The 124,077-nt window shown below is 32.5% G+C and overlaps 5 protein-coding genes across 13 annotated transcripts; 3 read left to right on the forward strand and 2 right to left on the reverse strand.

Annotated features, from left to right (window-relative positions):
* Positions 1-9,821: 9,821 nt before the first annotated feature.
* On the reverse strand, positions 9,822-30,397 carry LOC139488145 (NADH dehydrogenase [ubiquinone] 1 alpha subcomplex subunit 7-like). Its single transcript, XM_071273562.1, has 4 exons — positions 30,241-30,397; positions 22,169-22,233; positions 20,950-21,111; positions 9,822-9,957 (listed from the first exon to the last, which is right to left on the reverse strand). Exons 1-4 carry the CDS (start codon positions 30,316-30,318, stop codon positions 9,903-9,905), a joined length of 360 nt encoding a protein of 119 aa, XP_071129663.1. The 5' UTR covers positions 30,319-30,397; the 3' UTR covers positions 9,822-9,902.
* Positions 30,398-33,031: 2,634 nt separating this feature from the next.
* LOC139488153 (putative oxidoreductase YteT) lies at positions 33,032-54,801 on the reverse strand. 7 transcript variants are annotated; one of them, XR_011655933.1, is made up of 13 exons: positions 54,700-54,801; positions 52,802-52,920; positions 51,942-52,026; positions 50,778-50,851; positions 49,844-49,903; positions 48,964-49,128; positions 48,149-48,337; positions 40,948-41,046; positions 40,102-40,332; positions 38,080-38,146; positions 37,265-37,359; positions 35,346-35,898; positions 33,032-34,826 (listed from the first exon to the last, which is right to left on the reverse strand). XR_011655933.1 is itself a non-coding variant. In XM_071273583.1 (12 exons), the coding sequence occupies exons 2-12, from the start codon at positions 52,913-52,915 to the stop codon at positions 35,767-35,769; spliced, it is 1,311 nt and encodes a 436-aa protein (XP_071129684.1). In that variant the 5' UTR covers positions 52,916-52,920; positions 54,623-54,801; the 3' UTR covers positions 33,032-35,766. The 7 variants fall into 7 exon arrangements, 4 of the variants coding, with proteins under 4 accessions (XP_071129684.1, XP_071129710.1, XP_071129701.1 ...); XR_011655934.1 differs by having other exon boundaries at positions 54,623-54,801; XR_011655936.1 differs by lacking the exon at positions 48,149-48,337 and adding an exon at positions 47,925-48,110 and having other exon boundaries at positions 54,700-54,786.
* A 65-nt stretch (positions 54,802-54,866) lies between these two features.
* On the forward strand, positions 54,867-73,791 carry LOC139488175 (GPI mannosyltransferase 3-like). 3 transcript variants are annotated; one of them, XM_071273627.1, is made up of 8 exons: positions 54,867-54,979; positions 62,189-62,567; positions 62,986-63,103; positions 64,631-64,857; positions 67,914-68,063; positions 69,503-69,760; positions 70,146-70,697; positions 71,740-73,791. In XM_071273627.1, exons 2-8 carry the CDS (start codon positions 62,236-62,238, stop codon positions 72,032-72,034), a joined length of 1,932 nt encoding a protein of 643 aa, XP_071129728.1. In that variant the 5' UTR covers positions 54,867-54,979; positions 62,189-62,235; the 3' UTR covers positions 72,035-73,791. The 3 variants fall into 3 exon arrangements, with proteins under 3 accessions (XP_071129728.1, XP_071129744.1, XP_071129736.1); XM_071273643.1 differs by having other exon boundaries at positions 54,889-54,997; positions 62,173-62,567; XM_071273635.1 differs by having other exon boundaries at positions 54,926-55,017.
* Positions 73,792-90,641: 16,850 nt separating this feature from the next.
* On the forward strand, positions 90,642-94,476 carry LOC139488091 (glutamic acid-rich protein-like). Its single transcript, XM_071273474.1, has 6 exons — positions 90,642-90,764; positions 90,884-91,083; positions 91,364-91,696; positions 92,037-92,089; positions 92,869-93,139; positions 93,868-94,476. Exons 2-6 carry the CDS (start codon positions 90,915-90,917, stop codon positions 94,386-94,388), a joined length of 1,347 nt encoding a protein of 448 aa, XP_071129575.1. The 5' UTR covers positions 90,642-90,764; positions 90,884-90,914; the 3' UTR covers positions 94,389-94,476.
* Positions 94,477-112,067: 17,591 nt separating this feature from the next.
* LOC139488089 (choline dehydrogenase, mitochondrial-like) lies at positions 112,068-119,853 on the forward strand. The gene is made up of 4 exons (XM_071273459.1): positions 112,068-112,157; positions 113,948-114,040; positions 116,640-116,814; positions 117,334-119,853. Exons 2-4 carry the CDS (start codon positions 113,974-113,976, stop codon positions 119,777-119,779), a joined length of 2,688 nt encoding a protein of 895 aa, XP_071129560.1. The 5' UTR covers positions 112,068-112,157; positions 113,948-113,973; the 3' UTR covers positions 119,780-119,853.
* Positions 119,854-124,077: the final 4,224 nt, after the last annotated feature.

Genomic DNA, 124,077 nt, shown 5'->3' on the forward strand with positions numbered 1-124,077 from the left:
TGTACTGTTACTCATTTTTACTATATTGTATTTCTATTTTTGATAAAACAGAGATGACAGGTAAAATAAAGTTTTTGTCAATGACTATAACTCATACCGTGAGTCTATTAATAACAGCAATCAATTAACATCCTTTGAAATCTTATATTGCTTATCAATATATGTTCTTGACCGTCTCATTTATTATTACTATACTATATATAAAAAGGAAATTTTGTCATATAGGTCAGTAGCTCCAATCAGAGATCAGTCACAATGACGTCTTTGTGGATCGTTTTTTCCTGTAGCTCAGTCCATATCGTAAACTTGGATATGTATGATAGCTCGTTTCGAAGCTGGGACATTTTCACATATGTGGTTAAATTTTCGGGGTAAGAAGTGAGATTACTTTTTCCGTAAATTAGCATACCCCGAACATCCTTTTGTGATGCGGCTCCTTGTGGTAAAATATCCCCTTTTTAACACAATAATTTCTTTGAAAATGTTATACTTTGAACACATCTAATAGATCCATAGTTTTTACACATTTATAATATTCTATGTTCCTCTACTTTCCTAATCACCACAAATGGTTAAGTTCAGTCATTTGTAAAAAATAGAAACATGTCAAATATCACTACACAGAGATTTTTTTTTATTTACACGTGACTTTTGACCGCGATCGAGACCCGCTAGAGTTCCGCCGTAGTCGTCGATGGGTCGGCGGCCGAGTACCTTCCCGCGGTCGAGACCCTCTAGAGTCCCGCCGTAGTCGTCGATGGGTTTGCGGCCGAGTACCTACCCGCGGTCGAGACGTTCCTCATTTCGAGGCGCATTAGGGATGTTGTCCAAACTAGTTTAAATCAGGTATAAACTGGCCTATTCGTTTACGTAGTGACAGAAGGGAAATTGAATAAAAAACATTTTCACATTACAATTTGTAATTGAAGGGATAAATACCAATTTAAAAAAAAGACTTTCATTCCAACTTAAAGTTTACACCAACACATCATCAGGTTTCTGACACAGAATGAATATGGTCTAATTACTAAGTTTAAAATTTTTAAAATTGGAAATTTACCTATTATGGTCCAATAGCCAATATCAAAATACATGCTTAGATTTAGCATATCAAAGAACCCAAGAATTCAATTTTTGAAGAAATCTAATAAAGTTCAATTTTGAACCCTTTAGGCCTTAATGTAGGCCAATTTGAAAACGGGACCAAATATTTAAAAGATTCCAAATACACGGTTAGATTCGGCATATCAAGGAACACCAATAATTCAAGTTTAATTTTGGACCCTTCTGGCCCCTAATTCCTAAACTGTTGGGTCCAAAACTCCAAAAATCAATCCCAACCTTGAATTCCTTTTGTGGTTATTAACCTTGTGTTTGAATGTCATAGATTTTTATTCACTTATAATAAAGTTATTGTATGAAAACCAAGAAAAATGCTTGTGTGTGCCCTTTTTAGACCCGCATTCATAAACTGTTCGAAATAAAACTCCCAAAATCAATCCGAACCTCCCTTTTGCGGTCATAAAGAAAAATGCTCATTTGGGCCCTTTTTCCCCAAAATCCAACCTTCCTTTAATGCTATTGAACCTTCTTTTAAAAATTTATAGAGATCCGCATTTTACACTTTAACCTAGCAATTGTTGTTTTTGAAACAACGGTAAGGATATGTGAAAATAAAATCAAATTCAATATGTCGAGGGCAATGATCACAAAACATGTGCACAGATATTTTCAGGGTAGGTAGAACTTGTGCATACAGTTTTCTCCTGTCAGTTTTTCTCTTAATGCTATAGTTACAGATATATTGGCAAAAAATATAGTTTGACTTTAAGGTAATGGTTGTAGTTGTTTATCAAACAAAGACGATAATTGTGCTACTCTGTAAATGTTGATAATTATTTTCACTTTGTATGACCTTTAAAGTATTTGTACATGACTTTTTGTATTTAAGATAAACAAATGACCAAAGGATAGTCTATAAATATACCAAATGAAGCAAGGAACATTTGACTTATAAAGCAACTTCTTTTGAAGGCAATGACATTCTGGGCAAATCTCTTCTTCCTGTTGCAAGCAATGTCCACGCAGCTGCTAGCACACCATAGGACTATATGATAAATATGACAATACACTTTATTGCTATTCAGTACCATTAAAAAAATAAAACAAGTTACTTAAATTGTTGCAATGTCATCAGTAATAATGAGATGATGAATTAAAACAACAGATACTGTATATATACTATAGCCGATTGGTACATCAGCACTAAACAATATTTATTCAGAGTAAAATGCTATGATATTGGTATGAATATGGTAACAATTACTGATATATATGAACATGTGAAGAGATTAATAATAATGACGGGGAGGGCCAATAGTCGGTTCTTCACAGGGTCCTGTCCTCACTCACCTATGACGTCAAAAGGTTACACGAATTTACTTACTTTTAGACCCATTTCAGAAGAAAAAGACATACATCTACACATGTCACATGAATGTGTTTAACAAAATAACCAGCCAGCTGTCACTCTAACTTTGTTTATTCAAAAAAGGATCGGTGGCGGAGTTGTCTTAGCAGTAAAAAGGATCGGTGGCGGAGTTGTCTTAGCAGTAAAAAGGATCGGTGGCGGAGTTGTCTTAGCAGTAAAAAGAATCGGTGGCGGAGTTGTCTTAGCAGTAAAAAGGATCTGTGGCGGCCGGAGTTGTCTTAGCAGTCTAACTACTATGTCATTAGCCTGTCAACACTAATGCTGTGTGCTCAAATCCCGCACGTGCCAGTTGTGCTCTTCTCTTATTTTGTTAATTGACTAGGAGAGTCAATTTTCAGTCCAACGGTAGGTTGTTCTCTTCTGTCCTCTTCTGGCTTCCTCCACCAAGAAAAAAATTAAACAACGAAATGGTACAATAATGCTGACAGTGGCGTTAAACACTTTTCAATCATTCAATCAATCTCTTCATACACTTTGTTATGTTAACATTTTTAACAACTTACATCTATATAAGATTGCCATCCTGTTATTACATGTCCCTGTTGCTGTGCATATGAATTATTGAAGTGTGTGTGTCACAATTTGTGTGCAAATGTACTAAGGAATATCATGAAAGTCCCATACAAACGGTTAAAAGAAAATGATTTTTTTTTTTGGCAAATAGTCCTACTATTAAAGTAAGCAAAACTCATCATAGATACTAGGATTGAAATTTTGTATTTGCGCCAGACGCGCGTTTCGTCTTAAAAAAGACTCATAAGAAACGCTCGAATAACAAAAAGTTAAAAAGAACAAATAAATTATGAAGTTGGAGAGCATTGAGGACCAAAAATTCCTACAAGTTTTGCCAAATACAGCTAATGTAGTCCATTACTGAGGTAGAAAAAGCCTTAGTATTAACAAAAATCAAAGTTTTGTAAACAGTTTTTACGACCATATCAATGATAATTTGTCAACACAGACGTGCTGACTACAGTCTGGGCTGGTGATACCAGCGGGGAATAAAACGTCCACCAGCAGTGGCTTTAAATAAACTCATTATAGATACCAGGACGGAAATTTTAATTTGCGCCAGACGCGAGTTTCGTCTACAATAGAGAGCTCTCAAATGGTCACCTTACTATCCTTCAAAGATATGAGACGTTTATTTAAAGAACCTTTAGGATGAGGGTAGATAATTGGAAAAGTGAATAAACACAACAGTTTGTTGTAGAATGGACAGGTAAAACTTTGACAACAGACTAATTTCAACAAAAAACCATTCAAACAGCAGTTACTCATCAAATTGGTGGATTTTTTTATTGAAACATATTTGCTATTTTCAATAGACTATCATATGTTAACTTGTCCCTCTGTCTGCCTTCTGCCTTTATTCTTATGACGCAAATTTCGTATAGGGGTATCTTACGAAACAAGAGCCATGTTTTAGCTCACCTGGCCCGAAGGGCCAAGTGAGCTTTTCCCATCACTTTGCGTCCGGCGTCCGTCGTCGTCGTCATCGTCCGTCGTCGTTAACTTTTACAAAAATCTTCTCCTCTGAAACTGCTGGGCCAAATTAAACCAAACTTGGCCACAATCATCATTGGGGTATCTAGTTTAAAAAATGTGTGGCGTGACCCCGCCAACCAACCAAGATGGCCGCCATGGCTAAAAATAGAACATAGGGGTAAAATGCAGTTTTTGGCTTATAACTCAAAAACCAAAGCATTTAGAGCAAATCTGACAGGGTAAAATTGTTTATCAGGTCAAGATCTATCTGCCCTGAAATTTTCAGATGAACCAGACAACCCGTTGTTGGGTTGCTGCCCCTGAATATGTAATTTTAAGGAAATTTTGCTGTTTTTGGTTATTATCTTGAATATTATTAAAGAGATAAACTGTAAACAGCAATAATGTTCAGCAAAGTAAGATTTACAAATAAGTCAACATGACTGAAATGTTCAGTTGACCCCTTTAGGAGTTATTGCCCTTTATAGTCAATTTTGAACCATTTTTCGTAAATCTTAGTTATCTTTTACAAAAATCTTCTCCTCTGAAACTACTGGGCCAAGTTCATTATAGATAGTAAGAGATAATTGTAAGCAGCAAGAATGTTCAGTAAAGTAAGATTTACAAACACATCACCATCACCAACACACAATTTTGTCATGAATCCATCTGCGTCCTTTGTTTAATATTCACATAGACCAAGGTGAGCGACACAGGCTCTTTAGAGCCTCTAGTTTCAAGATAATGCTGTCAAAAATATCAGTGCAGATAGATCTTGTCATGCTGATTCTTTTCGTAGTTTTTTTTTTTTTTTTCCCTAGCTCATATTATCTTCAAAATAACAGCTATAAATGTGAAAATTTCGAAAAATATACACTTCGGGGACAATTTAAAATAGGTAGACATACCTTTCTAAACTGTTCATGTTATGTTGATCATATAATTCTGAATATTTTGCGATTTACACTTTTAACATTGCTCCTCTAATTTCAGGATTATTGCCCAAAACTGTTAAGCATAAAAATATACCAGTAACAACTCAAAAACTAGTGGTTAGATTTTTTCCAATTTTCAGGGCAGATGCTGATTATTTAAACAATTTACACATTTAATATAATTGACATCTATAGACATGATCGATGAAGCAAATAACTTTTATTTCAATTCATTCAGTAGTTTCAAAGAAGAATTTTTATAAAAGATATGAACGAGGGACAGGCAGACAAGAATGGGAGTGATGAAAAAAAACTTACAAAGCTCTTGGAGCCAGAGGAACTAAAAAATGAAAAAGAAAGGTGCATTATCGTGCACGAATAATTCAGATTTTGTGACACTGTCGACTATATCTATCCCAGTTAACTTGACTCTGTCGACTATATCTATCCCAGTTAGCTTTTAATATAGGATACCAAAGATATAATAGTAAGTTTGCTTCGTCATTGTTCATATCAAGATTTCTATTTAGAAATTAACAATGAGGGATGGCTGAGAACTCAACAACAATACACAAAAAAGACGAGTTTAGATTTACCATAGTTAACTATACTGAATATGTGTAAAAACATTCTTACAATGCCTGCTTATAAGACGTTGATATCCATTCTTACAATGCCTGCTTATAAGACGTTGATACCCATTCTTACAATGCCTACTTATAAGACGTTGATACCCATTCTTACAATACCTACTTATAAGACGTTGATACCCATTCTTACAATGCCTACTTATAAGACGTTGATACCCATTCTTACAATGCCTACTTATAAGACGGTGATACCCATTCTTACAATGCCTACTTATAAGACGGTGATACCCATTCTTACAATGCCTACTTATAAGACGTTGATACCCATTCTTACAATGCCTACTTATAAGACGTTGATACCCATATCCAGGTTTGTGATTCCTATAAAGTTTTTCTTGATTGAAAATAACTGCTTACAAGGATGCAATAACACCATAGCGGTTCCAAATGGTAATGTTGAATTCATGAGATATCATTGTCACTGATGACCATGTATATGCGCCACTTTTCCTAAAAACAATCATATTCTTTTTCATCCACCATATTTCCTTAAAATGTCCTGTACTAAGTCAGGAATATGGCAGTTGTTATTTAATACATTTACTTCATTTCTATGTGTGTGACATTGTCGTTGTTATTGTTGTTTCGTTGTTTTTCTCTCATAGTTGATGTTTCCCTAGGTTTAAATGTGAGACCCGGATTTGTTTTCTCAACCGATTTAGGACTTTTGAACAAAAGTATACTACTGTTGCCTTTATTACTCTATCGTGTATATTGTCTCACCTCTAAATGAAACTTATTATTATATCTGTTCTTGCATGATCAACTGAAGGGGTGTTCCAGGTGAAGTAGGAACATCTACATTCAGAGAACCTGATTTCACCCCAGGATTTGGTTGGTTTTGTTTTGCTCCGTGTGTAATGTTTTGTTATTTTTATTTGTCCTTTTTGGAAATGAACATGAAACTAGATGCTCCGCGGGGCGTAGCTTTATACGACCGCAGAGGTTGAACCCTGAACGGCTGGGGCAAGTATGGACACAACATTCAAGCTAGATTCAGCTCTAAATTTGGATTGTGATTAATTAGTTGACACAGCATAGGTTTCTGACAACACAGAATGAATGTGGTCTAATAAACTTAAAATTTGTTGAGCAATTCACTATGCTGTTGAATATTAAGCCTCTCAAAAAAATGTTTGAAGAAATTTTCTTGTTATTTATGAAATCTGAAATTAGAAAAATTGAACCCCCCCCCCCCCAAAAAAAAATTTCACATCCCCCTTTCCCTTATTGTAAAACTGATCTCAATTCAAATTACTAATGGAGTTTGCAACAATAACTCTCATTTAAATACATCATAAAATATTAAAATGTTAAAAAAAAGTGCTTGTTATCACTGAATGGTAAAGATTGTTTTAATTTATCAGTTGGTAGTAAAAAAACTCCAATTGAAAATTTCTTGCTATTGCGCAATATTGTGCAATTAGATATTTCTTGCTATTGTGCAATACTGTGCAATTGAAAATACTTGCTATTGCACAATACTGTGCAATTGAAGATTTCTTGCTATTGTGCAATACTGTGCAATAGAAAATTTCTTGCTATTGCACAATACTGTGCAATTGAAGATTTCTTGCTATTGCTGGATAATGTGCAATTGAAAATTTCTTGCTATTGCACAATACTTAATATAATAATTTTGGATCCTGATTTGGACCAACTTGAAAACTGGGCCCATAATCAAAAATCTAAATAAATGTTTAGATTCAGCATATCAAAGAAGCCCAAGAATTCAATTTTTGTTAAAATCAAACTTATTTTAATTTTGGACCCTTTGGACTTTAATGTAGACCAATTTGAAAACGGGACCAAAAATTAAGAATCTACAGACACAGTTAGATTTGGCATATCAAAGAACCCCAATTATTCAATTTTTGATGAAATCAAACAAAGTTTAATTTTGGACCCCGATTTGGACCAACTTGAAAACTGGGCCAATAATCAAAAATCTAAGTACATTTTTAGATTCAGCATATCAAAGAACCCCAAGGATTCAATTTTTGTTAAAATCAAACTAAGTTTAATTTTGGACCCTTTGGGCCCTTATTCCTAAACTGTTGGGACCAAAACTCCCAAAATCAATCCCAACCTTCCTTTTATGGTCATAAACCTTGTGTTTAAATTTCATAGATTTCTATTTACTTATACTAAAGTTATGGTGCAAAAACCAAGAAAAATGCTTATTTGGGTCCCTTTTTGGCCCTAATTCCTAAACTGTTTGGATCTCAACTCCCAAAATCAATCCCAACCTTCCTTTTGTGTTCATAAACCTTGTGTTTAAATTTCATTGATTTCTATTTACTTATTCTAAAGTTATTGAGCGAAAACCAAGAATAATGCTTATTTGGACCCTTTTTTGGCCCCTAATTCCTAAACAGTTGGAACCAAAACTCCCAAAATCAATCCCAACCTTCCTTTTGTGGTCATAAACCTTGTGTCAAAATTTCATAGATTTCTATTTACTTAAACTAAAGTTATAGAGCGAAAACCAAGAAAATGCTTATTTGAGCCCTTTTTGGCCCTTAATCCCTAAACTGTTTGAACCAAAACTCCCAAAATCAATCCCAACCTTCCTTTTGTGGTCATAAACCTTGTGTCAAAATTTCATAGATTTCTATTTACTTAAACTAAAGTTATAGTGCGAAAACCCAAAAGTATTCGGATGACGGCGACGAAGACGAAGCTGACGTCAACATGATACCAATATACGACCAAAAAATTATCAATTTTTGCGGTCGTATAAAAAAGACTGACTTTTAATCTCTGCACTCAGCAGCTCACCAAGCCACTACAAAAAAGGGAAATAACTAAGCTAACATCATAACTCTCAAATCAGACTGATGATCCCAGAAACTGCCTTTAGAAGTGATATAAACTTGGTTACAGTCTGTCAATACCTGTATTTTAGTATTTGCACAAGGTCATGTTTTTCTCTGACTGTTTACGACGTCTTTCCACTAAATCCATAGGATGTTGGATATGTACTGATTGATAATTTAGTCTTAAATGCATGATTTTTATTAGTTGTTAGTAGCTTTGAACTAGCTGTCAGTAACTGAGAGTACTCTCAGATCTGTACTAAGTGTCTTTTTGTTGTTGGTATATTCAAGTACCCAGTCACGTCCACTCTGTGTTTTTGTTATATGTACTTCTATTTTAAATCCATCTAATGATTTGAAGCCTTTTTTCAACTGTTTTTTTATAGTTCCTTCTTATGTTGTACTGTTGCACCACTGTCCCAGGTTAGGGGAGGTTTGGGATCCTGCTAACATGTTCAACCCCCCCCCCCCACATATTGTATGTATGTGTCTGTCCCAAGTCAGGAGTCTGTAATTCAGTAGTTGTGGTTTGTTGTTGTGTTATATATTTGGTTTTCGTTAAATTTTTTGTACATAAATTAGGCTGTTAGTTTTCTCGTTTAATTGTTTAACATATGTCATTTCGGGCCTTTTATAGCTGACTATGCAGTATGGGCTTTGTTGAAGGCTGTACAGTGACCTACAGTTGTTAATTTCTGTGTCATTTGTTCTCTTGTTGAGATTTGTCTCATTAACAATCCTACCACATCTTCTTTTTAATATTAGTTAAGAATTATTACTTAATTTATTTCACTTGACTGGGTGGGGTTTAACCTGTTCGCTCATTTAAAACAGTCCATTCATAGACAGGTGTGTCAGGATAAACTCATCAATGAAGTGTCCAGTTATTTGTCCCATATCATGCACTCATTTAATGTGTATATGTCCGTTTGGTGACAATGATAGGTGATTAGAAATCAATTATAATTGTAACGGTCATCATCCTTATCACACACATCCTCAAATAGACTGTCCAATGCAAATTAAATCGTAAGCTCCGCCCAATCAGTTGAAATAACATTGGTAATAATGATCTATTAATTTAGTATCATGTTTGATACTCTATGCTACTAAGCCTTACTCCAGTTCTGTAAATTCAGAAATTGTGTGATGTTTTTATTATTATGAAAAATTCAACAGGGTTATAATCGCAATAATCTAAAATTGCATTTTGAATTTTTTTATATGATTCAATCAGGATTTTTTTGGAATATCACAAATATTAAAATTGCCTTTGAGTCTAAATATGATAAAATGACAAATTGCAATAATAAATGCACACAATGATTTCTAAATTTACAGTATTCAAGATCTCATTCACATCATTAGTTTTGGACAAGGCTGTAATTTAAGTTTAAGTTTTTGAAATAATCTGTTGAGCTCATAAACATTAAGACAATTCTTCTTTAAAGATACATGTATATCATTTTATAAATATCAAACAATCAATTAAAAAAATCTGTTTAACTTATATTGTCTGTTAAGCTCTTGGCATGGATGGTGCAACAATACGTTTAGACATAACAGCCGATTGTCTGTAAATAGAAAAATATAGTATTGATTAAAATGCACTGTACTAAAAATTAGTGATAATCTTACAAGCATGAGTTCAAAGGCAATTTTAAAAAGCTGAAGTCAGTTATATAGCAAACAGTTATTATCACTTTACATAATATTAAAATAGATTGCTTTAACATTCAGTCTATGTCTCATATGTGTCAAAAACCACACCGTATGTGTCAAAAAACACACCCAGTAATCCTTTAAATTGGACAATGCAGAGGGACACCATTTACAATTATTTTCCATTTATTTGACCTTTGGTATTTTTGTACTTTAGATAAACAGATGACCAAAGGATAGTTTTTAAGTAAACTAATAAATGATACTGGGAACATTATTTAACTTATTAATATATCATTTTAAAAGGGAAATGACAATTTGACCAATATCTACTTCCTGATTAAAATTAATTTCTTCCCAGCTGCTAACATTGCATAAGACTTTATAATGAATACCAATGGATAGTTACAATTGATAGTATGTCACGCTACGTGATTTACAGTGCAAACCACATGTTCTATTAAAATCAATAAATATCATGAATATGTCTATCAAATATTTTAAATTTAGGTGATGATTGCTAGTAATATTTCTTCTAATACTATTAGTTTAACATAAATTTATAGCGGATTTGGAAATAAGTTATTGCAAATTATATTAATCCCTTTCCACTTTGTGGGTGCCAGTGCTGCCTTATAGCGGCATTGGTCTGCTCTTTTTCGAAATAAACATGGGTGTATTTTATGTGCACTGGTCAGCCATTTATTGTCCCCTTCGGATGGACTATCATCTTATTTCTTCTATTAACTGAACAGGATCAACAAATTTGGGTTCTCTCATTTAATGTTTCATCCATCAACTGTTTCAAACATGTGCATTCACCAAAATGTTGTGATTTTGTAAAACAATAGATTAATGGGTCACCAAAGTTTTTTTACTTTGATGTACAAATAATAAAATTAACCATAACCCTTTAGATTCTGAAACCCCCAATTTATATAGTAATCAATGTAGTTTGAACATATATATATATATATAAAGAGGTATTTTTGCATGTAAAATTAGCTATATTTGTAAATAATATATCTTTTTTACATACACTATAAGTCATGTATGTCTACATAGATTTTTTTCTGTAAAAGGTTACAGAAATTTTAGGTTCATGTTTTTAACTTTACAATACATGGTTTTCTGAACACGTGTTGTGTGTAGTTGATTTGTCTGTTATTTAAAGGTTGTTTTGTGTCTAGATGTAGTCACACTCCAGTCACGCTTCAGTGATTCCCTATATAATCTACCAAATTTTTCCCACAAAAGGGGGGCCCTGGATCCGCCTAATGTCACATTACCGACATTTCTATTAAAAATTGAGAAATATACCTCAAAAGCAACTCTCCAAATCATCAATACACAGTCATGACAAAACTTCAATATCAAAAGGAATTCTCCAAATCACCAATACTCAGTTGTGTCAAAAAGTCAACAACTAGGACCATTTTAAGCTTCTTAATGATCAAAATGATTGTGTTTGTCAAACTGCTACATGTAATGATGTATATTGTAACGAGCTCGCCTTTCGCTACAATTTTGGGTTCAGTGCATTAAGTGTCTCAGTTGCGAGCATGAACCGATATCGTTAATATGGCTAGATGACTCAAGATTTTCTAAGGTTAAATGATTTTATTAGCGGTCGGATAGTATCGACTGCTTAAATTATAGTAATAGTAACAAGTCTTAACATACAATGACAAACACAACTGGTCAGTTTTAACCACAATCCTTGGTTATAGGTTTTAACCTCAGTTATTGGTATACTTGAACCATAATATGTGGAGTACTTTAACCATAACTAGTGGTATACTTTAACCATAATTATTGGTATACATTAACCATAAACATTGGAATGGTGTAACCACAGTTGTTGGTATACTGTAACCACAAGTATTGGTTATCTTTAACCACAATTAGTGGTATATCTTAACCACAATTATGGGTTTGTAACCAATATGTATCTATTAATTATAAAGTAATTATAATTACCATGGCTTGTCTTCACCAAGGGTTCTTAACTTTCTGTGTATATCGACAGACTGAACACCCAAGTGTAATTTCAGACGCCTTTTATAATAGAACTGACCAGTCACGTGATATTATAACAATACAATCATATAAGGTACATCAGTAACATAAAATCAATCAGGTGAAACAAATATAAACCGGTTTACTGTAGGTAAACAGGTAAACAAGAATAATTATTTATATACACAATAATAGAACAACATTATAAACATGATGAATTAATAGAAACAATGATAACATGAATAAGTTAATTAATAGGACGTAACATTGCCCCCCTCTTAGTCGGCGTTTGTCCTCAAACAGGAAGAATAATAAAAATGAGAGAAATGGATTTCACTGTATGTTTTAGGTATAATTGAACTTACTAATCAACTTATTCAGCCCATTATATAAAACAAACACAAACATGAGTTATGAAACAATCAAATAAAACACATTATAAATCACAAATTGTCTATCTTCTTTCCGATCATAATCTCAAAATCTTCTAGGCGAAGATCAACGGCAATACGGGAAAGCTCTAGAAGTTCTCCTTTCTTTTGTGGTAATGTCTGGATGTCATATCGGCCTTCATGACGGAGAAATGAGAGAATGTGGTGAAAATGTGTCGGGTCGTGGTCAATGAAAACTTCCTTCTCACCATTATAACCATATCTAGCATTACACATTATAGCTAGAACGGAACCAGGGCAATGTCCAAGAGTTACCTTTGAAGTTTCAAAACATTTCCCCCCTACATTTAAAGTTATCCTGTTATCTGCGATTAATTTGAATTTTTCGTAAATCACTTGATGGAGATCTTCACTTGCCTGTGCAATTTTGTTGTTGGATTTGGTAGCGGAGCTGACAAAGGATGTTGTTGAGTCGAGCATATCATTGTTGTTGTTATCGGCTGGTGTCGGTCGGTTCTCTCCAGTTGACAACGTTTCACATGACGATGGACACGAAAGAACATCAGCTTCCTTCCCGTCTACCTCGAAAACAGTTTCGGACGAAACATTCCCAGGAACATAATGTTCCTCATCCGACTCTCCTTCTTCACAAGATACCGTGTAGGTGGTCGTGTTTGCTGCAACATCCAGCGGATAGGACACAATCAACTGTTTTGGTGGCTCCAAAACAACATTTCTTGTTGACTGCTCTATAGAAACGGGCATGCCGTACGGTGACAGTGGTCCCACAATGGCTTCAGACGCACTGCGAACCGAACTTGATTTCTCTGGAGGAGAACATGAACGGTCTCTTGTCTCTGAATAAGAACTGGGTTTTGATCTACGGGACGGAGAATTAGCATGTTTTGTAGATGGTTGTGAAGAGGGACTATGTGTCTTTAATCTACGAGATGGGGAGTTGACACGTTTTCTTGTAGGCTCTGAGAATGAATTGTAAGATTTGGAGTAACGAGATGGTGAGCGGGAACGAGATGTTGGATAACTGCTCTCAGTTTTCTTTAATGGCGACCGTGATCTACAACGGGAAACTTGTTGTGGTCTTTCTTCATATTTTAATTTGGCCTCAGTATTTTTATACTGGATGTAATCCCTTTTTGTGTTTTCTCCTGTTTCTCCGGTTAGACGATTATAGCAATGAGACAGAAATGGTCTTTCTCCTCTAGAGCATCTCCCATGTTTTCCATTCTCCCTTGATGTGATAAACTGACAAAACGAACATTTCCAACCAAAACTAGAATGTTTTTCCATAATATGTCTTTCCGCTGCTGCTTTGTTTACAAAATAGCTGTTCTCATTCTGTGGGCAGATCTTACATATGAATTTCTGACCCTGAAAAATGGAAAAGTGTATGATTAGACAAAATCCCTGAATCTAGCAGGTTTAATTATTTTCCTGCCTCTTCGATTAATTTCATCATTTGGTAATACAGTTTCCATATTAAGGTTTTCATGATCATCATTTAACTCTGGCTGGAGAGACATTTCTATATCTTCCAACACATTGTCATCATCATCATCATTATCATCATCAGATTCCGATTCGCTACCATTTATTTCTCGGGTATGGGTATCATTAAGTAATATAATATCATTTGGTAAATTTTCTGTTTGAATTTCTACGGGTTCATTCACGTTTTCCTGAAACCATGTAGGTTTATTTTCACCTGTATAACATTTCAACCGATTATAATGTACCACCTTTGGTTTTGTTTTAGGATTCAATTGAATCCTATAGGTAACATCACTCAGACATTTCGTCACAATATAAGGACCTTTCCATGGACAATCAAGTTTTGGACTTCTCCCTTTTTTCCTTATAAGGTTATATAACCAAACACCATCCCCGGGACTATGCCTTTTAAAATATGGCTCTTCTCTTGGTGAACCAAATAACAGATCTACTGGCAGATTTATCTCACGACCAAACATCATTCGACAAGGTGACACTTTTGTTGCTTCATGAATGGATGATCTGTATGCCATCATAAGCAGATGTACATGCTCATCCCAATCCCATTGATTTTCACAACAGAAAAGAGCCAACATGGTTTCAAGAGTCTGATTTAACCTTTCAACCATGCCATCACTTTCTGGGTGCAACGGGGTGGTTCTAGTTTTGTCTATTCCAAGAATGCAACACATCTCTCTAAAGACCTGAGATTCAAAATTAGTACCCTGATCAGAGTGTATCATTCTTGGAACACCAAACAAGACCACAAAATTCTTGACCAAAACATCAGCCACTGATATCGCCTCTTGATTTTTTATGGGGAAGGCGTCCATCCACTTGGTAAAGTAGTCACCTATGACCAGTAGGTATTTATTGCCACTCTGAGTAGTTGGTAATGGTCCTAGTACATCAACAGCAATACGTTCGAGAGGAGCACCAACTACATAAGTTTGCAAAGGAGCCCTAGCTTTTCTAGGTGTTCTTTTCTTTGATGCGCATTTGTCACATAGTTGACACCAATGATGCACATCCTGGTACATAGCATACCAAAAGAAACGACTTCTTATTTTACTATAGGTTTTAGATACACCAAGATGACCAGAAGTCGGGGTTTCATGAAGCTGTTCAAACACAAACCGTCTGAACCGTTTTGGGAGAATAAGTTGCCACTGAAAACTACCACCATCAGATGATTCCCATTTACGGTACAGAACACCTGACCTTAAATGGAGTACTTCCCATCTTCCCCAATAATATTTAAAGTCAGAGGATAGATTAGAGATATTTGACCACATTGGTTTATTTCCAGCTTCTTTAAATTGGATCAATCTTTCAAGATCAGGATCTTCATGTTGTTCTCTCCTTAAAGTGTCGAGTGGTATACATCCATTATGTAACAAACTCAGAATGTATTGATGGTCATTACGGACTTCTACATTGTGCGTAAGTGACTCATCAGAACCTTCTGATTCCACGTTTATTACATTGATACCCATCTCTTCACCAAGGATTTCAGTTTTAATGAACTGCTGCTCTTTTTGTTCAACCTTTTCACAATACCCACAATTTGTGTCAGAACATGGTCGTCGAGATAAGGCATCCGCATTCAAATGGCTTCGCCCTCTTCTATGTTCTATATCAAAATCATATTCTGACAAAACTTCCAACCACCTGGCTAGTTGACCTTCAGGATTTTTAAAGTTTTTTAACCAACGTAATGAGCTATGGTCGGTTCTGAGTGTAAATTTCCTACCATACAAATAACAATTGAAATGACGAACTGACATGACCAAAGCGAGCAATTCTCTCCTGGTCACACAATAAGACCGTTCAGCCTTATTCAAACTTTTGCTAAAATATCCAATTACACGCTCAGTGCCTTCTTGGAGTTGAGATAATACGCCTCCAACGCCATAATTGCTGGCATCAGTATCAAGTATAAAGTATCCGTCACTTTGTGGAAACCCCAAAATTGGTGAGGAAATCAATTTATCTTTTAACATTTGAAATGACTGTTGACATAAGTCTGTCCACGAGAAAGGAGAATTCTTTTCTAAAAGAGCATTTAAAGGTCTTGCAATATGGGAAAAGTTCTGTATGAATTTTCGATAATACGAGCATAGGCCTAAAAAGCTTTGAAGTTCCTTTAAATTAGAAGGTTTAGGCCAATTTTCAACCGCGCTGATTTTTTCAGGATCTGTTGACACTCCTTGACTTGACACAACATGACCTAAAAATTTCACCTGTGTCTGAAATAAATAACACTTATCTGGATTTAATTTCAAACTGGAATCTCTTATCCGCAAGAAAACTAATCGCAAATGTTCTAGTTCGTCTTGAAAGGAGGAACCAAAGACAATAATATCGTCAAGATAAACCAAACAGAGTTGATAGGTCAAACCAGATAAAACGGTTTCTGCCAGGCGTTCGAAAGTGGCCGGAGCATTGCAGAGACCAAATGGCATGGTTACCCATTGCCAGAATCCGCCATCTCCGGTCACAAAAGCTGTTTTAGGTCGATCCTTCTTCTTGACCTCTACTTGCCAATACCCCTTCCTCATATCAATGGTCGAAAACCACTTTGCGTTGGAGAGAGTTTCAAGGGTATCATCGATTCTTGGGAGAGGATGCGAATCTTTGATAGTCACATCATTCAACCTTCTATAATCGATACAGAATCGGATTGATTCATCTTTCTTTTTAACCAATACTATTGGGCTTGACCATGAACTCTGACTTGGTTCTATTACACCCATATTTTTCATTTCTTCTATTTCCTTTCTAACGTCTAAACGTTTTGCAATTGGGACTCGCCTAGGAGGCTGACGTATTGGTTTGCTATTGCCGGTGTCTATTTCATGTTTAAATATATTGGTTCTTCCAATATCGGTCGATGATTTGGAAAATATATCTTGAAAGTCAAAAAGTAAATTTTTTAAGTGGTCTTTTTCTGTCTGGTGCAATTCTTTTGAGGAATTTTCGAACAATGAGTCTAAATGAGATGGAATCTTTGAGTTCCCTTTTGCCACAGAACAACTGGAGATTTTATGGTTACTGTTAACTTCAGCAACGATTTCACCGACTGCAACTGATTGGCCCTTCGCCAAGACTACAGGTTGATCAGATGCATTTAATACTCTTAAAGGGATATGTTTACGGTCAGTTTTCAAAAGTGATCTTGCCAAAAGCATATGATTACTTTCAGTAAATTTCTCAGATGGTTCAATCATCATGGACTCTGATCTAGATAAAACATTACTAGGAATACCTGTTAACAGTACTTCTGTATAAGGATTAACTGTAGTTGTTTCTCCGACAACGATCCGACAACAACTTTTATCCATACATGAAGCAAACAAAGGTATCTTAGTTTTATTATCCATTGTCAGATTATAGTCCTTTACCGAAATATCACATCTGTATTTGGCTAAAAAATCAAAACCAAGTATCCCTTCATTTTTAATGTCAGCAAACCAAACTTCATGTTCAAATGGTTCATCGGACAAATGGAATTCGACTTTACATTTACCAAGGAATGGGGTGGATTCCCCAGTTGCCGTGACCAAATTAGTATTAACCTTTTCCAAGTGTTCTGTTACATAATTGGGTAAGTGAGATAGGATATCTGATCTCAAAATAGTTATGGTTGCACCAGTATCAACTAACATATTTACGGGAACATTATTAATTTTACTATGTAGAAAAAGTCCTTCTTCATTGGACCATAAAGTTCTGGCTAAAATTTCATTGGGTCTTTCTAATAAAACCTGTGTCGTGTCCTGACCCTCGGACGCGACCCTTCCTAGTTTCCCTCAGACATGTCACCACCCTCTGGTTTGGGAACATCTTTCTTATCTTGGGTTGTGTCATTTTCATTTTCATGAAAGAATTTATTTGCTGGTCGATTGTTCTGTTTTGATCCCTTATCGTTTTTATTGTGAATCTTTTGGTAGTTATTTTTCTTCCCATATTGTTTTTGACTAAAATCTGAACTCTTAGAGAGGGAGTCGTTAACTACTTTAATGGAAGAAATTTCGTCTTTCACAGTCTTCATAAAATTTTCAAAGAGAGGGACTAGTTCTGCTTGTACATCGGTTTTGTCTGATTTTTCTTCAGTGGTAATGCAAACTGTCCTATGCCTAGCCCTATCTGCGGATTTGCATGTTTCTAAACGAATAGCAAGGGTTTCGGCGTGAGTAATATTCTCCGGTTGCGTTTGTCGGAGACGTATTCTCACATCAGGGTCGTCAAGAGCATCTATAAAGTAATCAACTGACAGCGTATCTAGCAAACCTGTATTTGCTTTTGGGTATGCTTGTCTAATTAGTTTCATTATAGAAGTGGCAAGTTCTGATATTGACTCATCTCTCTTTCGAAAACGACATTGGAGCTGTGCCCTGTACATTTCCGACTTGAATTCACTCCCAAACTTTCTAGCTAAAGCCATCCTTAGTTTATCATAATCTCGTCGCTCAACTTGGTTCAAATCACTCAAAACTGCCCTTGCAGAACCCTTTAAACTACTAGCTAAGTATAGACCTTTACTATGGGTTTCCCATTTATTCAAGTCGGCCAAAATTTCAAATTGGGAAACATATTCTTCCCAATCTTCTGTACCATCAAAAGAAGGTGGCTTCATTTTTATCTGCCCTGAGGAAAAATCTGGCGATGTATTTATACTTGTTTTAAGAGTTTTTACCTCTGTCCGAGATTTATCATCTGCTGGGGTACTCCCTAATAGTGGTGAACCGAAACTGGGTTTTTCAAACAATGGTGTTTCAGTTATTGGAATATCACTCTTTTGATTTTCCAATTTAGGCGTGTCTGGAATCATGCTAATGGACCCCCATCTTAACTTAGATAATTCACCGTCAGGTAAGGTTGTGGACTTGTTATTACCAGTATCATTAAGTGGTGTTTGTTGTATTTTGATTGATTCAGTTTTATCTGTAACCTCTATTGACTTGGACAGACATTCTACTTTTTGTGTTAAATCAACTTGTGATTGACTCAACTCTCTCATTTCTTGTTTTAATATTTTTACAGTTTCCGCCAAAGAACTCATGTGACTTGCCAAGGTATCTATAGTATTTCCCATAGTATTTTGCGTATCAGCTAATACTTCTTGTGTTTCTTTAACATTAGTAACAGTATCACCAATCGTATTGATGGCTGCAACTAAGTCTGAGAACTGACTGGTAATATTGTCACATACAGCATTGAAAGAAATCTTATTTGAGTGAATTTCTTTATAAACCATCTCAAATATGCATTCAACCATTTGCTCATTTTCTGACCTTCGTCCTGTACCAGATCTAGGTTCAGTTTTATCTAAATCCTCTTCAGTATGAGGATCAGACTGACTCAAATATCCTTCCTCAAATTCATTTAACTCAGCCATATTTACAACAAAATAAATTTATGTAAAAATATTTAATTTGAAAACACTTTTTAAAAGTGTCCCGTCGGAGGTACCAATGTAACGAGCTCGCCTTTCGCTACAATTTTGGGTTCAGTGCATTAAGTGTCTCAGTTGCGAGCATGAACTGATATCGTTAATATGGCTAGATGACTCAAGATTTTCTAAGGTTAAATGATTTTATTAGCGGTCGGATAGTATCGACTGCTTAAATTATAGTAATAGTAACAAGTCTTAACATACAATGACAAACACAACTGGTCAGTTTTAACCACAATCCTTGGTTATAGGTTTTAACCTCAGTTATTGGTATACTTGAACCATAATATGTGGAGTACTTTAACCATAACTAGTGGTATACTTTAACCATAATTATTGGTATACATTAACCATAAACATTGGAATGGTGTAACCACAGTTGTTGGTATACTGTAACCACAAGTATTGGTTATCTTTAACCACAATTAGTGGTATATCTTAACCACAATTATGGGTTTGTAACCAATATGTATCTATTAAGTATAAAGTAATTATAATTACCATGGCTTGTCTTCACCAAGGGTTCTTAACTTTCTGTGTATATCGACAGACTGAACACCCAAGTGTAATTTCAGACGCCTTTTATAATAGAACTGACCAGTCACGTGATATTATAACAATACAATCATATAAGGTACATCAGTAACATAAAATCAATCAGGTGAAACAAATATAAACCGGTTTACTGTAGGTAAACAGGTAAACAAGAATAATTATTTATATACACAATAATAGAACAACATTATAAACATGATAATTAATAGGACGTAACAATATCATGTATATACCAAATTAAATTTTTCTTTTTTTTTGAGTGTGTGGTTCAAGTTTTATACTTTTGTCAAAAGGTAAAAGGGTCAAGGTAAATATTTTTTTCAAAATTTTATGAAAATTAAAATAGAACAGGAATGTGTCCAAAGTACACAGATATCCCAATGGCACTATCATTTTCTATGTTCAGTAGACCGTGCAATTGGGGTCAAAAATCTAATTTGGCATTTAAATTAGGAAAATCATATCATATGATCTATATACAAATGATATATATAGGGAACATGTGAAATAAGTTTGAAGTTGATTTGACTTCAACTTCATCAAAAACTACCTTGACCAAAAACTATAACCTGAAGTGGGACGAACGGACGGACGGATAGACGAACGGACGCCCAGATCAGAAACATAATGCCCCTCTACTATCGTAGGTGGGGCATAAAAATTAATATTAGTTACAGTGTTTGGTACTGTACCACCTTACTTACTGAAATTAAATAAACATGTTTGTATTATGATACAAATGCAATACACAAGACCTTTTTTTCTGTAATGATGCCACAATAACATTGTGTTCTGACCCACCCATCACAAAATACTTTCATAAACTCACCCTGAAGTGCCAGATTCTATAGCTTTTCCTGCTGCTAATGCTACGTTCACACAATACTTTCATTAACTCACCCTGAAGCGCCAGATTCTATAGCTTTTCCTGCTGCTAATGCTACGTTCACACAATACTTTCATTAACTCACCCTGGAGTTCCAGATTCTATAGCTTTTCCTGCTGCTAATGCTACTTTTGCATTGTACACATTCTCTGGAGGCATACAAAATCGTCGTCCATCTCGTCCACAATATGCATTATTTGACAATTTGTTAGAGGGACCATCAGGTAAACGTGGTAGTGGCTGTGTTCTGTAAAGAATACAATTCATAGTCTTTTGACTCAGAGATTTGCAAGGCAAGACAAAAATTTGTGTATACTGTTTTCATTTTTCTTTTTCTCTAAAATTAATGACCAGTCAGACTATTATGCAATCTTAAGGTAGTTCTACTTATGTTTTAAATGTCTTTTTTGTGTGTCTTTGGGTAGCTGTCTCAATGGAATATTCAAAACCTCTTTTAAATCTTCTTTTTATACAATGTTGTCATGTCATTGGGCTTGGGGTTTTTTTGGGGGTTTTTTTTAATATTCTTTGGTTGATGTTGCATTTAAATATATGTTATCATGTTTATATAATTGATTTACACAAATGTATGTGTTTCAGTTGTTCAATTCAATTAGTTGTTTCATTTAACACTGTTTAAAATTAACCCTACGTCTCCTATTAATTTTTTTCATGTTTTTGAACTGATGCCTTTTTAAAGGTTTATGTGTGTCCATTTGATACTGTATCATTGACATAATGTATATTCATATGATGAAATCATAATCTTTCAGTCAGTTTAATTGAAGTCTGGAGCTGGCATGTCAGTTAACTGCTACATGTAGTAGTCTGTTGTTATTTATGTATTATTGTCATTTTGTTTATTTTCTTTGGTTACATCTTCTGACATCAGACTTGGACTTCTCTTGAACTGAATTTTAATGTGCGAATTGTTATGCGTTTCCTTTTCTACATTAGCTAGAGGTATAGAGGGAGGGTTGAGATCTCACAAACATGTTTAAACCCGCCGCATTTTTGTGCCTGTCCCAAGTCAGGAGCCTCTGGCCTTTGTTAGTCTTGTATTATTTTAATTTTAGTTTCTTGTGTACAATTTGGAAATTAGTGTGGCGTTCATTATCACTGAACTAGTATATATTTGTTTAGGGGCCAGCTGAAGGACGCCTCCGGTGCGGGAATTTCTCGCTACATTGAAGACATGTTGGTGACCTTCTGCTGTTGTTTTTTCTATGGTCGGGTTGTTGTCTCTTTGGCACATTCCCCATTTCCATTCTCAATTTTATAACTAACATCTGTTTTATTCTTACCTTTTTACAACTTGATCTTCATATCTTAATGGTTCTCTATATATGTTATTGTTAGATTTACTGGTCTACAACATAAAAAAAGGCAAAAAATGAAATCCAATCTAAACGAAAATATTTATCCTTGGCAGTTTTCATAAATTTAAGTCAATAAATAATAGTGTTAAAACAGTTGTATGTGAATCTTTAAACAAGAGTCAAAATCATCTTTCAAAATAAGCTATAATTATAACCTTTCATAGTTTTTATGCCCCACTCAGAGATCAAAGATAATTAACACTAGTTTTTGTTTTGACTTGTATCATGTATATAGATGTCTAAATCAGTATAATAATTGGTTGGCTCCCTTTATTTTATAACAATCTTTGACTTAAACAGGTCAATTTACCTAAATCAGTATAATAATTGGTTGGCTCCCTTTATTTTATAACAATATTTGTCTTAAACAGGTCAATTTACCTAAATCAGTATAATAATTGGTTGGCTCCCTTTATTTTATAACAATCTTTGCCTTAAACAGGTCAATTTACCTAAATCAGTATAATAATTGGTTGGCTCCCTTTATTTTATAACAATCTTTGTCTTAAACAGGTCAATTTACCTAAATCAGTATAATAATTGGTTAGCTCCCTTTATTTTATAACAATCGGTCAATTTACCTAAATCATTAATCAGACAAAACATATTTGACCAGAATCAAAATGCTGCAAAATATTGACTTTTTCAATGAAACTTTTTAACAGCACTAACTAGTATTTACCAACATAATCCAACTACATGTATATTTTGGTTAAATTGAGCTTCAGGCTTGTGGATTTAAGAGTTTATTATGAAGACTGACTGAGTAAACTACTTGTATCATGTGTATCATGTGTTATTAACATGCAACATTTGACATTAGCATGGCATCTTCCTGTTGATCCTTTTTTTGCTTCTTAAATATAAGTGATGTAAGTGTTTACAGGTGCTACTTAAAATTAATTACATATTTGGTTTTCCTTTATATCACCTGCCACAAAAAAATAACCTGACTGTGTATAATAATTGAACAGCTGCAGCAAATACATAATTGAGGTCAGATAATTGTATGAAGTGAAATGTGGCAGTATACATGGTATAATTTAAAAAGAAAAGAATTTAAATTTTGGTAAGGTGCTCCAATTTCCTAAGAAATACAAGAACAACGTAATATCCCAAAAACAAACTGATTAGGGACCAGCTGAAGGACTCCTCCGGGTGCGGGAATTTCTCGCTACATTGAAGACCTGTTGGTGACCCTCTGCTGTTGTTTTTTATTTGGTCGGGTTGTTGTGTCTTTGACACATTCCCCATTTCCATTCTCAATTTTATGATATATATATCCGGATAACAAGATTTTTTATGGTGTTATACTGTGTTAAATTAGTGTAACAGCATACAATTGTAAGGTTTAAGGCATTCATAATTAATAAAAGTACAGACAATTTTCAGAAAATCAATTTTGCATATCTTGCATGCAAACTGGAGCTCCTTGTTGAAAGCAATATGGCGGATGTCATATTTTGTATACAAGACATTAAAATGGAATTCTTGAAGTGAAATTGCACTTTTATTGAGTAAAAAGAGAAATAACACCATAAAAAAGGATATACAAATGTATCAGTTTATTTTTGGGATATGTTAAAGCATACATGTGGACCTCCCGACGGGAGTACAATAATCCCGTTTTCAGGGGTCTCCTCCCTTCCTCCCGTTTAGGAGAAAAATATCCCGTTCATGAAATATTTCATGAATGAAAATTTTCAACCGCCACATATGATAATTTCTTACTGCCGTACGGTGTAATTGACACCTGTGTTAAATTTTACCTGTAAATCAAAGTAGATGTATAATTATATGTCTTCACTTAACAGCTTGGGTGTCAAACATACTGGTAATCAACGATGTTTACCTCTGGCTAACTGCCGTTGTGTAATAAACACTTGGTGTATTAAAATAGTTTTTTGTTACTTCCCTTTGTTTTATCCTGTTTTAAGTTATTTTGCTTTTAAAAATGTAAATTGTAAAAAGAATATAAATGAATAATATTTTAATCAAATTATCATATAAGGATGGTAATTAAATGAATTTAAATGTTTTTGGACAAATGAAAAAATATAAATTAAAAAATAATTTTAGGAATCGAGACTTCTTTTCAAGGATTAAATTGAAATTTATATATTAAATCTGGCCATCTCATTCCGACTGTGCAAGGGCTGTATAGCCAGTCAAGGTTGTTAAAAACTTCCATTTGTTTGTTTGTAATAGAAAATGGAATATTTTAGTTCTATATATGGGTGGAATCAGAAAAAATGAAGCAAAAGTGTGACAAGGGGGGTCCAATTTCAAACTTAATATTTTGTATTTCTTTTTGTCTTGCCCTATTACCAATACTTTAAATTTTATAATTCCAAAGTTTCAGGCCGAACGAAACAGACACATTGAATAATCTTAAATTTTAATAGCATACATCTCAAAAATATTTAACAGAAACCATACTACTTAAAAACAAGTTTGGTAATAAAACAGTCAAGAAAACATTGCTCAGACCTTTTCCAAATGAAAGTCAATATAAAAAGGAAAATTTTAAAACCAAAATTTCCATCTTTTCTGCTAAATCATATAATAACAATCAAATTGAATAGCTTAATTTGAAAAATATAATAGTAACTAGTGATTGAAGTTTTTGCCAATAAAAAGAATCTTAATATATTTCAGTTACAATAGTAAACTTTGAAAGCCCTGAGATTTTGTGATCATTTGCAAAAAACAAAATGTCATTTCATTGTACCGTTTTAATGTAATTGTATGTAGAAAAAGCCTTCTATTTTCAGTATTTTGTCACACTCCTGACATATTTTATAAAGATTGAAAAATGCTTTAAACTTTCACAAAAAATCATTAAACACATTGCTATATCATTGATTTCAATTTCTGATATCTTTACCCATAGAACAGGACTTTCTTTTTAGGACCATTTAAAAAAAACACAAAGAGAGGCACCCCAAAATGTCAGGAGTGTGACAACTGTCTTTAAACATCTACCAAAGAATACAAAGGACTTAAATGTTTTATTTTTTTTATTTTTCAGAAGTGGCTATTCCAAAGAGAAGAAAAAAAATCATTACCACTGTGATATGTTTATATCATAGATGTGGGAGTGCATTATATATGTCAGGAGTGTGACGCTTTTTTAAGGCATTTTCTGTCAATTCATAATTTCACAAGAACAAGTTCCACAAGTTTCTTTGTGTAAGAAATGTTAAAACCAAGTAATATTCATATCATTTACCTCTTAAATGTGTTATTTATCATGATTGTTTTGGCACAATCAGTTTTAATTAGTCATTTTTCTATTTTTTGTGCACTGAGTAATGCAAATTTATCAAAGGAAATAAGTGTGTACAACTATAATATCATATAGGAAAGTGAGGAAATGAATTTTGTACAAAATAGAACAATTATTTTGATTTAAAATGGTATATTTAAAGATGTTTCAAGGATTAACCATTCAGATGTAATTCGTCACACTCCTGACATGAATTTAACAATTTAAGAAAAATATGAAAATTAGCTTTATTTTTAGGACAGATAATTGAAAGACAGCTAGTAAAATGAAGAAACTTTTGGTAAACCTTCCATTCCTTAAAACATCTACCAGATTTGCTGAAATAAGCAGGGCAAAATTTTCTAGAAGAAATGATTCAAAGAAAGAGACTTCGAATGAGAGAACTCGCAAATACTGGCTGAATCTGAAATTGAAAATTGATCAGCGGAAGTTGGACCATCTTAAAATAAAAACCTATAAAACCAAGCTAACAAAAAAAAAGCTTAAAGAAAGAAGAACTTCAAATTCCAAATTTTATAAACAATATAAAGAAAAACAAAGGCAGTAGCAGAGAAACAGTAGAAAAAAAGGAAGAAAGATAAAAAAGAAGTTGGGTTGAATAAGGACTTAGAATCGAACAAAAACAGCTCAAAAATTAAAATGAGAACAGATCTGTGACTGTGTCAGATTCCAGATCTACAGTGAGAAAACCTGCACAACAAACAAGAAAACAATTGCCACAAAACAAAAATGCTTATAAATGATCCCTTCTAGAAGGCCCTTCTGGGTGTAGCATTTTTTATGATGTGTTTCAAAGAACTCGTCCAAGCATTTGGGTTTTGTGGCAGTTGTTTTCTTGTGTGTTGTGCAGGTTTTCTCACTGTAGATCTGGAATCTGACACAGTTACAGATCTGTTCTCATTTGAATTTTTGAGCTGTTTTTGTTCGATTCTAAGTCCTTATTCAACCCAACTTCTTTTTTATCTTTCTTCCTTTTTTTCTACTGTTTTTCTGCTACTGCCTTTGTTTTTCTTTATATTGTTTATCAAATTTGGAATTCAAAGTTCTTCTTTCTTTAAGCCTTTTTTTGTTAGCATGGTTTTGTAGTTTTTTATTTTGTTTAAGATTGTCCAACTTCCTCTGATAATTTTTTAATTTTATATTCAGCCAATATTTGCGGGTTTTCTCTTTCCAAGTCTCTTTCTTTGAATCATTTCTTCTAGATAATTTTGCCTGGCTTATGTCAGCAAGTCTAGTGAATGTTTTAAGGAATGGAAGATTTACCAAAAGTTTCTAAATTACTAGCTGTCTTTCAACTATCTGTCCTAAAAATAAAGCTAATTTTCATATTTTTCTTAAATTGTTAAATTCATGTCAGGAGTGTGACGAATTACATCTGAATGGTTAATCCTTGAAACATCTTTAAATATAGCATTTAAATTCAAAATGATTGTTCTATTTTGTACAAAATTCATTTCCTCACTTTCCTATATGATTTTATAGTTGTACACACTTATTTCCTTTGATAAATTTGCATTACTGTGCACAAAAATTAGAAAAATGACTAATTAAAACTTATTGTGTCAAAACAATCATGATAAATAACACATTTAAGAGGTAAATGATAGGAATATAACTTTGTTTTAACATTTCTAACACAAAGAAACCTGTTGAACTTGTCCTTGTGAAATTATGAATTGACAGAAAATGCCTTAAAAAAAGCGTCACACTCCTGACATATATAATGCACTCCCACATCTATGATATAAACATATCACAGTTGTAATAAAACTTTTTCTTCTCTTTGGAATAGCCACTACTGAAAAATAAAGAAGAAGAACATACTTAAGTCCTATGTATTCTTTGGTACATGTTTAAAGACAGTTGTCACACTCCTGACATTTTTGGGTGCTTGTATAGAAGTTAATCAAATATGTGAATTATGCACCTCAGGATGTCTGTATAGCCTTTTATGGATAGCTTATACATATATACAATAAATACTTACCAGTTTTACACACAAATACTCCTTTAAAATACAACCATAACACTTTAATTTAGAAATTATCAAATTTTGCCAATATTAATTTTTGGTACATACCTTTTCACAATGTATATTTATTTACATAATATTTGTGCAATGATAACACCAATCTATAATCTACAAAACCTAGTATTGAAGAATGATTATAAACCATCTTCATATACATGCATTCATCATAATAATTTTTACTCAACATGTAAATTATTAAAAAAAAATCCTGTCACACAAAAAGCGTCACACTCCTGACAAATTTGACATGTTTTTTTAATAAAACTTTTGGCTGGTACAAGATATCTAAATGAAATTTGGCTGCAAGTTAGCTGGTATTGAACTTGTTGGTTTGACATTTAATTTACTTTCCTAAATATAATGGGGGAAACAATATGCCCCAATATGTTAAAATCTTCATTTTTTCTGATTCCACCCTTATGCTAAACTGAATAAAAATCCTTGTCAGTTTTCTCTAACATGTAGATATTAACAGTATAATAGCCAAACATTCTACACTGTTGGAGTCTTTAAAAGTTATCTAGAAATATGACTTTCATAATGCTTAGACTGTTATTGTTTATTTTTTTCAATTAATTTATCATGTTATAAACATACATGTATAGCATATTTCTTTCTTTAAGATTTGTCTATACAGTTACTAATGATAAGCAGATGGAGACATGAATACAAATCTATACCCAAAGAAAAGGTCATAATCATTAATTTGCAAGCAGTGAACAATCAATTATCAAAAACAAAAAACAAAACAAGATTCTTCTCGATATTTTTTTTTTAATAATGTGACATCATTTAAATAGAAAGGCAACAAGGGTACTATAAACATATTACATTTTGATGGATATTTGAAGAAAAAATCACATTAAAAGGCAATTTCTACATAATACGGTCAAATTTACGACAAAATTTATGTCGATAAAAAACTCCTGATCTGAGTCCTAATCTCCTGACCGAAATTTCCAAATCTCCTGATCTGAGTTTCACTGTCCATCACATGTATATTAAAGGTTCTTGTATTTCTTGAGAAATCGTGGTACCGAGAAAATAAAGGGTAGCAGGAACATTTGTAGGTGAAACCTACATTTAAATGAAATTATAGATACATTTGTAAATGAAATATGGATCTAAGGCTGTCAGTCGTCTCTAGGAGCAAATATCCACTTTTTGATATGGGATGAGCTCTGATATCCCACAGAACCAGCTTCCTTGTCTGGCATAACAGCTGAGGAGGGTAGGAGGGGTTGTGACCCTGAAGTTTCGGGCTTAAAAGCACGAAATCCTGAGGTCCCGAATTTAAATAAATTTTAATCCTGACATCTCGAAATTAAAAAAAAATCCTGAATCCTGAAAGGGTCAATCCTGAAATCCTGAGCTTAAAAACACCTGATCCCGGAGTCCCAATAAAGGTCCTATCCCCCTCACAGCTGTCAATGGCTGTTGGACAGTATTTCGGACTAATATCATGAATATCCAAGTGTGTTGATAAGTCGTTATCCTAAGGCTATTTTTTTCTTATTTTTTCTGTAGACTTAGCTTTCATTTTTTATGACATGCATTGTCAAGCTTGGTAACTCATAATTGTTCCTTAGTAACATGAGTAATTCAATGTACGATGCTGTCCCATACTGAACCTACTGACCTTGTTTGTTTACAATCAAATTTCAATGGCGTCAAAATCACGTGATGTCAAATCGTTCTAGTTTCTAATTTTTCAGTCTACGGCAATTACATTATTTCTTTGTGGGATATTGCTTTAAAATAGTTTGCAATAATTTTGGGTTTTATTCAACAGGAAACCTCATTTTTTGCCATCCCTTTCGAAATCAATGGAAATTTGTATGAATATTTACCTACAGTCATGATGGTCAGAATATCAATCTTTTTATAATGAATAAAAAAAAAAATGAAAATTGTTTTTTATTAACCTACTCTATATTCCTGTACAAAACTATGGCATGGACATCGTTTTTTCATATAGTTTTCCTTTCATTTTGGTTGGGCTTTTTTTGCGGGAAAATTGCGATAGACGTAAGGAGCATGTCATTTTAAAATTCCTAAAAATACGATTTGCTTGACCTGTATTGCCTGCCACAAGATTGATGACGCTGAATGGAATGTACACTAAGCAATGGAGGCCGGAAGTGGGATTTTGTGAAGTTCTAGAATGTTTTTAGACATTCGGAAGTCGGAATTGAAACGGGCATTAGAAAATTGGCATTTTTTAGCAATAATTGAGAACAACAATGAAAACTTTCCTTAAGTTTATGTTTTTTATTCAAAAGTGCAGAAAAAACGTATTCTGCACTGTTTTTCTACGCTGGAAGTAGCGTAGTGACGTCAATGCGTAGTTTCCCCGTGTGTCAAGTTCAAACACAAATACCTAACGAACTGACAAGATGACCGATTTTAGACTACGGTAGGATATTAATAATATCAGTAGTCTCATCTCCATTTATACAACAATTACATGAGGTTGAATGATGTACCTTAATAATTTTCAATGTTAAGTTATATTCGAAACGAGTTTTTATAAATAACATAAAATAAAATAAAATAAATACGGTTATAAATGCAGTTATCATGATATAAAACCAGTTGCCGTTGATGTGTTTCTGAAAAAAATATAAAAAGAACCCATATGAGTGTTAGTGTGGCAACATCTTATCTATTTTATACCTGTCGTAAAAAATCTCTTATGAAAGCAAGAAGCGGGGTGACTTTTCTGCCAACTTGCGATACCTTGAAATTTGACATTTTCTCATTGAAACAAACGATCTGGTACCGAATAGATTTGCAACGTATTTTATCATCAGAAGATTAACAAGGAACCAGACTTGGAAAAAATAAATGACACAAGTTCGGTTATAGACTCTATTAACTTTCCGTATTGAAATGATAAAATGTGGACACAAATTGATGTCTGATATATACAAACATGAGTGGTTGGTAGATTTTTGGGTGAAGTTTTGCATAAAGATCAAGAATTCTAGACAAATATACTAAAAAAAATACAGTTTAGGAAATAGTTCATTAGACTAGTATATAAATGAAGATTTATTTAAAAATTTAAAACATGCGTTTGGGGGATGTGTTTTTCAACAGACTGTCGGAATTCCAATGGGCATGTTTCATTGGTCTCTTCTGGACATCTCCAGAATGATTTCTGGTGAAATCTCCAGAATGTCTTCTGGTGAAGAGTTCAAAAAAATGAATCTGGATCTCTTCTGGGGATATTCTACGGAAGATCAATATAACAAAAATTCAATCCAATATATCAGATTTTTGTTATGTTGGATGATGTAAATGAAGTTTACAGTGATTTATTAGAAAATTAAGATGCGTCCATTCCAATTCAGAAGACATGACTGTGAAAGTGTGCTAGCTATGTTCATGAGATTTTTCTTTATGCTTTTCTCTAATTCAATTTTGTGTAACAAATCAGACTTAAACCCCCTTAATTTTAATAATATTAATCTTAAACTGTACAAGAATTCACCAATCTTTGTCTGGAATATGATCCTAAGGACATCTTGGCCTATCATATTTTTTTTAAGTGACCTTGTCCTCGGTTAATATAATCTGAACAGGTCCATATATACATATTGACCTTGTCAAAAGTCCATTATTGATAAATATTGCTTGTTAAGAGCTGAAAAATAGTTTTGATTAGCAACAGAATAATGCTCTCTTCCCTTTTGGTGGTTGTTATCCTTGTCTTTTTGTCGCCGGTGGAAAGTAGTCTCATTGGCAATTTTACCACATCTACAAAAATGACAGGTGTTCAAACAATATGTGACTAGTCCAGATCTTAATAGTCCTGAGTCTATGAAAGTGTATATGAATTTAACAGAAACAATCAAAGATCTACCTTCAACACCAAACTCTCCATACTACAAAAAACATTATTTTTTTTACCCTGCTGTTCACAGCAGTAGAAATAAATTGGTAACATGTTCATGGGACACAGGTGATTCTCCTGCTTGCATATGACATTATAAAGGGACATAACTCTAGAGGACAATAACTAGAGGCTCTCAAGAGCCTGTGTCGCTCACCTGTTACTGTATTTACTGATGTCAATCATCTTGGTTGGTAGGTGGGGTCATTTGACACTTTTTTTAAATAGATACCCTAGTAATGATTGTGGCCAAGTTTGGTTAAATTTGGCCCATAGTTTTAGATAAGAAGATTTTTGTACAAGTTACAAAAATGACGAAAAGTTGTTCAATATTGACTATAAAGGGCAATAACTCCTTAAGGGGTCCTCTTACAATTTTGATCATGTTGACTTATTTGTAGATCTTACTTTGCTGAATATAAGATATAAATCAAAAACTGCATTTTACCACTATGTTCTAATTTTAGCCATGTCAGCCATTTTGTTTGGAAGGCGAGGTCATCGGACACATTTTTTAAACTATATACCACAATGATAATTGTGGCCAAGTTTGGTTAAATTTGGCCATGTAGTTTCAGAGAAGAAGATTTTTGTACAAGTTACAAAAAATGACGAAAAGTTGTTAAAAATTGACTATAAAGGGCAATAACTCCTTAAGGGAATGACTGACAATTTTGATCTTGCTGACTTATTTGTAGGTCTTAATTTGCTGAACATTATTGCTGTTTACAGTTTATCTCTATCTATAATAGTATTCAAGAAAATAACCAAAAACTGCAAAATTTCCTTAAAATAACCAATTCAGGGGCAGCAACCCAACAACAGGTTATCCGATTCGTCTGAAAATTTCGGGGAAGATAGATCTTGACCTGATCAACAATTTTACCCCCATGTCAGATTTGCTCTGAATGCTTTGGTTTTTGAGTTATAAGCCAAAAACTGCATTTTACCCCTATGTTCTATTTTTAGCCGTGGCGGCCATCTTGGTTATTTGGCTTTGGCGGGGTCACGCCACACATTTTTTAAACTAGATACCCCAATGATGATTGTGGCCAAGTTTGGTTAAATTTGGCCCAGTAGTTTCAGAGGAGATGATTTTTGTAAAAGTTTACGGACGACGGACGACGGACGCCAAGTGATGAGAAAAGCTCACTTGACCTTTCAGGTCAGGTGAGCTAAAAATGACACCACCCAATTTCATACTTGATCTGATTTTTGTGTATAAGTTCCATAACATTTGGTTAAGGCAAACTTAAGTTGAATAACAGAAACAAAAAAATCAGCATTTTTTTCATTTGTAAAGGGGCATAACTCTATAAAGGTTAAAGAGATGCCGCCAAAGTTTAAACTTGATCTGTGTTTTGTGGTAATAAGCATCATCTATAAGATTCATACCATTTGGTTGAGGCAAACCAAAGTTAGAGGATGTACTGATGTACAGACAGACAGATAAACAAACAATCAAGGGTAATCTTAATGCCCCCTCCACTCGGGTGAGGGCATCTAAACAATGTCATTGAGTCTCTAAGTTGTCATTTACTGCATGATCTCAAAGAATGATAGTCATAATATAAAGAAAAGATTTTATTTAAAAAATTCAAAGGTATTTGCACTATAACAAGATAGCAAATAAATTAATATCGAAATAAATGATTATTTTTTGTAAAATATCAATAAGTTAACAATTAATGACTTGCACTATTATTTATAACATAACAAAACAAAACAATACAGAGATATTCATATATAACATATAATGTAGCATATCTCTGACTATAAATTTCATTATTCTTTCATAGAAAATTTTCAAGTGCTATAAATTATTCAGTGTAATAATTTTCCATATATAATAAATGAGGTCAATGTAAATGGCAATATAAAAAGTAGTATTTCACCATCTTGGATCACAATTTTTGCAAATGATTTTAATGAAATAAAAGGAGTAGGTCCAGTAAGACCCCTTTTTGGCCCCAAAATATAGCAGTTTTACAAAATTGTTAAAATGTAAACTTTTAGTCATTTATTGGATAGTAGAAAGGTTCTGCTACATAAATATGGGCTTTTTTTGACAATACAATGCACATATATTGAGAACTAGCACCATTAATTCGTGCTAAATTACTGAAATCTTCACAATTCCAGCATTTTAGTTAAATTTTAGACGGTTTCCGTGTAAAACAAAAGTGGCCGCATTCGTGTTTATCCAAAATATTGAAATGGAAGTTGTATTTGATGATAACACATAACATATATAAAGATTGAGGATGAACACTTTCGTTTTTGACAAAAACCATCTGAAAAGTGACATTTTTTCGCATATTTGGTAGATTTCTCATATTTGAGCCTGAATCGGATCGTTTTTAATGACTAAATAAGTTAAAATCTTTCACATAAATTAATTGCGTCATATGAAATAGACACTTAAGTGTTTAAAAAGTGGTCAAAATCTTTCGTCAGATGAAACTGAAATTTGAGGCCAAAATCGGTCCTTACCGGACCTACTCCTTTGGCTATTGTAATGTAATTCATTTGAAAGACTTTTCACTCAAATGAAGTAAATTGTGGAATTTCATCTTAATATGACAGCTTATTTGCTTCATAGGGGAGATAATTCATAAGATTCAATTTTATGTTGGAATGTATTCAGAACAAAGTACAGTGACACTCATTTTTTTTATCTCTCAAAGCATTTTTGTAAAAAGCTATAATCTTATATCTAATTTCAAAAATCTTTTATTTAGTTTTCTTTACATTCACATATTAAATCTGATTTCTATAATCCTAATAAATGTGTCATTTTTTCACAAACTGCAGAAAAAATGCTCAATACACTTTTAACAAACAAAAATACAGATTTTTTTCATACTTTTCAAAATATCATAGTTTTATATATCTTGCTTTATTCACAAATATTAAAATATAGTTATATCCCAAACATTAAAAGTAAAAATATCACTACCATAACTACAGAAATTTAAAAAAAAAAAGTAATAAAAAATATTATTCGACTGCATGTTGATTTCGATAGCGAAATCAACATTTGATTGGTTGAAACCTTCACACATGACGTTGAACAAAACTTCATATTCACCTCTGGCATGTCGGGACTAAACCATGCAAAGTTAGGTGCGGTTTATGTATATATCGTCTCGAACTTCTTAATTTTTAAATAGATTTAGCAAATATCATTATCATGCTCCAATTTATTTCAGACTTTAAAACAAAAAGACTAATCGAATAATTAATGTTTATCTGTACTGTTTATCAATGTGTATGTCATGTTTAGTAATCAAAACAAGCGGATATTAGTCGGGAAAAATGCCGGTTTGCAAACTAATATTTGAACTTCAGATAGTATACAAAGCTTAAGCAGTGGAATAAAACATTCATTTCCCTTGGCCTCGGGAGATATGAAGATTTGTTCACCCTCTAAAAATCATATTTCCCTCGGCCAAAGCCCTCATGAAATATGAATATTCTTGGGTAAACAAATCTTCATATCTCCCTAAGGCACGGGAAATAAATGTATAATATTTTGCAGTAAATACGAAACTTTCTAAGGCTAATTACTGACCTGAAATAGACCTGATGTAGCAAGTCTGTACCAAAAAGCTGCCAATCAGTGTTGGTATATTTATTAATCGTTTCCTCAACAATTATAGACATACATTTTTTTCAGACATATTTAAACACGGAATGATTAAAATTGAAAATGATATAATGGTTGACATTGAATTGTAGAACAATGAATTTTAAATTCCTGTGACAAAACTATTCTGGTGGTATTAATTATACATGTCTTCTATTGATTAATCTAAATGAACACAAATTTCGAAAACTATCTAAAAAAAAATTGCATAAAATAACATTTATATCTCTACACTAGGGTCTAACAATGAAAGAATTGTTTTTCTGAACAACCTTGAGCTTTTCCATTCTCAGTTGGTCAAATTTATAAATATACATGTAATATATATTTTTACCGACTTGCTAGAAAACCAACATAATTTGACAACATTATATCAATGCCTTGACTTAATCATTCATGATAACATTCATTAAATTCATAGTTTGTATTTGTTTCAGTGATTCTGTCTATTAATTTTGTTATATCATACATATATAAAAACTAATATTGATTTACATAATTACCCATCAAAAATCAAAAATGAATAGTTAACATGTACATACACTTCTTTTTAAAAAAAAAATCATACCACATTGATAATGTCATTTGCTGTAAATGATTTAATATGGTGTATCTAATGTGTATTTCAAAATGAAAAGTTAAATTCATAGTAAAATCAAGTAAATGTCCCATCTTGTGCCATAGATACTACTTTGGTTTCTTTTCTAGCTTTTTCAGCAGCAAACACTAACATATGGCTGTAAAATGTCTCATCTGGTCCCGTTCTGATTTTTTCTGGATCATTTTGCTGTAAATAAAGAAACAAGAAGGTTGAATATCGCAGTTTAATACATATATCTAAAAAAAATTGTTAAACATGCTACATCTTCATGTGTCTGTAGAGAACAGTGAGATTGAAATAAATGGGTAATGTGTCCATGGGACACAGAGGATGTTCATACTTGCATATCATATAAAGTTATAAAGGGACATAACTTAAGGGCATACGATACAGTTTTGAACCTGTATTTACAAGTTGATGAAAATTTGCATATAGGCTATTTTTTACCTCATTAAATCAAATATGTAATAAAAAATATACCTTCATGTGCTACTTTTTGAGTAAAATGAGTTCGAAATTTTGTATATTTGCTCAAAATTCAGATTTGTGTCCGTATTTTCTTTTTCGAAAGAAAGACATAACTTTTTTGTTTTAAAAGATAAACACAAAATGGTTTTTGTTAAATTATCTGTAATTTCTGTATTTTATAAGTATCATTAAAAATTATGCAATTTTTACTCCGAAATAACTCTATATTTATCAAACGTTCATGAATAGAGGAAAAAACGTCATTTTTTGCTGCATGTTTATCAAAATTAAAAAAAATGCGCTATTTACAGTTTTATAAAATTTGGGTCACATAATTTCCTTGCAAAATGAAACAAATTGCTGTTTTAAAAAATAGGGGTTCATGCACTCGTTTTCAAATTAAATCAGTTTGAATGATAAAAATCAGTCGAAAAATGCATCTTTTCCTGATTTGTCAGAGTTTGACGTCGCAAAGATAACATTTTACGCTAGCAGCGTCATTACCTTCCCTGTAACTGTATCGTATGCCCTTAAGATCGGTAAAAGAGATACTACCCAAATTAGTACTTGATCTGAGTTTTGTGGTAATAAGTATTGGGTATAAGTTTCATAACATTTGGTTGAGTCAAACTTAAGAGAGAGAACAGAAATGAAAAATTCTGCAATTTTTCCTATTTGTAAAGGGGCATAAATCTAGAAAAGTAAAAGTGACACCACCAAATATTCAAATTTGATATGTATTTTGTGTAAATAAGAGTTGTGTATAAGTTTCATACCATCGGTTTGTGGTACACTTCAGTTAGAGAATGGAAACAAAAAAATTCAGCAATTTGTCCATTTAGAATGGGCCATAAATCTCAACAATCTAAAAAGTTACACCACCCATATTCAAACTTGATCTGTGATTAGTGGTGATTAATATTGTGTATAAGTTTCATAACTCTTGGTTGAGTCAAACTCAAGTTATAGAAAAGAAACTAATTTTGGGATATACAGACATACAAATGGACAAGGAAGGTAATAAAACAAATCTAATGGAGGTGCTAATTAAAAGAAAAACTAATTATACTGTATATATACATACAACAATAGCTTCAACAAAACTGTCCATGCAGTAGAAATCAGCACCACCATGTCCTGATAAACCCTTCATCATTTTAGCTGTTGTATCAATTCTATCTGAAATACAAAGAAGTCAATTAACTATTCAATAAGTATCATAATTGACATTGTCTTATCAGGGCCTGTTTAGCTGACTATGCGGTATGGGCTCATTGTTGAAGGCCGTACGGTGACCTATAGTTGTTAATGTCTGTGTCATTTTGGTCTTTTGTGGATAGTTGTCTCATTGGCAATCATACCACATCTTCTTTTTTATATATTTATGTCCCACCTGGGATGAATAGGGTAGGTATGTTTAGAAAGTATCATGAATTATCGAAACAAATAAAAGACCTGATCAGTGTTATTTGATTAAGATTATCTGTCTACCCAAGAATTGTGAAGGTTAAGAATGCTACAATTTAAATGACCAAACAGCACTTAATAAAAAAATAGAGTGTGCATGCTGTTTGCTCTTTATATCAAATACAATTTTTGAAACTTTATCAATTAACAAAAGTTGAAAGTTTAGGTCTGTTTGAGAAATATTTAAGGGGAAGCACTTTTTATAATCTTTTTAAAAAAGCTGATAGTGCCTGTAAAGAAATGCTTACACTAAGTCCCTGATTTAGAAATGTATTTGCCACCTTCTATGAAACCATTCATCTTACTAATGTCAAGTTTAAAAACAATGGAAACTTTATTTATTTTGAGGCTGGAGTCTAAGCTATAAGAAAATAATAGGCCTTCCTCTGAAGTTGAAAATGCTTGCGTAATTTTACTGTAGAAGTTACCTACCATGATCTCCTCTGGTAAAATCATATAAAACAAGTGAGTGCCCTGCTCCATGGCATTGTAATTCTCCCTGTAAATAGAAATAAATTTCAGTTTAAGCTTTTCATCTGTTTGTCTTTTAGTTTTTTCATGTTGGTGAATTTATTTTTTTTAAATCTAAAAGTCAATAGGATTTATAAGAAAACAATCTAAATACCAATATGAAAATTTAATGTTAAACAATTCTTACATGATTTGCCTATCTACAAATTTTTGAATCCTATTATTTTGTAAAATTATTTTTTTTGGTAAGCACTTCGATAGACAGTGTTGCCTGAACTATTATTGTAACCTATGAGAAGGCTGTGTCAATTTCAATGTGATCTATTTGTACATGAAACACATGAATGGAATCCTGTTAATTCACGACAAGGTGAAGTTTTATTAGCTGAGATGCAGGCATTTGATCCTACAACCTTTCTGCACTCTAGATTAGGATACTTCTATGAGACCATCAAGGTTATGAAAGAATAATGTACTGAAGAAAGTACTGCAAATGGATTTTACAAGGCATGCACACAATATCCAATGAGAACTATCAATATAATGAATACACCCCACACTATATTGCTGTATATTTCTAACCATTTGACAAACAAAGTAAAATTGTAATCTCAAAAATTAATTGAATGTACAATACAAATTTAAATTCTTCTTTATATTTATATATTACATTTTAATGAATATTGAAACACAACTGTGAGTATCTTTCTGTTAAAAAAATGTGTAATCAGTCAAAAACTTTTATCAACATATATAGTGAAGGTCACATATATTAGGCCGTGTTCACACCAAACGCCGTGTAGAGTAAACATGTTTACAATTAGTTTAGTGTAGTGTACACTGGTTTCACATTACATTTGTTCACATCTATACACCTTGTTTAGCTACCTGTACATAAGATTTGTTCCCACTTGTAAATAATATGTCATTTAAATGTTCATTACATAGAACTGAATTCAAAAATTTTGGACAATTTTTCTAGCGGTAAGGGAACAACCATTTGACTTCAAAAGGGGGGTGGGGGTGGGAATGGAAATATTCCAATCCCCAATTTGATAAAAAAAAAAATGGTCATACAGATGATAAAAAAAATATTCTGAATCAAGAGTTTCCCTATACATTATAGTGTTAAATATTGAAGAAAAAAAAATATTTGATCACCAGCATCGAAAAAAAAGAAATAAAAACGTACGCGCGAAAAAACAATCTGACTCGGATAAAAAAAAATAACCCTCCCCCTTTTTTAAGTTAAGGGGTTGCTACTTTATATAAGCGATTTTTATAATTTGCTGTAGTTTGAATATACTAGAGATGTCTCGATTACGCATTAGAAAACGTTAGCTGCAGAAGCGTGCTTACAGCCGAAAAAAAGGATTGAGTTTTGAGATATTACATTTTTATCTTTTCTGTTTGTTTCAAATGGTATTTCTTCTCCAATGAGTATTTGGTAAAAGAATAGGGTAACGTTTTTTAATTTATTTTAAGTGTTATTAAACGGATCTGATCGAGATACTAGACAAACATATCATTTACCCCACACTTTTTTTAGTCATGGGTTCGGCAATGATGCTGCTTTGAGTCTTGATCAGGGGTTAATAAAGTACGTGAATTTTTTTTTACCAAAAAAAATCTGTAAAATTTAGACAACAATTTCTGTACAGAACAGCTATACTTATTATTATCAAAAATATCGATTTTACTCAAAAATAGTGTCCTCCTTAAATATATACACGGTAAAACTAATGTCCTAAATGCCTAGTTTTGTGTACACTTAACCTACACAAGCCCCACATTGACTATCGACTGTGTGTAGATAAAACATGATTTAAACTACATGTAAACATTGAGTTTTATCAATGGGAACGCAATTTTGTTTAGTTTACGTGTGAGTTACACTTACACAACACCGAATTTAGGTCAATGTGAACACGGCCTTAGTCTTTTAAATTCTACACAAGGAGTATATCATGTATATATATTCACCTTCGTTCCAAAAACTGTAACTTTCCTATCACAAATAGCTTTTGTAAAGGCAATCATTGTCATACTTGCTGTAGCACCATTTTCAAATTGCATGTTGACAACTTGATTGGACATGACATCATTATCACAGTCATAAACACATTTCCCATAAGGCCCTGTCTTCAATAGTTCAGTTATATTTTCTATGTCTGGAGAGGAATGCAAAATGGACAAAGGCCAACCTTTGTGTCCCTGAAAACAAATTTTCAGAATTACATCACTATTAAACTAGTGGTTTTCTCTGCTTTTATTTTTGTATTCAAGTATATATATACATAAACATTTTTTTTAATCTTTTATCCACAATAAATATGTTAATTTGACAGGTATAAATTCGGATATGAAAAATAATCAGAAAATGTTCAAAATCAAAAGGTACCTTTAATAGTTTCAACAATTTTGTAAAGTTTCAATAAATCTTTAGATGCATAAATTAATGCACACTGGCACAAGATGTGAAAAAAATAACTTTTTTATATGTGTTATTTGTGAAAAATTGCCAGCAATATGACAATTCAAGTTCAGACTCCTGTGATCGTTAAAATATTCCAGCTGTTTAATTGAATTTTTTATTTTGAAATGTAATCAGTGACCTGAGGTAATTTCTAAAAGGGAACTTGTGACTTAAGGAAAGCATTTTATTTGACCCCCAACCTACTCATCCTTAATTTTTTTTAAGTTCATGAAGTTGTCACTTAATAAAATAAGAAAAAAAAACTTTTACGAAACAATTTTTAATCTGTTTTACCACACTGAGTATTCAATACAACGACGCACCTGTATGATAGCACCAAACATAATACTCACATTAGCTATTTTTTCAAGGTAAACTTTTTTAGCAGAATATGGACAAACACGCTCTATGGATGATGGACAATCTAAACACCTAGATGCAGCTCCCTTTGGCTAAATCATAAAAAAAGATGACCTTATATGAAAACGAAATTGATACATTTATATACAGAAATTACCCGTTGACTGTTTGACACTCTATAAATATAAGAATTGTAATGCATACGGTAAAAAATCCATCAATAAATATTGTACTTACATTCATTGCTTCAATATTGTAATGTTATTGAAGTCTTATTTCATTGGTGACTGTCATGGCAACCCAAAAGTTTACAGATGTTTTAACTAAACCTGTTTTCATCATGTCATGAGAATGCATACTTACAAAATCAAAGCATTTTTGTAAGTCTTGATGAAGTTTTGATCTATACATATTTTTTTTTGCATTTTACATGTATATGAATAATATTAAGTAGTAAAATGTGTTATTACAAGCTTTAAGGTTTATTTATATGTAACAGTTGCCTTTCATGCACTCACCAAAACTCTGACTTAACTCCACAGGCACAGTTCAAGCTTCAACATTACTACACAAACATTTCAATGACCAAGACTGAGAAGGGAGCCAAATAATAGCCATATGGCAATGAGATGTGCCAATGCTTATACGTTTGTACAACAGCATACCCAATATTATTGACCTAGCACTAATTGTGGTTCCCCTTAAACTGACCTAATCACAAAGTAAATCTGTTGAACCTGCTGACACCTCTGCAAACAGTATGCCTTAATTTAAGACACATTTTTTCCCTTTGATGAATTGAGATAATAAACAGCTGCGCCATGAGCGCATGATAAGCCCGACGTCTTGTGTCGAAGTTTTATGCAATAATCATAAATAGTTTCTGAGGAAGTTTTAAGCAATAACCATTTATTGTTTTTGAGACACGGCGGGACATGTGAAACCCCCCCCCCCCCCCCCACCCTGTTTTTTTTTTTACAAATATCACAAAAATAAAATTTTGAATCAAACCAAAAAGTATACAGATCTTTAAATTAGTATAACAAAGAAGTGTGTACAGTTTCAAGCAATAATGATAAATTGTTTTTGAGATACAGCGCTACATGTAAAAAAAAACCTCCCCTTTTTTACAAAATACTCAATAACTCAAAAATAAAATTTTGAGTCATCACCAAAAAGTATACAGATCTTTAGAATAATATAACAAAGAAGTGTGTAAAGTTTTAAGCAATAATCATAAATCGTTTTTGAGATACGGCACGACATGTAAAAAAACCCTCCCCCTTTTTTACAAAATACTCAATAACTCAAAAATGAAATTTTGAATCATCACCAAAAAGTATACAGATCTTTAGATTAATATAACAAAGAAGTGTGTAAAGTTTTAAGCAATAATCATAAATCGTTTTTGAGATACGGCGCGACATGTAAAAAAAACCTCCCCCTTTTTTACAAATTACTCAAAAACTCAAAAATGAAATTTTGAATCATCACCAAAAAGTATACAGATATTAAGATTAATATAACTAAGAAGTGTGTAAAGTTTTAAGCAATAATCAAGAAACGTTTTTGAGATACGGTGCGACATGTGAAAAAAAAAACACCCCTGTTTTAGTTACAAAGTGCCGTAACTCAAAAAGTTTAAATCTTATTTTAACCAAAAAGTATACAGATCATTTGACCATCATAAGAAACAACTATATTAAGTTTCATGAAATTTGGATGAGAGATTCTCAAGTTACAGTGCAACATGTTTACACCGGACAGACGGACGGACACCTAACATTTGTATACTATAATACGTCCCGTCAAAATTTTGATGGGCGTATAAAAATTGAAGTTAACAAGAATGTGTCCATAGTACACGGATGCCCCACTCGCACTATCATTTTCTATGTTCAGTGGACCGTGAAAATGGGGTCAAAACTTTAATTTGGAATTAAAATTAGAAAGATCATATCATAGGGAACATGTGTACTAAGTTTCAAGTTGATGTAACTTTAACTTTATTAAAAACTACCTTGACCGAAAGCTTTAACCTGAACTTCGCACTATCATTTTCTATGTTCAGTGGACCATGAAATTGGGGTAAAAACTATAATTTGGCATTAAAATTAGAAAGAACATATCATGGGGAACATGTGTACTAAGTTTCAAGTTGATTGGACTTAAACTACTTCAAAAACTACCATGACCAAAAACTTTAACCTGTAGCGAATTACGCACGGACGAACGGACAGACGAACGAACGAACGCACAAACGGAGGCACAGACCAGAAAACATAATGCCCCTCTACTATCTTAGGTGGAGCATAAAAATGACCAAAATTTATAACAATGAATATACTGGTAAGTGAATAGTCATAATAGTTTAGCAGGTAACATTTTTTACATATGGACAATAAGAAATTCAAGATACTAAATTTGGCATATTTCCAATAAATGAATTCAGCAATGTCACTACAGTTAATAAATAATTAAAGAAAGAAAATTAATGGTGAATGTGTCCATGGGACACAGATGGATGCCCCCTTTGCATATCTTATAAAGTTATAAAGGCACATAACTGAAGAACGGTAAAAGTGATACTACCCAAACTTGTAATTCATCTGAGTTTTGTGGTTATAAGTATTGTGTATACATACATAAGTCTCATAAAAGAGGGACGAAAGATACCAGAGGGAGAGTCATAACATTTGGTTGAGGCGATCTTTAGTTAAAGAACAGAAACAAAAAATTCAGCAAAAAACAGGCATAACTCTAGAACTGTAAAAGTGACAACCAAAATTCAAACCTGATCTGTATTTTGTGGTATTAAGCATTGTGTACAAGTTTCATAATATTTGGTTGAAGCAAACTAAAGATTACGAATGGAAACAAAAAATTCAACAATTTTTATGTTTATAAAGGGGCATAATTAAAGATCTGTTATTGTGGTAATAACATTGTATGTAAGTTTCATAACATTTAGTTGAAACAAACTAAAGAAGGAGAATGGAAATGACTCAAGAATTGTAAAAGTGACACAACCCAATTTCAAATTTGATCTGTATTATGTGGCAATAAGCATTGTGTAAAAGTTTAATAACATTTTGTTGCGGCAAACTAAAGTTAGAAAATGGAAACGAGCAATTTTTCCAAATATAATAGGCACAACTCTAGAAAGATTATAGTAAAACCACCAAAATTTAAAGTTGATCTGTGTTTGTGGTTATAAGCATTGTGTATAAGTTTCGTAACATTTGGTTGAGGCAAAAAAAAGTTAGAGAATGGAAACCAACTTTAGGACGTACAGACAGACGTACTTACATATGTTACAGACAGACAAAGGTAATACTTTATGACCCCTATGGCAAGGGCATAAAAACTATTTATTAACCATACTTAAATAGAAAATATACTGGTAAACCTGCCCTATACTGTCAGTTTTTAAGATATACATGTTCTGTAATATTGAAGTCATACGTCAAATTTCAACAAAAAAATATTTACCGGTACCAGAATGGGTATATGGTATACCTGTACGTAAATATAATTCTAAAATCCATATTAGTACATAGACTTTCTTTTAAAAGAAATTCATTTATCATGTCAAAATTTTCAAAAATTTACTGCTTTGAATTATCGTCTTTCCAAATTTGCCAAAAGCTTGATTGTATGCATTAGAATTGACCACAAGACCTCTTGATAGTACTTTAGCAATCACATAGCACATTTTCAAGAGAAAAACCGTGATGAAAGAAAGGGTAAACAAATGTGGAAGTTAGATAGTGTTAATTGATTTTAAAACATAATATTTAATATATCAAATCAATTAACAACTGTTAACTATGACAAAGTTTGTTTTTTTAAAACAGTAGAAACACACAGAATTTATATTAAAACAAGAGGCTGTCACAACGACAGCAAACCGGATTTATTAACATTTATTTGTGTCCTGGCAATATCACAAGAACCATTACTGATGAATGGTGAAAGTGAAAATCGTCAATATCAAATTTGACCTCCATTTTGTCATCAGTATCAACATATTAAAATTTGAAAAGCTTAGATTGAATGGTTCATGAGTAAATGCAACAACCTGAATGGAAACGCCATTTTACGATCTTTCAAGAACCATAACTCCTGAACGGTAAAAGTCAAAATCGTCATTATTGAACTTGACCTCTATTTTGTCATCAGTAACAACATATTAAAATTTCAAAAGCTTTGGTTGAATGGTTCATGAGAAAATGCACGGACACGACGGGAAAAACCATTTTTCAATCTTTCAAGAACCATAACTCCTGAACGGTAAAAGTCAAAATCGTCATTATTGAACTTGACCTCCATTTTGTCATCAGTAACAGCATATTAAAATTTCGGAAGCTTTGGTAGAACAGTTTATGCATAAATGCACGGACACGACTGGAAACTCCATTTTTCAATCTTTCAAGAACCATAACTCCTGAACGGTAAAAGTCAAATTCGTCATTATTGAACTTGACCTCCATTCTTTCATTAGTAACAACATATTAAAATTTGGGAAGCTTTGGTAGAACAGTTCATGCGTAAATGCACGGACAACTCCATTTTTCAATCTTTCAAGAACCATAACTCCTGAACGGTAAAAGTCAAAATCGCCATTATTGAACTTGACCTTCATTTAGTTGTCAGTAACAACATATTAAAATTTTAAAAGCTTTGGTTGAACGGTTCATGAGTTAATGCACGGACAACATTTGATTGCCGCCCGCCCGCCCGACTGCCCGGCCGCCCGCCGTACATCCCCAAATCAATAACCGACATTTTTGTCACAAAAATCCGGTTAAAAATTAACTTGTCTCTATTGCATGTCTATCATCTCACTTATTTTCACCTGCTCCATGATTATGTTTTGATTGTTTTTCAAATAACTTTAGCAATAAAACACCAAAGTTAATATAAATAAGCAAGCAAAGATTTTACTGAATGAAATATTTTTGTGAATTGAATGTTATGGATTGGTATTAAATTTTAACAAGCATTCTGAAAATATTTCATGGCAATATCATACATAGTCATACAGATTAAAAATTAATTGTACTGGAAAATAACTTAAATCTATAACTTGTTATTGTGTAAACTATAAAACAAATATCAAGTCAATATGGGACTTCAAGCACGACAAAAAAAAAGTGTGGAAAACTGATTACTTCAGCGAATTCTCTATGTCCAAGGACCAGCACAAATAATCAGCCTGAAACAAAATTAAAACATGATCTACAAGACTACAACATGTCTTCATAAAACAAGATGATAACTTTGACCTTGACATATCAGCTACGTCATAATGTTTGACTCTCACTTATCAAGTCATCTTTAGGTTGCTGTGAATACTAAGAAAACACTTCCAAAAGACCCAAATACAGCCTGATAAATCAATTATCAGGTTATCTGCATATTGATATTGTAGAATATCAGCTGCTCGACACAATATGAAGGCTTTTTGATCTCTTTCAATGTGCTAACTCGACAAACAGCTACATATTGTGACTCGCAGCTGATATTTTACAATATCAACATGCAGACAACCTCATTACTGTCCAGACATAAGTACTGTCCATTTCATGGTACCGATAAGTTCAGAAAAAAATTTGTGGATTGTGCTTATCTTCAGAAAAACATGGAACATATTCAAACAAAAATCCATTACTGGAAGAAATGTGTCATTATCAGCAAATTTTTTAACTATGATGTAGAAATGAGACATTTATCCACCAGAAAATAAAGGATGATGGTATAATAAACTATAGGTTACATCAAACTTTCCGTAATGAGCAAAATGCAACACGCTTGTGGAGGGACAAACACATCGTCAAGTAATCTTTGAATGTTTTGTATTATCATTAAGCATGTTAAGTGATATGTCCTTCATTAAAGCAGACTTCAACCTAGCTTATTATGCCTTGGCCATATTTTATGGAAAATTTGTAAAATGGATAGCTGAACTAGGTTATCATCCTTCTTTCAAGCATAGAATAGACTCTCCTGACCAGTGCTTTTTAATTTAACCCTAGTTTTTACTGTTTACCGACATAATCGTGCAAACTAATTCATGACCTTTTGTTTTATCAAAGTTGACCTTATTTCAAATAAAAGGACCTGATTGGTTGTTTAATTCCTATTATGACATCACCTTGAGCATGCTTGATTCACATGCTAAAAATATGCCAAATTCGAATACAACTTGACCAGGCAGTTCTCAATAATGTTATAAAAACCTCTGAATAAAAATAAAATATGAACTATGATGCCTATTTGATAAAATGAACATATTAATGATAATTGACATTTAAATTTTTCTATGTGACATACCCTTTAATTACACAAACCAGTTTCTATATAACTTTTAAAAATTAACAGTTTCCTGTAGAATCATCACTTAATCTTTATAAAATATTTTAAATATGGAAAAACGCATTCAATACCAAAAGGCAATACTTGTATTTAAATCATTAAATGGTATGGTTCCTAACTATTTACAAGAAAATTTTCATTTTACTGATAATCAAAATTATAACTTACGTTCAGCTGATGAAAAACTATTAAATCTTCCAAAACCAAAAACAAATTTTTTAAAGAAAACATTTACATATTCAGGTTCTCAAATATGGAACAGTTTACCAAATGAAATAAAAATGAGTAATACACTTGTATCTTTTAAAACAAAATGTTACAAATTTTTCATCAATTGTGCAAATTAATATGCTTTTTCATTATTATTTAAATACAATTGTATATTGTGTATAATATAACTTTATAATACTCTATGTACTTATAAATATGTTATTATTATTTTGAGGACTCTCAGGAAGATTAGTTTTAACTAATGGGATCATCCTCTTGAAATAAAGATTATTTATTTATTTTATTTATTTATTTATTAAACATGTACCATTCCCTGTGGTTTGCAAATTATTGTCAGGAGAAAGCATGCAGGACAACTGACCTTATGTTCATGTGAGAAATGACTCAGATTACCAAATGATGAAATTTTCTCACAACGATTCTTTCCCATCCAAAAGTTAATCAGGTCAAGGTCATGACAACATTTCTGCAGCAAGGAATTTGAACTTTCCATTTCGTTGCTCCAATTTCCTCTGACAAATGAATGGGCAAAATGCCAGTGACCAACCTGAAAATTTTACATAATTGATAAATTTCTTTACAAACCTTGTCCTCTTTTGTAAAATGGCTTAACTTGCCAAAAGATGAAATCTTTTCACATCTGTTTTTAGGTCCCATCCAATAATTAATAAGGTCAAGGTCATGACAACATTTAGCCAGTAAAGAACTAGAACTGTCTGATTCTTTATGCCAATTTCCTCTGACATAAGAATGTGCAAAATGCCAATGTCCTACCTGAAATTTTCAATAGTATACAATGAAGCAGAGAAATACTCATTTAATATATAATGCACTTCTTTGTTTACTTTCTCTTTTTCACTTTCTTCTTCATTTATATGATGATCTATCTTGTTACAAAATTCAACAATACATTTTAAAATGAATTCACTATAATTTAATTTTAAAAAAGGGAGATAACTCAGATTTAAAAAAATCAAAAATTTGGTTAAAAAACTTGATAAATTTAAAAAAAAAAAAAATATGCTAACAAAGTAGGTCAACATAAACGCTTTGCAATGGAAAAAATAGGCAAAGTACAAATTGTTGACACAGAAAACTTTGTAAGGACAAAGAACATATAGTAATGATATTTGAACGATTCTCAATTGGAGATTTGTGATTTACCATTTTGTATATATTCTGTGGATTCAGTAATTTTGGTTGGATACCAATTTTCGTGGATTTGGTGGTAACATGTGAAACACGAAATTAAATGTTCAACGAATGACAAAATTTCCTATAGACTTGTATGTAGACTTCATCAACACCACGAAATTAAATATCTACGAATATGCAAGTTTTCCCTTATCCACGACAATTGGAACCCATGAAAATAAATGAATCCACAGTATACGACTTACAGGTTCTAAATGTTGTATATTAACAACATCCCCTATCCTACCACTGTCTATTATTTCTTTAATCTTCATGGCCCATGGACTGTATCTAAGTACATGACAAACTTGTAAAAGTACACCTTCACTTTTACATGTTTTGACTATTTCCCTGCATTCTCCTTCTGTTGGCTATAATAAAAATTAGAATACGAATGATAATGAGTATAGTTAATATACTATAGCATATTCATCATAATTCATTCTTAACTAATAAAAAAACAAAGTTGTAGAATGAAAGATCTTGTATTGCTCATCAGATAACTATGATTAACAGGGAGTACCAATAGTGACCACTTGTATAAAAATATGAAGATGTGATATGATTGCCATAAATAGACCTTCAATAATTTAGTTTTGGAAACATGTGTGTGTCTTCAAAGCAAGATGTGTGTCACATGTGGTATTCAATCTATGCATTAAGCATAAGTTCATGTTTAGAAACCAAAAAAAATCTCTTTGATCAAATATGTATAACATGTCCTGAAGTTTTGTTGAATTCTGTTAGAGGAATTTCAAGGAGTTGAATATTAACAAAGTGTGATGTGATTGACAATGATAATGAAAGACAATAAAGTTGTGTCAATGCATGTAGCTTACATTATTTCAATTTGAAAACTTAGCAAAACATAAGCAAAAACATTTCATTAGCCTGTTCAACATCAGCTTAAAAACCTGTTACATTTAAAAAAATCTACAAAAATCTGATTTGCAAAATAGCAATCAATCTGTATTTAAAGTATTCATTATAATGTTTAATCTGGCAGATAAGTTAGAAGTATAATTCATTAGACATCTCAAAACAACATTGTATACAAAACTAGAAATCCTGTAGATATATACATACTGCCATTGGTTTTTCCAACAAAATATGGTACTTCAGTTTGGCAAATGCTACTGCTGGGTCCTGTAAAATAAACATGTGCAGGGTTTATTGTTTTGAAGCTTATGATGTAGAAAAGGGGGGTTTGAATTAAGGGATACTGATGTCCCCCATCACAGAGGGACCCGAATGGAGTTAACCAGTAACCATGGATTATTTTATTTAATTATTAGCTTATACCCATTTAAGGCACCACAAATTTAACCCAAAACAGCTGTAGATTTTTAAGCTGAAACAATTACCATCCCCCTATCTTTATGTATGATTTTCTTCCTAGCACCTAACACACCTTTAATTAAGTAGCGATGAATATTCATGCCAAGTTTTATAACTCAGCTCCTAGGACTAATTTTTCGGGTACATTTTAACAGCTGTTCAAGTTCAATTAAGTTTTTTTAATAGATAAAAAAAAGATCATGCCAAGTTATATTACAGAAATCCAAAGGGTTTTAAAGTAAGAGATTGGAAAATAGTTTTCTGCATATGCACCGGGGTGACCATGTTTTTTTTTTACCTTGGTGGGGGCCTAGCAATGTGCAGTAAATTCTATGGCAAATGTTTCTAAGGAACATTTTCCCCGGAGGGAGATATCTTAATTGAAGGTTTGAAATGAAATGTTTTCTATAATTTTGGCAAAAGGGATAGATGCTAGTGGTCATCTTAAACTTGCAGTGAGTTGAGGGCTTTTCTTTGTTTTGTGTTGAAGGCCTCGCTGTGACTTTGAGATGAAGAACAGCAATACTGTTCCTTTGCTTTTTGTTTGTCTTTTACTTGTGCATGAACTGATTGTGTGTCATGGATGGATACCCCACATTCTTTGTTTTCTATTTAATATAGCAGCTACTTCAATAATTCACATACCAAATTAGTAAGAATTGAAATTATTAATTATAAATACCTTATGAAGTTTATCTTGAGTACATATTATTACACAATCTGCAATCTTCTCTTTCTGGGCTGCATCTTTCCAGTCTTAATGAGAAACAAAAGTAAAATAGATAAAAATTAAAATTAATTGAATTCTTTTAAGTGCAATGGAAGGTCACAGCAAATGGACTCTTAGTTGACCAGTCTTGGCTTTACTACTTAATTTCACTTGTTTAACAGAAAAGCAGCAAGGACGTTTTAAATTGATTCAAAGTCTTTGTTTTGAAATATTTCTGGATCTATACATGTATTCTATATATGAATGTAAGAGAAGGGTTTGATTTTATCCAAGTACATGTAACACATCAAAGCAGAGAAGACATTTTACTGATACAAAAATTAATCGTCTTTTTTTGCCAATCCATTTCTTTGGATAAATAACAATATTTGGAAAATATTAAGTAGGAGTTTAAAAAATAAATCATGATCAGTTAAAAATGTAGCATGTTGGTGATGTCACTATGCATAATAAGCAAATTAAATTAAATGAATTTCCAAAGACTGGAAAACACAGCTGAAAGTTTTACACTAATGATCACTAATATATATGCTAATTTACTTTGGTGGTCACATTATCCAAATAGCTCAAGATAAGTTCATTTTGAAAATAGTATAGTGTATATCTTTTTTGCTTTATAATTATGAAATATATTTGAGCAAACTTGTGAAGTCTACAGAAACCTCAGATGACGGAGATCACTGCACTATAAAATAAATTGTGTAAAGCTTTGCTAAGTATACTTTGCACCTGTCCTAAGTCAGGAATCTGATGTTCAGTGGTTGTTGGTTTTTTATGTGGTTCTTAAGCGTTTCTCGTTTTTTATGTAGATTAGACCGTTGGTTTTCCCGTTTAAATGGTTTAACACTAGTAATTTTGGAGCCCTTAATAGCTTGATGTTCGGTGTGAGCCAAGGCTCTGTGTTGAAGGCCGTACCTTGACCTATAATGGTTTACTTTTATAGATTGTTACTTGGATGGATAGTTGTCTCATTGGCACTCATACCACATCTTCATATATGTATATATAAGAAGGATAGCATTATTTTTTCAAACGTACTGCAATCTTTATCTAATTTATTATCACTTAATAATATTCTCAAATGTTTCAACTTTTTCTACCCTTTTAAAAGTATACCTTTGAATATATTTTCTTTTGGAATCTTGTATTTGTCAACAAATTTATTTCTAAAGTCATCCCTAGGTTCTGCCACACCTATCACCTAGAAATATAAGTATGAAAAGTAACATATGATAAGTATGCTATTCTACATTAAAGGCAATAAGTAATTCAGATATCAAATACACAGGTTTTTGTAAATGTAATTAATCATTATTGTTAATAAGATAATTTTTTTCAAATTGTTTCTAAATGGATGTGTGATTAAAATTCATTTGTTTTCCCACCATATAAAAACAAAACCTGTTTTTTTTAACCTATCCTTTGCATAGATAACATGGATAAGAATAAAAGATATAAGTGATGATTTTAGAAAAAAAAACACTACTGCTGAGAATGGTATGTTAGCCTCTATACGAGCTGTAGTTTTCTTTTTATTTCAACTATTTTGTTTATTTCGTCTGTATGCTACATTACAACTCCTAGTTACATCACTTAGATATGTACATTGTGCATACCCATACACATGATGGATATATTTATTTGTTTTAAGTATCTTTGTTTATAATTTTGTCCAGGCCTTAGTTGCCGGGTGGTCCAAGAAGTTACTACTGAATGTAATCACTAGCCAGTCAACACTGAGGTTGTGAGTTAGAATCCCTCTTGTATGGGTGTACTGGACTCCAATCTTAATTGACTAGGGTTGTCAGTTTTCCTATAAAAGTTGGTGTTTTTTTTGGGTCAAACCTGCTTCCACAACCAATTAAAACCTGATGAAATAGCCAAAAAGTGGCACTTAAAAGTGGTGTATAAACACCAACAATCAATCAATATAATTGTGCCACAGTGGCAAGTAAATTACTCATTTTGAATCATACCTTGAATGGGTGCCTATCACATAAAGCATAACTGGCATAACCACTTCCCCTGCATCCGGCCCCAATAACAATAGCTGTCACTATCTTGTTTTTTTCTGGTGCTGAATGAGACATGATTCCTAAAATGATACAACATGCCAACATCAAAAGAGGGAACAGATTTCTTTGTTTATCTATCGGCACTTTATAATCACTCACAACTAAGCTCACCGATTTTTCTGTCTAATATTATTTGTATGAGAATAGAGGGGCGATAGGACCTTTATCAAGATTGCGAGGTTGGGTGTTTTTAAGCTTGAGATTTCGGAATTGACCATTTCAGGATCTGAGAATTCTTTTTTTGAATTTGGGATGTCAGGATTTAAATTTATTTAAATTCGGGATCTCGGTCCTACTAAAAAGCGCCCAGGAAAAGAAAAAGCGCCTGGGGAAAAGAAAAAGCGACCGAGAAGGAAAATTAGCGCCTGGAGAAAAAAATTAGCGCCCGGAAAAAAAATAAAATTTTTTTATAACAATATTTTTTTTCCTTAAAAAATAACTAATAATTGCTTGTTTTGTCCTTAACATAAATGGGGATATGTACGATGCTTAAATTTAAACCAAACACCTGTTTTTTGCCCCCTTGTTTTAACTACGGTACATGTATAGTACTGCTTTTTTTCATGTGCTGATTTATTATGTGTACCTCTTTTAATTTAGATAAAATTAATATTTATCTGTGAAATTTGGGTTGTCTTATACATTTTTCATTTTGATATCGTTTTTGAAAAACATGTCTTTTGATGTCTTACATTTTATAAATCTTCGGCATAAACTGTGATCCATTATTATCAATCTTTCGAAAAGTATTCATATATTATTGTTAAAATTGAAATATTCGTGCTTTATTACAAATGTCTATTATCTGAATTTGCAAATTACTTGTCTAAAATTAAAAAAATCAATGTTCATGACTAAACAAATTTGTCTCATGCCAATAAAAGATCTATATATTTCCCCCGGGCGCTATATTTTTTCTCCTGTTGCTTTTTCTATTCCCCAGGCGCTTTTTCTTTTCCCCGGGCGCTTTTTCTTTACCTGGGCGCTCCCAGGGGCATTTTAGTAAGACCCCGGGATCTCAGGATCTTGAGTTTTAAAGCCTGAGATTTCAGGATCATGACCCCTCCTACCCCCTCAGAATATATATATTTTGTAATCATTTATTTGTATATGGACTGTTTCTGCTTTGTCTCAATTGATATTTCAACATGGCAGTGTCCAGCGCAGATGTTATTTGTGAAAGACTTTTTTCTTAATTGAACAATGATTGATCAAAAAAACTTTCAAATCTATTACCACTCATTTTTTAAATTAGATTCGGTGAAAATCTAAATTTTGACCTGTTTCAATCCTGATATTGGGATTCCAGTTGAGGCATGAATATCGGGATGGTACCCTCTGCCAAAATTGAAAACTGTTGGAAGGCTGTTTAACTTTTTAAATTCTTAAGTTTTGGGAGTAATATTTTTAATTAAGGGATCAACTTTTTATCTCATGAACTAAACAAAGAGATCTGCTACACACAGATGTAATGTATAAACTGCAACGGCAATGGCAAGGCCTTAAAGTTAAACAATTTATTAAAAATTTAGCAGTATTTTGAAGAAATAGGACTAATAAGATTTATGCTTTTTCTAAAAATATACTTTTATGAATAGCGAAAGACAAACATTTATGACATACAATCAAATCCTCTGTTTTTAAATAAAACAAAGAAGTGAAGCGAAATTCAAGTAAAGTGAAAGTCCATTAAATTTTTTTTTTTAGTGTTTTTAGGCTTACCTAAGTAAGTAACGTCTTGATAATTACACTTTCAAAGATTAACTTATTTGAAACCAGAATGAATAAATGATTTTAACCTGATGCAATATCTGATAAGTAATATTATTTCAAAATACTCATAAGAAAAGATGAAGTGTTGTCAGGGACTTGTCATTCCTATTTTTACAGACAAAAATATTAGAGTTATCTCCCTATTTCGCGGACAATCGTAATCAATAAAGCTCTTTCAATCCAGGGTTTGATAGATTGTTGCAAGAAAAACTTTGACGTCGATCTTTAAAAAATATCAATGAATGCAATCGATTTTGGTTATCTCTCAGACTCCTGTCAGATCTTGTTGATCATTACACAGTCAAGGTATATGAACATTTCAATGTCTCCTATCAAAGAATAACGTAAGAGTTTTGTTTTAAAGTTATAATAGCAGATCGCTCAGTTGACAGGTCATCAGCCTCCTGATAAATAATATCTTGTCAAGCAATTCACCCTAATTCCCCTATCGCTAATCCCGGCTGACCCGGTCGCTTGAACTTTTGACGCCAGTGTTCTCCCCAGGCCGTTTTAGCGTCGCGGTACCGCGACGCTATATGTTTTTACCGTGATGCTATAATAATTCCCGCGACGCTATAATTATGTCCGCGACGCTATAATTATTTTGAAGATGCTATTTTACTTGTCCTCAATTTTGAAATTTCATCTATTATCGATTATGATCATAAACATTATATCACATTTAATTGTAATCCCTTTAAGTCGGACACTACAGGCAATTAAGAGATTAAATAGCTAGGTGTTAATTGCCCTCAGGGTGATAACTGTTTGGATGCGAATATCCCAAGCTGACACTTATGACATGACTAAGGGAGCTACCATTTGATTTTTATGGGGGGGCTAGGATGAAATTTGAAAAAAATAGGCAGGACAGGAGTTTTGAGTAAAAAAAAAAGACAGGATGAGACACTTTGCCAAAAAAAAAAGGCAGGATGACAATTTAGGTAAAAAAAGTCAGGATAAACTAATAAAAAAAAAGGCAGGACCGAATAGAGTGAAAAATAAAAAGGCAGGACAGAGATTACAACTAAAAAAAAATGCAGGACAAAATTTTTCATCCTAGCCCCCCCATAAAAATCAAATGGTAGCTCCCTAATGCCACGGCACGTGTCTGCAATCACCAATTTCGACATGGAAAAATGCAATCACAAAACAATTCGAAATCTACGTTTTGTATTACGAAGTTTGCAAAGATTGGAACGATTTTTATTTTTTTAATAAAAGGTCGTTTATTTGTGCAACTCTCCAAAAATTACTTTCTTTCTCTTCCGAGAGCGAGAATTTTGGTTTAGAGCTAAAATAAGTTTAATACTTCTTTCAAAAGTTATCATAATTGGCTTAAGTTTATGTTTAATTTATTAAAGCATTAAAAGCGTCTTATTCATTCACAATCTCTTGTCAAACAATGTTTATTCTCGGACTCATTTCGTAAATTGCACATTTTTGGGAAAACTACGGATCGGAACCGGACCAGATATGACAAAAATCCGCATTTTCACGATAATGACAACAGATCGAAAAAATATACCAAGAGAGAAAACTACGCATTAACAGACTTAGTATTTGTTAGATAACTTTGTTAAAAATACATATCATTTTGATGTAAAGATAAGAATCAACTGGGACCAATTGATTGAGTGCCATGAAACAAAGAATTTCATAAACAAAACAAAAAAAGTTTTTAAATTGATTTTTTGTTGTTGCTACTTTTGCTACTTTATCTTTACTTAATATAGTATAAAAAATAGTTAATTTTGTGTACTAGATATTTAGTTTTGTATACAGCTTGCACTATAATGAACCATACATTTATTTAACTTATTGTTGGGTAACTGAAACCACATATTTATTTTTATTTGGCACAAGAGGAAAAAAATAATTCTGTAACTATAAATGAATAAAGAAAACATAAACTGAAACAACTGTTTTTGTGGTTATAGTTTAATTGTATTCTCAGTTATGAATATATAACAATATAAACTAAAACATATAAAGGAAAAAGAGCATCGACGCCACGCGACAAATGACATTATAAAAAATACAGTTAATTTTTATACGCAAAATGTGATGCTATCCAAAATTTCTAGGGAGAACACTGGACGCATACAACAATCACTTTTCCATTGTGGCATCAGATATTTTGTTTTATGACGTCAAAATTGTACGGAAACCTGTGGGATATCCAGTAATGGCGGACAAATGGTATCGGGATCGTTCGCCCTGATTACATGTTCGCCCTAGGTTCGTTGGCACTAAGTTTGTTCGCCCTGATAGTCCGTTCGCCCTGGGTTCGTTCGCCCTATATTCATTTATGATATGTATATGTTACATTAATGAACGAAATATATACATGTATATATATATTGAAATTTATGTATATCTATTAAAAGTAAATAACAGAATATTTGCCAAATTTATATTAATTAAATAAAATTCTTGGCTGCATTGTTACACTTTATTTTATAATTACTTTTAATTACTGTTGATTGCATTTTGATTGCTGATAAGGTATCATTTGAAATCTTTGATATCACTGATTGTTATTTGAATTGTCTTTGACATGTTTGATGGATTAATGATGAAAATAACATTTTCTCAATTAAAATAGTCAGCTTGGATTCATACCTGTCAACTGACCCGTATTCTGCGAGTGTGACCCGAGATTTTCACAATTCTGAGGGATCACCCGGGACATCCGCCGGGTCATTGAAATAACCCGGGAATTCTGAAAATGACCCGATTTCACCCGTATTTCTTAGCCTTGAGATTGATTTTCATACGTAATATTCCTTTGAAATACCGGCAAATTCGGGGCAAATTCATAATTCTTCCATGAACAAGACAGTTCATCTAGCTATGTAAACTGTCAAATTAAGTGACCCATTAAGTGCATGGCTTCACTTGACAGCTTTGGTGTCAAACACACTGTTAATTAACACCAATTACCTTAGCTTTAGGTTGTAAATAAATTGCACTACTGGTTTACAAACATATTTGAACTAGTTACTTCCCTTTATTTGTCACCATTCAAAATTATTCCTTACATTTACGTTTTATGGGTGAAAAAGATTAAATCATAAAAATATAAAATTCAAATACATATTGAAAAATAACTTTTCATTATTTTTATACCTTTATACAATTTGTTTTTTAAAGTTGAAAATTATTTTTTACATTTATACTTCCTTTAACTGTATTACTATATTTTATCATAGTCTAATTTCCTTTCAAATTGAGAGATGAATGATGTAATACCTCTACATGGTATGTTTAAAGGCTACATAGCCAGTACCCTCATTTTAAAATTACATTTAAAAAATAAATTTTAAATAATAACAAAAAGTAAAGAATATAAGACTACGTGTTACACAAATTTATAAAAATCTTTAAAAGTGCAATGAAATAATAATAAATAAGATTTAAAATGACTTTTAACCAAGTGAACATGCATTGATGTTTTGGTATCTTTGATATAGATTATAAAAAAAATGTACCATAAATACTGAAATTCAGCTCAAAAAAGTTCGTACGCGTTATGACCTGAGATTTGATTCTTCAATGCGAAGTACAGTTCGGAATTGATCTTGTTATAACTGTTACTGAATATTTTTATATTGTTAAAATGTATCAATAAAGTTAAATATAGACTTAGTCTTTAGTTGTTTTATGACAAATACTTTGTAGTCTTTGAATTCACAGAAACTTATCCTCGTAGCAGCAAGACAACAACTTAGTCTTCAGTTGTTTTACATTTTAAAATACAATGTAGTGCTGAAATTCCGAGAAAATTATTTCCTAATAGCAGTACCACAGAATATACATCATAAATAAATATTCGATGAATGTAAACTTCAACATATTCATGATATTCAATTACATACAAATAATTTAGTCTTCAGTTGTTTTACATTTAAAAATACATTGTAGTGCTGAATTTCACAGAAACTTAAATTTCCTAGTAACGTAATAACATACAGATACAAACTTAGTCCTCAAGGCAATACCTTGAAGTCACAATATCTTGTAGTCCTGAAATATACAGAAACTTATAACCTAGTCCTAGTAGCAGCTAGCTATAAACAACATGATCATCGTAAATATTCGGCCAAATTGTAGACTGACCTCAACACATTCAATTATATACATGATATACACACAACGCAACACTATACTAAAAAAAAAATCAGGGCAAACGGACTCGGGCGAATAGGAATTAGGGCGAACAGAAACTAGGGCGAACCAGAATCAGGGCGGACGGACCCGGATTCCAGACAAATAGCGGTAAGGTGTATGTCACTGATGAGAGTGCTAGGATCCTATGCTTATTTGGCTGTTGCCAGTGTTGAGGGGGGGCAGGACATTGGGATGGAGTGTTTTTAAGCTCAGGATTTTTGTATTGATTCTTTCATCATGTTCATGATCCAGGAATTCCGAATTCTTTTTCGAATTTCGGGATGTCATGATTTTAATTTCTTTAAATTCTGCACCTCAGGATTTCGGGAGCTATCGAGATGGTTATCCTCCCTCAGTCATACGCTCATCAAAATTACGTACTTATGGAACATTAGATATTTCTATGCTTCGATCCCTACATTCCCTATAGAATGACGATTATGAAAGTGATGAAAACTTTTAATAGAGCAGAGTAGTGCATGCGCCTGACTTCTATCTGGTAAATGACGTCATAAGGTGTGCGAAATTGACAATCTTTTTTTATGAAAGACATGTTTCCAGAAATGGCGTATTTTGTCACCTAAATTTGGAAAGTGTAAAAATATTTTCATATAAAAGTACATGTACTATATTTCTACCTGTCTTCATATTTCTGACAAGTTTATGACTCTGGACCTTGTCAAAAGCTACTTTAACAGGTGTAATAAGTTGTGAATACAGGTAATCTGCTTATCGCCATGGAATTGGTCAATAGTCCGCTTATTATAAACCTCATAATTAACAATCATAATTATTTTCTCCAGTAAACTTTGCTGTTTGACCATTTATGAGAACAATTGTTTTTTTCCCCACGGATAGCCTGTATGCATTTAAATTTCAATATTTCTCAAGCAATCACAATTTACAGTTCATTTGATGTAGTTTCTTCATTTGATAAAACTTTTCATCATAAACTTCCAACAATTTCAAACTTGATTTAAAATGTTCAGAAACATTTTCACATGTTAAACAGGTTCTTCCTTTACTGAAATGTATGAGGGTTAAATTTGGATGGGTTTAAATGATTAAAGAATAATGCCCTTAAAAAATTAAGATTAGATTATTCGTAAGTAATAAAATTGAGAATGGAAATGGGGAATGTGCCAAAGAGACAACAACCCGACCATAGAAAAAAACAACAGCAGAAGGTCACCAACAGGTCTTCAATGTAGCGAGAAATTCCTGCACCCAGAGGCGTCCTTCAGCTGGCCTCTAAACAAATATATATTAGTTCAGGGATAATGAACGCCATACTAATTTCCAAATTGTACACAAGAAACTAAAAATTAAAATAATACAAGACTAACAAAGGCCAGAGGCTCCTGACTTGGGACAGGCTCAAAAATGTGGCGGAAACATGTTTGTGAGATCTCAACCCTCCCCCTATACCTCTAGCCAATGTAGAAAAGTAAACGCATAACAATACGCACATTAAAATTCAGTTCAAGAGAAGTCCGAGTCTGATGTCAGAAGATGTAACCAAAGAAAATAAACAAAATGACAATAATACATAAATAACAACAGACTACTAGCAGTTAACTGACATGCCAGCTCCAGACTTCAATTAAACTGACTGAAAGATTATGATTTCATCATATGAACATCAGGCACAATCCTTCCTGTTAGGGGTTTAGTATCATACCATCATTACATATATTAGAAGAACATAACTGGTTTTTGAATAAATGTGTTTAGTTCCGATGCAAAGACCCTATAAGTGAATCAATATTAACGCCAAAATATGCAATCTTTAATGACCTGACAACAGTATCGTAACTATATCCCTTCTTAATAAGTCTATTCAAAGGTTTTGTTAGTTTTTGAGGTGAATACTGACACCTTTGTGCTTTATAAAGAATATTTCCATAAAAAATTGGATGTGAAATACCTGAATGTATAAGAAGTCTGCATGTTGAGCTATATTTACGAATGATGTCCTTATACCGATGATAAAATTTAGTAAATGTTTTGACTAGTTTGTGATATCGAAAACCCTGGTGTAATAATTTTTCAGTAATACATAAATTTCTCTCGTTAAAATCTAAAACATTGTTACATACACGAGCGAATCGTACAAGTTGAGATATATAAACACTGTAAGATGGTGACAAGGGAACGTCACCATCTAAAAATGGATAATTAACGATAGGAAATGAAAAAATCATCTCTTTTATCATACTTTATAGACCTGATAGAAATGAATTTCAAATATTGATTAAATTTTTTTTAAGGATAATGATCATGCAGTGAAATAGGCGTAAAAGTTCATTTATGCTGTGTCCCTAGCCTGTGATTCCTGGTTATAAAAAAAATGAAATTCAACTTTTGTTGATTAGGAATATTCACTGAAACAAACTGAAGTGAAAATTGTAAACTAGATTTTCAAATTTTATCCTACACATGTATATCATTATATCATTATCTTCATCTTTAACATGATTAAGTGCCACATCAGTCAAATCATACAATACAATGCCATGCTATTACTAAAATAAGGTTGATTTTCATCTCGCACAAGCTCTTAAGCTCTCAAAATACTAGCTTAAACCCTGCAAATAGAGATAAAATTACAAGTCACTTACAGTACCCAAATAATAAGTCCAAATTCTTTTATTTCTTGTTTAAATTTAAGAATAGAAACATTTTGGATTACCATGGTTACAGAATCATTGGTCATTTGGAGGCCAGTTCAAACCCATTTTACTATGATACAAATGCAGTATGGATCATCATGGATAAAACATGCATTAAGTGGATGAAACTAAATATATTGTTAATTAGGATTATCAACAAAATAAATACAGACAGTTGACAGAATAAAAACTTTTGTCCTCTAGATCATAGATAAACTTAGGCATGATGGGTGACAAAACTGTCAAAATAAATGCAATTTGGGTAATCGCATGTTATATGTTTTTAACAATATTGGAATAACAATAGTCCAATATATTTTGATACAGAAGCTGCCAAATATTTGAAGCTAACCGTGACTTTTTACCCCGACTTGAAAGGTTGCAAGGAACTTAAACAAACACAGGGCTTCCATCTGTCAATCAAGTGTGCCTGTCTTTCTGTTCTTGTTAGTGCTCTCACATCTGCAATTCTTATCAGATAATTATGAAACTTATTTCAAAGGTTTATATCAGCATTGTCTCTGACAAGTACAAAAATCAGTGCCAATTAACAATTTTGAAAAGTTTACACATAAGAGTGAAATTTTAAAGAGTTTTTCCCCTTGGAAATATAAATTTCATGTATACGGAAAATTTAGTTCTAAATAACCTTAGCTATTTACTTTTGTAGGCGTTAGTATATATGTGATGGAGCTTTAAACAGGATTCTCAGAAGAGATGACTAAAGATGGAAAAGGGTCTGCGACTATCCGCAGACGTAAAATAAAACACAGTCAGGATGATTTAAACAAAGCTCGTACAAGTTGCCCAAGCTCTCCGATCACATCTGACGATGAACAACAGCATGAGGTGGATGAAGAAGAAGAGGGCTATTTGTTTGAGGATGAAATTCTCGGTCCATCTGTAGTGAAGAAGATTATGTCATCAGAAAAGACAATACTTTTGGGATTGCTGGCCTTCAGAATATCTAATGCTCTACTCATCCAAACGTCTTTTGTACCTGATGAATATTGGCAGTCTCTTGAAGTTGCACATAATATGTCTTTTGGGTATGTAATTTATATTCACTGCAATTTAAACATGTTAAAAAAGTAATTAATCAGATTGATTTGGTTTCAACATTTTGTAAATTTTGTAATATATATATGTAAACGATTTAAAATTAATGTACATCAGGATTAATATGATTAACTAGAATAATAGGAAAACCAATGGTATAATACAATGATATAAACTATACAAAAAAAATGATATTTTGTATCTACAACACATGACCAAATGACTTTTATGTATAATTGATTTTTTTATTTTTTGTGTAAAGTGACATAAGTATAAAGGTATGTGGCTTATAAACATTAAAAACGAATAATGTTACATTGTATTTTGTATTTTATCTGAAGGAAATCTTTTTGAGAAAATATGCTCATGAAAACAATTATTAATTCAATATTATTTTTGTTCTTTAAGGTATGGTTATTTAACTTGGGAATGGAAAAATGGATTAAGAGGATACCTGTATCCCTTTGTATTTTCTTCTCTATACAAATTCCTATACATATTTGGACTAGATTCCAGAATATTGTTGGTAAGTTCATATGAAGTTAAACTTATTTCAGACAAATTCCGTCAAATATTTATCATGTTTATAGTTAAAAATTTACTCATATGAAATTCTGAAGATCGTAGCACTAAAAATGCTTCTAATGTAACTATGGTAACTTTAAATTGTTGCAATTTGTTTTAAAAGATATTCCTAACATTGGAATAATAATTTGTAAAGAATATTTATATTTTCTAACTGATTGAAAGCTACAGGATAAGACTCAAGTCAAGATATATCAAATGTCTTAATAATATTGTGATAAAACAGGACATATTAAAAATCCTTGTTTTGTCATAGAAGCAGGCCATATAAACATGATACATAATAAATCTTGATATTGTCATAGAAGCTGGACAGAATTTTGATCAGGGGTACATGTACTTTCTAGTTAATGTATTTTGATAAAATATATTTAAAAATTCTGAAGTTGTATCATACATGTCATAGGTAAATAGGTGTTAAAGGGGCACTAGCTACGAGATATATAAAAAATCTAAAGTTTGATTTTTTTTCTGTTCAATCAATAACGAAAGTGAAATAGTGAAATAACAATTCGCTTTTTGCAGCCAAAAAGGTTCAATTTTGTCAAATTACGCTAAGAAACATTGATAATTAGTTATTCACTTGCAAGTGAATGAGTCGACCTCTTTAAATCTGTATTCATGTGAACTTCAATTTAACCCCTAGCTAGAAATTGACAATGCATGCATTGTACGTGTACTGGTTATTTAAAGAAAAAGAATGTCAACAATGAAAGTAAAACTATGGTAAATCATTTGATTACTAATTCGATGCACATAAAATCATTCTTATACCGTTAAAAACAATGAGAAACATCTATTTTTAATCTATAAAATAAAATCAAACAGACCTATAAAAATCCAATTGCACATATATATTGGTTTAATCTACTCATATCTTTATCTATGTTTACATCGCTTATATGGTCATCTGAGGTCAAATCGATAGTTGATAAGATGGCGTCTGGACTAAAATATACACAAAAAGAACATATATATTATCTACCCCATGCTCTGTAAACTGTTTATTTTAGACTTTTGATAGTTTGGATAAATATTTTACATTGTTATAAATCAAATATGAGAATTTGAGTCAAATCGGTGACCATGAATTTGACAGCTAGTGCCCCTTTAACTTGTTAGAACTTATATTTAGAGTTGTTCTAACACTTGTTGGATATAGACACCACTGTTGTTCATCAGGGGAAATAGCTTTTTTGTGACAAATTTTTAGGTGGACCATTTTCATTGTTTTCAAATATTTTTTCTTTTTTTTTCTCTCCTTAAAGTTTCTAAAAACGAATGATCTTTTTGGAACTATGATCCATTTACACATCTCATCCCATTTAAGTAATGAACATGTAATTTTTAGAATAGGGAATGGAGACGGGGAAACATGTCAAAGGGATTCATGTCACTAGAACATTATATTGGAAGATGTATTAAATGTTACTAATATATATATATGTATGTTACCATTTTGTTTTAGATTAAACTTCCCAGAATTCTTCAAGGTGTGTTTGCAGCTTTTGGTGACCTATACCTTTTTAAGTTGTCATGGAAACTAACAGATCGAGCCACAGCACAGTGGTCACTATTCTGTCAGGTGACTTCTTGGTTCATGTTTTACTGTATTACCAGGACTCTAACCAACTCCATGGAAACAGTCCTAGTAACCGTAGCACTGTATTATTATCCATGGCCAAAGTGTAAAAGGTACGTTTACACAACTTAATAAAAACACATACCGGTATATATCTACATGTATAATATTTGAAGCATCGTAGGCCAAGTGGTCTAAATAGTTCTACTGTAATCACTAGCCAGTCAACACTGAGGTTGTTAGTTCTAACCCTGCTCTTGCAGATGCACTCAACTTCAATCTTAATTGACGAGGATTGTAAGTTCTCCTATTAAAGGTCCATGGTTTTCTCAGCGCACTCCGACTTCCTCCACCCATAAAAAACGACCACAACAAAATAACCCAAAAGTGGTGCTTGAAAGTGGAGTTAAAACACCAACAATCAATCAATACATATAATATTGGGGGTTTCATAACTTTCACAGCTTGAATTCTTTTTAAAGGATCCTGATTAGAAGAGATGAAAAGTGGATGTAAATAAGAAAAACATTTCATAAAATACTGATAAATAATTACAGATCAAAGAATTAATCTTAAACAATATTCTTCACCTTCAATATAACTGAAAGTATTTTTGATGAAAATCTTCAAAGCTTGACAGAATCCAGTATTTTGATTGGTTGACTGAGAGGGATAATTGTACTTGAAAGTTGTAGGAAAGGCATTTCCAAATATAATTGCTTTCCTGCTTTGACATGTTGAACTCTTTGAAATATGACTGACGTGGAAGAACAATATGTTAACAATCCTTGAAGAACACCTGACTTCTTTGTACATTTTTACAAAAGGCACGTATCTTTATCTCAAAGTTAGTGTTCACATCTTATTAAAACACAGACGATAACATGAACAAAGCAGCTTACTTGCTCAACCACAGGCCTGCAAGCCCAGGCTTGAAAAATTATCTCTTAGGCCAATAGAATTTATCTCAAATTTTTCGTAAAATTCAGCCTGTAGATTTAAAAGTTTTTCATGCAGACTGTAAAAGCTAGTAAATTATCCATATTGAATCAAATATTGTATGAAGTGAAATGCAAGTTGATAAATAATTGATTAATACAGGTAAAACAATAATTTAAATGTATGATCATGTTAATTAGACTATTGATTAGCTTCAGATGGATGCAGTTATCAATTTGTTCTTTGATTTATAAATAAGATATATTAAATTGAAGTTTTTGAAACCAAATAATGTGTACTGTAATCTGAAAATCAATTTATATGATTAAAAATAGTTAAGTTGAAATATAAATTGTATTACCAAAACTTAAATAACTACAGGTATCTAACAATATTTATGTATATCTGTGTACGTGTCATACTATACAAAAGTCATCTATGCTATACATGCTATATTGAAATAATCACATCTTATATACATGTATGTGTAAATTGTTATTGTACATGATCAGAAACATATAATCAATAACATGAATAAGTCTTAATAAGAATGAGGACAAAGTATTCATTAGCTATATATTTTGATTACTAAAGAAGCGTACATCTGTGTGTCATGTACATCCATGTGTTTGTCATGTTTGTACTGGTTTAACTGTTTAACCAATTATACACAATTAAGTGTTAACTTATTTGAAATCTTTTACTAAGAGTATCATAAACACTTGCATGACTTGTTAGGTATATCAAAATTAAGATTGCTAACCAAAAAAGCTTAATTTATGTTTATTAGATCATGTGTTAATAACTACAACAGTTAATATATATCCAAATATACACAGATGTTTACTGATTTTAACTCTTCTACCGAGAGAATTATGATCACTTGCTGGACTTCTTAGGTACTTCAATTAATATTGCTATGGTGAAACTGCTTGCTTCAGGTTATTTCATCCTTGGAACCACTACACTACTTAATTGATAGGGAGGGCACTAGGGTTCTGTTACCCCTCTCTTTTCATAAAATTTAGATTAAAATGTATACTTTTTCATGTATTGAGAAGGTAGAAATGTAACCTTTTCCCATATATAATGAGAAAATATCCCCTTTGCTGAGAGTTAATAGCTGAGGCTCAGATTCCATATGTAATGTTTACTTACCACAAGACTTTTGGCTGTGGGATAAGATTACAGGGGTTTTCATATATGATAAGTAATGGAAACTTCTTTTACCATATATCATATTTTTCTGATAGTTTTCTACACCTATTCACATATAATCAAGCTGCAAAATGTGACCTTTGTCAGAAGCACAGCACGTTCTATCACCTTTTAGATAGGAAGTGGCACCCCCAGAGATTTTATATTTAACATGTGATACTGGTATTCATTAAAACAGTTATTTATACCCCAAATATTCACTGATGTAAACTTATTTGAAATCTTTACCTAAAACATGATAAACACTTTCATGACTTGTTAGGTACATTAATAATCAATGCTTAGGTTGAACAGCATGCTTCAATTTATTTTATCTCTAACATGTGATATTCATTAAAATTGTTATTTATACCCAAATATACACTGATGTTAACTTATTTGCACTCTTTAGCAAAAACATCATAAACACTTATTATTTTTATTTTAGAAAAGTACATTTTCAATACAGTACCTTGTAAAGAAAAATATTAAATTTCAAATTCAATAAAAGTACTCTATGCCTTTCTTTTGAAAATATTCTTTCATCCATATTAAATCATTACCAGGGCAATAACAAATGTTAAAAGAAGATAAGCATAATATCAGTTTAGCTATTGAAGTGGAAATATTAAAAGAATTTATACTTAGAAAAATGAAAAATTTTAGTCTTTAGACAAGAGAAGAAACGTTTAGCCCATTTCATCCACATACAATGTACCAAATGCTTATTCTTTTAAAGAACAGCAGAAAATACAACTGTGTCGGGTAACATGAACCTATCAAGGGTTGTTATGTCCATACTTTACCTAAAATATGATTTGAAATTATTCACAAATGCTTGTCCACTCTTTCCAACAGACACAATGGGTCACTTTGATTTTCTTAGCAGTTAATATAATTCAATTTGTATTGTCCAATTAAAAAAAAAACTCGTTTCCAGATGAATGCTTTAATTTATGCATGAAAAGTTAATAAACTGTCATGTATATAAGATGATAGATGTTACTTATCATGTATTTGTTTTTAATTTCAGCACATCGTTGACAAAGTTTTTAGTATTTGCATCATTATCTGTTCTAGTCCGACCAACAGCAGCCATCATTTGGTTGTTAATGTGTTCTTGGCATCTACAACAATCGTCTCACAACATATTCAAAATTCTTAAACAGTATTTTTTCATTGGGTAAGTTTACGTTATTTTTGCTTACTATGCAATATTTTTATTTATCATATACTTAGAATAAATAACATATGATTTTTACCGTATGATAATAGCATTAAATTAAAATATTTTCCATATTTTTCGAATTGGTGCTTAGCGGGCTGATATGAAAAGTTTATCACATGCTTCGATTGTTATCACATGCCTTTCCGTAACGTTATCACATGGCATTCCGGTGATACTCGGCAAATTCCGGAAAATACACCTCAATGCTACGTTTTCAGTGAAAAACATTACAAAGTAGTGTACAAAACAATTATTTGAATACTGGAAAGTATATTGTGTAAAATAATTTAATTTAATTTAAAAAAAAATTATTAAATAAATGCATTTTTTAAGTTTTTCTGAAACATAATTTAGAAAGTTACTTTAAAAAAGTTGACTTTTCCAAACAATGTTCATTATGTATATTGTTGAATTATTTTTTTGTCGATTCGTTTATATTAAAATCTGGTTTTTTTTCTCGGTTGAGGCATATGATGGAAAGATTTCATATTGAATGTATCAAATTTTGGGTCCGACGTCCGTGAACTTTTTACTCTTTCAACTTCTTTTCGGAAACCACGTAGAAGGATCAATATATGAATTTGTTATTTTTCTCTACTGTTGAAGCATATGATAAAAAGATCATAACATGTCATTTTTCATATCGCATGTATTATCAGCCCTCGGTCAATATCAGCCCTCGAGCCATGCGGCTCTTGGGCTGATATTGAACCTAGGGCTGATAATACATGCGATATGAAAAATGCCATGTAATAATCTGATATTATAAAAAAAGAATATTGGGTATTGGTACATGACACAAAATAAGTTTATGCACTGCACAGCAGAAAAACAAAAAGCAAAGGAACAGTAAATATCCTTAAAAAAATATCTTTTTTTTTTCTCTAAAATAATGAAAATTTGATTGAATTTAACTATTTCCAAAGTAAGAGCAGACATATTAAATGTTTTAACAAAAAAATATGTGTGTTTATTATCTTAACAAAATAGTTGAAAGGATAGAAATGTCCAAGAAAATCAAAACTGAAATGTATGCCCTTATTAGCTGGTCTTATTGGCATTTGTTAATTTTATTCAAGACTTGTCTATAGACTTTGGACAATTTATAGCTGTTGTATTGACCTTATTCTACTGTTGTTCTCAAAATATCATTTCTGGAGTTTTTCTTGTATTTGTTCATAATAAGATTAGTTGCTTTGTTATTTATAGTTACCCCTCATTGCATTTTGATATAAATTATCAACTGCTTGCTTCAATCTTTGATGAAAAACTTTTAAAATTTGAATTGAAATGCTTTCTGTTCACTGAAATAGCGAAACAATGTACCTGATTTGGACATTGAAATGTATGTCTGATTACCTATTTCAATTTTAATAATTTATGATTTCTTGCAGTTCTGTCATGTTGGTATTTAGCTGTATCATTGACCGTTGGTATTATGGAGACTGGATTTTAGTGCAATACAACTTCATAGAATTCAATGTCCTAAAAGGAGGAGGTTCATTTTATGGGACACATCCCTGGCATTGGTACATCACTCAAGGTTATCCTGTTATCATGACGAGTCATCTATTCCCTTTTGTAATGGGGGCGTGGAAGGCCAGAAATAAAGTTCTCTTATTTCTCATTGTATGGACAATATTTTTCTACAGGTAAGTAAGTTTTAAAGAAAAACAATGCAATTCCTATATTTTTATTTAGTTTTAAAAAAATGATAAAAGTTTTAGGCTAATTAAACTTCAATTTTTTTATTGCTGAATTGCGAGTTTTTAACTCAATAAAGCAATTCTAGGGGCTTTTTTTCACAGAATTTAGTGTGACAAAGATATTAATTCATTACTAAATAATACAATTTTGTGTTCAGCATTCTGTAGTTAAACTTATTTGGACAAATTTATCATTGTATGTCTTGTCTGTAAAAAGCAGCTGTTTCTACATTGTCTATGTTGAATTAAAGAAGACAAAGGGTAGTAAAACACATGTTAGGTACCAGTTTGTTGAATTGCAATAATGCTATTTTTCCTTTTTACCTCACAGCTTTTTATCACACAAGGAGTTCAGATTCCTACTGCCTGCATTACCAATGTCAATGCATTATTGTGGAGTATACTTCAACAGTTTATGCAGAAAACCAAGAATTAAAAAAAAAAGGCTAAAGAAAAGGTCTGAAAGTAAACAAACAAAAACTACAAGCAGCTCAGACAGTCTAGTCAGTAGTGATGGCTCCACTACACCCATCATACACCAGTCAACAGGAACTGTACATGTCATTGATGGTGCCATTGATGAATCACAGGAAGTAGATGGAGCTGCTGAAGTCACTGACAACACACAATCTTCTAGTCCACCCTCCAAATCACCAAGTGAAGATCCATTTGAAAAACAACAACGAAAGCACAAACATAATTTGACAGTAGCTAAATATTTAGTGTTCATACTGATTGGACTAAATTTGATACCTGCCATGTATTTTGGAGTTCTGCACCAAAGGGGTACTACTGTTGTTATGAAGTACTTGTATGATGAAAGCCTAGAGAAGGATATGGATGTTTTATTTTTGATGCCATGCCATTCCACACCATATTACAGGTAAGGAACTACAAATATGATTATCAATTTGTAACTGAAATTTTGATAAAAAAATCAGGATCAATTGTAAAAAAAATATCTCTCACCTCAGCCTTGAGTTTTAGATAGTGTTAATGAAAACAGCATGGAAGATTTCATGTTTCTATGGATTATTTGTTATCTTGGGCACCAATTTTCATTGTCAAAGAACAATTGGGTTTTCATTTATACTTTGATTATGAGGATTTTACAAATTCTGTATATATATGTTGTGTACAAGATGTAAGTTTGTACAAATTATAATTTGTACAGGGTTTTTGTACAAGTTATAAGTTTTTTGACACCTTCCTTCTTGCAACAGGTGATACAGGTGTATCTTATAAAATGAACCAGTGGAATGTTTTAAATTCAAAATATTATACTTCAACCTAACATTTAGTGCTATTCTCCTAGTCTTCAAACTGGAAATGAGGATACCTGAATGGTTTAAATTCTAATTTTATTTTTTTCCTTATACCATATTCATCTCCATACAAAATCTTTGTGTGGTCTTATAATGTTTTTGTATCAATGCTCAGTATTAGACTGTATCATGAAGTTGTGAAAATATGACAGAAATATACGAAGCAAAAGACTGTGTGCTTGCATCATCCATTTGTGATCAGCAGGTCATAAAATACTGATAACTTGTAACATTACAACTTGTACACAACATATATACCAGCTTACATGTGTTTAAAATTTACATTTATATTTGTAGAACACTTTAGTACCCATGAATAATAATGAATCCACAGTACTACATATACCGTCTTTTGGTGTGTATAGTGCGCATTTGTGTATAGTGCGCACCCCTTTGTGGTTCAAGAAACAAGAGAGAAAAAGTTTATTGGTCATATAATACTCCTAGACATTTTCGTATACATAACAAGAAATTAACTCATGATATCAAATACATAAAAGGGTTTGACATTTTAAACTCAAAGAACAAGGTCTCAACATGTTTATAAGATTTTAGGACAGTAGCTATTTGATAGTGATTTTATATAATTTGTTATTTTAGTTACCTGCATCAGAACATTACCATGAGATTTCTCACATGTGAACCAAACCTGAAACAAGAAGAAGATTACATCGACGAAGCAGACATATTTTACGAAGATCCAGAAGTTTGGCTAAAAATAGAATATAAGCAGCAGAAGAAACAATTACCAAGTCATCTTGTTTATTTTAATACTCTACAGTTTGATATTTCTTTATTTTTATCTCAGAGTGGGTACAGACAGTGTGGGAAGTTTTTCCACACACATTTACCTGAGGGTAGAACAGGCAGCCATGTTATTGTTAGTTGTAGATGATAATTGTTTTGACATGTTATTCTTTTATCAATCGGGACCATTTTTTACTTGCATATCACTGAATAGCTTATTGGTTTTGTATAGCACACAAATTCTTAATATTTGAGACCCGACTTTAAGAAGGATATAGACATGATAGATGTTGAATATGACACTTTTTCAGTAGAAAAAAAAACCTGAAAATTGTTATAAGTGTAGACAACTGCAATTAAAGTTATCACTTTCAAATTTTATTAGTAAAAGACTATAAAATAGTTAAGAAACTTTTCATTTTCAATTTTTTTCTAAGACATTTTCTTGTATTAAATATCTTTTTAAAGGATTATGGTATTGTCTCAAAAAGCGTGTATAACATTTGAAATGATCATCTTTTGTTTTTACACAACTTGTTATATTTGTAATTATGGCGTGGAGACTTATGATATTCTATGCAGAAAAAATCATCTTGCTGCTGATGTTTCTATTTTTGATAAAAATATTTTTGATCATCTTCATGGTATGAGCTGTGTCAGGTCGAAATCGACCATATGCAAATGATTATCAACACTTCTGTTAATTCATTTCCAGTTGGAAAATATCTCGATGGAAAGATTGTAACTGTTTGAAAATTGAATTGGTATTAGAACCCTAGAACACAGACCACCATTTTTCTATTTGAAATTGCAGATTTTTCTCTTTATTTTTTGAGACGGGGCCATTTGTGTCGCTTTGACACATCTAGTTGAATTTGTATATTCCAAAATCAGTCAAAGTAGTGAACAAGTACATGTATATATGCACATGCATAAGATAGATTTCTATTTGACATGGCTCATATAAAAATGTAATATCCGTCCTAGAAATAACTATGTGATATATCTGTTTGAAATACAGTTTAGGAGTGGTAGTTAATATTTGATGCATTCTGGGTGAATTTTGATGTATGTGAGAATTTAGAGATAGCAATTCAAAGAATTCTGATATATTATTTTCCATTTAGAGTTTATTCCCTTGCAATTTTTTTTTTTTTTATTGTCAAAATGTTGTTTTTTACACTGTTGTGTCCATTGATCATGTAAGATTTTAAAATAAGATTTAAGAAGAACATTTGAATTGGTTCTCCTTTATGTGTATTGCATGTACCACCATATTATAGTATGTCACATCAGGTTGCATATGAAAAAGGGTTGAAACAAATATTCCCTTAAATTGATTGGTAAATTCCAGTGAGGGCTATTTTCTTATATGCATTGAAAGGTTACGTAAAGTTTTGTCTATAGTACTAAATAGGATAACAATTTACTCATGCCAAGTATTTCTTTATTTGAAATAAAGATAAATTCTGCACAATTTTTTTAAAAGTGAAAATTTAACAAAATCTATTAATAGGGGGAAAAAAGTTACAATGGCGGTAAAACACATTTATAAAGTATGGGAAATAACTCTTTCAATGAAAGAATTTGAATATTAAAGCATTCCTTTGTATGTCTTTCTACTGTGTTTAACTTTTTTAATTGTCAGTTGTTGTTGTTTCTATTATAGTTTTTATTTATTAAAATCATAACTTAAAATTTTCTGATCAGACACTATCTGCTGTTTTGACAATTACATATTTTGTATATAATACAATCAAAAGAATATCATTTAATCTAATTTCTGGATACCACCATTATAAAAATAGGATCATGGCCTTGTTTGTACACTATCAGATTACAAGAATTGCAGGTCATTCTGTTGAGATATAGAAAAATTCTTTTTGAGTAAAGAGAGAAGAAAAAGAAGTATTTGGACAAATTTCAGAAAAATGTTCTGCATTTATAAATTTATCCTTTACTTTAGGACATCAAAACACACTTAAATCCCACTTTAAAGAAAGCATGGGAATTTATTAATTTTTTTCAATTTTCTTATTTATAAAATGACAATTCCATAATATATTGGATGCTACAATTACTAACAATCAGTCATAAATTACTAATGAATGCTGAAGAGCATTTAAAGATCAGATTGGCATCATTTTTGTTATTTTAACTACTGCAGCTTATATAAGACATTAGATCACTGTTTACATCCTTCTGTTAATACTTCTGTGAACAACTGTTAATACTTCATTCACTACTGTAGAACCAAAATGATAGACAGTCCCATATAAAAATGAATCAGTATTTTTAGATGGCTAGCACATGGCTGGTTCAAATTAATATTTTTTTTAAATTATTGTATATTAGATTATGTATATGTGTTCACAGAGAATTTTTCACAAGCATTTTATTTTTAATTAATTTATGTCTCACAAAATTGGAGGTAATAGTAATTGGAGCTGATCTTTAATTGATTTGAAAAGCAAAATAAAGTTATCATGAAAGAAATCATCTTTAATTTCAAAGCTTCTTTTTCTGCCACTGATTTAAATCAAATCATTTGTATTGAACAAGTTATTTCCCCTGATCATTTAATCTTTAAAAACTTTCTGAGACAGGTGTTGGAAAAACTAAATCAACTGCTGAAGTGAATGTCACTAGACTTTTCAAAAATCAATTAAACCACAAATTTAACGAAACAAATGACAGTAAATGTTTTATTCCATGATATGAAAGAGAAAATATGTTTTTAATAACAGTTGTTTAGGCCAGGATTTTTTAATTTGTTGGTTTACGGATCCGCCGACCCGATTTTGCCGATTCCTAGAATAAAAATAAAATTGACTTTTCATGCTTTTTTATTCCCGCCGACCCAAACAAATACATTATCCCAGAAAAAAAAAAAATTATGAAATGAAATGCATGAATCACTATCAAAATTGATAACACTCTGTTGTGAAAAAATAAAACTTCCTGTTTACGTTTCTGAAAATAGACAAATCAATTATAACTGACCTTGAAATGTCGTTTACGCAAATAATTTTGCGGAACGAAATCTGTGTTTAAAACCCATTACACAATAAGTTTGTTTCCCTTATTTGTCATCAGTCTGTAAGATGCATAATCTCATAGAAATAGACTTGTCCAAATGTGGACAGGTGGAAAGCACCTTGGAAGTAAAAGTTCTGAATATCAACAAGTCATTTAGAATTTTCTTGTTTCATGGATAATAAAAAAAAATATCGTCCATTTCGATTAAAAACGGGAATGCATGACACTCGATTTATAACCCGATATTCCCGTTTTTTCTGTGGACAAGTCTATTACATTTTTGACACGTGTGTTGCAACTTATTTTCGTACGACGTTTTTTACATTTTTTTATTAAATCCGTTTTCGTTTTTGAAGATCATTACTCACCAAGTTTTCTGGAATTGATTAAGAGGTACGCGAATATGTTTTTTCTTGTTTGTGAAAAGACGATTTAATTTCGTCCTTGTCTGTGAACCCCCCCCCCTTTTTTTTACGGCAAATCATTAGACAATGTCATGCGATATTTGTGACAGCTGAGCAAGAATATTTCATCGAACTAAAATTTGAAATGATGACAAAATAGCATTAAACATTTTGTTAGAAAGGTGAAATGTATATTTATTTTGCATTTTTTTTTTCTGTCTTGAAAGATATTTTTTTTTCTTTTTTTTCCCGACCGACCGACCTGACTTTTTCATGGGGAAAATCCGTTAACCAATAAATTAAAAAACCGTGACCTTACCAAAACTAATTCTACGTTAATCATTTTACTGTTATTATACACTTAAAAGTATGCAACGTTTTGCACAGTAAATACATTTTTCAGCAGGTGAATATGCTTTTTTTGTCCAAATCAAATTCATATAGAAAACCCTACTAAAATTCTATCACTATGGAATAAAATTACATATTGACAGACAATAAAAACTATCCATGATTATCTGAATAAATATTCTGTCTAATGAAGCATTCCTTAATGAAATCATAGGAGAAATTATATTTTCAAAATATCAAATATTTATATAGGGGACGCAACTCACACAAAGGAAAAATTGTTTCAGTTATATGTGTAAAAACATAAAAATAGTATTGTAAGCTGATCAAACCTTTTATATATAAGTTTTAACATACTTGTTATTATGATCAGGTGTTTAATTTTATATGTATATGGCTTTAACACACTATTTTCTTACTTTGTGATAATTATTTGTTATATTATTATTTGTTGTTGTAGCAGTTTTATTTTTCAAATTATTTTAATAAAGATATAAATATATTTTGTTTTTTTACTTGTATACTGATCAGGCCCTCTGAATTTTTAGGTATTAAAAATTGTAAAGTTTGTGATGTAAACAAACCTTTAGACTCGGTTAACCTTGTAAATCACTTCTTTAGGAATAATAATTGTCTTTTATAGAGGATAAATGTACATATAATTTCCTGATTCCAAGTGTAACATTTATTTTTAAAAATCAAGATAAAAGCAATCTTTCATGTTCTTCAGCTGTGTATTTGGGGAAAAAATATTTTTGAGACAATATTCCAGTATTTCTTTTTAGCTCTCCTGGCCAAAAAAATATTGGTGAGACCATGTTCTAATATTTCTTTTGAGCTCACCTGGCCCAATGGCTCGTCACTTGGCGTCTAGTGTCTGATATCGTCTGTCAACTTTTACAAAAATCTTCTCCTCTTAAATTTTTGGGCCAAATTTAACAAACCTTTGCCACAACCATCATTTGAGTATCTAGTTTAAAAAACATGTCCAATGACCTCGCCTACCAACCAAGATGGCCAAAGAAGGCTAAACAGAGAACACAGGTAAAACACAATTTTTATATAACAGCAATCAAATTTTGGGTTTGTCTAATGCTATGATGTCTGTGTCCATGTTGGCAGCATCCGAAGATGCATACAAGTTTAGTTTCTAGACAATAACTATAGAACCAACAGTAATTGAAGAAGGGGCCAACAGCAAGGATTTTTATACGACCGCAAAAATTTTAATTTTCCGTCGTATATTGCTATCACGTTGGCGTCGTCGTCGTCCGAATACTTTTAGTTTTCGCACTCTAACTTTAGTAAAAGTAAATAGAAATCTATGAAATTTTAACACAAGGTTTATGATCACAAAAGGAAGGTTGGGATTGATTTTGGGAATTTTGGTTCCAACATTTTAGGAATTAGGGGCCAAAAAGGGCCCAAATAAGCATTTTCTTGGTTTTCGCACTATAACTTTAGTTTAAGTAAATTGAAATCTATGAAATTTTGACACAAGGTTTATGACCACAAAAGGAAGGTTGGGATTGATTTTGGGAGTTTTGGTTCCAACAGTTTAGGAATTAGGGGCCAAAAAAGGGCCCAAATAAGCATTATTCTTGGTTTTCGCACCATAACTTTAGTATAAGTAAATAGAAAGCTATGAAATTTAAACACAAGGTTTATGACCATACAAGGAAAGTTGGGTTTTGATTTTGGGAGTTTTGGTCCCAACAGTTTAGGAATAAGGGGCCAAAGGGTCCAAAATTGAACTTTGTTTGATTTCATCAAAAATTGAATAATTGGGGTTCTTTGATATGCCAAATCTAACTAATCTTCAGATCAGGGGAAAAGGGACTTGGAAATTTAACAATAGTTTATTGAAGGATATTGATTTTATTAAAAAAGTCAAGCATGATATTACAGAGGTTATATCTGAATATGAATGTGATCCAAATGAAGATCTTGAAAACCTTGATAAAGCATACAAAATTGATAACCAATTACTTTGGGAAACTATTAAAATGAAAATAAGAGGCACAGCCATTTCTTGCTCTTCATTCAAGAAAAAAGAAAAAGACAAGATGGAGAATATGCTTTTTGGAAAATTAGAAAAATTAAACGACCTATTTGCTTTAAATAATTCAGATGAAATTAGACTTGATATTGAAAAGGTTGAAACAGAACTTAAAATTTTAAGAAAAGACAAAATTAATGGAATTATAATAAGAGCAAAGGCAAAATGGCAAGTTGAAGGGGAGAAGAATACACGTTTCTTTTGTAATCTTGAAAAAAAACATTATACAGAAAAAATTATATCAAAATTACTTTTGGAAGGAAATCAAGTTATTCAAGATCCAAATGCTATTCTTAGGGAACAAAAATTATTTTATGAAACTTTGTACAGAAGTTCTAACCCAGGGATTGAGGAGAATGCCACATTCATGAATGAAAATAACCCCTTCTTAAATAAACCTAGCAGAGAAGAGATTAATTCCTGTGAGGGTCAAATTACCTTAAAGGAATGCAGTATTGACCTTAAAAATATGAAAAATTTAAAGTCACCAGGCATAGATGGTTTTACTGTAGAATTCTATAAATTTTTCTGGAATGACATAAAATTTCCACTTGTCAATTGCCTGAATGAGAGCATTGAAAAAGGAAAATTCTCAGTAAGTCAGCGACAAGGGTTAATAGTATGTTTACCAAAGGAGGGAAAAGAAAAACACTTCATCAAAAATTGGCGTCCAATTACTTTATTATGTGTTGACTATAAATAAGCATCTGCTTGCATAGCAAAGAGATTAAAACCTATACTGCAAAATATTATAAGTCAGACACAAAAAGGATTTTTAAAAGGAAGATACATTGGTGAATGTGTAAGAATTATTGCAGATCTGATAGATAAACTAGAAGAAGAAGATATTCCAGGATTATTATTACTGGTTGACTTTGAAAAAGCCTTCGACATGGTCGAATGGTCCTTTATTGAAAAAACTTTAGATTTTTATGGGTTTGGTCCCACACTTTGTAGATGGATAAAATGTTTTTATACAGACATTACCAGTACAGTTACAAATAATGGACATTTATCAGAATTTTTTAATTTGGCTAGGGGGGTTAGGCAAGGGGATCCTTTATCCCCTTATCTCTTCATCCTTGTGTTGGAACTACTTAGTGCAGCTTTAAAATATGATCCAATTGTTTCTGGTGTCACAGTAAACGACTCTGAGTTTTTACTAAGTCAATATGCAGATGACTCCTCTCTGATTCTGGATGAAAATGAGGAATCTCTTAAACAAGCATTGCACATTTTTGATAGTTTTGCTGCCTGTGCTGGTTTGAGGGTAAATGTAGATAAAACTGAAGCCATATGGGTTGGCTCAAGATTAGGCAGTAACGAAAAACTGTTACCAAATAGGAAATTATCTTGGAATACTTCAGGAAAGTTTAAACTGTTGGGAATTCGTTTCAATCTCTTAAATGAGGATAAAACTTTAGAAAACTATACAGAAAAAATTAAAAGCATGAAAAGCCTTCTCAATTTATGGTCATACAGAAACTTGACATATATTGGCAAAACCATTGTTATAAAAACTTTGGCTCTCCCACTTTTGGTACAGGTTCTGACAGTCCTTCCAAATCCACCAGTTCAGGTTATACAAGAAATACAAGGAATTTTCATTAAATTTTTATGGGATGGAAAACCAGACAAAATAAAAAGGAAAGTTATTATTAATAATTATGATGAGGGAGGTTTAAAGTTCCCACATATAGAAAGTTTTTGTATGTCCCTTAAAATGTCATGGCTTTATAAATTGCTAGATCCTTTGAATATTTCTCCCTGGAAAATTCTATTATTGAGTTATATAGAAAAATATGGAGGGGATAAAATATTGTACCTGACAAAAGAGGGTCTGGAAAAAATTGCAAAAAAGTTAAATCCTTTTTGGAGGGACATTTTTCTAAATCTGGCTAAATTGAAGCCAGAAAAGGTGAAAGATGAAAACAATCCCATTAATATCCTGAGTCAACCCATTTGGCTGAATATTAATATTAAAAGATGTGGAAAGCCATTTATTTTTGAAAATTATTGTAATGATGGTATATTTTTTATAAATGATTTAATCTCAGATGGGAAAAACATATTGACATTTGAGCAGCTTAAAACTCAGTATGCAGTTAAAACCAATTTTGTTGAATATTATGGTCTTGTTAGTGCAATCCCAGATATCTGGAAGAAAACAATTTCAGATCATGGTAGATTAGATATTATTGAAAATGATATTGTAGAAAAACTCAAAAATGATAAAAAAAACCATGTAAATATTTTTATCAATTATTTCTAGAAAAAATTAAAGAAAATCCTTTAAGATCACAAAATAAATGGTCTGATGCTTTATGTGTTAAGATTGATGATTGGGGCAAAATCTATTCGATGGCATTTCAAGCAACAAAAAACACTAAACTTCAAAATTTTCAATTCAAGTTATTACATAGAATTGTATACACAAACTCTTTTCTTTATAAATGTGGTTTAATAGAAACAGAACTGTGCACTTTTTGCACTGAAACCAAAGAAAGCTTATTGCATATTTTTTGGGAATGTATATATAGCAAAAATATTTGGATAGCACTTCAAGATTTATTATTAAAATGTGGATTTAGCCTTAAACATATAGAGGCAAAAGATGTTATTTTTGGTATTGCGGAAATTTTTGACCCATATAATGTAGTACAACATATAATGTTGATTTTAAAACTTTATATTTATAGCTGTAAAAACTCAGGAGAAAAACCTTCTGTGAAAGGTAGTATTGCATATTTAAAATACTGTATAAGAATAGAACAACATACAGTAAATTTCTTATCTCCTACACAAAAAGAAAATATAGATAAAAAATGGTTGCCATTACAATCTGTCCTAGGTGATTTAAATATTTTATAACTGGTACGAAAATTATAGTTATATTTTGTTGTATGTCTTGCTATTTAGAGTTGTCATATAATAATAATATCTTTAAGACCATACTTGAAACTGTACATGTGTGTAATCCTGCTTGATTGTTTTCTGTCTTTATGTCAAAAATAAACAAATTACAAAAAAAAAAATCTAACTGTGTATGTAGATTCTTAATTTTTGGTTCCGTTTTCAAATTGGTCTACATTAAAGTCCAACGGGTCCAAAATTAAACTAAGTTTGATTTTAACAAAAATTGAATTCTTGGGCTTTTTTGATATGCTGAATCTAAACATATACTTAGATTTTTGATTATGGGCCCAGTTTTCAAGTTGGTTCAAATCAGGATCCAAAATCATTATATTAAGTATTGTGCAATAGCAAGAAATTTTCAATTGCACAGTATTTAGCAATAGCAAGAAATCTTCAATTGCACAGTATTGTGCAATAGCAAGCAATTTTCAATTGCACAGTATTGCACAATAGCAAGAAATCTTCAATTGCACAGTATTGTGCAATAGAAAATATTTTCAATTACACAGTATTGCGCAATAGCAAGAAATATCTAATTGCACAATATTATGCAATAGCAAGAAATTTTCAATTGGAGTTATCTTTCTTTGTCCAGAATAGTAGTTGAATCAACTTAAATCATTGTTTTATACAATATACAATGTATATTCACTTTTACTACCAACTGATAAATTAAAACAATCTTTACCATTCAGTGATAACAAGCACTTTATTTTACATTTTAATATTTTATGATGTATTTAAATGAGTAGTTAATGTTGCAAACTCCATTAGGAATTTGAATTGAGATCAGTTTTGGAAAAAGGGAAAGGGGGATGTGAAAAAAAAATGGGGGGGGGTGTTAAATTTTTCTCATTTCAGATTTCATAAATAAAAAGAAAATTTCTTCTAACATTTTTTTGAGAGGATTGATATTCAACAGCATAGTGAATTGCTCAAAGGCAAAAAAAAAATTTTAAGTTCATTAGTTCACATTCATTCTGTGTCAGAAAACTATGCTGTGTCAACTATTTAATCACAATCCAAATTTAGAGCTGAATCCAGCTTAAATGTTGTGTCCATACTTGCCCCAACTGTTCAGGGTTCAACCTCTGCGGTCGTATATAGCTGCACCCTGCGGAGCATCTCTCTGAACTTGTACCACAAAATTCGATATCAGAAAAGGAAGGCTGGGATTGATGTTGGAGGTTATTGACCAATAGGTTAAGGAATTAGGAACAAAAAGGACCATAAACCGCAAAAGGAAGGCTGAAATGGAGTTTAGGGGTAAAACTCCAAGGGGGTATTCAAAAAGTGGGGGAAAGTTTCAAGAAGAAATCTCCAATTGCACAGTATTACACAAGAGCAAAAAAACTTCAATTGCACAGTATTGTGCAATAGCACAGTATTGGGGACAAAAGCAAGAAATCTTCTATTGCACAGAATTGCCCAACCACAAGAAATCTTCAATTGCACAGTATTGCGCAATAGCATAGGATTGTACAATAGCACAGTTTGGGGCAAAATCTTTTATTGCACAACATTGCGCTATAGCACAGTATTGCCCAATCACAAGGATCTTCAATCGCACAGTATTGGGCAAAAGTAAGTATACATAGTATTGCGCTATATCACAGTATAGCCTAATCACAAGAAATCTTCAATTGCACAGTATTGGATAATAGCCAAGAGATCTCCAATTGTACAGTAATGCACAAAAGCAAGAAATCTTCAATTGCACAGTATTGGGCAAAAGCAAGAAATCGTCTGTTGCACAATATTGTGCTATAGCACAGTATTGCTCAATCAACAGAAATCTACAATTGCACAGTATTCGGCAAGAGCAAGAAATCTTCTATTGCACTGTTACGGAGTCATGATTGCAATAAGACGTGATTGCTCAATTACATAGGATTGTACAATAGCACAGGATTTAACAATTTCACAGGATTAAACAATAGCACAGGCTTATACAGCAGCACAGGCTTGTACAATTCTTTTATTTTTTTAACATAAATCAGGTAATTAGTCTCGTTGAAATGGGATTCATTTTTGTCATTCCTGGAACACTTTAGCTTGCTTTATGGTACGAGAATTGAAGACTTTATGTCGACCTTCGGTTGCTTCAATCCACGCACTTTGGTATCTAGCAGATCATTGGTATTCCTTTCACGTCACCTTATTTTATATGTATGCTATCATTTAAAAAGTAATTGGCAACTAAGCGTTTTCAAAAGGCAGTGGCTATTTGGCCGACACAAGTCTTTGTAAAATCTATGGTTTAATATCCTGCCATGTGATTAAAAAAAAAGTGGTATGTAAAACTACATCATAAAACAGACATGACAGACAATATTAAACGTATTTTGATATGAATTTCAAATGGACAAATGTTTTACATTTGCCATTGTTAAAAAACAAATTCTTTGCCCCGGCCCTTTGGAAGAACTACACATTACACTGGATTCCTTTGAATCTGCGTCATGTGTGCATATGTTACATATGTAGATAGGTATATATAAAAATGAAGATGTGGGATGATTGCCAATGAAACAACTCTCCACAAGAGACCAAAATGGCACAGAAATTAACAATTATAGGTAAACGTACGGCCTTCAACAATGAGCAAAGCCCATACCGCATAGTCAGCTATAAAATGCCCCGAAATGACAATGTAAAACAATACCTTTAATGTCATTTGTTCGATTGACTTCTCCAGTTCCTCTATCATATCGGTTTTCCTTGAAGGTCTTCTGTAGTAGGAACCTATGTAAATTTGGTAGCTGCCTTGAACAGTAAGTGTTGCCCAGACTATCTCACAATCTCGCAATCTTCTTCTTTCTTCTTTTGTTACAGAAAACCATCAACGTACTGATGTTTACTTTCCGGCGCATGTCTGGTTAATGTTTTCAAAATAAATTTATGTAAATAATTTTTGTCAAAACATAAATTAACAAATATTTCTTGTTCAAAGTTATTGTTTTTGGTCACATATTTTCGTATTTTTCAATTTTTACAATTTTTCTTTGTTTTTAATTTATACAATTTTTTTTATTTAGTTTTAAATATTACATTTTTTATTTTTATTTTTTTTTGGTATAAGATAAAAACAAGAGTATCTGTTTATTTCAGATGAGGGTAAGTATCAAGTAGCACATCGTGCGTGAGTGCATCCTTGAAGTTTTCTGTAGTAGTGTTTTGAGTAATTTCAGCAGATAGTTTGTTCCAGTCTCTGATGGTTTGACAGAAAAAAGAAAATTTATAGCTGTCTTTATTGCATTGAATTTGTCTGTAGGATTCTTTATTGGTGGATCTTGTATTTGACTGACTCTGTTGTAATACATTATGCGATGGAATGGCTATATTTTCATTTACAATTTTGTGGAACATTATTAGCCTTGTTCGTAGTCGGCGTTCTTGTAAGGTTTGCCATTTCATGGTGTCTAGCATCTCAGACACACTGCTGGTGTTGTGATGTCTGTTGCACACGTACCTTGCTGCCCGTCTCTGAACTTTTTCTAGTGATCTTATATTTTCATTAGTAAATGGGTCCCATACAGTACAACAGTATTCTAACTTTGGTCTTATAAGTGTTTGGTACGCTCTTTCTTTAATTGTTTGTGATTGGACTTTAAGGTTTCTTCTGATGAAACCTAAGGATTTATTTGCTTTTGCAACAGTTTGTTGGATGTGGGTGTTCCATTTTAGGTCTGCTGAGATGGTGATACCTAAGTATTTTGCATGTTTTACAGTTTCTAGGATGTGTCCATACATGTTATAATAAAAGTGTATATGATTTCTTTTTGTTGTTATGTTCATGATGTTACACTTGTCTGGATGAAAAGACATAAGCCAATCTTTTTCCCATTGTATGGCAGCTTCTAGGTCTTCTTGAAGCTTGAGGCAGTCATTTTGAGTTTTAATTTGTCTGTAGATTATACTGTCATCTGCAAAGAGTCTGATTTTGCTATGTTGGATGTAATCTGGGAGGTCATTTATGTAAATTAGAAATAGTATTGGTCCTAGCACTGTACCCTGTGGGACTCCTGATGAGACTGGTATTTTTGAAGATGACATATTTTCTAAAAGTACTGTTTGAGTTCTGTTTGAAAGAAAGGAATCTACCCAGTTAATGATTTGATCTGATATGCCAAAGTATTTCATTTTGTATAGTAATCTTTTGTGTGGTACCTTGTCGAAAGCTTTAGCAAAATCCATGATTATAAGATCTGTTTGTATGTTCTTGTCGTTGTTCTGGAATAGTTCATGTATCAGTGAGATGACTTGTGATTCACATGATCGTTTTGCCCTAAATCCATGTTGTAATTCACACAGAGTGTTGTTTGTTTCTAAGTGATTCATCATACTGCTTGCAAAGATATGTTCGAGTAGTTTGCAAGCTATGCATGTTAAGGATATAGGCCTATAGTTGCCTGGGTTGTGTTTATCCCCCTTTTTGAATACAGGTGTGACATTTGCGTGGTTCCAGTCAGATGGTACTTTGCCTGTTTGTAGTGATCTTGTAAATATTAAAGTGAGGATATCTGTACATATTTCGATGTTTTGTTTTAGTACTTTGCCTGCGATGGTGTCAGGACCAGTTGCTTTATTTGGGTTTATGTTTTTGTTTAGCTTGTAAACACCATCTCTAATTATTCTAATGGGTTCCATTTTAGGGTGTTTACTAGGACCTTTGTCTGGAATGTTAGTGTTTGCTTCAGATGTAAAAGCCGACTGAAATTGTTTATTGAGTATATTTGCTTTCTCAGATGGACTTGAGTGCAGTGTACCTTCACTTCGCAGAGGAGCTATGCCGGTGTTTTCGTTTTTCTGGCTTTTAATATAGGTGTACAGTTTTTTAGGTGCATTTTTGAAGCATGATTGATCTGGCTCCTTTATTTCAATATCGAAAATCATATTTTCTATGTATTGCCAGTACGAGTTTCTCATTTCTTTCTGGAGCTTGGTTTTGATTTCTTGGTATTGTTTTTTATACTTGGGATTTTTCTTTTTCTTTTTGTATAGTTTGTTTTTCTTGTTGATTAGCTTTTTAAGTAGGTAATTTACCCAAGGTAGTTTCGATTTGTTACCAATACTTTTTGTTGGAATATTCTTGGTAATAGATTTTTGGATGTTGGTTTTGAACGTGTTCCAAAGTTCATCGAGATTTAATTTATCTTGGTCTTGTTTAAGTTCTTTGTATGTTTCAGTGAGATCTTTTTCTATTTGCTCCCAATTTGCCTTTTTGTAGTGAAGTACCTTATGAGCCTGTTGTTTATTTTGTGGCAGAGTTTATTTCACTGTAGACAATGTCATGATCACTTGCTCCGATTGGTAGTAATGTTTCGACTCTATTAACAAATGATGGGTTGGTCATACACAAAAGGTCTAGGGTTGTGTCGTTTCTGGTGTTCTTGTTTATGACCTGTGTTAAATTGTTGTCATTTAATATATCGAGGAGTTGTTGGTGTAGCGATGCATCAGGTTTACTAGGTATGACTGCTGGTGTGTTCCAGTCTATGTGGCCTAGGTTGAAATCACCACTTACCCAGATATTTGAGTTTGTTTTCTTGCATAGAACTCTGTTGAGTGAGATACCAAGTTGTTCTAAGGATTCTCCTTTATCTGATGGTGGTCGATAGTAAGTGCATAGGTAAAGTGATTTGTTACCTTCATAGGATATTTTTGCCCACACATTTTCACAATTTGTATCGAGGTCTTGATCGGTACCTGTATTTGTGATTTGTGTGGATGTAAACTGGTTTGATATAGCCAGTAACACTCCCCCATAGCCATCCTTTCTGTTTTTTGTATAGATGTTGTATTGGGAGGCTGGGATGTATTCGTATGGGGAGGTGTCATTTGAGAGCCATGTTTCAGTACCAAATATTATGCTGGGCTTACAAGAGTCAATGATGAGTTCAACTTCAGGTTTTTTGTTCTTTATTGACTGAAAGTTTATTGTAAGCACTCTTAGTGGTTCTGAGTTTTTAGCTGTGTGATTTGTATTTTTGTTTTTATCTTGCTTTTTTGTTTTTGATTTTGTTTGATTTTTCTGGATTGGTGATGATGTATGTATTGGTTCAGTTTGTATATTAATCTCTATTGTTATGAGTTCACTTTTAGCAGCTATGAACACTCCACTCTCCCTCTGAATAATATCCACCTCTTCAACGGGCCATAACTTGTATAATATCTGTTGATGTTCGCCACCAGTAGCTTCGGATGCAAGACTTGCAATTTGCTGTAACAGTTTTTTTGTCTCCCTGTATTTTGTGCTTTGATTTTTATAGTTCGTTCTTATGTTGTACTGTTATACCACTGTCCCAGGTTAGGGGAGGGTTGGGATCCCGCTAATATGTATAACCCCGCCACATTATTTATGTATGTGCCTGTCCCAAGTCAGGAGCCTGTAATTCAGTGGTTGTCGTGTGTTACATATTTGTTTTCGTTCATTTTTTTTTTATATATAAATAACGGGCCGTTAGTTTTCTCGTTTGAATTGTTTTACTCTGTCATATCGTGGCCTTTTAAAGCTGACTATGCGGTATGGGCTTTGCTCATTGTTTAAGGCCGTACGGTGGTCTCTTGTGGAGAGTTGTCTCATTGGCAGTTAAACCACGTCTTCTTTTTTTTTTTTTAAATTTGAGACATTTTCCTCACTCTTTTTGGTGTACATATGAAAGAACACTTGAATATATTTAATTTGATAGTTAAAAGTTTAAGTGTTGATATGAGTATCAGTAACACAAGTTTTTTTACATATAAATTTCGATATTTAATTATTATTCTTCCATTTTAATTCACCCAGTAAGATATAATTTAATCAGAGCCGGTTAGATAGCAAATTTGCTATTTTGCCGGTGCCGGTCAAATAGCCACTGCCTTTTTAAAACTATTTGAGAAATGAAAATGCCAAAGAGTTACGTTCCTTTATACCCTTACTTTCCCTATGAATCTGTCACTGCTGAACAACAGTTTGATTCTATGGGTACATGTTTGAGAAGTAGAAAAGGCAACAAGATTGCATACGGCACAATTGAGTTGAAGTAAAACAGACTAACACAAAGACGAAAAGATTATCAGCGTACAACACTACACAGAATATTAAAGATACAATGTACAACAGGGAAAAGAAATTAATAATTTTGATAAAAACTAGAAGTACTGCGCGATCAGAACTAACAAAATTATACCCCAACGCCTTGCAAAAGTTACAATTTGCAGGGAAACCCCAAAACCATTATGATGAAACAAAAGAGGTCGCATGTATATGATTAAGATTGTGATAGAGTTTGATAAATTCAGGAACATATATAATATACTGTTCCCAAATAAATTGTTATAAGGGGGTTTAAGAGGAGTAACGAATGAAAAAATATCGGTAGACCAAACATTATGCAATGACAAGGTTCTTTACTAAGAATAATCCGCGCCCCTCCACAATCCCCCAAAAAAATAAACGTAGAAAGAATACAAAATCATTATATGGTTAAGATTTCTTTTGGAGTTTAAATAGAGGTTTAGGAGGAAAGGTGGACACACCGTCATTTTATTATTATGTGCAGATATGATGTCATTTAAAATTAAACCAAAAATGTATTCAAATGACAAAATAATATGATAGGTGCAAAAGCAAATAATGTCAATAGTATTTAGTAAAAAAATTATATGTAAATTTTATATCCGCATCTGCTGGGGAAAATGTAATTTTTGTCCAGCAGATGCAGATACAAAATTTATACAATAATTAACGAACGGGAAGGCTGAAATACTAATTCAACAATTTAGATCCGTATTCACAATTGACAAATCAACATCAATACCTAAAACAACAAAATACATCAAAGAATCCATACCACAACTTATTATAACAACTAAAGGTTTCGAAAAACTACTTAAAGATGTAAACCCATCAAAAGCATCTGGACCAGATGGTATACCAAACAGAATACTAAAAGAATGTGCATCAGAAATAGCACCAGGACTAACTGCCATCTTTCAAACATCAATAGACACTGGACTACTACCCGAAGACTGGCTAAATGCAAACATCTCGTGCGTCTTCAAAAAGGGAGACAAACACGCCGCAGAAAATTATAGACCAGTCTCATTAACATCGGTACCTTGCAAACTACTAGAACACATCATATATATGCAAGCACATTCTAAAACACCTTGATAAACACAGAGTCTTAACATCACTTTATCATGGATTTAGATCTGGTTATTCATGCGAAACACAACTGCTGGTCACCTTGCAAGACTTCATGAAAGCATTTGACGCCGGTCTACAAACTGACATTGCAATCCTTGATTTTTCCAAAGCTTTTGACACTGTGCCACACAACAAGCTATTATCAAAAATGGAAGAATATGGAATCCGAGGACCACTTAACAACTGGCTAAATATGTTTCTTACACAGAGGAAGATGAAAGTTGTAGTAGAGGGGGAACAATCTGAAGAAGTAAAGGTGGACTCTGGAGTTCCACAGGGAACAGTACTTGGACCATTACTATTCTTATGTCACATAAATGACCTCCCAGACACTGTCAAGTCATCAGTACGGCTGTTCGCCGATGACTGCCTACTGTATAGAACCATCAAAACAGAAAAAGACCACAAACTGCTGCAAGAAGACCTAGCAAACCTAGAAGATTGGGCAAATAAATGGGGTATGCGATTTAACGCTAAAAAATGCTATATCTTGAGCATCAAAAACAAAAGCCAGAGATTCTACACTCTCAACGGCCAGATACTCCAACAAGTTCAAAACAACCCATATCTAGGATTGCAGATTTCAGAAGACCTGAAGTGGAGCACACACATAACAAATGTTGCAAAAAAGGCAAGTTCAACCCTTGGCTTCCTCAGAAGGAATTTAAGATACTGCCCGCAGGAATGTAAGAAAACCGCTTACATTGCCTTAGTTAGATCAACAATGGAATATGCGGCAACAGTATGGGACCCCTACAGTACAATAGATGCAAACAAACTGGAGCGTATACAACGACAAGCAGCACGCTTTATAACAGGCGACTATAAAACCAGAGAAGATGGCTGCGTAACAGACATGCTCGCCAAACTTGAACTTCAAGAACTAAAAGCCAGACGCACTAGCCAAAAACTTATATTTTTGTACAAGGTGGTTGAGGGATTGGTACCTGCTATCGATCCAGACGACTTTTTAAAATCAGCCAGACCAAGACGAACCATCACAGCGAAAAAGTTCGAAAATTACCAGGCAACAAACATAGTGGAAAAACAAGTGAGGAACAATACTAGGTGCTTTGACATTCCCACCAGTAAAACTCAGCAATACTCAAACTCATTCTTTATGTCCACAGTTATTAACTGGAACCATCTTGAGGATACTATTGTGCGCGAAACGAGCGTTGAGAGCTTTAAAGCTGCTCTCACGAGACGTCGGTAAATCGACGGCGCCTTCACCCCGTTGTATTAAAGCCAGAATTGGTAGCTACGACGTAACCATACAGATACAGATACAGATAGAACGGACAAACAAACAGACAGACGGAATCCTTTGTCACTCTAAAAGGTGAGATATAATAATATTAACGTACTAACAATTCAGAAATGAAATGAAAATGAAAATTTATCATCTTTATACCACAAAATAGGAATCTGAGAAAGTCCGAAAAAACTTTGCTCTTGTGAGGAACCATTTTACTTCGAAAAGAGGGGGATAGTAAAAGAGGTATTCTTACATGTATTGCCAAATTGGTGGAACAAATATTCTTCTGTTCAATCACAATCAGAGGACAAAAAAAGTATTCTAAATCCACATTTTCCCTATACCTTATAATGTTAAATTTTGAGCAAATAATTTGATTGATAGCGTCAAGGATTTGTATAGTAAGACTATCCTTGATAGCGTTAAAAAAATAAATAAAATTTTCTGACTCAAACAAAAAGCAATACCCCCACCCCTTTTAAAGTGTATTGGTTGCTCCCTATAGTGACTATACCATTCATCGACGTCATAAACATCTCTTCTGACAACGTTATCGTCGAGGTATCGTCGATAAATTGCACAAGGATTTTTTAGACGTCTAAATTGATCTCGTGCATCATTTCTAAAGAAGATAGACTTCGTAAGCAGAGAGTGGTAAGTTTATTACTTTAAAGTATTTTTCTTAAGTTCTTTGTTTTGTTGTTCAAATTTTTAAAGGGGGTAAACGAAAGGGGTTAAAACGGATTTCATAATGTTTTTTTTTTAATTTGCAGTTGACTCAACAATCAACACGACAACTTCAGTATGGAGTGGACAGCAGAAAAAGAAGAAAAAGTACATAAAGTAGTAGCTGGGTTCAGTGAAGCAATCATATGTGTTGCGACATTTGAATTCACATACGAACAGTGGGCAAATGTAGAAGGAGATATAAGAGCGGCTGAGGATAGGGAATCTGCCCTGATAAAGGAGTTAGGTATGTCAGTAATCTCCCTCCCCTGTCATTGCTCACACTTCTGAATGTAATACAAAATTGTCTATTATAATCATTTCGAACTACTTATATTTCTCGTAACCCCAAATCCTGTCAAAATCGTATTTATACGAAATGTTATTTTTCCAGATACTTTTCTTGAGTTGTTAGGTTGTTGTCTAATTAATTTTTGAAATGTACCTGCTTTCGCCTTAATATATGTCTCTGGCAGCACTAAATGTGCAAGAAAATTAAAATTATACTCTCGTGTTGCTCTATTTAGACAAATTAAAAGAACATGGCACAACAGAAAAAGAAGATTTAGAAAGGGAAGAATATGGGTTGAAAGTTCAAGACGACACCGGTAATATATCTGACGAATTGAAAGACTTGGACGAGGCATTAGACGTGGCAGAACAACAGATGGCATCTGTAAGATCAGAACGTCAAGGTGCACCTATGAGTGCAGCAGAGCAACACGAGGCATTAATTAGAGCAGAACATCAAGAGGAATCTTTGAGTGCACCAGAACAGCTAAAGGCATCTGAGAGTGCAGCAGAACAAGAGGAATCTATGAGTGTAGAAGAACAAAAAGAGGCATACATGAAATTAGCAGGTAATGACATATTTTTTTAATTCCATTGCCACTTGTTTTATTTTAATAGTTTTAATTCTGATTTGTTTTACACTTTACCTTCATAAACAGTTCTACCTTTATATGTCCGTGTTTTTTGTTGATTTTTTTTACTCTTACCTGAATAGAAGCATATTTTCCGTTAGAATATTTGAAAAAAATTGTTAAGCCGTTTTCGGTTTTTCCGTTAGAGAGTGAAAATCCTTATCATCATTGGCTGGATCTGCAAATCTTATGTTATCTTGTCAGGGTTTTTTTTATAGTTTTTTTTTTAAATGAAAATGACAATATAGTTATATTCATGAGAGTATTTTATTTTTAGATGTTTTAGGACCAACAGAAAAATCGCCAAAGAATGACGGATATCTTTTCCAGGTACAATACAATATTTAAGAAATAAGTCCTGGGGGTTTGAGCTATTCTGTCCACGGTTTTGCACTTTTTTTTTAATATTTTACCACGAGCGACAGTGCTGTTCTCTATTGTTTGTATTGATTTGTGTCTTTTACTTCTTCGGGCCACCAGGGTTACTGGGGGAATAGAAATATGGCCGCTTATTTTTCTTCCAACCGGCAGTAAAAACGCTTGCCAAAGTGGGGCTTCCGTTTGGCTGTGCGGGATGTATTAAGTACATAGCCACATCCGATCAGAATGGGGACGCTAAATCCGATGCCTTGTGTAAAGAAAGTGACATGCTCTCTGCACGTTAAGAACCCTTGCAACAACAACAACTGTTTGAGGGTCCGTAGGTGGCCTGTTACACGTCAAAATTTCTGTCCCTATCCAAATACCCTCTATTCCAATGGCAATCCAAATTTCGCCGACCATCATTCCGGCTGGCCTCTTTTACAAGACCTACCTAGTATTTTATTTATTGTCAACTCGTTCTCGTCCAGAAAATGCATGAAATATTTGCCACTGGACGTTAAGCAACCATCAATCAATCAATTTATTTCTTCGGCGTAGTCAGAATGCATAGTTGGTGGGATCTTGTATACTGTCCAATATGTTTAGTATAATTCCTGTTTTGCTTTTAATGTTTGATGAGATATGGTTTATAGATATTTTCCCCAAAACACAATACATGTGAAAGTGTAACATGTTGTACATCTATATTATAACAATTATATATACATGTTGTGATATTTTCATAGGATATTGTCCAGAATTCTAAACAGGATGGAGCTATTAGCAAACAATCAAAAAAGGACAAAAAGAGGATAAAAAGAAATATTAAGAAAGACGAGAAATTAAGAGAAAAAATTGCTAAAAAAGAGGAAAAAGTTGTACAGTTGCACTTAAAGTTGGTAGATCAAATTATGAAAAGGTACAACAAAGACGTCAAAGTACAACGAAAAAAGGAAGAAAAGAGGAGAAAGAAGATTGACAAGATTGAGATAAAAGCTCAAAATATGTTGGAGAAAGGTATTCATTTTTTTGAAATGTACACTTCCAGGTTTTTTTCCTTAAACGATTCTTTATGGACGCCTTTGACAGGACGAGTAATATTTTCAAATGTAAGGACATGCTAATGATATTTGGGAAAAAAATAGTACAAACTAGAATTCTTTTATTATTTTTAATTCAACCAACATGTTTTACATGTGTAAATACGAAATATAATCATATAAAATCACATCTTTGCATGTTTCAATCTTATTAAAATAAGTTCGCATCATTTGCTCCTCGATTTTTTATATGTCGCCGTGTGTATAAAAAATCGAGGAGCAAGTGATGCGAACTTATTTTAATAAGATTGTGCAAGTTTCTAAAGCGGTTATTGAATTAACAATTGGTATGCTGTATTTTTTTTTCTATTGCACACTAATAAATTTTAAAAAGTACAACAAAAGCACATTAGACTGTTAAAAGTTCAGTTCCTTGTCCAGTTTCATTTTTAGTGCAATATATATTGTACTGTTTCATGTTCTTTGAATAGCAGCTTTTTCTTTATCAAACATGACTTTATGTATAGTAAAACAGGATTTAATAGCTGATACCAAGTTAATACTGAACTAAATTTGAATGCAAAAATAAATAAAAAAACATTTTTTGTATTGGTCTTTAATCAATAAGTGGTCTCATTTAATACTTTCCCTAGTTTTATATTATGATTTTAAAAATGCATGATATACTAACACTTGTGTTTACAGAAATGAAGAGGATAAAGAAAGTAGACGCAAAAGATGAAAAGAAGAAAAAGACCCCCATGATGGTTGAAAAGGACAAAAAACACGATACAAAGAAAAGCAAAACAAAGAAAGAGACAGAGAATAATAAGAGTCAAGAGATGAAAGAGGCACGCAATAAAGATGGTATAAAGGCTATGAAGAAAAACAAAACAAAGAAAGAGACAGAGAATAATAAGGGTCAGGAGATGAAAGAGGCACGCAATAAAGATGGTGTAAAGACTATGAAGAAAAGCAATACAAAGAAAGAGACAGAGAATAATAAGGGTCAGGAGATGAAAGAGGCACGCAATAAAGATAGTGTAAAGGCTATGAAGAAAAACAAAACAAAGAAAGAGGCAAAGAAAAACAAAGATGAAAAGAAGAAAGAGTCCCAAACCATGGAAAACATTGATATTGACGGAAAGAAAAACTCAAACATTCAGGCATTTTTGCGAATCTTTTCATGCAACAAACGTCAGGAAAAGCATGAGGCTGTAGTTTGATAAATCGATCGTTTTTGTATTATACCAAACTTTTCGTTATTTTCATCACTGTGTTTTGTATTATATTAAATTTTATATATTTTTGTTATCTCTTTTTTCATATTTTTTTTCTGAATGAGACGTCAAAATGGAATTATGCATTTATACAAAGGGTCGACACGATTGGACCTGCCTGAAGAAAGATGTAATGAAATATAAGTCATATCATTTATTAATTAACTAGGATTTTAATTTTGCTACTGAAGGGTCGACGGTTCTCCGGCTTCCTCCACAAATTACCACAACAACTCCGCGTATACAGGTACATAACAGGAAAACAGTAAAAGTGACGCCAAAAAAAAAAACGAACATGATCTGTGTTTTTGGTGGTAATATGCATTGTGTCTAATCTTTTTATATCTTGATTGAGGCAAAGTACAGTTATAATGCTGAAAAGGCATATTCAGCATTGTTTCCAAATACAAGAACATAACAAGAGAAAAGTAAAAAAGGCGTCACCCAAACTCGGCCTTCATATCTGTTTTTTGGTAGTGAGAAAATGTGTACCTGCTTCACAATATTTAGTTGAGACAAACTGATGAAAACCAATATCGGCCGACGTACGGACGGACGTACACACGGACACAGGTAAAAACGAAACGACATCGTCGCCAAGTGACATGTGTTTTAAAAAGTGCGCTGTGGTGTATCACGGCTAATTAGACAACTTTCCAGCCAAATACAAATAATGTCGATGTAAGCAAGTATAGCCGCCGTACGGCCTTCAACAATGAGCAAAATCCACACTGTATATAGACAATAATAAAAGACTAACAAAATGTGAAACAATGTAAATGAGGAAAAAACTGCCCGTTTTATATTTATACATTATGCCTAATTATAGACTTAAAACAATATTATATATTATGGAACGCCATCACTGCATTATAAGAAGAAACTATGACATGTTGCAAATGTTGCTTATATGATGTGAATTCTCCTTTAAATGATGTGAATTCTTCTTTACATGATGTGAATTCTTCTTTACATGATGTGAAAACTTCTTTACATGACGTAAAAACTTCTTAACATGATGTAAAAACTTCATTACATGATGTGAAAACTTTTTTACGTGATGTAGTTGTTTCATTACATGATGCGAAACTTTCTTATAAAAACCCTTGTACATGATGCAAATACTTTAGTATATGATGTAAATATTGCAGTACGTGATGTGAACGTCGCCTAAAACCTCGGTCACACCTAACCGGATAGCACGAACGGACGTCTAATAGATGAAAATAAAAGTTGTCCGTTGACAAAATTGTTATCCATTGGGAGTCCGTTGATGTACTGACCAAACGGACGCACAAAGGACACACACCGGATATGATGCAATGTACGAGAAACGGAAACGTACCGGATAAAAGGGATGTCGGACGTACATCCAACCGAGACCAGTACTGCATAAAACGGACATGTACCGAACGGAAGCGTAGCGGATAAAACGGATGAACAAGACGATATACGGAAAATTAAAGGCGACAATAATAATACATGCATGTAGATTGTATATGTGTTCGAAAATTTTCTGTGTAACTGGTTTGGTTTGTTCTTCAAAACGCCACCAAAGGTTAGTGTCAGGCCTGCTTAAGAGCTTATTGATAGTGAAGACGTGTCCTTACTTAGATCGATTATGAATAATTAAGCATTCATGACACTCAAGAAATCTGACATACCAATAATAGGCATTTTTGACGCGAAATTTTCAATTTATCCGTTTCAGATATGTTCATCATCCGTTATTACGTCCGGTAGAAGTCAGTTTCACATTCGCCCAACATCCGTTTTATCCGATAAACCTCCGCTAAAATTCCTTTTTTGGAGTTGTATACCAGACCTCCAACGGCTGTATAAGGGAAACGAAAAGGACGAGTACCGTACAAAACGGACGTCTACCGGTCGTTCAACGGACACTTTATCCATTGGACGTCCATTCAAAGTTTTGAACATGCTCAAAATTTTCCACCAGACAGAACGGACGCCGACGGATAAAACGTACACTTAACGGACATGCAACGGATATGGACGGACGTCTAACGGATAAGAACGGACGTCAACCGGACATTAACGGATTGAAAAAAAAAGTTATCCGTTAGGCGTCCGTTCGAGCTATCGATAAGTGTGACCGAGGCTTTACAAAGTAAGTGAACCAATTGTACATGTACTGTATAATACATGTAAGTAGCTTCTGGATGTATGAGAATTATTTGAGAATATTTTTTGGTAGGGGTGCATTTGCCAACAATGCTTTTCGAAAGTTCTATTTTTATATAAAATTCACTTAAATTAGGTTTTATATTTATATACATATTTTCAAAAAATTACTTATTTTATACTTAAAAAAAAATTAAAATATGACACGGCCATACTTATATAAGCTCTAAAAAATTGAGAACAACACGTTTAATAATTTCATGCGTTCGAAGCGCTTTTCTGGATTTACCTTCATTAGGAACGCACAGGTCCGAACATTTGATATCCGAAGATGCATAAGTAACAAAAAGGTTGAAGAGCTATATAACAAAAATGCCTAAAATAAACAGCCAAATTCATCTAAAGTCAACTTTGCCTGAGGGAGTTGAAACCTTAGTTTCTTAATAATTTCAAAAATTATAAACGGACAATTTTCAAAAAAGTTTGTTAAATCATGTCACTACCGAAGTACTGACTTCTGAGCTGATAATACTCTCGGTGACTGATAGTCTCTAAGTGTACACTCATAATTTACAAAATTCCCTTTAAAATGCATTTAAATACCACAATAAGCCATTACTTACTATATGATTTTCAATACCGTATTTATATAAAGTATGTAGAACATACCATTACCATTAACAGTTATCAAACCATAATGCATTTTAATATAGAATTTCATAAAAAAAAAAGAAGGGTCATTTGATTTCTATATTAAATCTAGCAAAATTATGACCTATATTTTTGGCACATCCAATTCATCGTATACCCATTTAAAGGAATTTAAGTTAGCCCTCCCCCGCCCCCCCCCCCCCCCCCCAAAAAAAAATAATGAAGTGTTCACATAACGTTATATTTGGCATTTATACTATGTAAATCTTTTGGCCCAATGTAATAGAATAACGACATAATGATTTTTTAGCTCACCTGTCCCGAAGGGCCAAGTGATCTTTTCCCATCACTTTGCGTCCGTCGTCGTTGTTAACTTTTACAAAAATCTTCTCCTCTGAAACTACTGAGCCAAATTACACCAAACTTGGCCACAATCATCATTTGGGGTATCTAGTTTAAAAAATGTGTCCGGTGACCCGGCCACCCATCCAAGATGGCCGCCATTGCTAAAAATAGAACATAGGGGTAAAATACAGTTTTTGGCTTATAACTCAAAAACCAAAGCAATTAGAGCTTTAAAAATTTAGAGATAAAATTTGTTTATCAGGTCAAGATCTATCTGCCCTGAAATTTTCAGATGAATCGGACAACCCGTTGTTAGGTTGCTGCCCCTGAATTCGTAATTTTAAGGAATTTTTGCTGTTTTTGGTTATTATCTTGAATATTATTATAGATAGAGATAAACTGTAAACAGTAATACTGTTCAGCAAAGTAAGATTTACAAATAAGTCAACGTGACCAAAAAGGTCAGTTGACCCCTTAAGGAGTTATTGCCCTTTATAGTCAATTTTTAACAATTTTTCGTAAATCTTAGTAATCTTTTACAAAAATCTTCTCCTCTGAAACTGCTGGGCCAAATTAAACAAAACTTGGCCATATTCATCATTAGGGTATCTAGTTTAAAAAAGAACCAAGATGGCTGCCATGGCTAAAAATAGAACATAGGGATTAAATGCAGTTTTTGGCTTATATCTCAAAAACCAAAGCATTTAGAGCAAATCTGACATGGGGAAAATTGTTAATCAGGTCAACATCTATCTGCCCTGCATTTCTCAGATGAATCGGACAACCCGTTGTTAGGTTGCTGCCCCTAAATTGGTCATTTTAAGGAAATTTTGCTGTTTTTGGTTATTATCTTGAATTTTATTATAGATAAAGATAAACAGTTTTTCATAATTTTCATAAAATTTGTAAATTTTTGCTAACATTTTCCATTGTAACTACTGGGCTAAGTTCATTATAGATAGAGATAATTGTCAGCAGCAAGAATGTTCAGTAAAGTAAGATCTACAAACACATCACCATCAGCAAAACACAATTTTGTCATGAATCCATCTGTGTCCTTTGTTTGATATTCACATAGACCAAGGTGAGCGACACAGGCTCTTTAGAGCCTCTAGTTTAACATAACGTAAAGAGAGTTTCGCATCATGTAATGAAACTTTCAGATGACGGGTAATGCTTAAACGGCTGTTGGTAACTTAACCACAGCCCAAGATGGAGCCGCCTTGTGTCGGTTAGGAACTTCTCTTCTATACAATAACAATACCATGGATGCATCAATTAAACCACGGAATTAAAAAGTTGTATTAATCGTTTAGGGAAACCCCTAAACTTAACAGGTGATTAAATTCTACAAAATAAAGGATTACAGCACGATTTAAAAAAACCCTTAGGCTGTCCGTAACTTAAAAACAACTTGTCCGTAACTTTTTTCATTATACCAATAGGAATGTCCGTAACTTTCAAAGAATCGACATACGTGGATGTAATGTTTTACTTATGATAGAGATTGCATCGAACACATAATCAGAAAAGAAGTAGATCTCTAGTATGATATAATTCATTTGAATTAGAATGGAAGACAAAATTGGTAATTATTACTATACTATATATAAAAATATTAATTTTCGCGAACCATTTAGATCACGGAAATTCCAAAATATGGCATCAGTAAGGAGAGTTGTGCAAATAATGCGAATACACAGAACCCCCATCCAAATTATGTTTAGCTAAAAGTATTCATCATTTTCTATTTTATATGTACTAACAACATTCCATTTTTCTATGATTTCGATTAAAATATTCCAAAATCTGATCGAATGCCCAAAATAAACATTGTCTGATTGGTTGAAGTACTGCGGCGTCGATGATTAGCATAATAAGCCTCGATGTAAAGCACACGCTTCACAGGAATAAGGAGAGTTTTACAAATAATGTGAATACACAGATCCTCCATCCTATTTATATTTTGCTGGAAATGTTGCAGTGTTCATCATTTCTGTTATGATTCTGCTCACAACATTTCATTTTTTCTATAATTCCGATTTAAATATGTGGAACCCGCAATAAAAATAGATGGCTTCAATCACGTGGCCTCAATGATTTAATAGCAACACAAAAAATTCCGTTAATATAACCATGTTGTACCTTGACCTTGAGTTCTACACAATCGTAACTACTCGGCCATTCTCGCTATGCAGTACAGTTATTTCTTCGTGCAACCAGAAAGGCCGAGTAGTTCCGATTGGAGTTCTACGATGTTACATAAACCAAATCACACATACAGATCTTTGCGCTCAGATGTAATTCTTGGTGAAGTATACGGGTAACTTCGTTTACGAAAATTTATACACACTTTATCATCAACATATTACCAGGCATTTGCATATTCACGTTTTTTTATGCTGAACTGTAGTCGAATTCAATTCTATACATTTTTTTTTACGTGAAGCAATAAGAGTAAGAATATTTTTTCGCGCCAATTTAACCAGCTTCGTCACCATCAACAAAATTATTTACCGGTATTTTTGTGAAATTTCAGTTATATAGTTTATCAATTAGAGAAATTTTGGTAAGTATTACTTATTTATGTTAAGGTTCTACTAATGTGCTTCTCTAGACCTTTTTGACTGACCGTTTTATCCCATTTATCTCAATACTATCTCCGATGACAGAAATGTCAACTCGACCTATTCGTGTCGAAAGTGAAAATCGCATCTATTTGATGAAATATTTTCTTCTTCAACGGTTCATGCATTATTTTGTATTATTTGATAACCAATCACATTCACGTTGCATGTTTGCATGAAAATGGTTATGTATTTGTAAATTGTAAAGGCGATGCAACATGCGAGGTCAGTGCGCGATCACGTGACATTAGTATTTGTAAACAAACATGCTCCACGTGTAACACGTGTCTGAATTATCCTTTTAAAGTGTTATGATTTTTCAATCAATATTTTATGATATATTTCTTTTCGTTTTTAGGTTTGCATATCGGTAGTCCAAGTGGATTAGAAATAGTTCTGTGTGGTTTTTTTTCTTTCTAGAATTAGAAGGTAAGTCTACTTAAGTTTAAAAAGATGACTCCACTTTCCCTCTACATTTAAAACCCGCTTACTAATTCAAACAGCATTTGCTCCCCTTGAACGCTAATTTGCCCCTTCCCCGTCATTTCCCTTTAAATTTGCGCAAAAGTTATACTTTTAGTCCATTTACATTAACGGCTGATTTGTGATTTTACCATCTCAACTGCAGTTAACATATTCAACACATTTGACCATTCAGAATGAGTTCCCATGTTTTTTGTCTTATATGAAGGAGGTTTTAGGTAATGTTTTCCTAAACACCTTATTGTTATTTGTCTGTCTGGATTGTTAAAACCACAAAATCAGATAGTGATGAATATGCAAGTTTTCAACAATCCCGCAAAATTGACAGATGTGTGTGAGAGGGTGAAAATTACCCTTCTGATGTACTGATATTTTTAGCACCCCAAGTGAGAATCTAACTCAGGACCTTCAGCACTGAAGCCATCGGCATCGGTCTCAACCACAAGACAACAAACTCACATTTGACGAACTAATTTCTTCTAAAACCGTACATGCATTAATTCTGTATCATTTGATAACCAATAACATTCACGTTGCATGTCTGCATGATAATGGTTTTTGATGAATGGACTGTAGTGTATTGCAAAATCAATGCAAATTGTGGCATCAGTGCCCCTTCATGTGACATAATTATTTGTAACCAAACCGGCTTCTCATGTAACACGTATTTATGTGTCTGTTTTTAGCTTTGCATATCAGGTGATCAGTAGTTGAAGTAGATTAAATATAGTCACTGTGTCATTGTTCCTGTTTTAAGTAGTGATTTTTTATAATAGAATTAGAAGGTAAGTCAAAATAAGTCATTATTTAAGAGTGGGATCGGAGTTGTCCTGATCCCGAAATCATGACATTAAAAAGATGAAATCCTTATAAAGTCCCGCATTTAGAAAATATCAAATCCCGACTTCCAGATTGAGAACTTCAAAAATAGATGCACCCCGGATCCCGAAAGGGTCAATAGAACATGGTTTTTTATGTCGGGTTTAAACGCATCCATGAAATCTCTAGTCTAAAAATGCCAGTGATATAAAGATAAACAGGTAAGCAACTGTCTAGGACCAAGTAAGGGAGGGGAAAAACAGTATTAGTACTACATGTATTTCGCAGAACGATAAACAGATGCATCGACAGACAACGGGGATGTGGAAAATTTAGTTGATTATATACATGTAAGAAATCACTGAAGCATGATGGGAGTTATGAAAAGTTCTGTATCCGCCTCTGATATTTGCAGGTTTTCTTAGTAAAGATACCTTAAAATATCACCAACTCTGACTGAGCACACAGTGTGATTCATTTTAGCTCATTAGCTGGGCTCATTTGCTAAAAATGTTCATTGCGGGTCACTGGCAAATATTTTATGATATTCATGTGTAGATAAGCTAAAAATCTATACATCATTGTACATGTGTGCGAGGCAGAATGATAAACAGATTATCAGTTTTTCTTCGTATAGATCCCTTAATATATCCCCCACTGAGGACACAATTTGATTCACATTAGCTCATTAGCTACACTCACTCGCCATTAAGTTCATTGCGGCTCACTGGCTTATGTGTAGAAAAGCGGATATTAAACATGTACATACATGAGGGTGATATACTGTCAGGTGCAAACAGTCATTCTTGGCTACCGTTAGGCCACGTTTTTTTTTAATTTGTTGGTTTATGGATTTTCTCCATGAAAAAGTCGGGTCGGTCAGTCGGGAAAAAAAAGAAAAAAAATCTTTCAGGACAGAAACCTGATATGCAAAATAAATATAGATTTCACCTTTCTAATAATATGTTTGACCTACTATTTTGTCATTCTTAAATTTTAGTTTGATGAAATATTATTGCTCAGCTGTAAACATCGAATGGAATTGTCTAATAATTTCCTGTAAAAAGGGGGGTACACGGTCAAAGACGAAATTAAATCGTCATTTCACAAACAAGAACAACAGATGAACGTCCGAAGCTCTTTATCAAAACTTGGTGAATAATAATAAAAGCACTATAAATGATAAAAATAAAATGTAAAAACATCGTACCAAAATAAGTTTCAACACACGTGTCAAAAACGTAATAGACTTGTCCACTGGTAAAACGAGAATATCAGGTTAAATAATCTGTTGTCATGCATTCCGTTTTTTTTTTTATCCAAATGGAAGATATTTTTTATTATCTATGAAACAAGAAAATATGAAATGATTTGTTAAAATTCAGTACTTAAACTTGATGTCTTGAACTTCCACCTGTCCACATTTGCACAAGTCTATTTCTATGAGAACATGAATATTACAGACTGGTGACAAATAAGGGAAACCAACTAGTGGTGTAATTGGTTTTAAACACAGGTTTCGTTCTGCAAAATTATTTGCGCAAACGACTTTTCAAGGTCATTGATAATTGATTTGTCTATTTTTTGAAACGTTAACTGGAAGTGTCATCTTTTCACAACAGAAATTGTCATCACTTCTGTTAGTGGTTTATGCATTTCATTTCATAAAAAAAAGGTTATTTTAATTATTTTCCAGGGTTAATGCATTTGTTAGGGCCGGGGAGAATAAAAAAAAGCCTGAAAAGTCAATTTTAGTTTTATTCTGGAAATCGGCAAAATCGGGTCGGCGGATCTGTAAACCATCAAATTAAAAAATCCTGGCCCTAGCTTCAAATTAGTTTTAATTAAATCACTGTGATTAGTCAAAATATCCTGATCTCAAATAATAATCATTACTATAATTTTTGGAAAACAAATAGCGTGATTTGTTAATATCAGCTGATTTTTTTATCGTCTGAAAAAAGTGAACATGTCATGTCTTAAAATTACCGTTACCTTCTTTTGGCAATATCTTCATTCTGTACAATAAGGTACCCCAGTATTACCCTCATACATGTACATGTGTTTTCGTATGTCATTTGAATTTGTACTTTGCATGCCTTTTCAAATGAAATTGTGACGCCAGAATGCATTCTTAATACCACAAATAAATAACTGATGAGAAAAGGCCACACATGCCAACCAAAATTTTTGCAGCCACTTCAAAATGTGTGAGGACACCATATCAAGCTTGCGTTCATGTTGTGTTAAAACTGTTTTAGGAAGCTGAAAAATACCAACAATAGAAAAATCAATAGATAATCGGTATTGAAAAGCCAATGATCTTAGTACATACATGTATAAGTGTATATACATAAATATGTCAACCATAAAATACAACTGATTTAATTTACACCACAACTGTTGGAAAAAACCTTTATGCCTTTTTTTTAACTTATCTCATTCTAGTCCATTCATCTGACAGAATCGGTGTAAATTTCATGAATTCTTTAATAACATGTATAATTCTGGACTATTCCCTATACTAGCACTATCTGTTAGCCATTTACGGGTCTTTTGCATTTAAAGTTCAGTTTTAGTGGGTTTATTTTGCGAAAAAGAACTAAATTTCGAGACCATAGTTTTTTTTGCAATGTTAAAATGACCTAAATTTAAAGGACAGTATATAGACCCAAAAATGGTACATCACATTCTACACATCAAGATTTTAGCAGGAAAGACTTCCATTGGAGTATTTAACCATAACGACTTTTTAATTTGATCTCCTCCACTAATAGAAGTCGTTGAAGTAGAATATTTAATGTAGGTTTGTCCACATTTTGGTATATTAATATATGTATAGAAATAATGTTGAGCCTGTTCCTAGATGCCTGTTATAGACTTTAATATTTATTATTTATTAAAAAAAAAAGAATCAATTCTTTTTGAAAAGTTTTATTCTATGGAAATGTATCCCCCCCTTTTATAAGTTGAAAAGGCTACATAGAGGTCAATATACAGTCTCCAACAGAACACCAAAGAAGGAAAAATATAGTGAATTTTGGAGAATTAATATTTAAGAATTGAATGCTTCTTTTTGTAAATTTATTGGGTGGTAAAAGCGTTAACTGAAGTACATTTTGTATGAAGCGCGGAAGTGCTTCATTCTAAAAATGTACGCACGGTCAACGCTTTTACAACCCTATAAAGTTTCAAAAAGAAGTATTCAATACTTATAATTACATTTTTTTAGTTAAAATCATGAAAACACGATTTTTATCCAGTTTTATTTAATTCACCTGTGCACTTATTTGTGGGACCTCGTGTCATCATGCATGATAAATGTTATTGTCTGATGCAATTGTTTACGGAATAACATGTTGGCCAATCAGAATAACGTATTATAATGAAACTTACATCTAATGTAATTATTATTAAATGTACATGCATTTCAAATATTTTAGATATATTGTTTCAATTTTGTTAGTTCAAGGTTCCGCGTAACTACCATTGTAGATAACTGGGATTTCAATGCTAAGCCTATTAGAGGGATATTTGATTTTCATTGGTAGTAGATATGGAATCTTATTCAGTGGCAATGGTAAATAGACACTGACAAGTCTTCGATAACATTTTAAATAGTTTTGAATTTTTCTTCGTCAGTTGACTAAAATTAGGTGGAGGTGTGTTCTAATTTTCCAACAGAGGAGCAGTCAACCTTTATCAATATGTGCATGAAGCAAATTGATAGTTGCTAGATACTGAATGATTATACCACAGTAAAGTTTTCACCTGTGCATATATACTTAAAATACGATAAAAAAAAAGTAATGTCTTTTTCAGGACTGAATCCAATCATGTAGTATGGAATGTTATTGAGATATGGTTTTGGTGCCATGGTGGATGGATGGTCATGAAGGACCTGTAGTACAAAGTATATCACTGGATTTAGCTCTTTGTCTAAGTGTATTATTAAAGTACTTTGCTTTGAGCTCAGTTCATTGTTATGCAATTCATTCTTTGTGAAATTAAGATTTGACAGACAACTCTCATGGACAAGGATTTGTCAAAGTAGTATCACTTCTATGTACAATGTAAGTATTAGGGAGATAAAAGCATTCTATTTTGATTTGAACCAAACATTTTATAAAAAAAAAGTGGGAACAAATTTACCCGACAATGCTACTCCCGCTACTAGCAATATGATGCTAGGTTGTTTTAATACATCTGTACTGCCTGCTGATGACTCTGCCCTGAGTGTAAATGGTCCTTCAATAAGGAGGAAAAAATTATAAGGCCTATCTAGTCTAATCGATTTCTAAAACTATATTTCATTGCAGATGTTCAACATTTTTATACAACCACAACAAATTTTGCGGTCTTAAATTGGTATCCTGTCCGAAATTTGGATGGTTTCCGGATAATAACTTTAGTATAAGTAAATAGAAATCAATAAAATTATCACACAACGTTTATAACGTCAACAAAAGCAAGCTTGGGATTGATTTTGGGAGTTATAGTCCCTAAGGTTTAAGAAATCAGGGGTACACAGGTGTCCAAAACAAGCCTTAATCTAGTGTCGGTATAAAAAGTTGTGTACAAGTATTTCAATTGTTCTGAAATTGTACCACAATGTTTAATACCATAAGTAGAAGGTTGGAATATATTTTGTTGGTTATTGGACAAACAGTCTAATAATTAAGGGCCAAAAACAAACATTTTTATACGACCGCAAATTTTGAAAAAAATTTCGTCGTATTTTGCTATCATGTTGGCGTCGGCGTCGTCGTTGTCCGAATACTTTTAGTTTTCGCACTCTAACTTTAGTAAAGGTGAATAGAAAACTATGAAATTTTAACACAAGGTTTATGACCATAAAAGGAAGGTTGGTATTGATTTTGGGAGTTTTGCTCCCAACATTTTAGGAATTAGGGGCCAAAAAGGGCCCAAATAAGCATTTTCTTGGTTTTCGCACTATAACTTTAGTTTCAGTTAATGGAAATCTATGAAATTTTGACATAAGGTTTATGACCACAAAAGAAAGGTTGGGATTGATTTTGGGAGTTTTGGTTTCAACAGTTTAGGAATTAGGGGCCAAAAAAGGGCCCAAATAAGCATTATTCTTGGTTTTTGCACAATAACTTTAGTTTTAGTAAATAGAAATCAATGAAATTTAAACACAATGTTTATGACCACAAAAGGAAGATTGGTATTGATTTTGGAAGTTTAGGTCCCAACAGTTTAGGAATTAGGGGCCAAAAAGGGACCGAAATAAGCATTTTTCTTGGTTTTCGCACCATAACGTTAGTATAAGTAAATAGAAATCTATGAAATTTAAACACAAGGTTTATGACCATAAAAGGAAGGTTGGTATTGATTTGCGGAGTTTTGGTCCCAACAGTTTAGAAAAAAGGGGCTCAAAGGGTCCAAAATTAAACTTTGTTTGATTTCATCAAAATTGAATAATTGGGGTTCTTTGATATGCCGAATCTAACTGTGTATGTAGATTCTTAACTTTTGGTCATGTTTTCAAATTGGTCTACATTAAGGTCCAAAGGGTCCAAAATTAAACTTAGTTTGATTTTGACAAAAAATGAATCGGTTGGGTTCTTTGATATGTTGAATCTAAAAATGTACTTAGATTCTTGATTATTAGCCCAGTTTTCAAGTTGGTCCAAATCGGGGTCCAAAATTAAACTTTGTTTGATTTCATCAAAAATTGAATAAATGGGGTTCTTTGATATGCCAAATCTAACTGTGTATGTAGATTCTTAATTTTTGGTCCCGTATACAAATTGGTCTACATTAAAGTCCAAAGGGTCCAAAATTAAACTTAGTTTGATTTTTAACAAAATTGAATTCTTGGGGTTCTTTGATATGCTGAATCCAAACATGTACTTAGATTTTTGATTATGGGCCCAGTTTTCAAGTTTGTCCAAATCTGGATCCAAAATTATTATATTAAGTATTGTGCAATAGCAAGAAATTTTCAACTGCACAGTACTCAGCAATAACAAGAAATCTTCAATTGCACAGTATTGTGCAATAGAAAGAAATCTTCAATTGCACAGTATTGTGCAAAAGCAAGTATTTTCAATTGCACATTATTTCGCAATAGCAAGAAATATCTAATTTCATAATATTGTGCAATAGCAAGAAATTTTCAATTGGAGTTATCTTTCTTTGTCTAGAATAGTAGTTGAATCAGCTTAAATCATTGTTTTATACAATATACAATGTATATTCACTTTCACTGCCAACTAATAAATTGAAACAATCTTTACTATTCAGTGATAACAAGCACTTTTTTTACATTTTAAAATTTTATGATGTATTTAAATGAGTAATTATTGTTGCAAACTCCATTAGAAATTTAAATTGAGATCGGTTTTGGAATAAAGGAAAGGGGGATGTGAAAAAAAAGGGGGGGGGTTAATTTTTCTCATTTGAAATTCTATCAGATTACTTTTGGAGCAGTTATGAGTTTTTGAAGCATGCTAACAAAGATTCTTTTGGTGAATCATTTTCATATTGGTCAAAATAATTTTCTTTGCTTCGACCAGCTTTGTAGGAGATATAATCAAAGAATTGATATAAATCAGCACATAAGTTTATTTCCTAAATCGTCTATCCCCAAGCATCATGTCTGGCATTGTCATTACTAAAAACCAATAAATGTATTCTAATCTGAGGAACTATTTGACATTTTAACAATAAATTTTAACTTATGATACTGACAATCCACCACAAAGTAATATAAATAGAACCATACCAATAGTAAGCAAATACATATAAAAGAGAGGTGGTATGATTGCCAATGAGACAATTCTCCACAAGAGACCAAATAGACACAGAAATTAACAACTACAGGTCACTGTACAGCCATAAACAATGAGCAGAGCCAATACTGCATAATCATCTATAAAATTACCTGAAATGACAATGTAAAACAATTCAAGCGAGAAAACTAATGGCCTTATTTTTATTAACAAAATAAAAACAAAAAACTAATATGTAACACATAAACGACAACCACTGAATCACAGGTTCCTTATATCATGTTCTCAAAACTAGATATCATCTCCCATTTAGAAAAAAAAGACGTGAAAAAAGAACCTATTATGTGTTGCTCTCCTAACTACAAAATGTATCCAAAATCAAACATGTACAACATATTCTATCATAATCATTTGGTAACTAATGTAATTACTGTCTCCTCCATGCCGGTCTTGAACATAAAAAAATACAAGAATGTGTCCAAAGTACACGGATGCCCCACTCAATCATTTTCCATGTTCCATGGACTGTGAAATAGGGCAAAAATCTACTTTAGGGAACACGTGTACTAAGTTTCAAGATGATATGACTTCAATTTCATCAAAAACTACCTTGACGGTTCAATGAACCGTGAAATTGTTGTCAAAAGTATAATTTGGCTTTGAAATTTGAAATTAGAAAGATCATATCATATGCAACAAGTGTACTAAGTTTCAAGTTGATTGGACTTCAGCTTCATCAAAAACTACCTTGACCAAAAACTTTCACCTGGAACTCCCACTTTCATTTTCTATGTTTAATGGACCGTGAAATTGGGGTCAAAAGTCTAATTTGGCTCTTAAATTAGAAGGATCATATCATAATAAACATGTATTCTAAGTTTCAAGTTGATTGGACTTCAGCTTCATTAAAAACTACCTTGACCAAAAACTTTAACCTGAAGCGGGACAAACGAACGAACGGACCCACAGACCAGAAAACATAATGCCCCTCTACTATCGTAGGTGGGGGGATAAAAAATTTAATGAATAACACTCATAATGCTCAGATTGGTTGTCCTCTTGAAACACAGTTAATAACACCATATAGGAAAAACAGAACTCATTTTGTCATAAGACACTGTCAGACATCCATACATACTATCCACACTCATCTGTGTCCACACTTGTTATAATAAGAAAAAAATAACGATAAATCCGTAAAACTCGGGTCTGATTTTTTATAACGTCGAGATACCCAAATCGCCCAGTTCGGGGGGTGGTTTCCTACCATTGCAGATAACTTATGTTGAAACATCATTGTTTATTTTTATTTTTGAACAAGTAGACTACACAAGTATTTTTTGCACATGCATGTGGCGTGAATGCACTAACTGATGTTCTGCCAGCAATGATCAACAAGAATAGATCATGCGTAAATCCGGGATTATTTTATATTTTTTTTGGGGGGGGGGGGGGGGGGGGGGGGCAAAATTGCCCAATCACATGACAATTATCAAAGGTTCAGCCAAAAACGATTATATTTAAAAGACATCCATTTCCATTGATTTAAAAAATCACATAATTCTAAGGCCAATGACATTACGATTCGATTAGAATTTATAGTAGCCTGTTGCATTCGATGCTCGAACTTTATAGATTTGCAGTAAATGAGAAAACTTGAAGAAAGGACATTTTGTGAAAATGAATAAAACCTAGTTTTACAGCTAGCTGCATATTTCACTTGTATGCAAGTTGCATTAAATTTCATTAAATTGAACCAGAGACATATAATACAAGAGATTGGCAACTCTAGTAGAGTCTATATAACGGCCAATGAAATCACTTGGCTACCGGAAGTGCTTGGGGTGGTGATGTGACCTGGGACGAAGATGAGCAAATTCCGCCATTGTTGTAAAGCGAGACGATACGCTTAAAGATTTTTTTTTTATCGTTTATGTCCATTGTTTTCACAGCTAAAGCATGTAAGTATATTCAAAAGATACAGTTTACTAATTCTACCAATTTGTTTATACTATAATGTGCTGAGATGATGATAATAATCAAATGCAGACTAATTTAAAGTAGGGGAAGCTGAATGGAATGGACCATTCAGCTTCCCCTCTTTATTGCTGTAGAACCGGTCTGGTCCACCATTTGTTTTTTCGTAAAACGTAGAAATTTAAAAATGTATATACATTTTTGTAGTGATTTTCTACTCTCGATTGTTATCCCGTTAAAATGAGACTATATTTTCGTATAGTTTGGTCAAATAGTGTTTTCATAAAATACCATCAAAGGGGATTTTTGTTGCATTGATACCCAAATCCAGCTATGAACTACCAAATTTTTTTTTCATAAAACTTAGAAATTAACGAATAAATATGCAATTTAATAATCTTATATTACTTCCAAATGTTATCTTGTTAAAATAAGACCAGTTTCGTAAAGATCGATCCTATAGTGGTTTCTAAAAATTTCAGCAAAGGTGACTAATATTTTCATATTCTCAGATCCGTACATCGATCCTGGCATTTAAATTTTTCAACGGGTGATGCAGATAGGATTCCTCTAGATTTTTCATCTATTTGAAGGTGATAACTGTTATTATTTGTCTCTGATTGAACTAAACTGAAAGACACAATAGTTAAAACTCAGTGACATAAAAGAAATAGAGCAATCAACATAGTGTAACAATTAGAAATGGTATAATAAGATATAAATAACTAAGACAACAAGGTAATTTAATGGTTTAACAATCCCTGATAACATACAAAGAGAAATTAAAAAAAAAAACATACTAGGAAACGTATTCAAAAAAACATAACACTATAATTTACTTACTGTTGGGATGTATAAATACCGAGCCGCGTCAAAGAGTATTCATCAAATTATACATAAAGAGAAACAGAGGTGAAAATAAACCGCAAACAGATAATTAAACTAAAAATTTAAAGAATATGACAAAGCTACGGAATCGAAAACGTCGATAGGACGCACATCAGTTAATAAAAGTTCAAACCATAACCAGGATCGAGTACCACAAACCCCACATAAAACCTCTGTGGACACTGGTGTAAGTATGATGCGTTAATAAAATAATATTTGGTGGTGAATGAGTAGTATAAACGGCCGTGAAGGTAACAAATATGATCTTAATTGTCTTCTAATTGTTGAAATTATAATTCTTAAAATTTTAAATCAAAAGTTACCCACATCTGAAAATAAAGTTACGGACAGTCTGCTTAGGTTCGATCAAAAAGTTACGGACGTCTTGTGCATTTTTTAAAGTTGGTCTTGCGCTTTAGTGAACACTATATTAACAGTTTTATGGTAATTGTTAGTTATTTTTTTATTCAATAATCCTGCATTCTGCATGAACAACGTCGCAAAAGGTACATTTGGTATGAATTAAATATCAACGAGTTTAGAGTCAGCCATCATGGGCTGTGGGGTAACTTAAGTTACCCACAGCCGTTTAAGCACAGTTAGACACCATGTAATGAAGCTTTCACATCATGTAATGAAGCTTTCACATCAGGTAAAGAAGTTTTCACGTCATGTAAAGAAGACTTTACATCATGTTAAGAAAAATTCACATCATGTAAAGAAGAATTCACATCATGTAATGAAGAATTCACATCATGTAAAGAAGAATTCGCATCATGTAAAGAAGAAATCACATCATGTAAGTAACATTTGCATTATGTTATAGTAATTTCATCTTAAAACATGTATAAGGCAGTGATGGCGTTCCATAATATATCCTTCAAATTCATGATAATGTAAAACTTTTATCTATATGAATAAAATTTGTCTATCTTGCCCTTCGTACTTTTTATTATATAAAAACACCTCCGAGTAGTACACACAAACCAACTTTATGTTTAGTAATAACGGTCATCGATTAACAGGTAATGTTTTTTTCTTCTATATAATAGTTATAAATTTTATCAAAAATAGTAGCAGTTTTTTAGCGTTTATACTTATTATACACAAAGAAATTAGGTCTTTATATTACACAATCACAATTTTGTATGGAGGACAATTTTACCACCTATAATAGTTATGTATTGGCCAAAATCGCTTTATCATTCATATGAAAGGGTCCCATATTCATTAATCAATATTTAGATTGTCTTAGTTTTAAGTAATGAAAGAGTTTTCTATAACATCAAAACTGTCAGTTATGGCCTTTTAAAATAAAAAGAAATAAAGAGTACGTTCAAGAAGGGGTGGGATCTCAACACACATTTACGGGTACAGACGTCATGCTGGGATTCATATTAACAAAAATCTCTACCGTAAGAAATTCATCCTCCATTCATATTTTTTCAAAGAAATACAATCTGTACATAACCACACGGGATCATATATATATATCAATTACATAAAAAAAAATGATTGTTACAGTTTTTACTTTCACAGACATTTTTGCAGAAAATGAACATTAATGACCCATTGGCATATGCATTAATTTGATCTATACACTTATTATGATCTCCGTGAAATGGCACTCCATTTATAAATATTTGACCTTCTGAAATAGTAACCAATGCAAGCCATACCAGCGAAACATCTGCGGACATGCCTTTACATATAGGAAGATAAAATTAAGAATGGAAATGGGGAATGTGTCAAAGAGACAACTATCCGACCATAGAACAGACAACAGCAGAAGGTCACCAATATGTCTGCAATGCAGCGAGAAGCTTCCGCACCCGGAGGCCGCGTCCTCAAGTTCGGCTGACCCCTAAACAAATATCTATGAGTTCAGTGAGAATGGACGTCATACTTAACTCCGAATTATACACAAGAAATTAAAATTAAAAATCATACAAGACTAACAAAGGCCAGAGGCTCCTGACTAGAGACCATACTCACTGTGATCCTACCACAGTGAAAAAGGGGTCGTTGTTTTGTATTTAAAACAATATGTATGTGAACGTGATTGTAAAATGATATTTTGTTCAGTTCAAAAACGCGAAACCTTTGATGCTATCATTTTACACTAAAGAGGTAATATATAAGCTCAACATACACAGATACATACCAGAATTAAATTTCGTATTTACGTCAGACGCGCGTTTCGTTTACAAAAGACTCATCAGTGACGCTCGAATACAAAAAAAAATCAAAAAGGTCAAATAAAGTAACAAGTTGAAAAGCATTGTGTACTAAAATTCCTAAAAGTTTCGTCAAAATATAGCTATATGGTAATATGTTTTGTTAAAAAAAGTTCTTAAGATCATTATTATTGCATGAAATAACCTTAATCCGAACCCCTATTATACCAAGTTTTCAATCGGGAAACTTGCAAAAGTTCAAATCCCTGTGTTTTCTCGATTTGTATTAAAAGTATACGACTATTGGTTAACCAAATAGGTTACCTTATCATTACTAGTTTGATATTGTATTCTCAGTATAAGTACCTCGTTCAATGTAACAACCCGAAGAACACAAAGAAAGTCATAAACTGAGACTCTCATTCAGTTGATATTTTTAAGTTGTCACGTATGAAACATAAAAGGCTTTGTAAAAATAATACACCTTAGAAATACGAGTTCGTTTAGGAACTGTAGTACTTGTGGTTTCAGAGATTCATTTTCATCTTTCATTTAAAAGCTTAGTTCAGTACTGGATATTTAGGTACAATCATATATTTCACGTTATATTGATTAATTTAACTTCAATGTTATTGCAGATTGAAGTGTCATACTATTGAAATCCATGTTGTTCCACAGAAGGCTTCTCGGTTTCAGTAAATGCATCAGAAAAGACATATGCAGCAACCGGGGTAAGTTTAATTTCCATCGATCTATAAACATCATGGAAAGGCATTGAGGAAATTGAACGTTTGAAAATTGTACGCTTGTTAAAAAAATCATTCATTTTTATGAGTCATCCAGATGCAAATATTTAACCTTGACTTGTGAAGTTGTGATCATCTTGACATTTGAAAAATGCGACATTCGTTACAGTTATTAACTGAAGCCGGATAAAAAAGATTATACTTTATAACCTAAAATATTCAAATTAACCTTCGTCGGTATGCGATATCTTTGATATTTCATTCGATATCTAAAATTAAAATTATTAGAAAGTTATTTTATTTATTTACTTTCTTTAATTTATTTCATATATGTTTACATATAGATTAGGTGTATTAGGTAGCTCATAAGTAATTCAGGGTTTTCGTTTGTTTCTGTACATATCATATTTGTTTTTCTATCATTATTTTGTACATACATCAGGCCTTAGTTTTCTCGTTTGAAATGTTTTAAATTTGTCTTTTATGGTTGTCTATGAGTATGAGGTTTACATCTTTTTGATGGATCTTCTTCTTTTTATGGTTCAGTTATCTTATATAAATAAACTTTAAAAGAGATATAATATGATATTATATGTATATCGTATAATATGTTTTATCTCAGGCATAGATAACGTTAGCCCTATTTGGCGCAGCTTTTTTGGAATTTTTGGGTCATCAATGTTCTTCGGCTTTGTACTTTTTTGGTGTGAGCGTCACTGGTGAGTCTTATGTGCACAAGAAACGCGTATAGTGTATTAAATTATGAGCCTTGTACCTTTGATAACAGTATCCTAGTTTAAAGTTTATTTGTGCATTTCTCTGTCCTGAATGTTCTTGCATTTATTTTTACTGTAGCCCTGTCATGTAATGTTGTCATTTTAGTGTTATATATAACATTGCCATTAAAGCGCGAGGTTTGGCTAGCCCTAAAACCAGATTCAACGTACCATTTTTTCTTACCATTTTTTCTTAAAATGTCCTGTACCAAGTCAGGAAAATGGCAGTTGTTATCTTATAGCTCGTTTCTGTTTGTGTTGCATTGTTGCTTCGGTTTTCCTCTTATAGTTGATGTGTTTACTTCAGTTTTAGTGTGTTACCCGGATTTGTTTTCTCTCAATCAATTTATGACTTTCGAACAGCGATATACTACTGTTGCCTTTATTTAAGGTATAATAATTTGTTCAGAACAACTTTGTAAAATACTTAATTCTTCTCTGTGATATCTTGTGAAGTAAGAGGATATCTTTTGGAACAAGAAGATATCATATAACTTAGAAAATTTGTATAGTTTCAAATGACTATCGGATTCTAATGCAAATATAAGTTAAGAAATGATTGATTTACCTGCCGTTTTATATTCGTGTTGTATAGTCCGTTTGACTTCTATAAATCTTCAAAAAATAATTCTTAAAATTTCATTTTTAAAGATAAATATTTTTTTTCTTCATGTATGTTAATGTATGATATATACGAACTCTGACTATGCATATCATAATTTTAAACCTATAATCAAAAAAGTTACTCATTAGGTCTCTATGTTACTTCAATTTATTTTAATATAAAATACTCAATGGAGTACGTATGAGTAGTGTAACAGCCTTCCATTCAAAACAAAAACATTAGACATGTGCTCTAAACCTGTTATATTGTACCATGTGACTTTACTCATTTAAATAACTCTGGTCATGTGATTACTGAGCTTTCTGTATTCAATGAGAAATACAAAAGCATGCACACATGACCAGAGTTATTTAAATGAGTAAAGTCACATGGTACAATGAAACAGGTTAAGAGCACATGTCTAATGTTTTTGTTTTGAATGGAAGGCTGTTACACTACTCATACGTACTCCATTGAGTATTTTATATTAAAATAAATTGAAGTAACATAGAGACCTTATGAGTAAATTTCTTGATTATAGGTTTAAAATTATGATATTCATAGTCAGAGTTCGTATATATCATACATTAACATACATGAAGAAAACAAATATTTATCTTTAAAAATGAATTTTTAAGAATTATTTTTTGAAGATTTATAGAAGTCAAACGGACTTATAGAGAGCGTTCATAGTTATTTTGGTTTTCGATATGATTCCCTCAAGTTAGTGGGATATCTTGTTCAGAATAAGATATCTAGTAAAAGTTCCTTTACAAACTGTTTCATACAGTTTAAAGATAGTTGATATACTTTATGAGATGTCTTTTATAATTCTTCAAATATCTCTTAAAATTAGAAAAGAGAGAAATCTTCTAAAATTAATGAAATATATATTGTATACCTTGAGATATCTTATTTCGTGTCTTAGATATTTTTATAACTTTGAAGATATTTTTACGACAAAATTATATGAAAATTGATTTTGTACTTGATGATTTCGGAAAAGCCATGCGATCTGTTACTTATTTTCTTGATTCTTGAAGTTTTCATTTACTTTGATGCATTTGTTTTACTCATCTTTGATAAGAAAATGCTTTTAAATTCCTCGTTAGACAGGTAAATTCCCCAAATTTTCATGACGTACTCAATGTCCGAAACTGTCTCTCTATACATTGTGTAATAATGATGAAGCATTATATTTCAGGTCAAAATGTTATTCTTCGTATGCTATTAAATGAATGGTGCAACAAACTGTCACACAGAGGCATTTCTACTGGCAAAAGGTTAACAGATACAGAACTAGTTATATTTGACAAAGATGGAACAATTATATGTTTTCATACAATGTGGGCACCATGGTCGAGGGAACTCGCTGTAAAGTAGGTTCGATTTGTTTATCTTATATATAGGTTTTAGAGGAAATGTCCGTCTTTTTATGACGATCGGGTTAACATTTAAACCGATAAAGTGTTTAAAGTGTTCAACATATTCAACACATCTATTAATTCCATGCTGCGAATAAAACAACAAAACCCGTTGAATATGTTGCAGTCACACACATTAATACATAAAAATCTGAATTGGCCCATTTGAAAACCACAGTTTTAAAAAAAAACATATAAAAAATCATTATTTCAACAGATAAGTGAAGATGCGTTGAACTTGTGTGTTGAGTCAACCCTCTCCCTTTTCTTTTTCCTTTTTTATATGTGTTTAATAATAGAGATAGCTACAGGTCTCTTGCACCAAGCGCCGTTATTGGAGTCATGTTAACTAAAGGTTTCATACCATTATTTACTATACTATATTTTAGTAGTTTTTTTGTGTGTAATACAAGATAACAAAAGCATTTAGAATACATTTTATTCAATGTTTGTTTTCTTTTTCTTTTTTTTCAGAGTACAAAAAGCAACTGGATTGAGCATAGATGACAAAATTTATAAGACCATTGGTTTTTGTCCCGTTTCAGACAAAATGCTCCCGGGATTGTTCGCCGAAGGAACAGCATTGCATTCTAAAATTGAACTCGCCAAACTTTTGAATAGCCATGGAGTACCAGAACAAGAATCAATGAAAATAATCGAAAATATTTGGACAGAAGGTGAACACAAGAAATATTTGAAGGCTGTTGGAAACCCAAAATGGGTATTTGAAACTTTAATCGATCATGGGATCAAGGTAGCAGTATGCACTTCTGACAACAGAGAAGGAACTGAAGCGGTTCTTACAGAACTTGACCTCGATAGATACATAAGCCGGTTGATGTGTGGAAATGACCACGACAGTGTGCCTAAACCTGCGCCTGACAATGCGCTTAGAATATGCAAGGAACTTAATGTTGATCCACTTAAGACTGTGATGGTAGGCGATACGAAAGCTGATGTACAAATGTCACAGAACGCTGATCTTGGTTTGATGATAGGTGTTTTGAGTGGTGTCGGTAAAAAAGAGGATCTACACGGTTCTGACCACGTTATTGATGATATAGATGGAATATTTCCTTTAATTATGAATATTCCAGAGAAAGACAAGAATCGATATGTTCATCATGTAAAAGAAAATCGTTTCAGTGATTCAAATGTAATAAGAAAGCAAAAATTTTCTACATATGCACGAAATTACCCAATAGGTCTTTCAAATCCTTTTTCGAAATTATCGAGTAAAAAGTACAGTACACATTCTGGTAGCAATACATATGATTATGTGATTGTCGGGGCTGGATCTGCAGGATGTGTTCTAGCTAACCGATTGTCAGAAAACAAAAATAATTCAGTACTGCTTTTAGAAGCTGGTCCCAAAGATAACTCTTGGAAAATACATATGCCAGCTGCATTAATGTACAATCTTTATGACGACAAATATAACTGGTACTACAACACAGAACCAGAGCCCGGTACTAATAACCGTGTTATGTACTGGCCTAGAGGAAGAGTTTGGGGCGGATCGTCATCTCTCAATGCAATGGTTTATATTAGAGGAAATGCATTAGATTATGATAATTGGGAAACGTTAGGAGCAGAATCCTGGTCGTATTCCGATTGTTTGCCCTATTTCCGGAAGGCTCAATGTCATCAACTTGGTGGGAATGATTACAGAGGGGGGAAGGGACCCCTGAATGTGAGTCGTGGTACCTCTAAAAATCCACTATTTCAAGCGTTTATTGATGCAGGCATGCAGGCTGGATATCCTTTAACTGATGATATGAATGGGTACCAGCAAGAAGGGGTTGGTTGGATGGACATGACAATTCACTACGGTAAACGTTGGAGTACAGCTTCTGCTTATCTAAGACCGGTACTTAGGCGGGGAAACCTAACGACAGAAGTCGAGGCTTTTACAAAGAGGATTTTATTTGAAAAACAAAGAGCAGTTGGGATTGAATTTGAACATAATGGGGAATCGAGAAAGGTTTACGCGAACAAAGAAGTCATATTAAGTGCAGGAGCTATTAATTCGCCTCAGTTGTTAATGCTTTCTGGAGTTGGAAACGCAGATGATTTGAGAAAACTTGATATACCAGTGGTCCAACATTTGCCAGGAGTGGGACAAAATCTCCAAGATCACTTAGATGTACGTGTACAATATGAATTGACACAGCCAATATCACTTTATAAATACCAATGGAAGTATCCCATTAACATGATAACTGCAGGATTACAATGGTTTTCGACGTACTCCGGGGACGCAGCTACTGCTCATTTTGAATCTGGTGGATTCATCCGCAGTAAACCAGGTGTAACACATCCAGATATTCAATTCCATTTCGTTCCCACGGGTGTGGATGATCATGGTAGAAAAATGTTAGACAGACACGCCTGTCAGATGCATGTTGGAACCATGAGACCAACTAGCCGAGGACATGTTTCATTGAAAACAAAAAACTTTAAGGATCATCCTAAAATTGTTGCAAATTATTTATCAACTCAGGAAGATATTGAAGACATGCGGGCATCTATAAGACTATCTCGAGAGATATTCCAACAGAAGGCATTTGAACCATTCGTCGGAGATGAAATTAACCCTGGCAAAAATGTTCAAAGTGATGCTGAGATTGACGAATACGTTAGAAGAACGGCTGATACCAACTATCATCCATCCTGTACTTGTAAAATGGGACATTCCTCAGACGAAATGGCTGTGGTTAATTCACAAACTAAAGTATTTGGTTTAGAGGGATTGCGAGTAGTAGATGCATCCATAATGCCTGCAATGATAAGCGGAAATTTAAATGGACCCACAATAATGATTGCGGAAAAAGCATCGGACATTATCATGGGAAATAAACCACTTCCAAAGTCAGAAGTACCTGTTTTTAGGCCTCAAACTTTAGAAGCACAGAGATAAGCATTGTCACTTATCATATTTGATTCAAAATAAATATAAGTGATTGTGCATGCAAGTTTGCATGTATGAATTGAGCTACAGTTTTGATTTCTTAATAATATACATGCCTTAACATAAAAGTTTACAAAGAAACATAATAAACACTGAATGATTTGCCCATGTTGCTGTTAGTTTCATAAGAATGCTTTAAGGAAAAGTTGTATTTTTGGTGAACATTTAATTTGATGAACATTCACATTTATGATGCAGTGAGTACAGATGGATCTGAATTTTAATCAGATTTTAAAATCATTGCGTTGAAATCTTATCAATAGTACAAAATTTAATGCTCTTATTATAACGAATTTTGAATTTTACTATAGTAACTTGTACGTACGAATTTTAAACCTTTTGAAAAAGGTGTATCATACTGCTCTTATTTAAACTGAATGACACTATACATCAGATCATCAGGCACACTTGTATCAATATTCTGAACTTCTGATAAAACTTGTATTTATCAACATTCAAATTGATAGCATATCACTACTTTAAAATGTACATAAAATGTATGGATGGACAAACGATTCGTTACTTAATCTTGCCTTTTTTATTTGCCAAACAATTAGTAATTTTATAACTTGAAATAAATAGATTTAAGTATATATACGTCATCAAATTACGTATATACAAAAGTGAGTACATGTATATGTAAAAAAAAAAATTGTTTTATTGACACAAACTCGATTACCATTAAAAACCAATTGTTCAGAGAACAATTGAAAGTCTTTCCACTTCACAGAAATTTTGATAAGAAGATAGTTTCTTCATACATGTCATACTGATGTGATAAATAATGGTTTAATTATATTTTTGAGTGATATATGGGAGATAATATGCTACTTCCGGTGAAATGAGTGTCACTTCCGGTTTCATATGATAGCTTCTTTCACACTGATTCCAAAAATATATAGTTTCTATATACTTTGCATGTAGAATTGGAGATCATTGGCCACTTCCGATTTGTTGGAAGTCATTTTTAGTCTTCAGTAATCAGTTTATGTATCTATATGACAAAATATATGGATTCTGAGTTCTTTTATATGAAAGCAAAAAAGGCTACTTCCGGTTTTCTCAAGGTCACTTCCGGTAGTCATTTTTCAAGGTAATTTGTCACCTAACCTTTTTGTACAAGGTCAAATGACTTTATAATGAACTTAGTTGAAGTATTAATCAAATAACCTCATATCAAGACATTTCAGGGGCACCAACTCCTATTAGATGCCATTAAATAGACCACTTTCGAGTTCATCCGTCACCGGAAAAAACTCGTCAATTATACGAGCCTTTATCACCGTCATTTTTGCGTTTAGGGGCGTCGTCACTTCCTCCCAATGTTGAGCGAGTGGTTGGAAAACTATAATTCTATATTGTACGAATTATTCGGCAAATTGAATTCTCAAAATTGACAATCAACACTGCTGTCATTAGGGAATTGTCAGTAAGTACCTACAGAGCAACCATTATTTCTAGTTTATCCTGCACAAAGACGATCACTAAGACGCTTGATGAACGTAAATAGTGCAGGGATACAGGCGAGCCCCTCTATCTGGTAAGTGACGTCATAAAGGCGTGCATAATTGACGAGTTTTTGCCGGTGACGGATGAACTCGAAAGTGGTCTATTGTATCAGACTAAATATAGCATATCTTCATAACAATAAAGCAGACATTTTGCACTTGTTCTTTTATATGTATCTTTCAAAGTGTCGGAAAAAATGCAAAAACAAGCAAAAGTCACAATTGAGAACTTGACCTTGACCTTTGACCTTGACCTCATTTTCTAAATTAGGACCTGCGGATTTCAAATAAAAACATTCCAGGGTTATACGGTTAACTGTTTATGAGTTAAAAAACATACTGACACATTTATTTTGTAAAGGTAGATAACTCCTATAAAATTTCATCAAATCGCTTCGATCCAAACATTCCAGGGTACATACGGTTAACTGTTTATGAGTTAAAAAACATACCGACAAATTTATTTTGTAAAGGTAGATAACTCCTATAAAATTTCATCAAATCGCTTCGATCCAAATAAGCCCAAAATTACTGAGGATGTAACGATCAATTTGTAAAAAGAATTTTGTTAAAATCTTTTTTTGTTACAAAGGAGATGCACTCACTTGATAAACGGTGAATAGGGAGATAACTCTTACAAAGAAAATGGTTCGGCTTAGCAGGGTGAAATTTAAAAGCGCATAAACTATATGATACAATACAAGAAATATCTAAGCGACATATTGCGAAACAAAAATTTCAGAAGTTGGTGGAAAAAAAAATAATCAGTAGAAATCCAATAAGTCTTTCCACAGAAAAGTGGAAAGACTTAATAATTGGCAACGGCCCATACAATTAGTATACAAATAGTATAGATGCAGCAATTAAACAATACTACATAGCATATCATTGGGCACATTTCGAACAATGAAATGTGCAGTTATAAATATATCAATATATATAGGTTAATTTATAAGAATAGACTACTGACATAAGTATATTGTATGTTATAGCTTCAAATTGGTCATATTACTCATTTAGAAGGACATTTTTCTTAATTCAAATGATTGATTAATAAAAGATGATATCAATCTAAGTGTTTTTCTACACTTGCTATTAAGTAATAGTTTGATATATTCATTCTCCGTTTTGGATTGTTTGTCATAACTTTTAAAATAGGACAATTTTGATATAAGAACATTTCTTTGTGATTCATATTTTGTGCAGTGCAAGATAAAATGTTTTTCGTCTTTAATATTTTTATTATGACATAATTTGCACAACCTTTCTTCTCTGTTAACTTGCATGTATCTACCACTTTCAATTTCAAGATTGTGTGCACTTAGCCTTAGTTTTGCCAAAGGTGCCCTATCTTTCAACATATTCAATTGGTCAACATAGTGTTCACGTTTATTTGAAAAACAAAAATGTCGAAAAAATGATAATGTTGATGATTCTGTAATATATGAATTCTGTTCTTGTAAAATTTGGTCATGAATTCGTTGTTTTATTTGAGCAAGCATAGGTGTAATAGGTACATTAAAAGATGTTAAAAATTTAAATACGAGAAACCCAGTTTATGGATACAATTCTTCATATAACTTGTCCATATGTTGTTTTCTCTTGTTTGAATAAATATGTCATGAGCTAAGATTTTGTTAGATGAGATTAAATGATCTAAATATTTCATGGAAGACAACAAAATTTTAGCTTTCAAGGGGAGTCTACCAAGCTCACTGCGACATGCATGGTTGGAAGTTTTACATTGAACCCCCAGAATTTCTTTCATAAATTTTATATGAAACTTTTTACATGGTTCATTCTCAGTGTTTTTTAATTGATTCAATACCCCAAACTTCACTTCCACATAATAAAATTGGAAGTACCATTGTATCAAAAAGTTTTTCTAAAAGTCTACATGAATTGTTAAGACTAAGAGATTTCTTTATTTTGAATAGAGCTTTTCTAGCCTTTTCCATCAATAAATTTGAAGCAAGGTTAAATTTGCCATTGCATTTTAAAGTTATCCCAAGGTAACAATATTAATCAACTGTCTCAATATAATATTTGTTGATAGTGAAAAAGTTTTGAAATGATTTGCCGTTAGAATTAAATATTAGGACTTTTGATTTTGTAGAATTTTCTTCCAGCTTCCAATCTGTACAGAACTGAGTTAGAGTGTCAGGAATACATTATAGTCCTTCTGGACTACTTGACAATAGTACCAAGTCATCGGCATATAACAAACAATGAATCTTATCGTCACCAATTAGCACAGGGTCTGTGCTATTGTTTTTTAAATTTTCAACAATATTATTAATATGAAAGATGTACTTAAACCATCATTAAATTTTATTCTATTCTTTGTTTTGGTATACATTGAAAAAACTATGTTAAAAATTTTCTTTGGAGTATCATGTGTTAATAGTATATGGAATAATCCAATTCTCCATACCGTATCAAAGGCTTTTTTAAATCAATAAATGCAGCATAAACTTTCCTTTGTTTAGTCTTGTATTGTTCAATAATTGATTTCAATGAAAAAATATGATCAGCTGTTCGATTATGTTCCATAAAACCAATTTGGTTTTTGCTTATCAAATTGTTGCATTGTGTAAGTTTTAATAATCTGGCATGTATAATCTTGTTACAAAGTTCGAACTGATAGAAACCCCTCGGTAATTTCAAGGGTCGGCCTTACTATCCTTTTTTGTGAAGTGGAACAAGAAGACTATCATTCCATATTTTTGGAAAGATACC

The sequence above is a fragment of the Mytilus edulis genome, chromosome 1, assembly GCF_963676685.1.
Source record: "Mytilus edulis chromosome 1, xbMytEdul2.2, whole genome shotgun sequence".
Lineage (NCBI taxonomy): Eukaryota > Metazoa > Mollusca > Bivalvia > Mytilida > Mytilidae > Mytilus > Mytilus edulis.

Coding starts and splice junctions, on each gene's coding strand:
- LOC139488091 (XM_071273474.1), top strand. CDS start 90,915: ATGGAGTGGACAGCAGAAAAAGAAGAAAAAGTACATAAAGTAGTAGCT. Junction 91,697..92,036: donor GGCATACATGAAATTAGCAG/GTAATGACATAT, acceptor TTTTATTTTTAG/ATGTTTTAGGACCAACAGAA. Junction 92,090..92,868: donor ATGACGGATATCTTTTCCAG/GTACAATACAAT, acceptor ATATTTTCATAG/GATATTGTCCAGAATTCTAA.
- LOC139488175 (XM_071273627.1), top strand. CDS start 62,236: ATGACTAAAGATGGAAAAGGGTCTGCGACTATCCGCAGACGTAAAATA. Junction 63,104..64,630: donor TAGATTCCAGAATATTGTTG/GTAAGTTCATAT, acceptor ATTTTGTTTTAG/ATTAAACTTCCCAGAATTCT. Junction 64,858..67,913: donor CCATGGCCAAAGTGTAAAAG/GTACGTTTACAC, acceptor TTTTAATTTCAG/CACATCGTTGACAAAGTTTT.
- LOC139488153 (XM_071273583.1), bottom strand. CDS start 52,915: ATGTCTCATTCAGCACCAGAAAAAAACAAGATAGTGACAGCTATTGTT. Junction 50,852..51,941: donor AAAAGAAAATATATTCAAAG/GTATACTTTTAA, acceptor TTTCTCATTAAG/ACTGGAAAGATGCAGCCCAG. Junction 38,147..40,101: donor TTACAGTTTTTGGAACGAAG/GTGAATATATAT, acceptor TTCTATTTACAG/GGAGAATTACAATGCCATGG.
- LOC139488089 (XM_071273459.1), top strand. CDS start 113,974: ATGTTGTTCCACAGAAGGCTTCTCGGTTTCAGTAAATGCATCAGAAAA. Junction 114,041..116,639: donor AGACATATGCAGCAACCGGG/GTAAGTTTAATT, acceptor ATTATATTTCAG/GTCAAAATGTTATTCTTCGT. Junction 116,815..117,333: donor TCGAGGGAACTCGCTGTAAA/GTAGGTTCGATT, acceptor CTTTTTTTTCAG/AGTACAAAAAGCAACTGGAT.
- LOC139488145 (XM_071273562.1), bottom strand. CDS start 30,318: ATGTCAAATTTCAAGGTATCGCAAGTTGGCAGAAAAGTCACCCCGCTT. Junction 22,234..30,240: donor TAAGAGATTTTTTACGACAG/GTATAAAATAGA, acceptor TTTATGTTGTAG/ACCAGTAAATCTAACAATAA. Junction 9,958..20,949: donor ATAGAATCTGGAACTCCAGG/GTGAGTTAATGA, acceptor TTCTATTTACAG/ACAATCGGCTGTTATGTCTA.